Here is a 142,759-nt window from a genome sequence, read left to right as displayed (position 1 = left end):
TCATAGCTAGTGAGACCCGAATCCGAATCTCTTTCTTTCCTCGCACGTCCTAACCTTAACGGTTATACCGGAAGGAGTCAGGCCACCGCCATGTCCAAACCGGACAAAACATTCCCCCTCCTTATCCTCCCGGTGCTCCCCAGCCTTCATAACCCTGGGGTTGGACCGTACGAGTTCAGATTGAGTGACTGCCCACACAGTCTCGAGTGGTTGTACTTATCATGAGTATAGGTAGTGAAGGATGACAAACCGGTCCTTATATGAGGGGACAATCCTTCTGCTCACGCCTAAACCAGCTGAGCCATCACCTTAGGCCCTCCCCTAAACCAGGGAGTCCCTGATCATCCCTTCTCAAAGGTGATAAGGATGAAAACCCTTCATCATACACATTTTGAAAAGCATTTTCTTTTGAGAAACTCACACCTTTTCTCAAATCATTTGTAACAAATATATTAAGGATTGATTGCGGCAAGCGGCTTGGGTGGCCATAATAACTTGTCTCAAAATCATATCATGCATAAAATAACAGGCTGAGGGTTGTGGTTGAAAAATCCTAGGTAATTTATGCATCAAAGGGATCCAGTGAGCTTGCCATGCTTATCCGGCGAAGGGGGAAGGAGAGCTCGCGGAACTGGCTTCTGGCTCCACCGCCTGGTGTAGACTTGCAGATCTGGCCTCCACGAGACGACACGAACGCTCCGATAACTATGCAACATGAACAAGCAAACATACAAACCAGCAAGTATACCAACAAATATTTAGTATAGTGGTCAGAATAGTGATATATGGATGGGTAGAGTCTTGAGTATAATCTGTGTCATGTGGTGTTGTGATATTACTGGTGATGGAGCGGAGGTGCTTACCAGGAGGGTGGACTGGAGGCGAAGCGACACTATGCGTGTAGCCGGCAAAGCGGAGTAACTGAGTGGGTGGGGTGTTTGCCTTGGTTGAGGGTGTTGAGTGTGTGTGGAGAGGGAGAGGGTAGCTGGGTGTATTTATAGCTGAGTGTATGTGGTGTAGCACAGTGAAGTTCACTGTTGGTGAGAATAGTGACGAATGAATCGTCTGACTTAGTATGAATAGGAGAGTTATAGGCAGAATATAGGACAAGAGTATTTTGGGAGTTTTTCTGGAATATGGACCAGGCTTAAGGGATGACATGGTTGGATAGGGAATAGTTAGATAAGAATTTAGAAACAAGAATTATTGGAATCTGAGTTTGGAAGCCTGGTTCGAAGGAATCTCAAAGTTAAGCGAGCTCAACTTGGAGAAACCTGGGATGGGTGACCAGATGGGAAGTTCCCACTGGAAGGGAAATCACAGTCACCGGAGTTTGTATGACTGGAATATGGGTCTGGCTGGTCTTAGGTGGACTGGACAGCATGATGTATGAGTAGTTGAAATTTGGGGTGATCGGCTAATCGATGAATAGTAACAATGAATAGTAACGACGAAAAAGTTACTATCGATATCATCAATGAGTATTAACGATGATAAATAGTAATGATGATGAATAGTAACGATGGTGAATAGCGTCGGTGAATAGTAACGATGAATAGTAATGGTGAATAGTGAAGGTGAATAGTTCGTATGAACGAACGATGAACGATGAATAGGAACTATGAACATACGATGAACGATGAATATGAACTATGAACGAATGAACGAACGATCAAATGATCGAACGAACGAACGATCGGAATTTCGGCAGCATAACGGCAGGGAAAAGATTATTTGGATGAACGAACGGACGAACGATCGAATGATCGGACGAACGAACGATCGGAATTTTGGCAGCATAACGGCAGGACAAATATCATCTGGAAGAACGATGAATAGGGACTATGAACGAACGATGAACGATGAATAGGAACTATGAACGAACGATGAACGATCGAATGATCGAACGAACGAACGATCGGAATTTCGGCAGCATAACGGTAGGAAAAAGATTATTTGGACGAACGAACGGATGAACGATCGGACGAACGGACGAACAAACTATGAACGATCGGACGAACGAACAAACTAAGAACAGGGGACGAACGATCGAAGAACGATCGAACGATCCTTGTGCTAGTGTGTGCTTGTGTGGAACATGGAGTGGGTGTGTGTGTGCGGGGGAAGAAAGTTACCATGAAATGGCTTGGGGTGGGATGAGAGGAGGCCCTTGCCCCTCTATTTATAGCCATGGTGGGGTGATTAGGGGGAGGGATGAGAGGATTAGTGGGAGGATGAGAGGATTAGTGGGAGATTAGCATGTATTTGTCTTGTATAAGTGATATTAGCTTGTAGAGCTCACCGTATGACACTGGAGGCATACGTATACGTATGAGCATGAGAAAAGTTATGAAGAAAATATTTGTAGGGACTTGAAAAATGATTATGAAGGTATTTCTTAGGAAGAAAATACTTGGAGATATATCGGTGGAATATTTGGACAGTATTTCTGGAACGAACTTGACGGGGATTACTCGGCAAATATCTAGGCAGTATTTCTGGAAAGAATTTGAGGGGGATCACTGGAGAAACATTTGTAGGATATTTGAGGAGGATTTTGGAGAGAATATAGACCACTATATTTTATTTGCTAATATCAACTCGCAAACAAACATTTTGAAATGAAATTTGAAATTCATTTTGAATTTAGAGCGAGTTTGAGAAAATTCCAAGATTTCAATTTTTGGGATGCTACAGTCCCGCGCCCCGGCGAGCTCGACCGCGCCGCGCTCTGCCCTCCCCGTCCCACGCCCTGGCGAGCTCGGCCGCCCGCGCCATCCCTCCCCCGCGCCCCGGCGAGCCCCGCCCCCGCGCCACCCCTCGCGGCCGCGCCCTGCTCGCGCCCGGCGAGCCCTCCCTCTCCCTCCCAGCGTCCGGCCTCGGCCCCGGTGAGCCCCCCTCGGGCGCGCCTGCCCCAACCCCGGCGAGCCACGCCGCCCCCAGCGTCCCCGCGCCTGGCCCCGCCCCTCTCCCGGTGGCTCAACCCCTGCCCACGCCGCGCCCTCGCCCCGCCGAGCCCGCCCCGTCGCGAGTCCTCTCCCCGGCCGTGCCCCGGCGGCTGCGCCCTCACTGCGGGCCCCGGCGGCCGTGCCCGGCCCCGCGCCCTGGTCGCCCACCCTCGGCCATGCCCCTGCCTGCGCCCGTGCCCCGGCGACTCGCGTCCCGCGCGTCTGCACGGCTCGCGTGCCCTCGGCACGCACAACGCGCTCTAGCGCGTGCGACCGTAGTCGCATTGCGCTTAACCCCGTGTTAATCTATTTTTATTTGTGTAGTCGACGTGCTGCATCGCGCGACGATTCGTTTAAATACAGTTCAGTTGACGTATGTTGTCGTGCGTTTCGCCGCGCGATGCTCAATGTCTCTTTCTAATTAATGCAAGTGTCTCGTCGTGCGCTCTGTTGCACGACGAGTCGTTGATTTCTTAATTTGATTTAGAGTGTTATGTCGCGCTTCTCGCTGCGCGACAATCCTTTTAATTTATCTTCATCTGCTTATAATGATTAGACATGAAACATGACTTTACTTTATGCTAAACATAGTGTCCAAATTAATGCCCTTCAATTAAGCGAGTGGTTTAATTTATAATAATGTAACGTGATCGTTTCTCGACTGTCTTTTCCTCTCTCTCTTAACCGTAATTGCGAGCCCGCGTGGAACGTCTGTTTACTTACTGCATTCTATTGTATGGTGTATTGTTCTTTTGTATTAAATGTGTGGATGTATGTATGTTTGCGCTCGCATAGAGAACGATCCGGTTGAGGAGCCCGAAGAACTCGCAGGAGAAGCCCCTGAGCAGTAGTCGGTTGGTAGAGGAAAGTGTCCCTTGACCTATCTCTATCCTATACATACTTTAATTCACCTCCCGCATTACACATTTATACCTAAGGATTGACTAGCTTTTGTTATCCATGTCCTTGTTTACCTATCTGGGTTGGATTATTATTGCTTAGTCTTATGCTATTGCTCAACTCTAATCAATGAACATGATGAGAATTATCAATGATACGTTGTTTTCCCCTCTTTTATTATGATGTTATACTTGTGGTCTTCAAGGGGGCTCGAGCGGTTTCTCGAGTGCCTCTCCGTAAGGTCCTGTTCGTTGGATGACCGCCTGGGAAAACAATGCAACCATGAGGGTGGAATGGGGTGCCCTTAGCTGAATAATTAGAGGATCCAGGGTGTAGTTCGCTTAGCTGTCGTGCCGTCAATGGGGCTCGGTGTATGCGGCTCGCTCTGCCAAGCTTGGGTTCGCCCCTTGGGGAGGAGTGCGGTGCATTTAGGAAACCTAACGGGCGGCTACAGCTCCGGGGAATCTTTGTAAAGGCTATGTAGTGATACCCTGCTGGGCCACCTAGGTAGTGGTCAATGGGGAGTAGCTCTCTCCGGGCAGAAAGGGAATCACAGCTTGTGGGTATAGTGCACAACCTCTGCAGAGTGTTAGAAAACTGATATATCAGTCGTGCTCGCGGTTATGAGCGGCCAAGGGAGCTCTAGTGATTAGTGTTACTTGATCAAAGATGTTTGGATTTGCAGGTGGCAATGAGATTGATGGTTCTTGGTTTTGACTCTGGTAATGGTAAGTGGTACTCTTTCCGTTTGGAAAGGAGTACGTTTGATTTAATAACGTGGGTTAATTCTAAAACTTGGCTTTCTCTACTAGTAATAATAATCTAACCAACTAAAAGCAACTGCTTGACTTACCCCCACATAAAGCTAGTCCACTACAGCCAAACAGGATACTTGCTGAGTATGTTGATGTGTACTCACCCTTGCTCTACACACCAAACCCCCCCATCCCCAGGTTGTCAGCATTGCAACCACTTCTCAGGAGAAGATGAAGCCGTGGAAGGAGACTTCCAGGAGTTCCAAGACTACGACGAGTTCTAGGCGTGGGTTAGCGGCAACCCCCAGTCGGCTGCCTGTGAAGGCCGCGTTTATCTACGTTTCTTTTCCGTACTTTGATTACTGTAAAGACTATGTGGATGTCTCAGACCTATGATGTAATAGACTATTATTTCCCTTTTTAATACTATTTGAGCACTATGTGATGATGTCCATGTTATGTAACTGCTGTGTACGTGAATTGCTGATCCTGGCACGTACATGGTTCGCATTCGGTTTGCCTTCTAAAACCGGGTGTGACACTATGAGTCAAGAACAAGGCAACACAAATGTTAATGGTAAGAGACCTTCGTCCTTCGAAGCACTATATCCTTTAGGATATAATGATCTTCGAACGAAGGCTATGAAGGACATGCCTTCATCATATCAATATGTAAAAACAAGAATATATGAGACATAAAAGAACATGAATAATTATATTAAATCCTTAAATCATCAACATTTTCCTTATATGATCATGAACAAATATTAACGGTATTAAATTACATTTGTACCTTCGTCTTGACAGAAGGTTGTAATACAAGGGTGACGTGCGAGTGATTACAAGTCAGCGTGAACAGTATGGGGTTACTGTTCACCTATTTATAGGCACGGGACACAGCCCGGTTGAAATTACATCCATGTCCTTGGTACTTACTATTGACTAAGGAGTAATCTATCGAGGGCTTGGCAATATATTCCCCTTTAGGTCAGTTCCATTCTCCATCGCTGCCCTTGCGTAGGGATGGCAATTTAATTCGTGGATTTGGATATCCGGCGGATATTCGACCCGAAGGATTAGGATATGGATATATTTTTTGACCCGCGGGTTAGACCAGTATCCGATCCGAGATAAAGTGGGCATGGATTTGGATATTAAATCTCACCCGCGGATAATCCGTTGGATATCCAAAATTAACCATTAGTCCATTATTGAGCCCAGGCGCCAGCCCACCAAAGTAACATTCAGCCCACCAAAGCACCAAGCCACCAGCCCACCCTAATCCCTAATTCCCCAATCCCCATCCGACCATCCTGTAACACCCCAGGTGTTACCCTGGCTAGAGCCACTTTGGCACTAGAAGCTGTGTTCACAATGGTGAAGACTTAGGGCACCACATAGGAACTTTGGAGCTCATGTGCTAATCAACTTGCCAATGACATAAGAAGCATTACTCTAATCCTTGCACACTTACCATCTTGGATAATAGGGGGAGAAGAACCCTAGACCTCTCCAAAGCCCTACCTTCCAAAACCCTAAGTAAGGGGGAAAAGAGAGTGAACAAGTGGGCAAAGCATGTGTAACTTTTACCCAAACCCTAAGCAACATTTTAACCATCAATTAAGGGGGGGGATATTGCAAAAAGACCCCTGGAGAAACCCCAATTTAAATCTCCAAGTGGAGAGAGAGCTAGAGCTCTCTATTTCCCTCTAAGTCACATTTTAGCCCTAATTCAAAGACCAGCCGTGTTCACTTTGAAGATGGCGCCAAAACCACTTGGGTTCTATACCAAAAATGTGCTATACCACTTAAGGCACCCCCTGGAAAAATTTGAGACCGAGACTCAGACGTTTGACAGCACTTGACATCAGTTTTGTCGCTGAGCGGGCAGTGAGACAAGCCAGATTTGGCGCCCGTCTATCTCCCGATCTAGGGCGTATCATCCCTTGGAACTCACACATGTGAGATAGCCCTAGGTGCCAGGAGGAGGTCTGCGCCGGATTCATGGCGAGATTCGCACGTTTGCGATCTCTGGAGACGTTTGAACACTGGAAGAAACTCACCTCCACGTGTTCGACGCCTTCTGCCCGCGCCAGAGCACGCTCGCGCGCGTCCCCGCATGCCCTGCGCCGCGCCCGAGCCAAACCCGCGCCGTGGCCCGCGCCCGAGCTTATAAAGCCCTCCCAGGCTTCGACTACACCCTTCCGCGCACCCTCCACACCTCACCGGAGTTAGCTCGTCGCCGTTTGCCCGTGCGCAGCGAGTCCGTGGCCGCCCAACCCCTCTGCCACCATAGACCGGCCAGCAGAGCCATCCCCAACCCCGTCCTGCCCTCGGAGAAGCTTGTGCACACCTCCGTGAGGCTCCTCGAGCAAGGAATCGGAGTTTCCTTCGCCGGAGAAGCCAGTCCACGCTCGCCGGAGCTCTCGACCCCGCCGGAGTACGTGGACCGGGTAAACCACTCCACCACCCTTCGATTCCTTGTGCACACAGTCGCTGCGTGACCCCGTGATGCTCACCGTGCCCTCGGATTGAACCAGTTCGCCGTGGTTTGGCCGGTATACTCGCCGCCGACGAGGACACCCGCCTGCCAGCGTGGACCGGGCGATTCCGGCCATATCCGACGTCGAGCCGTACCTCGACGTGACCGCTAGAGTCTCCCCGAGCCGACCCCACCCTTCGCCGGACCTCCCTCGCCGCCGGTAAGCCGCGCCGCCCTTTTCTTTCCCGCGGTTACTGTTTCAGTGAGGGGTAGGACTGCGGGTGAGAGGGAAGAAAGGTCAGGGGGTTTTATGAAATGTCAGAGAGACAGGGGAATAGTGGCGTGGGGGTAGATTTGTGAGGGTGGATTTAGTTTAAACCCAGGGACCTCGGTGTAAACTGTTTTTCTAGAAAACCTTAATTAAATCTGTTTTTAAATTGGACAGCAACTTTGAAAATGCATAACTTCTGTTTAAATCATCCAAATTTGGTCAAACTCCAATTAATGTAACCTATTTAAGAAAAATATAAAACCCCTTGGTGCTGTGGAAAACTTAAAAGTTCTGATTTAATGTTAGTTTTGTCCAAAAGCTAAATAATAGTAAGAAAAATAGTTAGGCTATTTGACTAGGGTTAGGAAAATTTGGAGAAGTTTATATTTACCTACTAACCTGTTTAAAAATGTTAAACCTCTCTGTCCACTCCATTTAAGTTAGTTTTACCCCTTATTCTATAATGTGCTTAAGGATAAGGAAAATAGAAAATGTAATTTAATTAATGAACCAGAGAGTACCTCTATTTTTGTTAGGTTACTTATTCAATATAGTTCACTGGAAAAATATATCATACCCTGTTTTAGTGTAAAATAAGTAAGATCCCTGTTGTTTTAATAAAACAAGTGAAACTTAGAAAACTCTACAAAAATAACCCCAAGGTAAAAACACCCCACCCTTGAGATAACTATTGTTTTATTAGAGAGAACTTAAGAAAAATATGAAATCTGATGTTTGACCTTTTTCAAATAATAATGTAGTAGAAAGTGCCTTGTTGACATTAAACTTAAGAAAATCATAACTAAATAACCACCCCTTAGTTTTCTGTGATTTTTAGCACAGAGGCCTATTATTACCAGAGGATGCCAACAAAAATAACCTTTAGGACAGAACCTACCCCTAACTAAGAGGTGTAGTGTGAAGTGGCCCATTTTGCCTAACTTTTGTTATTTTTGTTTAAAGCCTAACTTTTATACTTTAAGCCTCAAATTCTTAAAACAAGCTAGAATAGCCAGTGACAACCCACTGTAAGTTTTACAAAATTTTTTGAAATTATTAAAACCCTGTTGTAGTTCAAACCTACACTAAAAAGCCCTAAATGGAAATTAAGGAAAGAAAAATGAAAGAGGTGAATAAATGTTGTCCCAAAAACTTTGTAGTCTGTCCACTAAAATATATCAAGGCAATACCAAACCACTATGTTATCCTAAAAGAAAACCTAAGTTTAAAGGGTCATAAGTCTATGTATCTATGTATATATACCACTAGAAGCCCCGCGTGACTAAGAAAACCCTAAGTTACTTCTTAACTTAGTTTCTTTTAGCTTAATGTTCTTAAATCTTGCATAATCATGACATACATGTTCATTGCATTTCGATAGACTGTAATCTTGCTGACGGAGAGTACATCCTCGTGCCGGAGCAAGGAGCTGCTCAGGAGGTAGCCCCAGATCCAGCACCCGAGCCTGCACCAGAGGACCTGCCTGCCACTGCTTTGGAAGGCAAGCCCCGGTTTTATGCATAACCTGTTATTTATGCTATTTTACTTCACTTAATGATTGTAGGATTGATTGTGCACTTAGGTGTAGGAATTGTTTGAAACCCTAGTTGCATGATCTCAGGAATCCTTTTGAGATGAATACTAGTATGACAGGTCGAGTAGTTGCTTTATTTAATTAGGATCTCGGTAGAAGACGAGTGATTTTTCTAGCACTCGCGCGAGATCAGGAAATTGATTGTACCCACTTTCACACGGTCATGATACTAGTTGGTGGACAACAATCCATGGGGATTGGTTGTTTACAAGATGGAAAATGGAATAAGGATTAACGTGCGGATACCTGTGTCAAGCGTTTGAACGTACTAAACACATACCGAGAAATATGGTAAATCGGTAAGCCTAGTACCTGAGTGAACCTGCCCGCAGATTGCCCTCCTCACGCGACCTGAGACGAGGTCTCCCATTCCGGTTATGGTGGGTACAAGTGCGGTCACTGCACGACGGCCAGTCGGGGTCAGTGAGGCATTGTACGCCAAGGCGGTGAGCCCCTTTCTGTTGCCAGGGAATCGATGGGGACGGTTGATGTGTGTGGGGACGGAGTGCCCCTACATGTCGTGTGTTTAGGTTTACCTTACAAGGATAAAAACTCGATTCGAATCGTCTGCTTCTCGCAGCTAATGAGACTGCTTGATCCATTGTACTGCATTGAGTAATAAGTGGAAGTATGATGAGTTGAGATAAGATGTTGACTGTTAATGATGCTTGCTACCATGAATGAGTAGATAGTCCACTTTTAGCCTTAAGAGAGTCACACTTAACTTTGATTAAGTTAAAATCTTGATTTAGAAACTCAGCTAGTGCTTTTGGCAACCAAACCCCACAGCCAAACAGCTGCATGTCTAGAGGTAGAGGAGTAGACTCCTCACACCGGGTAAGTCTAGCTGAGTATTAGTATACTCAGCCTTGCTTGTGGCATAATTTTTACAGGTTCTCTGGAGGAGATGGTTGCTGGGATAACTTGGCCGTCCACCTTGCCACCGGGTTGGACTGTTGAGTGGGACCCTGCCTCGGCTGAGGAGGAGCATGAGGAGTGATGGGACAGGCTTCCCCATCTCTCTCTGTTTAATGACCGTTAGTTTTATTCCGCTGCACTTCGAACAATGATGGATACTTTTGCAAAAACTCCGATGATGATGATGGTGATGTAATAATTTAACATTGTGACATGTATGGTTTTATGCTTTATTGTATTTACTCTGTGACTCACCTTCGAGTGAGATTGTGGTACTTGATCCTGTCAGTGGCCGTGTCAGATTAGATCCGAGGGATTGACGGGTTATTCCCATTTAAGTGTGGTCTAGCCTCTAAGGCGGGACTTGGGCACTTAAGTTGGAATAATTCGGGCAGTTCCGCCACAGCTGGTATCGGAGCCTGTACCACCACAGAGGAATCAATAAAATGTAAATACCATCAATTTTCTAAATAAAAACTGGATAGAAACAAGGTTGGATAGATAGTAGGGCGAGCAGGATAGACCTAGGACGTGGAGCCTTAGGATAAGAGAAGGGTAGCTAGGTGGCTAAGTAACTAGGCCCTACAGGCCACTTTTACAGGATGGGAGTTCCTCCCTATTCCTTTTATCTTGTTGTGAGGCCGTTCAGGACGAGCATGCATGCATTCATAATTAAGCAAATGGATAACTGAGTAAAGGACTTAAAAATAAGATAACAACCAATTAGGTCCCTAGTGCCTTTCTACTTAACTAGAGACAGGCCGAGTTTTACTTTTCCTTATTCTTTTTTTTATAATTCTTTTTCTTTTACTTACGCTTAACCGTACACAGATGACTTCCCACGGATCCTCCGATGACGGAAATGCACTGACCCACACTGACGGGCTTGCACGAGAGGGCTTTCCCCGCATTTTGTGGGAGGTACTTCAGGGGGCTGGATACACGACACCCCCTCAGTACGCGGTGCAGCAGTTCGAGAAGCACCGAGTGCCTCGCTGTAGGGTGAGGATGACCTTGGAGCCTCATCCCCTGCAGCCAGGATGGCGCTCCTTGGACTCCGAGTCTTTCGGGTACCGGGCAGAGGACACGATCGAGGCGATCGCTCTGCATGGATTAACTACCTTCTGCGGATTCCATCCCTTGGAGCTGGCTACCCACCCCATTGGCTTGTTCCCCGCTGAGAAGGAGGACGACCCAATGTGGAAGGATCGGGTGGAGCATGCCAAGGACATCTGGGCCATCTACCCAGGTCAGACTGCGCACTTGACAGTACGGTGCATGAATGCTCTGTACCGTCTGCAGGTGATGCGCGGTGAGGCAATGTCCCATCTGATGGCACTGCTGGAGGCAACAAAGATCACGCTGGATAACAGAGAGGAGCTTGTGGTTGATTTATCTCAAGAAATGGTGGAGAAGGATTTGCAGGTGGAGCAGCTATCCACTGATATTCAGGAGTTGGAGGAGCTGGTAGGTACCAGGGAGAACACCATCGAGGTCCTCGAGGATCAGCTCATTAACACTCAGCAGCAGCTTGCTGAGGCTAACGAGCACCTGGACATGCACCACCAGGAGATCCAGGACCAGGAGGCCAACGAGGACGTCGACATTGAGGGAGGAGATGAGCCTGCCTCCAGTGTGGACACCGCTGGCTCGGGAAGACCACCCTCCCCCGAGTCAAGTGTTGCTTCGTTCGCTCACTAGGTGTCTAGGGTAGGCTTCGAAGTTGGACAGTCGGACTCCTCGCAGCTAGCTTAGCTTTTGCACCCTTGGGGTACTAGGCTAGATAGAGTTGAGTCTTTTTGAGACAAATGATGTAACCGTGATAAACTCTTTTGGAAACATGCTTGATGGATGCTGTTATCAGTTTTAAATTTGGAAGGAGAATTTATGCCTTTTTAAATCCTTTTGTTGAAGTTGGAGTCTATCATTTTGCTTTTGACTCTTTTCGTCGCGATTAAACCTTGAACTTGGAGTTATGGTGTTAAGTATATATGTGGTTTTTCAGATGGCCGGGAGGCAGCGTCGTGGCCAGAACGAGCACGTTCCTCCGCCGCCGCCACCACCTCCCACTCTGCAGGAGCTCATGGCTCAGCAGAATGAGATCCTGAGGCAGCTGGCTCAACGTCAGCCACCACCCCAGCATTATGGTGGTGGAGACCACCAGCGTCACCCCGCAGCGGCCACCTATCAGGAAATCCTCAGCACCCAGCCTCCACTGTTCACAAGGGCGGAGGACCCACTTGACGCAGATGTATGGCTGCGAGTGGTGGAATCCAAATTCCCACTACTCCATGGGGCTTGCTCAGATGTCACCAAAGTCAGGTTCGCCACCCAGCAGCTTCGCGGACCCGCAAGGACTTGGTGGGATCATTTTCTTGCTATGCAGCCAGAGGACCGAGAGGTGGAGTGGAGGGAGTTCAAGGCAGCTTTTAGAGGACACCATATACCCGCCGGGATCATGGACAGGAAACTCAATGAGTTCTTGGCACTCACTCAGGGCAACAGGACAGTGTTGCAGTATGCCCAGGCCTTTAATGACTTGTGCCAGTACGCGGGATATCATGCAGATACAGATGAGAAGAAGAGGGACAGATTCAGAAGGGGGCTCAGCACTAAGCTCCGGGATCGTCTCAACACCGTCAGGGCCAACAGCTACAATGAGCTGGTCAACATGGCTATCTCCCAGGAGGACTGCATTACAGCTAGACAGGCAGAGAAGAAGAGGAAGACCCCCGTGGCAGGACCCTCAGCTCAGCCACAACGCTTCAGGATTGTGTCCGACACCCAGGGCAGGGGACCCCAGCAACAGCAAGGGCGATGGGTGATCCGACCCCAGCAGCAGCAGCAGGCACCCAACCGCACCCAATTTCCCGCTCAGAGGAGCAATCAGCAGCAGCAGCAGTACCGCCAGGCCAATGACAACAGATGCTTCACATGTGGCAACACTGGGCACTATGCCAAGAATTGCCCCAGGAACCAGCAGAGGCAGGGGCAGAATGTCAATCAGAACCAAGGCAAGAGACAGAAGGTGCAAGTAAGGCAAGGCAGGCTGAACTTCACCACCATGGCTGACATTCTAGAGGGAGCACCCGTCATGACTGGTATCTTTACAGTATTAAATTTTCCTGCTATTGTTCTTTTTGATTCCGGTGCTTCACATAGTTTTATCAGTGCCAAGTTTAGTGCCAAATGCCAGTTGCCCTTTCACCATACCGATGGGGGCATTACAATTTCAACACCAGGAGGCAGAGTTGCCACTTATCAAATCAACAGGCAAGTGCCTATAAAATTTGGTAGTCTGGTGATTAGAACCACCCTTCTCATCTTAGGATTGGATAGCGTGGATATTATTTTGGGAGCTGACTGGTTGACCAGGCATCAGGCAGTATTGGACATTGCAGCCAGAGCCATTGAAATCCATTCCCCTGCTTATGGCGAGACTGTTTTGTATTTACCCGACCAGGGTTGTACCCGATCTTGTGCCTTTGTTATGATAGAATCCCCGGTGGAAAAGATCCCAGTGGTCTGCGACTACCCAGATGTTTTCCCAGACGAATTGCCAGGGATGCCACCTGACCGAGATATTGAGTTCGCCATCGAATTGCAACCCGGGACTGCTCCTATCTCCAAGAGACCGTATAGGATGCCTCCCGCGGAATTGGCAGAGTTGAAGAAGCAATTGCAAGAGTTGTTGGACAAGGGGTTTATTCGTCCAAGCACTTCACCATGGGGATGTCCAGCATTATTTGTGAAGAAAAAGGATGAGAGTTTGAGAATGTGTGTTGACTACCGCCCTCTCAATGCGGTGACTATCAAGAACAAATACCCACTGCCCCGCATTGATGTTCTGTTTGATCAGTTGGTAGGGGCCAAGGTATTCTCCAAGATAGACCTTCGCTCAGGTTACCATCAAATCAAGATCCGTGCCAGTGACATTCCCAAGACGGCTTTCTCTACTAGATATGGGCTGTATGAGTTTTTGGTGATGTCTTTTGGGCTGACCAATGCCCCGGCTTATTTTATGTACTTGATGAACTCAGTATTCATGCCGGAGTTAGACAAGTTCGTGGTCGTTTTCATTGATGATATTCTGGTTTATTCCAAGAATGAAGCCGAGCACACCAAACACTTGCATACTGTACTTCAGAGACTGCGTGACCATCAATTGTATGCTAAGTTGTCTAAACGCGAATTTTGGCTGAAGGAGATCAAATTTTTGGGTCATACAATTTCTCAGGATGGGATATCAGTTGATCCTGAGAAGGTGCAAGAGGTAATGGATTGGAAACCCCCGACTACAGTGAAGCAAATTCGGAGTTTTCTGGGATTGGCAGGGTATTACCGACGATTTATTCCGGATTTTTCCAGAATTGCCAAGCCAATGACTGAACTGTTAAAGAAGGGAGTCAAATTTGAGTGGAGCCAAAAGTGTGAAGATGCCTTTCATACCTTGAGGCAGCATTTGACAACAGCCCCGGTGCTGGCCCAACCTGACAACACCAAGCCAATTGAAGTTTATTGTGATGCTTCTGGTACCGGATTGGGATGTGTCTTGATGCAAGAGAACAGAGTCATTGCTTATGCTTCCCGGGCACTCAGGCCCCATGAGCAGAACTACCCTACACATGATCTAGAATTGGCAGCTGTAGTTCATGCTCTTAAGATATGGAGACACTACCTGATGGGAGCTCACTGTAACATCTACACTGATCACAAGAGTCTCAAATACATCTTCACTCAGGCAGATCTGAACATGAGGCAAAGGAGATGGTTAGAGTTGATCAAGGACTATGATTTAGAAGTGCATTACCACCCAGGTAAGGCCAATGTTGTGGTAGATGCCTTGAGCAGAAAGGCCCAGTGTAATTGTATGAGCATGGATGTGGGAGTGACCACCCTGTGTGATGAGTTGTGTAAGCTGAACCTGGAAGTTGTTTCTTCGGGTAACCTAAGCTATATCTCGGTGGAGCCCACATTGCAAGAACAAATAGTCAGGGCACAGGTTGAGGATAAGGGTGTTTAGGTTATCAAAGATATGATCAAGCAAAAGGCAGAAAAATACAAGTGTTTCCGACAGGACAGCAAGGGAATTCTATGGTTTGGAGATCGATTGGTTGTTCCTAAGGACCCTGAGCTCAGAAAGAAGATACTGGATGAAGCTCACCTTTCCAAATTCTCCATGCACCCTGGTAGCAACAAGATGTATCATGATCTCAGATCTCCATATTGGTGGACTAGAATGAAAAGGGAAATTGCCAAGTACATATCCGAATGTGACACCTGCCAGAGAATTAAGGCTAGTCACTTGAAGGCAGCGGGCCATTTGCAACCCCTTCCCATACCATCTTGGAAATGGGAGGACATTTGCATGGACTTCATAGTGGGATTACCCAATACCTCCAGGCACCATGATTCTATTTGGGTTATCGTGGACAGATTGACCAAGACTGCTCATTTCTTGCCAGTGCACACCACCCACAAGACAGAGAAGTACGCTGAAATTTATGTTGATCAGATAGTAAGATTGCATGGTATTCCGAAGACCATCATATCTGACAGAGGAGCACTATTTGTGGCACGCTTTTGGGAGAAACTGCAAGACTCACTTGGGACCCAAGTAATCCGAAGCTCAGCATATCACCCTCAAACGGATGGCCAGACAGAAAGGGTGAATCAGATTTTGGAAGACATGTTGCGAGCATGTGCACTACATTATGGAAAGGATTGGGACAAGTGTCTGTCCTTGGCAGAGTTTTCTTACAATAACAGCTATCAGTCCAGTTTGAAGATGGCACCTTTTGAGGCATTATATGGGAGAAGGTGTAGGACCCCACTTAATTGGTCTCAAGCAGGAGAAAGGGAAATTTTTGGGCCAGACTTGGTACTCGAGGCAGAGGCAAAGGTCAGGGTTATTACCAAGAACTTAGAAGCTGCTCAGGCCAGGCAAAGGAGCTATCATGATAGGAGGCGGAAGCCTCTACAGTTTGAGGTAGGAGATCATGTTTATCTCAAGGTATCACCAACCAAGGGTGTCCAGAGATTCGGGATCAAGGGCAAGTTAGCTCCTCGCTACATCGGGCCCTATGAGATCAAAGCAAGTTGTGGACCCGTGGCCTATCAAGTGGAATTGCCACCTCACATGTCAGCGGTTCATAATGTGTTCCATGTATCTCAGCTGCGGAAATGTGTTCGTCTACCCACTGAAGTGCTACCGGAACCAGACATTGAGATAGAACCAGACTTGTCCTACCAAGAGTACCCCGTCAAGGTATTAGATCAAAAGGAAAGATCAACTCGGGCAAGGTCAATCAGAATGTATAAAGTTCAGTGGAGTCACCATTCAGCAGAGGAAGCTACATGGGAGACTGAGGATTTTCTACGCTCTCGCTTCCCCGACTTTCTACCCAAAAGAGTCGGTACGTAACCCCAAGACCCCCACCTGCCCTTTGAATTCAATTATAAGAAAAACTTAGATAACAAGGATAGTCTAAGTTGTGGATTTAACTTGAGAAGGGCTTCCTTCTGAAGTTGCAAAGAGAATGACATTCGAAGAGCAGTTAACAAAAGAAACTTGAGTATAAAGAAAAAATAGCACCAACACACCTTCAAGCACCCTCCAAGGGACTCTACCTAAATCTCGGGACGAGATTCCTTTAAGGGGGGAGGGCTGTAACACCCCAGGTGTTACCCTGGCTAGAGCCACTTTGGCACTAGAAGCTGTGTTCACAATGGTGAAGACTTAGGGCACCACATAGGAACTTTGGAGCTCATGTGCTAATCAAGTTGCCAATGACATAAGAAGCATTACTCTAATCCTTGCACACTTACCATCTTGGATAATAGGGGGAGAAGAACCCTAGACCTCTCCAAAGCCCTACCTTCCAAAACCCTAAGTAAGGGGGAAAAGAGAGTGAACAAGTGGGCAAAGCATGTGTAACTTTTACCCAAACCCTAAGCAACATTTTAACCATCAATTAAGGGGGGAATATTGCAAAAAGACCCCTGGAGAAACCCCAATTCAAATCTCCAAGTGGAGAGAGAGCTAGAGCTCTCTATTTCTCTCTAAGTCACATTTTAGCCCTAATTCAAAGACCAGCCGTGTTCACTTTGAAGATGGCACCAAAACCACTTGGGTTCTATACCAAAAATGTGCTATACCACTTAAGGCACCCCCTGGAAAAATTTGAGACCGAGACTCAGACGTTTGACAGCACTTGACATCAGTTTTGTCGCTGAGCGGGCAGTGAGACAAGCCAGATTTGGCGCCCGTCTATCTCCCGATCTAGGGCGTATCATCCCTTGGAACTCACACATGTGAGATAGCCCTAGGTGCCAGGAGGAGGTCTGCGCCGGATTCATGGCGAGATTCGCACGTTTGCGATCTCTGGAGACGTTTGAACACTGGAAGAAACTCACCTCCACATGTTCGACGCCTTCTGCCCGCGCCAGAGCACGCTCGCGCGCGTCCCCGCATGCCCCGCGCCGCGCCTGAGACAAACCCGCGCCGTGGCCCGCGCCCGAGCTTATAAAGCCCTCCCAGGCTTCGACTACACCCTTCCGCGCACCCTCCACACCTCACCGGAGTTAGCTCGTCGCCGTTTGCCCGTGCGCAGCGAGTCCGCGGCCGCCCAACCCCTCTGCCACCATAGACCGGCCAGCAGAGCCATCCCCAACCCCGTCCTGCCCTTGGAGAAGCTTGTGCACACCTCCGTGAGGCTCCCCGAGCAAGGAATCGGAGTTTCCTTCGCCAGAGAAGCTAGTCCACGCTCGCCGGAGCTCTCGACCCCGCCGGAGTACGTGGACCGGGTAAACCACTCTACCACCCTTCGATTCCTTGTGCACACAGTCGCTGCGTGACCCCGTGATGCTCACCGTGCCCTCGGATTGAACCAGTTCGCCGTGGTTTGGCCGGTATACTCGCCGCCGACGAGGACACCCGCCTGCCAGCGTGGACCGGGCGATTCCGGCCATCTCCGACGTCGAGCCGTACCTCGACGTGACCGCTAGAGTCTCCCCGAGCTGACCCCACCCTTCGTCGGACCTCCCTCGCCGCCGGTAAGCCGCGCCGCCCTTTTCTTTCCCACGGTTACTGTTTCAGTGAGGGGAAGGACTGCGGGTGAGAGGGAAGAAAGGTCAGGGGGTTTTGTGAAATGTCAGAGACACAGGGGAGTAGTGGCGTGGGGGTAGATTTGTGAGGGTGGATTTAGTTTAAACCCAGGGACCTCGGTGTAAACTGTTTTTCCAGAAAACCTTATTGTTTTTAAATTGGACAGCAACTTTGAAAATGCATAACTTCTGTTTAAATCATCCAAATTTGGTTAAACCAATTTTGTCAGACTCCAATTAATGTAACCTATTTAAGAAAAATATAAAACCCCTTGGTGCTATGGAAAACTTAAAAGTTCTGATTTAATGTTAGTTTTGTCCAAAAGCTAAATAATAGTAAGAAAAATAGTTAGGCTATTTGACTAGGGTTAGGAAAATTTGGAGAAGTTTATATTTATCTACTAACCTGTTTAAAAATGTTAAACCTCTCTGTCCACTCCATTTAAGTTAGTTTTACCCCTTATTCTATAATATGCTTAAGGATAAGGAAAATAGAAAATGTAATTTAATTAATGAACCAGAGAGTACCTCTACTTTTGTTAGGTTACTTATTCAATATAGTTTACTGGAAAAATATATCATACCCTGTTTTAGTGTAAAATAAGTAAGATCCCTGTTGTTTTAATAAAACAAGTGAAACTTAGAAAAACTCTACAAAAATAACCCCAAGGTAAAAACACCCCCACCCTTGGGATAACTATTGTTTTATTAGAGAGAACTTAAGAAAAATATGAAATCTGTTGTTTGACCTTTTTCAAATAATAATGTAGTAGAAAGTGCCTTGTTGACATTAAACTTAAGAAAATCATAACTAAATAACCACCCCTTAGTTTTCTGTGATTTTTAGCACAGAGGCCTATTATTACCAGAGGATGCCAACAAAAATAACCTTTAGGACAGAACCTACCCCTAACTAAGAGGTGTAGTGTGAAGTGGCCCATTTTGCTTAACTTTTGTTATTTTTGTTTATAGCATAACTTTTATACTTTAAGCCTCAAATTCTTAAAACAAGCTAGAATAGCCAGTGACAACCCACTGTAAGTTTTACAAAATTTTTGGAAATTATTAAAACCCTGTTGTAGTTCAAACCTACACTAAAAAGCCCTAAATGGAAATTAAGGAAAGAAAAATGAAAGAGGTGAATAAATGTTGTCCCAAAAACTTTGTAGTCTGTCCACTAAAATATATCAAGGCAATACCAAACCACTATGTTATCCTAAAAGAAAACCTAAGTTTAAAGGGTCATAAGTCTATGTATCTATGTATATATACCACTAGAAGCCCCGCGTGACTAAGAAAACCCTAAGTTACTTCTTAACTTAGTTTCTTTTAGCTTAATGTTCTTAAATCTTGCATAATCATGACATACATGTTCATTGCATTTCGATAGACTGTAATCTTGCTGACGGAGAGTACATCCTCGTGCCGGAGCAAGGAGCTGCTCAGGAGGTAGCCCCAGATCCAGCACCCGAGCCTGCACCAGAGGACCTGCCTGCCACTGCTTTGGAAGGCAAGCCCCGGTTTTATGCATAACCTGTTATTTATGCTATTTTACTTCACTTAATGATTGTAGGATTGATTGTGCACTTAGGTGTAGGAATTGTTTGAAACCCTAGTTGCATGATCTCAGGAATCCTTTTGAGATGAATACTAGTATGACAGGTCGAGTAGTTGCTTTATTTAATTAGGATCTCGGTAGAAGACGAGTGTTTTTTCTAGCACTCGCGCGAGATCAGGAAATTGATTGTACCCACTTTCACACTGTCATGATACTAGTTGGTGGACAACAATCCATGGGGATTGGTTGTTTACAAGATGGAAAATGGAATAAGGATTAACGTGCGGATACCTGTGTCAAGCGTTTGAACGTACTAAACACATACCGAGAAATATGGTAAATCGGTAAGCCTAGTACCTGAGTGAACCTGCCCGCAGATTGCCCTCCTCACGCGACCTGAGACGAGGTCTCCCATTCCGGTTATGGTGGGTACAAGTGCGGTCACTGCACGACGGCCAGTCGGGGTCAGTGAGGCATTGTACGCCAAGGCGGTGAGCCCCTTTCTGTTGCCAGGGAATCGATGGGGACGGTTGATGTGTGTGGGGACGGAGTGCCCCTACATGTCGTGTGTTTAGGTTTACCTTGCAAGGATAAAAACTCGATTCGAATCGTCTGCTTCTCGCAGCTAATGAGACTGCTTGATCCATTGTACTGCATTGAGTAATAAGTGGAAGTATGATGAGTTGAGATAAGATGTTGACTGTTAATGATGCTTGCTACCATGAATGAGTAGATAGTCCACTTTTAGCCTTAAGAGAGTCACACTTAACTTTGATTAAGTTAAAATCTTGATTTAGAAACTCAGCTAGTGCTTTTGGCAACCAAACCCCACAGCCAAACAGCTGCATGTCTAGAGGTAGAGGAGTAGACTCCTCACACCGGGTAAGTCTAGCTGAGTATTAGTATACTCAGCCTTGCTTGTGGCATAATTTTTACAGGTTCTCTGGAGGAGATGGTTGCTGGGATAACTTGGCCGTCCACCTTGCCACCGGGTTGGACTGTTGAGTGGGACCCTGCCTCGGCTGAGGAGGAGCATGAGGAGTGATGGGACAGGCTTCCCCATCTCTCTCTGTTTAATGACCGTTAGTTTTATTCCGCTGCACTTCGAACAATGATGGATACTTTTGCAAAAACTCCGATGATGATGATGGTGATGTAATAATTTAACATTGTGACATGTATGGTTTTATGCTTTATTGTATTTACTCTGTGACTCACCTTCGAGTGAGATTGTGGTACTTGATCCTGTCAGTGGTCGTGTCGGACTAGATCCGAGTGATTGACGGGTTATTCCCATTTAAGTGTGGTCTAGCCTCTAAGGCGGGACTTGGGCACTTAAGTTGGAATAATTTGGGCAGTTCCGCCACACATCCCTTTGCCTCAATCGTTCAATCCCAGCCTCCCAGTCATCCTGCAGCCTCATGCGCAAGCCACCCGCGCCGCCCAGGCAAGCCGCAACTCGCAAGCCACCCGCACCGCCCCGGCCTCCCACGTAGACGTAGCTCCGAGCTCCTCCCTCTGCTCTAAGCGCCGCCAGCCCTCGCGCATACGCAACTCTAAAAATTTGAAATCCGCCCTGCTCTGAGCTCCACCCTGCGCAGCTGCGCTGAGCTCCTGAGCTCCGCCCTCCTCTGCGTGGGAGCACGGCGCGCCGCCCTTCAGGTTCGCCCCTGCCAGCCCCTCAGTTCCTCCTCCACTGAAGTCGATCTCTCCCTCTCACTGATTATGTTATTCAATTGTTGAAAATGGTTTTATCATATCCGATGGATACCCGAAACCCGATGGGCATGTATATGGATATGAATTTCTACCGTGGATATAGTCGCGGGCGGATATTATCTATGACCTTGGATATGACTGCGGGCGGATATTTTCAATATCCGATCCGAATCCGACCCGTTGCCATCCCTACCCTTGCGCTAAGACGAAGTTTCTTCATCCGTAGCTTCGGCACTAGTTCATCCTTCTCCCAGACTGCGTCTTTCATACTGTGCACAGCTTCATCTTAAGACCGAAAGTTCCTGTGATAACATATTATACTCGAAAAGCATGTTAGTCGTGTTTTTGAGGACCTTCGGAAGACGAAGGCCCCCAACACTTTGTGTGTTGCTTCTCAGGTTCATGGCGAGTACAAAGAGAATGTTTGTGTTGAGAACTGCGATGCACTCGCAAGATAGTCCCGGTACTCAGCCCTCCCGTAGGAGGCCCTAGGAGTAAACCAGATCTATTTTTCTTCTCCCTCTACTAACACCCTGCCCCTCCTTATATAGAGAGGTAACCCTAACTTAATAGCTAAGCAACATAACAAACCCTATCTGGCCGGCACTGTTCACGCGCTACAGTAACCGCACGTGAACAGTGGCCGCAGCTAACCTAGCCATAATGACATAGCTAATGGGCTAAGGCCCATAACATTCCATCCCTCCTTAAAAACAGCTCGTCCGCGAGCTGTAGTCAAGAAGAATTGACCCATTCTAAACTAGCACTTAATGACTCAATACTAAGTCTTTTACATCTCGACATAGTATTTTATTCACCTAGGAAAAAAATTGAACCACGTCAGTGGTCGGATCTATCGAAGGAGGACGTGTCGGCAGCCAGATCGACTGATGACGGACGTGGCTGCGGTGGCGCAGAGGGCTCCCTGCGCCTGGCGAAGGTCGGTGGCACCCTCTGGTGTTGTAGCTCAGGTGACCACGCCGCGGCGGTGGCTGACGTCGACCACAACTGCGACGACGCAGCAGATGGCTGTCCGTGGTGCAGAAGATTGATGGCCACGGCGCGGAGGATTGGTAGTTGTGGCGTGGAGGGTTATCCCGCAGCAGCGCCTGTACAGGTTGGGCCACCATGGCGGCCGATTGTTGCAGATTGGGCGAGCAGATCCGTGCGCAGCCATAGTCAGGCCACGCCTGGACCTCCACGAGCACGGAGGCGGGCTGCAGCAGTGGCACAACCACCTCAACGTAGAACGCCGCCTCCACCTCCCTGGGTGTGTTGGGTTGCAGCCCATTGACCCCATCGTCCTCGACTCGGCCGCCTCCGCCCGCGCCCAGGCAGCCCGCGGTAGAAGCAGAGGGGCTGACCCACGCCTGCTCTAGCTTGGCCAGACGAGCGTCGTGGGAATCCAAACGGGCATTGATGGCGGCAAGTTGCTCGAGGATGAGGTCCATCTTGGTGGAGCAGGTCACAAGATCGCCGTGCGCGCCGGCCATGGTGGCGATGCGCGCGTAGTGGCTCCGGTACCAATTTGTTGAGAACTGCGATGCACTCGCAAGATAGTCCCGGTACTCAGCCCTCCCGTAGGAGGCCCTAGGAGTAAACCAGATCTATTTTTCTTCTCCCTCTACTAACACCCTGCCCCTCCTTATATAGAGAGGTTAACTTAATAGCTAAACAACATAACAAACCCTATCCGGCCGGCACTGTTCACGCGCTACAGTAACTGCACGTGAACAGTGGCCGCAGCTAACCTAGCCATAATGACATAGCTAATGGGCTAAGGCCCATAACAGTTTGGTCCGAGTACATCTGTATTTAGTTCTGTGCATACTTATTTTTGTTCGGTTATTGATAATTCACTCTCATTCCTATGAGATACTATGCTCTGCTTATTTATTGATGGCTGACACTGGTCATCCAGGAGCACAAGATGAGCGCGTTGGTCTAGACTCTAGAGGGAGCTCGGCGCCATGGGCTTCTCCTACGGGCACCCAGTCACCAAAACGACATCGTCATCGTCCTTGTTCACTATGGTTCATTATACACACTGGATTGTCAATGTTCACTGTGATTCATTATTCTTCTTGTTCCTTTCTATAAGTATATAAGAGTTTTGAAAAAAAATTAGACCATTCCTTTAAATTTCCATTTGTCATTTTTATTTCTCCTGCATGTTATAGGCACGTTTTATCAAATAATAATTAATGTGCCGTTGCAACGTACAATCAACTAACATGTATTAATTAAGCCTTCTTTTGCTTCCGTGATCGATGAGGCCGAAATTATTCCTAACATACAGAAGAAGACAAGTTTTTCCTTTTCTTTTTATAATCATGTATTTTACATGCTCGAAAAAGAATCTCGAATACGTGCATGTGAATTGAACAGATATATAGATTATAGATTGATGTGCCGTGAATGATCGGAAAGCAAAAGGAAAAAGAAAAAGAAAAAGAGAAATTCTTTGCGTCTTCCATGAACAATGCTGCTGAATTGATGCTCTTTCTTTGCCTACTAATATATACGTTCTTGCAGTGCAGAGGACCTGTTCATTCGTCCTCGATCACTGTGAAGCAGCCAGCCAGCAGCCATTGCTGCTTCATCTGATCTGATCTGATCAATGGGGAGTCGGCGTAGCTTCCCGGTTGCGTTGGCGAAGCCAAGGGCACCGAAAGACGACGACAACGTCCACGAAAGGCCGGAAGTGCTGATCAATAGCTATGTGATGCTTCAAACGGCCACAGCCAACATTACACGCGGTCTTGGGACGCTGGCGTTGCTGTGGTCTACCGTCGTCCTCCTCGGAGGCTTCGTAACCATTCTGGAGATTAATGATTTTTGGGATCTCGCCCTAATCAGCTTGCTAATGGCGTCCAGGTATGCATGTACCAAATGTTCTTTCATCATGCTATAACTTCATGTCCAACCTCCTATTCCACACTCTATTTCGAACTTCGTAAACAATGCAGTCTAAAGTGCAAAACAATATTTTGTATGGCCATATGCACATCCCCTGCTGAGCATGCCCTTAGGCCATCTCCAACAAACCGTATATATGAACGAGCCCAGATGGGTCGGCGCGAGACGGAGCGCGAAAGGGGAAAAAGGCAGCCGGAGAGAGAGAGTTTGAAATCCCGCGGCCCTCGTGTTTGTCCCGCGCCCAGGTCAGGTGCGCTTGCAGTAGGGGGTTACAAGCGTCAACGCGGGAGGGGAGCGAGCGGCCTCACGCGAGCGCCTGTCCCGTCCTCTTCCCCGCGCGGCCAACCCTCTGTAAGAGGGCCCTGGTCCTTCCTTTTATAGGCGTAAGGAGAGGATCCAGGTGTACAATGGGGGGTGTAGCAGAGTGCTAACGTGTCTAGCGGAGGAGAGCTAGCGCCCTAAGTACATGCCATCGTGGCAGCCAGAGAGGTTTTGGCACCCGGTTCGTGTGGTGTCGTGGCCGTCGGAGGAGCGCTGGAGCCTGGCGGAAGGACAACTGTCAAAGCTGTCGAGTCCTTGCTGACGTCCTCTTGCTTCCGTAAGGGGGCTGAGAGCCGCCGTCGTCATAGAGTGTGCGGGGCGCCATCATTGCTTGTCTGGCGGAGCGAGCCAGACGGGACGCCGATCTTGCTTCCCGTAGCTTGAGTCAGCTTGGGGTAGGGTAATGATGGCGCCTCCTGTTGACGTGGTCGGTCCATGCCCTAGGTTGGGCGATGTGGAGGCACCTCCGAGGTCGAGGTCGAGTTTGTCTTCCGAGGCCGAGGTCGAGTCCGAGCCCCTGGGTCAGGCGAGGCGGAGACCGTCGGCTGAGGCCAGGGCTGAGTCCGAGCCCTGGGGTCGGGCGAAACGGAATTCGTCGTCTTCCGGGGCTGAGCCCGAGTCCGAGCCCTGGGTCGGGCGGAGCGGAGTTCGCCGTCTTCCAGGGCTGAGCCCGAGTCCGAGCCCTGTGTCGGGCGGAGCGGAGTTCGCCGTCTTCCGGGGCTGAGCCCGAGTCCGAGCCCTGGGTCGGGCAGAGCGGAGTTTCCTATGGTGCCTGAGGCCGGGCCTGACTGCCTGTCAGCCTCACTCTGTCGAGTGGCACAGCAGTCGGAGCGGCGCAGGCGGCGCTGTCCTTCTGTCAGGCCGGTCAGTGGAGCGGCGAAGTGACTGCGGTCACTTCGGCTCTGTCGACTGAAGGGCGCGCGTCAGGATAAAGGTGTCAGACCACCTTTGCATTAAATGCCCCTGCGATTTGGTCGGTTGGCGTGGCGATTTGGCCAGGTGTCGGTGTTTCGAGACCGGGGGGTCCCTGGGCCGACGAGTGAAATGTCGCCGCGTGCCCCAGCCCAGATGGGTCGGCGCGAGGCCGAGCGCGAAGGGGGGAAGAAAGGCAGCCGGAGACGGGCGTGAGAGAGGTGGAAATTCCGCGGCCTTCATGTTCGTCCCGCGCCCAGGTCGGGTGCGCTTGCAGTAGGGGGTTACAAGCGTCCACGCGGGAGGGGGAGCGAGCGGCCTCACGCGAGCGCCTGTCCCGTCCTCTTCCCCGCGCGGCCAAACCTCTGTAAGAGGGCCCTGGTCCTTCCTTTTATAGGCGTAAGGAGAGGATCCAGGTGTACAATGGGGGGTGTAGCAGAGTGCTAACGTGTCTAGAGGAGGAGAGCTAGCGCCCTAAGTACATGCCATCATGGCAGCCAGAGAGGTATTGGCACTCGGTTCGTGTGGTGTCGTGGCCATCGGAGGAGCGCTGAGCCTGGCGGAAGGACAGCTGTCGGGGCTGTCGAGTCCTTGCTGACGTCCTCTTGCTTCCGTAAGGGGGCTGAGAGCGGCCATCGTCATAGAGCGTGCGGGGCGCCATCATTGCTTGTCTGGCGGAGCGAACCAGATGGGACGCCGGTCTTGTTTCCCGTAGCCTGAGCCAGCTTGGGGTAGGGTAATGATGGCGCCTCTTGTTGACGTGGTTGGTCCGCGCCCTAGGTTGGGCGATGTGGAGGCTCCTCCGAGGTCGAGGTCGAGTCTGTCTTCCGTGGCCGAAGTCGAGTCCGAGCCCCTGGGTCGGGCGAGGCGGAGACCGTCGGCTGAAGCCAGGGCTGAGTCCGAGCCCTGGGGTCGGGCGAAGCAGAGTTCGTCGTCTTCTGGGGCTGAGCCCGAGTCCGAGCCCTGGGTCGGGCGGAGCGGAGTTCGCCGTCTTCCGGGGCTGAGCCCGAGTCCGAGCCCTGGGTCGGGCAGAGCGGAGTTCGCCGTCTTCCGGGGCTGAGCCCAAGTCCGAGCCCTGGGTCGGGCGGAGCGGAGTTCGTCGTCTTCCGGGGCTGAGCCCTAGTCCGAGCCCTGGGTCGGGCGAAGCGGAGCTTCCTATGGTGCCTGAGGCTGGGCCTGACTGCCTGTCGGCCTCACTCTGTCGAGTGGCACAGCAGTCGGAGCGGCGCAGGCGGCGTTGTCCTTCTGTCAGGCCGGTCAGTGGAGCGGCAAAGTGATTGCGGTCACTTCGGCTCTGTCGACTGAAGGGCGCGCGTCAGGATAAAGGTGTCAGACCACCTTTGCATTAAATGCTCCTGCGATCTGGTCGGTTGGCGCGGCGATTTGGTCAGGGTTGCTTCTTGGCGAAGACAGGGCCTCGGGCGAGCCGGAAGTATGTTCGTCGCTGGAGGGGGGCCTCGGGCGAGACGGAGATCCTCCGGGGTCGGCTGCCCTTGTCCAAGGCTAGGCTCGGGCGAGGCGTGATCGAGTCCCTCGAATGTACTGATCCCTGACTTAATCGCACCCATCAGGTCTTTGCAGCTTTGTGCTGATGGGGGTTACCAGCTGAGAATTAGGAGTCTTGAGGGTACCCCTAATTATGGTCCCCGACACCAGGGTTGCTTCTTAGCGAAGACTAGGCCTCGGGCGAGCCGGAAGTATGTTCGTCGCTGGAGGGGGGCCTCGGACGAGACGGAGATCCTCCGGGGTCGGCTGCCCTTGCCCGAGGCTAGGCTCGGGCGAGGCGTGATCGAGTCCCTCGAATGGACCGATCCCTGACTTAGTCGCACCCATCAGGCCTTTGCAGCTTTGTGCTGATGGGGGTTACCAGCTGAGAATTAGGAGTCTTGAGGGTACCCCTAATTATGGTCCCCGACAGTAGCCCCCGAGCCTCGAAGGGAGTGTTAACACTCGCTTGGAGGCTTTTGTCGCACTTTTTTGCAAGGGGACCAGCCTTTCTCGGTTGCGTTTTGTTCCGGTGGGTGCGCGCGAGCGCACCCGCTGGGTGTAGCCCCCGAGCCCTCGGAGGAGTGGTTTGACTCCTCCGAGGTCTTAATGCCTCGCGTAATGCTTCGGCTGGTCTGGTCGTTCCCTCATGCGAGCTGGCCGTAGCCCGGGTGCACGGTCGGGTCCCAAGTTCTCGGGCTGGTATGTTGACGCTGTCAACGGTTTGGCCGGAGCCGGGTTTGCGAGAGCAGTCCCCGAGCCTCCGCACAGGGCGAGAGGACGGTCAAGGATAGACTCGACTTTTTTACATACGCCCCTGCGTCGCCTTTCCGCAAGGAGGAGGGGGGAAAGCGCCATGTTGCCCTCGGAGGGCGCCGAACATGGTGTCTCTGGTGAGCTGCTGGTGGGTAATCCGAGTGGACGCCCGTGCCCCATTTGTTAGGGGTCGGCTAGAGGCCCGGAGGCGCGCTCAAAAGTACCTGCGGGTGATCTACTGGACTCGGTCCCCTGTCGACGGGGTCCGAGGGCTCGATGCCTCCCTCTGATGGGATTCCATTACAAGATCGTTCCCGCTGGTCTCGGAAATGTCCTAGGGTACCTCGGGAGCGTAGCCCGAGCCTCGGTTATGTATCGAACGTACCTAGGGTCATCCCTCGCTCTATGTCTGAGGCGGCTGTGAACCCTTCGAGGGCCAGCCTACGAACCCCTGATCAGTAGTGGGCGCAGAGCCCGAGTAGCCTGAGGCGACCGTTGAACCCTTCCGAGGGGCCGGCCTTCGAACCTCTGACCAGTAGTGGGTGCGGGGCCCACGCGCTCTGAGGCGGCTGTTAAACCCCTCCGAGGGGCCGGCTTTGAACCTCTGATCAGTAGGGAGGCTCGGAGCCTGTTTCCTTCGCGGAGAAGGATCCTTTTCGGGGTATCCCCCTTTCCCGGTCCCTGTTGTAAGAGAGAGAAAGAGGAAAAAGGAAAAGGATCCGAAATCGAATGACGTGGCGTACCTTTTTTGACGCGGTCATTATGGCTAAGGCGAAGCGTCGCTCGCTTCCTCTGCTAGAGGCGCCGCCTGTCCCGCCGCGGAGTTAATGCGACGGGGCGAGTGGTTCGCAGGGCGGCCATTGCGCGTGCGCGAGCCGTTCGAGGAACGAAACGCGGGCGCGCCGTCTTCACGCCGTGAGAGAGGGTTCTCTCGCTGCCCCTGGACGGGACGTGAGCTTGGCTGACGACGTGACCGCTGCTCCTGCCCGCCTGCCACCTCCATTACTGCCGGCCCATTTTGGCCATATTGACCGTCGCGCCTGGCTGGCACTGCTGGGTCGTACGCAGGGTTGCCTCGAGTCGCGGTACTGGTTCCGCAGTCGAGGAGGCGTGGCAGTGGTGCGAGTGGCGGTGCGGTTGCTTGTACGTAGCGACCGACGCGCCGGTTGCATGACGCGTGGGCGTGGGCCCCCATGCTGGGTGCGTTGGAAGTCGGAGGGGTGCACCCACTTGGCGCGGTTGCATGCCGCCTGCATGGCTGCTCGCCCTTTCGCCCGCTGGTCTGGGCAAAGGTGGAGGAATGCTCGTAACCGCTGGGCGGTTGCATGCACCGCGCGCGGCGGTTTGGCTCCTTCTGCTCTGGGTCAGCTTGCATGACGCGTGGGACCCAGCCCCTGCGCCGTAGGGGGAGGACCTTGGAGCGTGTTGGAGAAGACTCAGCCCACGACGGCTAGGGACGCAAGTAGGGAGAGTCACCTTTAAAAGGAGGGTGACCCCCTTGAAAGGCGACAATGTCTTCGCGCTCCCTTATGCATCGTGTCTTTCCACCTTCCGAGCCCCCGGATGGGGGACACCCGCAATCCTTCCGCCTTGTCGTTGGAGGAACGCAACTCTATGGGAGTTGGTACCTTTCAGCCATCGTTCGGCTTCAAGGATTTTCATCTGGCGGCCCGGCTGCACCCCCTCGCCGGTGGTCACCTAAGACGGTGACCACCAGCCCCTGGATGGGGAGAAGCAAGCCGACTGCGGCCCCCGCCTCTCCCTTGGTTTCAAGGATGCTTACCATCCTTGCTGGGGCGGAGAGTGAGGCGAGCCGGGGCTCTAACTCCCGCACGGGTCGGCTGGCCACCTCCTCTTCCCGCTTCTGGTGGTGGAAACCATCCCCCAGCTCTGCGGAGGAGGCATCCTCCAGCCATGCCGGGGAAGGCGAACTGTTGCTGCCCAGCTAGGATGCAACATTCCGCCCTCTTCCTTGTTCTCGTGGCGAGGACGAGAGCGAGGACCTGCCGGTGCGCTTTGGAGCGGCCCGCTCTTTGGCTTTGATGTCTGGTTCGCGTCCCTTGAGCGGGGACGTGAACGAGAGCCTTCCGGTGGCCGCGTCCGTCCTGGGACCATAGCTGCTGCTGCAGAGGTCGCTGGCGAGTCGCCCGGAACTTGTCGCCCCGCAGGCTCCCCGGTGTGGAGGTTGTTCATACCCGCGGGGACGGAACCGGGGTTCCGTTTGTAATGGCATCTTGAATGTCGGTCTTGTGTTCATTGTGGCTGTCGGGGCCTGAACATGTATGTATTTTTGGCGTGGAACCGTGTTTTTTCCTCATTTTCGAGCACTAAGACTCGCCTGTTGGTTGTCTGAACCGCTTCACCAAGCGTGAGTCGCCCCGTGCAAAGGTGACGAGTGAGGTATCCATATCCTGGAGGCGTAGGAGTCCCTCGGCTCGGTCGACCTTGCTGTCCGAGGCTTCTCTTGCTTAGTTAAAGGGAACCCCTCGGCCGCTCTTCGATGAGCCGAAGCTAGGGGTAGCGGTGTCAGCACGGACAGAGGCAGAGTTGGCTCGAAAAGAAAACTTGGTCGGCCGGAGCCTGACCGGGTCGTCCGTTAGCGGGACCGACGCCGGAGTTGATCTGCCGAGGCCTCGGGCCGGGCTGATGTCTTCGGGGGACAGCTGGCCGAGGCCTCGGGGTGACCAGCCGAGCCGCCTGCTCGAGCCGGATTCTTGGAGAAGACCCTGGCGGCGATGGCCCGGGCGTGATGATGACGTCGTCCTTCAGAGTGGAGATCCTCGGACTGCGTCGCCGTCCGAGGCTAGGTCGGACCTCGCCGAAGGTGTAGTTGACGCCGAGGGTGCTGCTGCTCCCTTCAACTGTCAAGATCCGAGCCTGCAGGATCGGATTATCTTGTAGTGTGTGTTCTCTGCGGCCGCCGAGGCCCAAACACACCATCGTCGTGTTGTAAAGCTGCGTTTCTTTTCCTCTTGTTTAGAGTATCTGGACCTTTTCGTCGGTAACAGAATCGTCTATGCGAGCGAGAGTTGCTTTTCACGGAAGGTGATGAGTGAGGTATCCGTATCCCGGAGGCGTAGGAATCCCTCGGCTCGGTCGGCCTTGCCGCTTACGCGCACTCTTGCCCGTCCATAGGGTTCTGTCACCGACGTAGTCGAGAAGGCCCGAAGAATTGCTTCGACAGAAGAGCCTTTAAGCGTGAAGACTTGTTCGGTCCGCGGAATCACTTATCCGAACGCGAATTACTTATCGCAGAAGGTGATGAGTGAGGTATCCGTATCCCGGAGGTGTAGGAGTCCCTCGGCTCGGTCAGCCTTGGCTGCTTACGTGTACTCCGTCGTTTTCAGGATCCACTTTCGAAGTAGTCGAAAAGCACGAAAGACATTCTGGCAGAAAGGATCTTTTTTCGAGGAAAATTTCGACGCAGAGGGGGTTCCCCCCCCTTTTAGCCCCCGAGGGAGGGTCAGGCTTTGCCGAGGCAAGGCTGACCCTTCCTTGATGACTAAACTTTGCGTGGGAGCGAGGTATATGAACAACTTGAAAGCATCTTAAGGGTAGAAGCGACGTAGCTGTTGGATGTTCCAAGCGTTGCTGTAGACCTCGCCTTGACTGTTGGCCAGCTTGTACGTTCCGGGCTTCAGAACTTTGGCGATGACGAACGACCCTTCCCAGGGAGGCGTGAGCTTGTGCCGCCCTCGGGCGTCCTGTCGCAGCCGAAGCACCAGGTCGCCCACCTGGAGGTCTCGGGATCGGACCCCTCGGGCGTGGTAGCGTCGCAGGGACTGCTGGTACCGCGCCGAGTGTAGTAAGGCCATGTCCCGAGCCTCTTCCAGCTGGTCCAGTGAGTCTTCTCGACTGGCTTGGTTGCTTTGGTCGGCATAGGCCCTCGTCCTCGGGGAACCGTATTCTAAGTCTGTGGGCAAGATGGCCTCGGGCCCATAGACTAGAAAGAACGGCGTGAAGCCCGTGGCTCGGCTCGGCGTTGTCCTCAGACTCCAGACCATCGAGGGGAGTTCCTTCATCCATCGCTTGCCGAACTTGTTGAGGTCGTTGTAGATCCGAGGCTTGAGTCCTTGTAGAATCATGCCATTGGCACGCTCTACTTGCCCATTCGTCATGGGGTGAGCCACGGCTGCCTAGTCCACCCGGATGTGGTGATCCTCGCAGAAGTCCAGGAACTTTTTGCCGGTGAACTGGGTGCCGTTGTCGGTGATGATGGAGTTCGGGACCCCAAAACGATGGATGATGTTGGTGAAGAACGCCACCGCCTGTTCGGACCTGATGCTGTTTAGGGGTCGGACCTCGATCCACTTGGAGAATTTGTCGATGGCGACCAACAGGTGCGTGTAGCCCCCGGGTGCCTTCTGCAAGGGGCCGACGAGGTCCAGACCCCACACAGCAAAAGGCCAGGTGATGGGTATCGTCTGCAGAGCCTGAGCGGCCAGGTGGGTCTGCCTCGCGTAGAACTGACACCCTTCGCAGGTGCGGACAATTCTAGTGGCGTCGGCCACCGCCGTCGGCCAGTAGAAACCTTGTCGGAAGGCGTTTCCAACAAGGGCTCGAGGTGCTGCGTGATGGCCGCAAGCCCCCGAGTGTATCTCTCGTAGGAGCTCCTGACCTTCGGCGATGGAAATGCATCGCTGAAGGATGCCTGAGGGGCTGCGGTGGTAGAGCTCCTTCCCATCTCCCAGCAAGACGAACGACTTGGCGCGCCGTGCCAACCGCCGAGCTTCGGCTCGATCGAGGGGTAGCTCTCCTCGGTGGAGATATTGCAGGTACGGGGTCTGCCAGTTTCGATTAGGCGCGACCCCGCTCCGCTCCTCCTCGACGCGCAGTGCCTCACCTTCGGGGGCCAAGGGTACCTCGGGCTGAACCGAGGGTGCCTCGGGCCGAGCTGGGGGTGCCTCGGGCCGAGCCGAGGGTGCCTCGGACTGAGCCGAGGGTACCTCGGGCTGGGCCGAGGGTGCCTCGGGCTCGGGCGTGTCGTCGATCTTGATGGAGGGTTGATGCAGGTCTCGGGAGAAGACGTCCGGGGGAACCGTTGTTCGCCCTGAGGCTATTTTAGCTAGCTCGTCCGCAGTCTCGTTGTAGCGCCGGGCGATGTGGTTGAGCTCGAGCCCGTAGAACTTGTCTTCCAAGCGCCGAACCTCATCGCAGTAGGCCTCCATCTTCGGGTCGCGACAGTGGGAGTTCTTCATGACTTGGTCGATGATGAGCTGCGAGTCACCGCGAGCGTCGAGGCGTCGGACCCCTAGCTCGATGGCGATCTGCAACCTGTTGACCAGAGCCTCGTACTCAGCCACATTGTTGGACGTCGGGAAATGGAGGCGTAGCACGTAGCGTAGGTGCTTCCCGAGGGGCGAGATGAAGAGTAGGCCAGCGTCGGCTCCTGTCTTCATCAGCGACCCGTCGAAGAACATGGTCCAGAGTTCCGGCTGGATCAGAACTGTTGGGAGCTAGGTGTCGACCCATTAAGCCACGAAGTCCGCCAAGACCTGGGACTTGATGGCCTTCTGAGGGGCGAACGAGATTGTTTCGCCCATGATTTCCACCGCCCACTTCGCGATTCTACCCGAGGCCTCTCGGCACTGGATGATCTCCCCCAGGGGGAAGGATGACACCACAGTTACCGGATGAGACTCGAAGTAGTGTCGCAACTTCCGCCGCGTCAGGATCACCGCGTACAGCAGCTTCTGAACTTGTGGGTAGCGGATTTTGGTCTCGGACAGTACCTCGCTGATGAAGTAGACTGGCCTCTGGACGGGCAATGTATGCCCCTCTTCTCGTCTCTCAACCACAATCGCGGCGCTAACCACCTGAGTGGTCGCGGCGACGTAGATCAAGAGGGCTTCTCCGGCAGCGGGGGGCACCAAGATGGGCGCGTTCGTGAGGAGCGCCTTCAGGTTCCCGAGGGCTTCCTCGGCCTCAGGGGTCCAAGTGAAGCACTCGGCATTCCTTAAGAGGCGGTACAGAGTCAGACCTCTTTCGCCGAGGCGCGAGATGAAGCGGCACAGAGCCGCAAGACATCCCATGACTCTCTGTACGCCTTTCAAGTCCTTGATGGGCCCCATGCTGGTGATGGTCGCGATCTTCTCCGGGTTGGCCTTGATGCCCCGCTCGGAGACAATGAACCCCAAGAGCATGCCTCGAGGAACCCCAAAGACACACTTCTCGGGATTAAGCTTCACGCCTTTCGCCTTGAGACATCGGAATGTCACTTCAAGGTCGGAAAGGAGGTCGGAGGCTTTCCTCGTCTTGACTACGATGTCATTGACGTAGGCCTCGACCGTCCGGCCAATGTGTTCGCCGAACACATGGTTCATGCACCGCTGGTATGTCGCACCCGCATTCCTCAAGCCGAACGGCATGGTGACATAGCAGTACATGCCGAAGGGCGTGATGAAAGAAGTCGCGAGCTGGTCAGACTCCTTCATCATGATTTGGTGATACCCTGAGTAGGCATCGAGGAAGGATAGGGTTTCGCACCCAGCAGTGGAATCCACGATTTGATCGATGCGAGGCAGAGGGTAGGGAACCTTCGGACATGCTTTGTTTAGACCAGTGTAGTCTACACACATCCGCCATTTCCCTCCTTTCTTTCTCACAAGCACAGGGTTGGCAAGCCATTCGGGATGGAATACCTCTTTGATGAATCCTGCCGCCATTAGCTTGTGGATCTCCTCGCCTATGGTTCTGCGCTTTTCTTCGTCGAATTGGCGCAGAGGCTGCTTGACGGGTCGGGCTCCTGCTCGGATATCCAGCGAGTGCTCGGCGACATCCCTCGATATGCCGGGCATGTCCGAGGGACTCCACGTGAAAACGTCGGCGTTCGCGCGGAGAAAGTCGACGAGCATTGCTTCCTATTTGGGATCGAGCTCGGAGCCGATCTGGATCTGCTTGGAAGCGCCGCTGCTGGGGTCGAGGGGGACGGACTTAACCGTCTCCGCTGGCTCGAAGTTGCCGGCATGGCGCTTCACGTCTGGCACCTCCTTCGAGAGGCTCTGCAGGTCGGCGATGAGGGCCTCGGATTCAGTGAGGGCCTCGGCGTACTCCACGCACTCCACGTCGCATTCGAACGCGTGTCGGTACGTGGGGCCGACGGTGATGACCCCGTTGGGGCCCGACATCTTGAGCTTGAGGTAGGTGTAGTTGGGGACGGCCATGAACTTCGCGTAGCATGGCCTCCCCAGTACTGCGTGGTAGGTTCCTCGGAACCCGACCACCTCGAACGTGAGGGTCTCCCTTCGGAAGTTGGAGGGTGTTCCGAAGCAGACGGGAAGGTCGAGTTGTCCGAGGGGCTGGACGCGCTTCCCGGGGATGATCCCGTGGAAAGGCGCAGTGCCTGCCCGGACCGAGGACAGATCAACACGCAGGAGCCCGAGGGTCTCGGCGTAGATGATGTTGAGGCTGCTGCCTCCGTCCATGAGGACCTTGGTGAGCCTGACGTCGCCGATGATGGGGTCGACAATGAGCGGGTATTTCCCCGGGCTCGGCACGTGGTCGGGGTGGTCGGCTTGGTCGAAGGTGATGGGCTTGTCGGACCAGTCTAGGTAGACTGGCACCGCCACCTTCACCGAATAGACCTCCCGACGCTCTTGCTTGCGGTGCTGAGCCGAGGCGTTTGCCGCTTGCCCACCGTAGATCATGAAGCAGTCGCGGACCTCGGGGAACTCTCCTGCCTGGTGATCTTCCTTCTTGTCATCGTCGCGAGCCCTGCCACCCTCCGCGGGTGGCCCAGCCCTGTGGAAGTGGCGCCGAAGCATGGCGCACTCCTCAAGGGTGTGCTTGATGGGCCCCTGATGATAGGGGCACGGCTCCTTGAGCATCTTGTCGAAGAGGTTGGCACCTTTGGGAGGTTTCCGAGGGTTCTTGTACTCGGCGGCGGCGACAAGGTCCGCGTCGGCGGCGTCGCGTTTCGCTTGCGACTTCTTCTTGCCCTTCTTCTTGGCGTCGCGCTGAGTTGATGCCTCGGGGGCATCTTCCGGTGGGCGGCCCTGGGGCTGCTTGTCCTTTCGGAAGATAGCCTCAACCGCCTCCTGGTCAGAGGCGAACTTGGTGGCGATGTCCATCAGCTCGCTCGCCCTGGTGGGGGTCTTGCGACCCAGCTTGCTCACCAGGTCGCGGCAGGTGGTGCCGGCGAGGAACGCGCCGATGACATCCGAATCGGTGATGTTGGGCAGCTCGGTGCGCTGCTTCGAGAATCGCCGGATGTAGTCCCGGAGAGACTCTCTCGGCTGCTGTCGGCAGCTTCGGAGGTCGCAGGAGTTTCCAGGGCGCACGTACGTGCCCTGGAAATTGCCGGCGAAGGCTTGGACCAGGTCGTCCTAGTTGGAGATCTGCCCCAGAGGCAGGTGCTCCAACCAGGCGCGAGCGGTGTCGGAGAGGAATAGGGGGAGGTTGCGGATGATGAGGTTGTCATCGTCCGTTCCACCCAGTTGGCAGGCCAGCCGGTAGTCTGTGAGCCACAGTTCCGGTCTCGTCGCCCCCGAGTACTTTGTGATAGTAGTCGGGGTTCGGAATCGGGTCGGGAACGGCGCCCGTCGTATGGCGCGGCTGAAAGCCTGCGGACCGGGTGGTTCGGGTGAGGGACTTCGATCCTCCCCGCTGTCGTAGCGTTCCCCACGCCTGGGGTGGTAGCCTCGGCGCACCCTCTCGTTGAGGTGGGCCCGACAGTCGTGGTGATGGTGCTCGTTGCCGAGGCGACCCGAGGCCGCAGGCGCTGTGTTGCGCGTGCGCCCGGTGTGGACCGAGGCTTCCCGCATGAATCGGGAAGTCACGGCGCGATGTTCCGAGGGGTACCCCTGCCTTCGGGAGGCGGAGCTTTCGGCCCGTCGGACCGCGGTGCCCTCCAGGAGATTCTTGAGCTCTCCCTGGATTCGCCGCCCCTCGGTGGTTGTTGGCTCCGGCATCGAGCGGAGAAGCATTGCCGCTGCAGCCAGGTTCTGGCCGACTCCACTGGAAGCGGGTGGCGACCTCACCCTGACATCGTTAGCGATGCGGTGCTGGAAGCCCTAGGGTAGATGACGCACTTCCCCGGCCGGAGGTTGGCCCGCCCATTCGTGCCCGACGTCCCGATGGATCGGCTCAAGTGTTCCTGCTCCCTCGTCGAGCCTGGCCGGCACCCCGCGGATTTGCTCGAGCTGTGGGTCATGACCCCCCGCCTGAACGGGGACCATAGCTAGCTCCCGTAGGATGTCAACGCGAGGCACAGGCCTAGGGAGATCACTGTTCTCCGGCATACCAAGATGGTTGCCTTCGGAGGGACCCCCTAGATCGACGTGGAAACATTCATGACTTGGGCCGCAGTCCACGTCGTCGTGGCTGCGGCTACCGTCGGAACAGTCGGAAAGGCAGTAGTCGCATGCGGTCATGAAGTCCCGCATGGCACTGGGGTTACCAAGTCCGGAGAAATCCCAACAGAAGTCGGGCTTGTCATCTTCCTTGGACCCCGAGGGCCCGTAGGTCGAGACGTCCGTCAGCCGGTCCCAGGGTGACCGCATACGAAACCCCAGAGGGTTTGGATTTGCCTCTATGAGAGCGTCCGCCAAAGCGAAGTCGCTTGGCGGGTCGAGGCTGAATCCAAAGGGCGTGAGATGGGAATCGGTGGGTACCTCTTGGTCGACGGGCGGTGACGAAGTCACGTCAGGGACTGACTGCACCATCGTCTCAGGTACGAGGGTGACGCCCAGCAAGCCTTTCGCGAGCGTGCTGGCGTCGTCCGTTTGCTTGGAATTGGCGTGTTGCGGGGAGACGGCGCTCGTCTTCGTCTCAAACGCGAGGTCGATGCCCGACGTGCCCCCCGTTGGGGCGCCGGCGCCGTCGACTTGCTCGACAGCCGACGAGGTGCCGCCTCCTGCTTGGCCTTGGTTTCCCCGCCTCCTCCTCTGTCGGCGGGGGAGAGGGCGGGGTGAGCTCGAATGTTGTTCTTCCACCACGCGGGGTAGACGTCGTCGATTCCGCCGCCGGCGGGCGGGCTATCGGCCGCCATTGTCGCTGTCGTACGGCGGGGGAAGGAGTATCATGTCATAGCTGCCGTCGAGGGACATGAACTCAAGACTCCCGAAACGGAGCACCGTCCCGGGCTGAAAAGGTTGCTGGAGACTGCCCATCTGGAGCTTGACGGGAAGCTGTTCGTCAACACGCAGCAGGCCCCTACCTGGCGCGCCAACTGTCGGCATTTCGAGACCGGGGGGGTCCCTGGACCGACGAGTGAAATGTCGCCGCGTGCCCCAACCCAGATGGGTCGGCGCGAGACGGAGCGCGAAGGGGGGAAAAAGGCAGCCGGAGAGAGAGAGAGGTGGAAATCCCGCGGCCCTCGTGTTTGTCCTGCGCCCAGGTCGGGTGCGCTTGTAGTAGGGGGTTACAAGCGTCCACGCGGGAGGGGAGCGAGCGGCCTCACGTGAGCGTCTGTCCCGTCCTCTTCCCCGCGCGGCCAACCCTCTGTAAGAGGGCCCTAGTCCTTCCTTTTATAGGCGTAAGGAGAGGATCCAGGTGTACAATGGGGGGTGTAGCAGAGTGCTAACGTGTCTAGCGGAGGAGAGCTAGCGCCCTAAGTACATGCCATCGTGGCAGCCGGAGAGGTTTTGGCACCCGGTTCGTGTGGTGTCGTGGCCGTCGGAGGAGCGCTGGAGCCTGGCGGAAGGACAGCTGTCGGAGCTGTCGAGTCCTTGCTGACGTCCTCTTGCTTCCGTAAGGGGGCTGAGAGCCGCCGTCGTCATAGAGCGTGCGGGGCGCTATCATTGCTTGTCTGGCGGAGCGAGCCAGACGGGACGCCGGTCTTGTTTCCCGTAGCCTGAGTCAGCTTGGGGTAGGGTAATGATGGCGCCTCTTATTGACGTGGTCGGTCCGTGCCCTAGGTTGGGCGATGTGGAGGCTCCTCCGAGGTCGAGGTCGAGTCTGTCTTCCGAGGCCGAGGTCGAGTCCGAGCCCCTGGGTCGGGCGAGGCAGAGACCGTCGGCTGAGGCCAGGGCTGAGTCCGAGCCCTGGGGTCGGGCGAAACGGAGTTCGTCGTCTTCCGGGGCTGAGCCCGAGTCCGAGCCCTGGGTCGGGCGGAGCGGAGTTCGCCGTCTTCCGGGGCTGAGCCCGAGTCCGAGCCCTGGGTCGGGCGGAGCGGAGTTCGCCGTCTTCCGGGGCTGAGCCCGAGTCCGAGCCCTGGGTCGGGCGGAGCGGAGTTTCCTATGGTGCCTGAGGCCGGGCTTGACTGCCTGTCAGCCTCACTCTATCGAGTGGCACAGCAGTCGGAGCGGCGCAGGCGGCGCTGTCCTTCTGTCAGGCCGGTCAGTGGAGCGGCGAAGTGACTGCGGTCACTTCGGCTCTGTCGACTGAAGGGCGCGCGTCAGGATAAAGGTGTCAGGCCACCTTTGCATTAAATGCCCCTGCGATTTGGTCGGTTGGCGTGGCGATTTGGCCATGGTTGCTTCTTAGCGAAGACTGGGCCTCGGGCGAGCCGGAAGTATGTTCGTCGCTGGAGGTGGGCCTCGGACGAGATGGAGATCCTCCGGGGTCGGCTGCCCTTGCCCGAGGCTAGGCTCGGGCGAGGCATGATCGAGTCCCTTGAATGGACCGATCCCTGACTTAGTCGCACCCATCAGGCCTTTGCAGCTTTGTGCTGATGGGGGTTACCAGCTGAGAATTAGGAGTCTTGAGGGTACCCCTAATTATGGTCCCCGACAAAACTATTTACAAAGTGGAATTTAAAATAATAAGTGAGATAAGATGTGAGATAGGGAGGCTGCCAGAGATAGCCTTACCACCCACTAGTAGAAAAAGGCTCAAAGTTGCGCCGCAGTATATTTTTACAGGCGAATTCGATTATCAACCGTCTGTAGTATTTTTAGTGATGGTTCCTTAATAAAACCGTCACTAGAAATCGTATTTCTACAGGTGGTTTTCTTAAGTAACCGCATGTAGAAATACGATTTCTAGTGGCGGTTTTCTTAAGGAATCGTCACTAGAAATAATTTTTATCCTTAATTTTTTGAGTTTTTAAACAACCTCGTATGATGAAACTACCAAAATAAAAGTTGTATATCTCTAAAAGTTATAAAACTTTGTAGTTGACAACTTATCTATTAGACATTATTTCGGCTCTCAAAAATTGCATCTAAATTTGTCAAATTTAAAAGTCAAATTTTGCAAACGACCTCGGATGAAAAAATGTCAAAACGAAAGTTGTATAACTTCAAAAGTTGTACAACTTTGTAGTTGACAACATTTTTATCTGAAAGTTAAAATCGGAGTAGCAATATTCTACACGTTGAGACAAAACTTTAGGCTCGAGAACCACTAAAATCGGAGTTAAAATGAATTAGATATAAATTTTCTAGGCTTTTAGAATTAATTTTATACTAGAAATTAAATTTCAAAGTTTATTTATATAAATTTTAAAACTACAAGACCTCGGGTTCAAATATTTAGGAGCGCATGGTGCTCGGTGTAAAATCTAGGACCTATATGCATTGATCTTTACATAAAGGTGGACTGTGGGTTGATTCGACCAAAGAGCAGGGGATCTTTAGTATATTTTCACGGCTGAAGGGGTATCTTGTGTTCTGGATCGCTTGATCAGAAACCAATGGCCTTAAATCCTGGATCAACAGCTAAAGGGGTATATTGGTTATGAATCGATATGCTATCATCACCTTTAGATCCCGGATCAACTTTCCACACATGACCATGTCCTGCTCTAATCCCGCCTTTCTAATCCAACATTTACGGTTCAGATATAATGTGGTGAAGGGGTGATTGGCGTTCTAATCCTAGTTGTTGCCTCTCCGATCAACGCCCCAAGTTCATCCCCTCCTTCCCTAGGTGGAACGCGGTAGCGCACGTGTTGTCCGCGGCGGCGCCCTCATCAGAGTTCAGTGAAATGACGCCCAAGTGCTCGGCGCTCTAGACGAAATGGTGCTACATGACGCTGGGGGCTAGCGAAACGTGTCGACATGTTCTTACCTGGAGAGATGGTGCCAATACTGATGTCCATGACGCAGGGCGGCTTGCGACGATGGTATTGGTTCGGTGAGCAATTCCTCGGGGGCCTGACTTCTTCTTCGTACGTGTCACACCCGGTTTTGGAAGGCAAACCGAATGCGAACCATGTACGTGCCAGGATCAGAAACTCGCGTACACAACGATTACATAATTGGACATCATCACACATTACTCAAAGTAAATAGCGGAAAGGTACTTTATTACATCAAGATGTCCAATACATCCACATAGTCTATAACATAGTCATTAACATAATCAAAGTGTGGAATATGAAGCGTAGAAGATAGGGCCTTCATAGGAAGCTGACTGGGGGTTTGCCACTAAGATAATTAGAACTCGTTGTAGTCCTGAAACTCCTCAGAGTCCTCCATGTTGCCAGCATCTCCTCCTAAGCACTGAATACAGTGGGGACAACCTAGGGTGGGGTGATTTTTAAAGCAAGGGTGAGTACACATCAACGTACTCAACAAATGTCCTGTTTGACTAAAGTGGACTAGCTATGTATGGAGTTAAGATTAAACAGTAGCTTTTAGTTGGTCACATATTTATTACTATTAATAGAGCCAAGTTTTAGTAATAAACCCAATTATTACCCAAATGTACTCCCTCCAAGAGGAAATACCAGAGATCTTAATTATGACCATCATCATTAAACATCATCATAAAAGTATCCAAAGTTCTTCTAATCAAAGAGGATCCCAAGGCCGCTCTTAACTATGAGCTCGGCTGATATACCAGTTTCTAACACTCTGTAGAGGTTTCATATTTTACCCACGAGTCGTGATCCCTTTTTGCCTCGGGTCGATCAAACCCTCAAACACTACCAAGGTGAGTCGGCAAGGTTTCACTACGTAGCCTTTACAAAGACTCCCTTGGTGCATAGCTGCTCATTAGGTTTCGCCAGTCGTACAAACGCAGTACACCTCCCTAAGGTGGGTGACTAACAAAACCAAATCAAATGAAACTCTGCACCCCCCTTGGCAGAGCGAGCACTACGCCCCGACCCCCATTGACGACCCTCCAGCAAAGCCAACTACACCCCAGGTTCATCTAATTATTCAGCTCCGGGCATCCCATTCCACCGTCATGGTTGCACTGTTATTCTGGGTTGTCACTCAACGAACAGGTCCTTACGGAGAGGTACTCAGGAAAATAGTTCGAGTCCCCTAGAGTATCACAAGATCATCATCGGGATAACATCATCGTATCATAAATGTTCACTTCATGTTCATTGATTAAAGTAAACAATAGCATGAAGCTAACCATAGTAACCCAAAAGGTAATCAAGGATAAGATAAATACAGACTAGTCAATCCTTAGGTTTCAATAATGTATTGCGGGATGGTGGATTATAAAGTAAATAGGACATAATAGGTCAGAGGACACTTGCCTTCACCAGGTTGTTGCTCAGGAAGATCTTCGGCAACACACTCAGAAACCATGGGCTGCTCGTTGTCTAAATAAAGCGATCATACATTCAATACATTTGGAAAAAGACAAATGAACTACACACCAAACATGCAATCAAGTTAATACAAGCTTGACAGGACATTATAAACACAAAAGATAAACCTAAATGCTAGGGATTATTACATTTAGGGATTAGTGATTCTCTGAACATTATGGATCACATAACTTAGTTCTACTAATTTTAGTGAGACACAAAATTATACTAGGGATCAATTCACACATGGCATATTATTAATCTCACAAAATTATACATCTAAGTACCATTAGGGTTTCTTTTTTATTTATCTTATTAAACAAATAAATTATTACATAAACAAACCTATAGTCTAAGCATAAAATTAAAGTGTACAGACTGTGGATGAACATAATTTATTTGAATAGAGAATATTCCTATGAACATTTTGCAATTTGAATCACTCAATTTGGAGTTCATATGAAAAATTTTGAAATAAATAAGTTTTGAAGTTTGAAATACAAAATTAGGTCTAAATGAGTGATTATTTAAAAGGTCAGGGGTTTGTTTATAAGATGTTAGGGGTCTGCGCGTGAATTTATAGGACTGCAGGTTGATTCTCAGGAAACTGAGGGTTTCTTTAACAAAAATCACACGCGAAGGGGTACGGGGTATTCTTAGCCATCCGGTCGCAGACGAACGGTCGAGATCCGATCTAAGCGCGGGCGCGGGCGGACGCGGACGAGCGCTGACAGGCGGGCCAAGGTTTTCAACGGCCCAGAGGTGAGGCGGCCAGACCGGCCGGGCCCAGCTGCAGGGCTCGGGTGAGGGAGCAGACCTGAGTGGTCGGATCCAAATCGGACGGGTAGAATTAGGTCTGCTCTAATTGAATCTAGGCCACTTGATCTCAAACAAACGTCTGAGATCCCGTAACAAGCCTAGGTAGGGTCTCCTTGGCTGCTAGTGGCGGCACCACCAAACTCCATGGCGGAGCTCCACCGGAGGCGAGGGCACGGACACGTCGGGGATCTTGGGGCGCTGGAAAGGGCTCAGGCGGGTTCGGGGTGGCACAGCAGACTTGGTCGTGGGCACGACACCGGCGCAGAGGCACAGGAGGATACCGGTCTGCGGCGAGCGATTGCGCGAGCAACAAGGCAGGGAAATAGAAATTAGGGGCATGGGGAGGTGGATTACCTTGAGAGACGGCTCTGGAGCGCTTGAGCGACGATGAGAACACAACGGGGCCTCGGATCGATGGTGGAGGCGACACGGTTGTACGACGAGAGTCTGATGAGCATGAGCAGAGGGGAATAGAGGGGGTAGGGGCAAATCAAGGGGTGTCTTGAGTCGCTGGCAAGGAGGTGGAGCTTACCAGATCAATGAGCACGACCGAGGCTCAACGGCGGCCGCGGAACAGGCCCGAGGTCACGGTGAACGGCGATGGTGCTCCACGGGCGTGTGCTGTGCGGGGCAGAGGTGCGAGGGGTCTGTAGAGGGGCGCTACTGGGCGAGGGGAGTGAGTGAGTTGGATGCGGACTCAAAAAGGAGGTCGTGTACGTGTAGAGGTGATCGGGAAATGCGCGACGTGCATGTCCATGGCAGGGTGTGAGGACGGGAGGTTATGGAAGCAGAGGGGGCTGACGGGTGGGGTCCGTGGGCCGGCGAGAAAGAACTCGCGAATGGGCGGTCAGCGCTGATAGAAGGGGTCCACCGGGTGGCGAGAGAGAACGGGCACGTGCGTGAGGGGATCGGCGCCGACAGGCTAGCCCCACCGGGCAGCGGGAGGGAGAGAGAGAGCACAGGCTAGAGGGCGCTGACAGGCGGGGTCCACCTGTGAGGGAGGGCTCGCGCGCGCGTGGGCTGGGCTGTTTTCGGCCAAAATGAGTTTTTTCTATTTTCAGGGAATTTCTAATGCCTTTCTATTTTATTTTCTCTAGGGTTTTCAGTTCAAATTCAAACCTAGTTTCAAATTCAAACCAAATCAAATATGTGCATCAATTAAAAGAATATTTTGGGCTCAGCATGATGCAACAATCCATGACTTACATTACTTTGACAAAATAAATAATTAACCCCTCTCCTAATTAACTTGATTCTACTAAAAAAGAAAGAGAGAGAGAGAGAGAGAGAGTGGAGAGACAGACAAAAGGTAACACCTGAATTTGGTAGATATTTATGAAGAAATTTTATACCCCCCCCCCCCCCCCCAATTCAGGGTGTTACAAACCTACCCCCCTTAAAAAGAACCTCGCCCTCGAGATTCAGGGTTGGCTAGCAAAGAGTTCAGGGTACTTGGCTTTCATATCGTCTTCTCTTTCCCAGGTTGCTTCTTCCTCTGAGTGATGGCTCATTTGACTTTACACATCCTGATGGTGCTTCTCCGGGTGACCCTGTCTGCTGTCTCTAGAATCTGAGTTGGCTTCTCAATGTAAGTCAGATCTTCTTGAACTTCAAGGTCCTATGTTGGCAACTGCTCTTATAGCACTCTCAAGCATTTCTTCAGCTGAGACACATGGAACACATCATGCACAACTGACAGACTTTCTGGTAAGCTGAGTTGATAGGCTACTTCTCCATGCCTTGCTTGGATCTAGTACGACCTGATGTGTCGAGGTGCTAGCTTGCCCTTGACTCCGAACCTTTTGAGTCCTCTGATGGGTGACACTTTTAGGTAGACATAATCTCCCACTTCAAAACTCAACTCTCTTCTTGTGGTGTCAGCATAGCTTCGCTGTCTAGACTGCGCTGTCTTCAGATTCTCTCGAACCATTCTGATGTTCTCTTTGGCCTCGAGCAGAATATCTGGACCGAACACCTATCTTTCACCGGGTTGGTCCCAATGCAACAGAGTTCTACAATTCCTCCCATAGAGTGCTTGGAATGGTGACATCTTCAGACTGGCTTGGTAGCTGTTGTTGTAGGAGAATTCTGTATATGGTAGCCTCTTGTCCCAACCTAACTTGTCTTGCAATGCACAATCTCTCAACATGTCTTCAAGAATCTAGTTGATTCTTTCTGTCTGACCATCTGTCTGCGGGTGATAAGCTGAACTGAACTTTAAGTGTGTGCCCAAAGCTTCATGTAACTGCTGCCAAAAATGAGAAGTGAACTGGGTGCCTCTGTGTGATACTATCTTCTTTGTGACACCATGCAAGCATACAATTCAAGACATATATAGTTCTGCCAACACTGCACTGTTATAGGTGGTCTTGACTGGTATGAAATGGGTCGCCTTTGTTAAACGGTCCACTACTACCCAGATGGAGTCATAACCAGCTCGAGTGCGGGGCAGACCAACTATAAAGTCAATCCCAATCTCATCTCATTTCCACTGAGGAATCTGCAACGACTGCAACAAATCTACGGGTCTCTGATGCTCTGCCTTGATCTTCTGACAACCGTCGTATACACCCACATACTCTGCTATCTCCCTTTTCATTCCATACCATCAGAATCTTTTCTTCAGGTCTTGGTACATCTTCTCGCTACCAGGGTGGATGGAATATGTTGTCTCATGAGCTTCCTTGAGAATCAGTTCCCGGATCGATTTGATGTTGGGAACGCACAACCTATCCTTAAACCACACCACTCCTTCTGCGTCTTCACGGAAGTCTGGGCCTTTACCTTCTATGATCAGCTGCCGGATCTTGTTGATCTTCTCATCGTCTTTCTGGCCCTTCCTGATATCTTGCTCTAGAGTGGGTTCCAGTTCGACTGTCACTCCTTGAATGTTGTTCAGAAATATGAGACTCAGCCTGTCGAATTCCTTTGCTAGCTCATACGGCATCTAGCGAGCGACCAACATATTGACTTGACTCTTTCTGCTCAAAGCATCTGCAACCACGTTTGCTTTGCCTGGGTGATAATGTATCTCTAGTTCATAGTCTTTGATCAACTCTAACCATCTTCGCTGCCTCATGTTTAGCTCTGACTGAGTGAATATGTACTTGAGACTCTTGTGGTCCGTGTAGATATCACATTTCTGCCCATACAAATAGTGCCTCTAGGTCTTCAGTGCATGAACCACTTCTGCTAACTCTAGATCATGAGTGGGATAATTTTTCTCATGAATCTTCAACTGTCGGGACGAGTACGCCACTACTTTCCCTTCTTGCATTAACACACATCCGAGTTCGGTGTACGAAGCATCACAATATACTGAGAATGGCTTATGAACATCTTGCAGAATCAATACCGGTGTTGTGGTCAACTTCCTCTTCAGTGTCTCAAAAGACTCTTGGCACGCTGGGGTCCACTTGAACTCAACCTTCTCTGCCAGCAAGGCTGTCATTGGCCTGACAATCTTGGAGAAACCCTCAATGAAACGTCGATAGTAACCAGCCATTCCAATGAAACTCTTGATTCCTTGGACATCTTTCGGTGCTTTCCAATCCAGAATAGCTGCTACCTTCTTCGGATCCACAGCTAACCCTTTTCGGTTTATAATGTGACCCAAGAACAGAACTTCGCTGATCCAGAACTCACACCTGCTCCGCTTGGCGTACAACTGACAATCTTGTAGCCTCTGTAGTACTTTCCTCAAGTGCTCTTCATGCTCTTGCTCATTCTAGGAATATAGAAGGATATCATCAATGAACACCACTACGAACTTGTCGAGGTAGTCCATGAACACGATGTTCATCAAGTACATGAAATAAGCTGGCGCATTCGTCAAACGGAATGACATGACAGTGAACTCATATAGTCCATATTTGGTGATGAACGCTGTGTTCGACATATCCGAAGGTCAGATTCTGAGCTGATGGTAACCTGACCTCAGATCTATTTTGGAGAACACATCGGCTCCTCTCAACTGATCGAATAAGTCTTCAATTCTGGGCAGGGGGTACTTGTTCTTGACAGTGACTTCATTCAAGGATCTGTAATCAATGCACATCCTCTTCGTACCATCTTTCTTCTCCACAAATAACACTAGGGCTGCCCAAGGTGAGGTACTTGGTCTGATGTAGCCTTTCTCTAACAATTCATCAATCTGCTTCTTGAGTTCCACCAATTCTGGTATGTACACTCGATAGGCTCTCTTGGAAATAGGGCCAGTGCCAGGTATAAGCTCTATGGCAAATTTAACTTTCCTTTCAAGGGGCATGTCTGGTAACTCCTCGGTAAACACATCAGGGAATTTTGATACTATGTTGATAGCTTCTAATGGCTTGATTTCCTCAATATGGGAGGTGACTTGGTGACAACTTCCTTTCCTTGGTCCAAACAAGACCAACTCCACTAGCACTTCCTCTCCTGATAAGGACACTAACTTCACCATCCTCTTGTCACGGCTAAGACTTGCTTGATATTTGGTTAGCCAATTCATTCCTAGGATGACATCTATAGTCGCATCATGGTTACCCATACCTATTAGATCAGTGGGGAACTCTATCCCCCCTATTTGGACTCTTGCACTGGGGCAAAATCTATCTGTTTGGGTTCTCCCACCAGTTGAACTAACCCTCATAGGTGGATACAGGGGTGCTACTGGCATATTGTGTGATTATACCCATGATGCAGTCACAAAAGAATGTGTTGCTCTAGTATCAAATAACACATTTGCATAATGGTACTCGACTGAGAACGTACCTAGTGCCACTCCTAGGGTCGCTTGGACTGTGTCGGCCTCCAAGTGGTTCACCTTTCCGTACTGTGCACGAGGCTGCCCACGGTTGTTGCTTCCTTTTTGCAATGCATTCTGCCTGGCAGGGGCATTGGGAGCTGGCTGCTGCTGAGCTGCTTTCTTTGGGTAATGATTCGCCCAATGGCCTTGTTCCCCACAGTGGAAACATGCGCGGCCTCCTCCTTGCGCTGGAACTGCTTGGTTGTTCTAGTTGGTTGCTAGGGTAGGAAGGCGAGGTGCCTGGTTGTTCTGACGCTGGTACTGATTTCCTCCTTGCGGGTTGTTCTAACGGTACTGCTGCTGCTGTTGAGAAAACTGCCTCTGGCATTGTTGCTGCTGGTTCTGGCGCTGATGCTGGTGCTGGTGACCTTGCTTGAATTGCTGAGGTGGGTTGCCTGAGTAGCGGGGACGGCTGCTACTCCTGGCCTGAGATCCACCAATCTTGCGTTTCCTATCCTCTATCTCCTAATGCTTCCTTTCAGTCATTATGGCTCTATCGATCAAATGTTGGAAGGTGGGGAAAGTGTGGTTCATCAGCTCGTAGTGAAGGGGTTAAACCAAACCTCTCATAAAGCGATATTGCCTCTTAGCATCCGTGTTGACATCTTCTGGTGCATTGCGTGACAACTACAGAAACTTGTCCCTATACTCACTGACAGACAACGGACCTTGCTTCAACGCTAGGAATTCCTCCTTCCTTACTATCATCAGTCCCTCGGGCACATGATAATGATGGAAGTTGTCCCTAAACTCCTCCCAGGTGATGGCTTCATGGTCGGCATGGGTGGCGAGGTAGGACTCCCACCAAGACTGTGCTGCTCCCCTTAGCAGACGGGGACCATACAGAACCTTCTCGCAATCGTTGCACTGAGTGGTGTGCAACTCACGCTCCACGGTACGCAGCCAATCCTCGGCGTACATGGGATCAACAGAATGGGCAAAGACAGGGGGATGGCCCCTCATGAATTCTGCTCGCTTATCTCTGGGCACCTGTGGCATCTAAACTTGCACCTGCGATTGAGGTGGGGGTTGCTGCTGCTACACTTGCTGCATTGCTACTAAAGTCTGACCAATCGCTTGGACTGCTTGAGTTTGCATCATGAACATATTCTCAATAGTCATCGGGGGTGGCGGTGGCAACTGCTGCTAAGCTGCCTCCTCCTGGGGTGCCTGCTGCTCCGTCTGAGCACGTCTTCCACCTCTGCGCCTGTTCTCAGACATCTGTAGAAAGCACACACATATCAGATCTGACTCTGTAATCTTTCAGCATAAGAAAAGATATAAGGAAATCTTCATAATACTGAACAATTGATCATCTTCACTGACTCTCAACATAGCCAACACAACTTCTCAGATAAAGAGGAAAGTGAGAATAAATGGGTTGTCCAACTAAATAACTGACTTTATTAATAACTACACCAAGTGGCAGGGGATACCCACACCTTGGTGACAATCATTACAAAGATCCAACTTCATTACAAATTCATCATGACAAGCATCAAAACATATGACAAACAAACTAACTCTAACTATGACTGACTAAGACTAAGACACTAAATTAAGCATTATTACAGACTCCGACTCCGTCGATCTATGGATCCAAATCTATCTAGGTCCTGTAGTCAGGGGTGTCGTAATCAAAGCGACAATGGGGCGGTGAACGGTAAGGGTGCTGAATCCCGACAGGAGCAGGAGAACCACCATCCTGATAGTGGCGCGCTGCGCGCTCAGCACGCAATTCCACAATCTCCGCTCGAACCTTGCCCAACTCATCAAGGGTGTGGTCCAGCTCGATGTTGAGCACGGCGATCAGGTTGACCATGCTGTTCAGCCTAGGATTGTCGTCACCAACGAGCGAGACAATCACACCTCCAGTACTGTCGGTCGAACGACGAGGGTAGTACTTCAGGTCGAGGTCGTCAGCTACCCTGCTGAACTATGAGCAATACTGCGAAAGTGCATGTCGTGCAGCATCTTGCATGGTTGCCTCGGCAGTATCCCTCTTAGTAATAGAATAGTGCTCTGAGAAGGCCTCTGCACCCCAGAGATCATCGTCCGGACGACGCACCAAGCAAGTGGCCTCCCACTGGTTCGGGTATAACCCGCGACAATGCTGGTAGACTACATAATGGTACTCGATGGACCAAGTGTGTCGGTCGAAGGCCCGGCACAGCAAGGTGTCGAGAGCGTCGTGGAAGTGACACCCGCGAGCGGTGTCACGAGTGATGGGTCTAGCGATCCATCCCTCCGGCTCCTGCTCCTCCGAGGGCTCCGTGTTGTGGCTCGAACTGCCACCGGCGTCATCGCTGTCGTCTCCGTCAGGGTCTCCTCCAGTAGCCGGGATGCCCTATGGTGGTGCAGGGGGCATCTCTGGCTGAGGTGCAGGGGAAGGCTGCCTCCCAGACTCCACCTCCTACTGAGGCGAGGGGGAAGAGTCCTGCTGCTCCTGCTCTAGGCGTCGGCGCTCCTGCTCCTCATGCAGGCGGTGATGCGGTCTCTCCAAATGGCTAGACTGACCTATCACCGTGCGGCGCAGAGGGCGCTCCGCCAGGCGAGAGGGCAAAAAGGGGATCACTGACTTACGTGCAGTGCATCTAATACAGGCCATCTATAAAAGACATCGTAAGCACAAGAGTGAGAGTAGAACTATATGACCAACAAGTAAACAGAAAGAAAAGTGAGGCAAAATTTTGTAAGATGAGTAATAACATAGAATTGGTCAAGATGACCAACTTTTGGAATAACGTTAAAGATCAAGGTAAGGGTAGAGGTCAATACTCCTTAGGGCGACCATTCTAGTCTAGGTTAGCAGTTCTACAGTCAGCAAGGCTCTGATACCACTTATGTCACACCCGGTTTTGGAAGGCAAACCGAATGCGAACCATGTACGTGCCAGGATCAAAAACTCACGTACACAGCGATTACATAATTGGACATCATCACACATTGCTCAAAGTAAATAGCGGAAAGGTACTTTATTACATCAAGATATCCAAGACATCCACAGAGTCTATAACATAGTCATTAACATAATCAAAGTGCGGAATATGAAGCGTAGAAGATAGGGCCTTCATAGGCAGCTGACTGGGGGTTTGCCACTAAGATAACTAGAACTCGTCGTAGTCTTGAAACTCCTCAAAGTCCTCCATGTTGCCAGCATCTCCTCCTGAGCACTGAATACAGTGGGGACAACTTGGGGTGGGGTGGTTTTTAAAGCAAGGGTGAGTACACATCAACGTACTCATCAAATGTCCCGTTTGGCTAAAGTGGACTAGCTATATGTGGAGTTAAGTTTAAGCAGTAGCTTTTAGTTGGTCAAGTATTTGTTACTATTAATAGAGCCAAGTTTTAGTAATAAACCCAGTTATTACCCAAATGTACTCCCTCCAAGAGGAAATACCAGGGATCTTAATTATAACCATCATCATTAAACATCATCATAAAAGTATCCAAAGTTCTTCTAATCAAAGAGGATCCCAAGGCGGCTCTTAACCGTGAGCTCGGCTAATATACTAGTTTCTAACACCCTGCAGAGGTTGAACACTTTACCCACGAGTCATGATCTCTTTTTGCCTCGGGTCAATCAAACTCTCAAACACTACCAAGGTGAGTCGGTAAGGTTTCACTGCGGTAGAGCGGCCCGGCGGCGGCGCTAGCCTACTCCGGCGAGCGATTGCGCGAGCAACAGGCAGGGAAAGGGAAATTAGGGGCATGGGGAGGTGGGTTACCTTGAGAGACGACTCTAGAGCGCTTGAGCGACGGTGAGAACACAGCGGGCCTCGGATCGACGGCGGGGGCGACACGGCTGCACAACGAGAGTCCGGTGAGCGTGAGCAGAGGGGAATAGAGGGGGTAGGGGCAAACCAAGGGGTGTCTTGAGTCGCTGGCGAGGAGGCGGAGCTTACCGGAGCAATGAGCACAACTGAGGCTCGACGGCGGCCGCGGAATGGGCCTGAGGTCACGGTGAACGGCGACGGTGCTCCACGGGCGCGTGCTGTGCGTGGCAGAAGTGCGAGGGGTCTGCAGACGGGCGCTACTGGGCGAGGGGAGTGAGTGAGTGGGGTGTGGGCTCAAAAAGAAAGTCGGGTGCGTGCGGAGGTGGCCGGGAAACGCGCGACATGGGCGCGTCCACGGCGGGGTGTGAGGGCCGGAGGTTAGGGAAGCGGAGGGGGCTGACGGGTGGGGTCCGCGGGCCAGCGAGAGAGAACTCGCGAACAGGCGGTCAGCGTTGGCAGAAGGGGTCCACGGCGAGAGAGAACGGGCACGTGCGCGAGGGGATCGGCGCCGACAGGCCGGCCCCATCGGGCAGCAGGAGGGAGGGAGAGAGAGAGAGAGAGAGAGAGAGAGAGAGCACGCGAGAGGGCGTTGACAGGCGGGTCCGCCTGTCAGGAGGGCTGGCGCGCGGGCGCGGGCGAGCCCGCGGCGGCTGGTCCGGCTGGGCTGTTTTGGGTCGAAATGAGTTTTTCTATTTACAGAGAATTTCTACCTTTTCTATTTTATTTTTTAGGGGTTTCAATTCAAATTCAAACCAAATCAAACATGTGCATCAATTTAAAGAATATTTTAGGCTCAGCATGATGCAACAATCCATGACTTACATTACTTTGACAAAATAAATAATTAACCCCTCTCCTAATTAACTTGATTCTACTTAAAAATAAAGAGAGAGAGACCGGAGAGAGACAAAAGGTAACATCTGAATTTAGTAGATATTTAGGAAGAAATTTTATACCCCAAATTCAGGGCGTTACAGTATGGCACAACCTCAAGCACTCCCTGGTGGCCTGATGAACCTCAGAGGCTGGTCTCCATGAGCTTGACGCCGGTGTACACCCGAAACCGCCGCGTCGGCTCTTTCTTCTTACACGCCGATCGAGCTCTTTACAACGTCGATTTTGTGAGCAGCGAGGATGGGATGCGATGCGAGGAGGAAGGTCCCCGCGAGTCTGTCTTATAGTCGTAGTGGAGGTTGGCTCAGGGTTGTTGAGGATCATAACAAACCCTGGGATTCCTGGAATTTCTGTTAGGGCCCGTTTGTTTCGTTGGAATTGAATTCCATTTTAATAATTATAATTTAGACAAAACTAATTAAGTTTATATATTTATATATATAATATATTTGTATATTATCCTAAATCACATGAGAGAGTTGGTTATATAGTATATTTATGTTATAGAGGTGCAGGTAGAAGAGTGTGCTATAAGTTGTACATCGGAAAATTAGCATGTAAATCTATAGAATCAATTTCCATCTCTCACCGCATGAATTTGTGATAGGCTTATATGATAACTTTGGAAAGTGGTGGAATGTCATATTCTAAAAAATTAGCCTATTCCATTAGTAAGATTCCAATTCCTCGAAATGAAAGGAAACAAACGGGGCCTTACGGTGCCGACTTTGGAGGCCACGACGAGGGCATGTTGACTCCTCGGTCCCACACGACAACGACAGATGAGATGTGCGCGAACGGGAGAAGCAAATACGCGAATTGAGGCGATGACGTGCTGACCCCACCATCTGACGCACGGGCTGACCATTTTAACAACGTTTGAGATTTTTTACGCCTGCCACTGTCACTCTTTATGATCAAAACTGAAGGTTTTTATGTTCGAACTTAGAGTACGTCCACCAATATATCACATACCATATTTTCCGCATGCATAGTAAGAAGAAAATCCTTAGTTTATGATGTCCATGGCTGACATAAAAAATCAAATTCTCGAATCAACTCACCTAATTAAATCTGGTAATCAACTTTCCTAATCAAATCTCTTAATTTATGGTTGCCGCTTGGACGGGGTTTTTAGTTGAGAGTGAATCAACATTTACGCTTTTTATGGTAGTCAGCCTTAAATTGCGCATTATTCCACAGTTTGGTGGACACTTTTGACAAGGAGTTGATGAGGGGGATTTATGGGGAAGAGAACAAAATCGCAAGATTTATCTGCCGTCAGAAATGGGCCCAGAAGATATCGGCCTGGAAGGAACTAACCATACTGGTTTTGGCGTTCGTAACCAAGTTTATTGTCATGTTGTGCCTTGTGGTACTGGCCCTCGGTTTGGCGCCGTTTCTGAGCCTGTTGGTGTCATTGCTGCGTCTTGTACAACGAGATTATGGCGACGCCGGTGGAGACGTTGCCAACAGAAGAAAACTGAATGCCGCACTGGACATGTTCTACGCTCTAGCTCTGTTGCATAGCCTATTCGTCATCTACTGGGTTAGACTTCGTGTGTCGTTAGACTGGGCAGTCTGGGAAGTCGCGGCTGTGACGAGCGAACAGTGTGGAGGTGAAGAATGGAGTTCAACGCTAGTTAATATGTACCGTTTGGAGACAAGAAGGAAGTTTAGCAAGGACGGGGAGCTGCCCGGCAATTGGAACTTCATCACCTACGGCGTTCAGTTGCTCCAGTCTGCATCTGCTGCTGGTGGGGACTATGATCATGGATGGGGAGCAAGGATGCTGGACAAGCTGATCTCTGGCAAGGATAAATCTGTAAGGAAGAAGCTGCTGTCTTCCAGGCTCTCTATTCTGAATCTGATGGACATGATTATCGGCCGTTGCCTCGTCGGAGAGGCGCCGGCTGGTGACATGGAGAACAGGGAGCGCGCCGCAGCCATTATTGCACACCTTGCCAGTCACCTCCACCTAACAAGCTTCCCGGGTATACTGCAGTGTATCTGTTCCCTACTTGAAAGACACTAGCAGCTGTGTCCCAGACCCAGAGTCGCATTCCCGTCCGTCGGGAAATCCCAGAGTCGCATGTCCGTCCGTTTGCTTAACTGCCAAGAAGATAACAACTCTGACCAAATGGATGAAATGGGTTCTTTTCAATCCCATCACTAATCCTGGCATCGCCAAGGCTGATCTACTACAGCAGGAGCTGAGGAAATATTCTAAACCCAAGAACCGTAGCCCCTACAAATCTAGAGGAGCCAAAGAGCTGGTTTCTCAGGGCCTCCTGATCCTCGAGAGGCTCACACAAGACCAAAGAAACTGTACAGAGATAAGCAAGGACCAAGGGCTGCTCTCTAAGATCACGTCTCCGCTGACGAGCAGCAGCGCAGACCATGGCGACTTGCTCACCAGGCTCAGCGCCGACAACACAACGACGGTTGAGATGCTAAGCAGGTCACTCACAGTGCTGAGCAGGGTACTTACCAGCCCTGGGGACGACACGGCAAGGCTGCGCCAGAAGCTGGCGACTAACACGCAGGCCGTCAGCAACCTGCTGGGTATCTTGGAGGGCGACAGCGGAGGTGCCCAGAAACTGCATGGACAAGCACTGGAGATCCTAACAGAATTGGCACTGGATGGCTCCTTGGAAGAAGTGGATTTTCACAAGCTTCTCAAGGCCCTGCTACTACGTATCTTCCTCGAGGAAGAGGCCAGCAGCAATGTTACAGAGCAATGGACCAACAATAATGCTACATCTCAGGTAGAAATAGAACATGAACAAGCAGGCACAGAGACAGCTGCAACCAGACTGAGGGGAAACGCAGGTGAAGCGCTGGCCAGACTGCTTCCTGTTCACGCTGCAAGAGGTATACTTTCCAAGCAAGAGGCTACCAGCTTGTTGAACAAGGTAAATCGCAACCTTTTTGCCCATCTATCTAGTTTGCAGTTTCCGAGGTGTCACTTGAGCTGTTGAGCATTATGTTTCTTGCAGGTTCTCCATAAAATACTATCTAGTAAAATGCGAACAACGTTAGAGATTGTCGTAGTAAACCTGCCCCAAGAAGATGCAGACACTGGCACTGGCAGCAGTAGTGCACAACCTCCTATGGATGAAAATGAAAAGCAATCTGAAGAAAGGAAATCTATGGCAGCCATGCTATCCCTCGCCGTGGCGATATGCAACGAAAACATGGTCAGTGAAGAAGGTTTTGCTTATGCCACCCCTGGAGATGCAGCACTGGCAAAGAAGCTCAAGGAAATAGTAAAAGTAAACGAGCAAAGCACGGCTGAGTGTCTGAGGATAGTGAAGCTTGTCTGCCAGCTGGTCGTAGCCATGGTTCAAGTCGAGCCCGGCTGCATCGCGCATTTCAATGGACTCGATTTCATGAGTTCACTGACCGAGGCGTTGGAAACCATGTCGGAGATTGATGACTGCATGCTCTTTGCTGGGAATGAGCATGAGGTGACCAAGCCTGCGAGGTCTCTCGCTTCTCTTGTGAAGGAAGCACAGGGACTCCTCAACACAGCACAGGGATAAGGCTACTGGTATGTCTGAAGATCAAGAGGAAATCGTTAAGTATATGTATTATTGTTATCAATAATCGCCTTCTTGGCCAGCTTGTGTGACTTTTGTGTGTGTGCGCGCGCGTGCGTTTATTAAATTCTTGTTTCAAAACTAAGGATTTGCAATTCGTGTTTCAGAACTATTGATTTGAAATTGATGTTAACAACATTAGTGGTTATGCCACTGGCTACCTATTTGGCCACTACTATAGAATATAGATTATGTGTGGAGCTACCAGTTCACTACCGGAATCGGGCGCTTTGCCGAGTGCCTGAAGCACTCGGCAAAGCCCGATAAACACTCGGCAAAAACTTAGAGAGCTCGGCGAACAGTATATCGGCAACGACTTCTTTGCCGAGTACTTTTTATTGGACACTCGGCAAAGACTTTGCCGAGTGTCACTCGGTACTTGGTAAAGAAAATCCGTCGTCACAGCGCCGGGTAATGGAGACGGCGCCTTTGCCGAGTGTCACCTAATACACTCGGCAAAAAGATTACCTCTTTGCCGAGTGTCCACTAGCCTGCACTCGGCAAAGGGTCCACTAGCGGGGCCCTTTGTCAGTTTCTTTGTCGAGTGCTCTAGGAGGCACTCGGCAAAGCTTGCTTCTTTGCCGAGTGCTGTGGCCTGGCACTCGGTAAAGAAGCTTTACCGGTGCCCAGGTGTTCCTTCTCTACCGAGTGCTATGGCCCTGACACTTGGCAAAGCACCTATTTGCCGAATGTTACACTCGGCAAAGTGACCAGTATACACCTTTTTAATTTGTTTTTGCTATTTCATACAAACAAACAAAAGATATCACATATACATCACAGATATCACATAATCATCACAGATACATCACATATCTCACAAACACCATAAATCAAACAAGTTCTCACAGCATTACCAACATGTTCGGACACAAACATAAGTATCCAACACTCAAGAACATAAGTCTCAAGTATCTCACAAAGCATTACCAACATCTAACAAGTTCAGACCGAGTTATCTCATAAAGTATGAACAACACTAAGAAAGATAATATCTCATCGAGGTGGGCGGCTAGACTAGTGCGGCGATGGGCTGGACAACCCATGAGGGTTGTTGGGTGCCGCCCCAGATTGTTCCTGCACAGAGAAGAGATTGCATGTGTTACACCAGATGCATTACCAACATCTAACTAGAATTTTGATACTCACAGGAATATGGAACAGAGCAAGGTCAACTATAGGGAACAATGGGGATGGTGGAGCGAAACCCTATGCGGCGCCAAGGCTCTGCATGTACTGAAACATCTCTGCCATCCTCTGTTGATCTACCAGGCGGGCCTCCCACTCCGCCATCATCCTCGCCTCCATCTCCTGACGTTCCCTCCTAGAAAACTTTAACGGCTTCCGCAAGCTCATCTACGGAGGGCTTTCTCTCACCTTTGTCATCACTACTGCTATCATCACTAGAGGATGGAATACTCATTTTACCTCTTGCCAAAAGGCACTTACATGATGATCGTGATGAGGATCGATGGTTGTATGTCCTTGGAGGTTCATCTTCGCTTAAAGAATCATCTCAAGTTTTGACACTTATTAGTGCCTTGCCTTTGCTCCTCCCCTTTTTGGGATCGGCCATAGTTGGACAGCTGTCTCTGAAGTGGCCTTTCTCCTCACATGCGAAGCATCCTCTCTTTCTTTGCTTTTTCCTGTCAATGTTAAAGAGAAGATTGAGAGCACCTAGAGGGGGGTGAATAGGTGATCCTGTAAAAATCAACACTAAATAGCCACAAAACTTTGTTAAGTGTTAGTATGGCTAAGTAGCGAGCTCTTGCGAACACAAGTATCACAGAAAAACAATCACAAAAGACACGTGAGTTTATCCCGTGGTTCGGCAAGTATAACACTTGCCTACCTCCACGTTGTGGCGTCCCAATGGACGAGGGTTGCACTTAACCCCTTTCAAGTGATCCGATGATCAACTTGAATACCACGGTGTTCTTCTTTGCTTATCTCTTTTCCCGTTTGCGAGGAATCTCCACAAGTTGGAGTCACTCGCCCTTACAACAAATATCAAAGTGAAAGCACAATAGTAAGGGTGGGAAGCAACACACACAAATCTGCAGCAATATGCACACACACAAGCCAAGACTTGAGCTCAAATGAAGCACAACGAGTTCACTACAAGAACGGAGCTCAAATCACTAACGAGGTCGATCAAGTGTGCGAAGACGGAGTGTGAAAGACTTAGAATGCTCAAAGTATGCTTGGGTAACTCCTCCATGCGCCTAGGGGTCCCTTTTATAGCCCCAAGGCAGCTCGGAGCCGTTGGAGGCATTCTTGGAAGGCTAATCTTGCCTTCTGTCGGGTGGCGCACCGGACAGTCCGGTGCGCCACCGGACAGCCACTGTTCATGTCCGGTGCACGATTCCCTTCCTAATTTGGCGCAGCCGACCGTTGCAGATTTGTGGGAGTTGGCACACCGGACACTGTCCGGACAGTCTGGTGCCCCCTGCCGACCGTTGTAGCGGGCCACGCGTCGCCCACGGATTTGGCGACCGACCGTTGCACAGACGGCCGTTGGCTCACCGGACAATCTGGTGCACCATCGGAGAGTCCGGTGAATTATAGTCGTACGCCGCCGAAGTTTTCCCGAGAGTGGCCAGTTCGCCGGAGCTGGCCTGGTGCACCGGACAGTCTGGTGTGCCAAGCCGAGCTGAGTCTTGGCTGCACACAGGCACTCTTTTTCAATCCTTTCTTTTCCTGTTTCTAGCACTTAGATAGCTTCATTAGTACACAATAACAAATGTACTAAGTCTAGAAACATACCTTCTTGTTGATTTGCACTTCATTCTTTATTTGGCATGTAATAACTCACTCAATATGTGTTGGACACTTAATCACCAAAATATACTAGTGAAAGGGAAATGTGCCCTTGGGCCATTTCTATAAGATTTTGGTGATTAAGTGCTCCACACAAATGCTTTGAGTGATATTTGTGCCAAAGACTCAAGAAGTGCAAATCAAGATTAAAGGTATGTTTCTAGACTTAGTACATTGTTTTGAAGACTAATGTATTATGTCTAAGTGCTAGAAACAGGAGAAATCATTTTGGAGAAAAGTTGGCTATGTACAGCCAAAAGGCTGCTCGATCTGGGTGCACCGGACTGTCTGGTGGTGCACCGGACAGTGTCCGGTGTGCCAGGACCAGTCCCAATGAACAGCCTACTCTCAGGTCTCGACGGCGGCGTACAACTATAAATCACCAGACTGTCCGGTGGTGCACCGGACTATCCGGTGAGTCGTCTGCGGCGAAGTTGCCGCTCTCGGGAAACAGTCAACAGCGTACGGCTAAAAATCACCGGACTGTCCAGTGAGCCAACGGTCGGCCGCGCAATCCGCGCGTGACGCGTGGGCGCGCCAACGGTCGGCATGGGGCACCGGACTGTCCGGTGTGCACCGGACAGTGTCCAGTGCGCCAACGGCTCCAAATCTTCAACGGTCGGCTGCGCCAATTTAGGAAAGCAATCTGCACCGGACAGTGAACAGTGGATGTTCGGTGGTGCACCGGACTGTCCGGTGCGCCACCCGACAGAAGGCAAGAATTGCCTTCCCAGATTGCTTCCAACGGCTCCTAGCTGCCTTGGGGCTATAAAAGGGACCCCTAGGCGCATGGAGGAGCACACAAAGCATTCTTTGATCATCTCTAAGCACCAATACTTCATTCTAGCGCATTTGATTTGTTGTGATAGCAATTTGAGCTCATCTTGAGTTGAGAACTCCGTGTGTGAACTTATAGCTCAAGTTGTGACTAGTGTGCGTGTTTGTGCTCTTGCTTTGAGTCTTGTGTGTGTTGCTTTTCCCTCCCTTACATCCGTGCTTCTTTGTGATCATCAAATTGTAAGGGCGAGAGGCTCCAAGTTGTGGAGATTCCTCGCAAACGGGATATAGTGAAAGAAAGAAAAACACCATGGTATTCAAGTTGATCATTGGATCACTTGAAAGGGGTTGAGTGCAACCCTCGTTCATTGGGACGCCACAACGTGGAGGTAGACAAGTGTTGTACTTGTGGAACCACGGGATAACTCGTGTGTCTCTTGTGATTGCTTTTTGTGTGATTGTTGTGATTCGCAAGAGCTCGCTTTATAGTCACTTGGTATTATCTCTCTAACACTTAACCAAGTTTTGTGGCTATAAGTTTTAAGTTTTTACAAAATCACCTATTCACCCCCCCTCTAGGTGCTCTCAACTAGAAATGGCCCAAGGGCACATTTCCCTTTCAATCTCTCCCTTTTTGGTGATTTATGCCAACACATCAAAAAGCAACCAATAGAAGTGCAACATCAATGCAATTGAGAACAAAAATTGTTTTTGATTCAAATTTGGCATATTTGGATCATTCTTTGCCACCACTTGGTTTGTTTTTGAAATCAAACTCATTTTCCTATCTCTAAGTCAAACACACTTGTTTAGGCACAAAGAGAGACATTCCAATGGAAAAATTGATCAAGAGCCGAAAACTCCCCCTTTTTCCCATAATCATATATTCTCCCCATAAGAGACCAAATTTTGACAATAAGAGTATTTTGACAAATCAAAAGCTCTAACTCTACTATTTTCAAAATTCTCAAGTGGTAGCTGATCCATTTGCTTTGGCCTTAATTTCTCCCCCTTTGGCATTAAGCACCAAAACGGGATCATTTTTGGCCCTTTAACCCCATTGCCTCACCAAAATTGTCAATTAAGAGCAAAAAGGCAATAAGAGCATAGATATGAACTTGGAGTTATTACTGGAGTGCAGTGGAAGTCTTTGCATGGTCCAAGTTAACCTTTCCCTTTCAATTCACTTTTGAGACTAAAACAATAACTCAAACACAAAGGTTAGTCTCAAAGGGTCAAGTTGTAGCATGCCTCCCCCTACATAAGTGCATCACTTGCAAATGGACTTCTGAGGTCCGGGGATCATGTGTACAACTTGAGCACCACAAACATAGATTGAAATGCATAAATTACATGATCAAAGGCATAAAACACATGTATGCTATAGATCAATCCAAGTTACGCGAATCTAAGACATTTAGCTCACTACGCAACCTGCAAAACCTTTTCTCATCTAAAGGCTTGGTGAAGATATCGGCTAGCTGGTTCTCGGTGTTAATATGGTACACCTCGATATCCCCCTTTTGCTGGTGGTCTCTCAGGAAGTGATGTCGGATGTCTATGTGCTTAGTGCGGCTGTGTTCAACAGGATTATCCGCCATGCGGATTGCACTCTCATTGTCACATAGGAGTGGGACTTTGCTCAGATTGTAGCCAAAGTCCCTGAGGGTTTGACTCATCCAAAGTAGTTGCGCGCAATACTGTCCTGCGGCAACATACTCGGCCTCAGCGGTGGATAGAGCAACGGAAGTTTGTTTCTTTGAGCTCCAAGACACCAGGGACCTTCCTAGGAATTGGCACGTCCCTGATGTACTCTTCCTATCAACCTTGCACCCGGCATAATCAGAGTCTGAATATCCAATCAAGTCAAAGGTAGACCCCTTTGGATACCAGATCCCGAAGCAAGGCGTAGCAACTAAATATCTAAGAATCCGCTTAACGGCCACAAGGTGACATTCCCTTGGGTCGGATTGATATCTAGCACACATGCATACACTAAGCATAATATCCGGTCTACTAGCACATAAATAAAACAATGACCCTATCATAGACCGATATGCCTTTTGATCAACAGACTTACCTCCTTTGTTGAGGTCGACATGTCCGTCGGTTCCCATTGGTGTCTTCGCGGGCTTGGCGTCCTTCATCCCGAACCGCTTGAGCAAGTCTTGTGTGTACTTCGTTTAGGAGATGAAGGTGCCGTCCTTGAGTTGCTTCACTTGGAACCCAAGGAAGTAGTTCAACTCACCCATCATCGACATCTCAAATTTCTGCGTCATCACCCTGCTAAACTCCTCACAAGACTTTTGGTTAGTAGAACCAAATATTATGTCATCGACATAAATTTGGCACACAAATAAGTCAACATCACAAGTCTTAGTGAAAAGAGTTGGATCAGCTTTCCCAACCTTGAAAGCATTAGCAATTAGAAAATCTCTAAGGCATTCATACCATGCTCTTGGGGCTTGCTTAAGTCCATAGAGCGTCTTAGAGAGCTTACACACATGGTCGGGGTACCGTTCATCCTCAAAGCCAGGGGGTTGCTCCACGTACACCTCCTCCTTGATTGGCCCGTTGAGGAAAGCGCTCTTCACATCCATTTGGAACAACCTGAAAGATTGGTGAGCGGCATAGGCTAATAGAATACGAATAGACTCTAGCCAAGCCACAGGAGCAAAAGTCTCCTCAAAATCCAAACCTGCGACTTGGGCATAACCTTTTGCCACAAGTCGAGCCTTGTTTCGTGTCACCACCCCGTGCTCGTCTTGCTTGTTGCGGAACATCCACTTGGTTCCCACAACGTTTTTCTTGGGACATGGCACCAGGGTCCAAACTTCATTTCGCTTGAAGTTGTTGAGCTCTTACTGCATGGCAAACACCCAGTCCGGATCTAACAAGGCCTCTTCTACCCTGAAAGGCTCAATAGAAGAGACAAATGAGTAATGCTCACAAAAATTAGCTAGACGTTAGCGAGTTGTTACTCCCTTGCTTATATCACCCAAAATCTGGTCGATGGGATGATTCCTTTGAATCGTCGCTCGGACTTGGGTTGGAGGGGCCCGTGGTGCTTCTTCCTCCACAACTTGGTCTTCTTATGCTCCCCCTTGATCACACGACTCCTCTTGAGGAACCTATTCATCATCTTGAGTTGGGGGTGCACCATTGTTGAGGAAGAAGTTGATCTTGCACTTGGTGTTCCTATGGTTGCACATCTCCAATCGCCATGGTGCGAATTGCGTCCGTTGGAACATCATCTTCATCTACATCATCAAGATCAACTTGCTCTCTTGGAGAGCTATTAGTTTCATCAAATACAACGTCGCTAGAGGCTTCAACCAAACCCGATGATTTGTTGAAGACTCTATACGCCTTTGTATTTGAGTCATAACCTAGCAAAAACCCTTCTACAACTTTGGGAGCAAATTTGGAATTTCTACCTTTCTTTACTAGAATGTAACATTTACTCCCAAATACACGAAAGTATGACACATTGGGTTTGTTACCGGTTAGAAGTTCATATGAGGTCTTCTTGAGGAGGCGATGAAGGTAGACCCGGTTTATGGTGTGGCAAGCTGTGTTCACAGCTTCCGACCAAAACCACTCGGGCGTCTTGAATTCTCCAAGCATCGTATTTGCTATGTCTATAAGCGTCCTATTCTTCCTTTCTACCACACCGTTTTGCTGTGGTGTGTAGGGAGCGGAGAACTCGTGCTTGATTCCTTCCTCCTCAAGGTACTCCTCCACTTGTAGGTTCTTGAACTCGGACCCATTGTCGCTTCTTATCTTTTTCACCTTAAGCTCAAATTCATTTTGAGCTCTCCTTAGAAAGCGCTTTAGGGTCCCTTGGGTTTCTGATTTATCTTACAAAAAGAATACCCAAGTGAAGTGGGAAAAATCATCAACAATAACAAGACCATACTTACTTCCCCCCTATGCTGAGGTAGGCGACGGGTCCGAAGAGGTCCATATGAAGTAGCTCCAGAGGTCTTGATGTGGTTATCACATTCTTGCTGTGATGAGTGCTTCCCACCTGTTTACCTGCTTGACAAGCTGCACAAGGTCTATCTTTTTCGAAAAACACATTTGTTAGACCTAACACATGTTCTCCCTTTAGAAGTTCATGAAGGTTCTTCATCCCAACATGTGCTAGACGACGATGTCACAGCCAGCCCATGCTAGTCTTAGCAATTAAGCATGCATCTAGATCGGCCTCCTCTTTCGAAAAATCAACTAAGTAGAGTTTGTCGTCTAGTACACCCTTAAAAGCTAATGAACCATCACTCCTTCTAAAGACAGACACATCTACATTGGTAAATAGACAATTATATCCCATATTACATAGTTGACTGACAGATAATAAATTATACCCGAGCGATTCTACTAAAAACACATTAGATATGGAATGCTCGGATGAAATGGCTATCTTCCCTAGTCCTTTAACCTTGCCTTCGTTCCCATCTCCAAAGATGATCGAATCTTGGGAATCTTTGTTCTTGACGTAGGAGGTGAACATCTTCTTCTCCCCCGTCATGTGGTTTGTGCATCCGTTGTCGATAATCCAGCTTGAGCCCCCGGATGCATAGATCTGCAAGGCAAATTAGGCTTGGGTTTTAGGTACCCAACTCTTGTTGGGTCCTACAAGGTTAGTTACAATAACTTTTGGGACCCAAATGCAAGTCTTGTCTCCCTTGCATTTGGACCCAAACTTTCTAGCAACCACTTTTTCATTTTTACATGAAAGAACAAACGTAGTGTTGCAAGCATGAAAGACAGTGGTAAGTTTATTACACACTTTCCTAGGAGCATGAGACACAAAATTTCTCCTAGGCCTACCATTAAAGTTATAACTTGAAGCAATCATAGCATGAGAATCAAAAGCATTATAACTCCTATGATTAGAATTTCTAGCAAATTTTCTATCATTATACATGAAAGCATGATTCTTTTGATTACTACTAGCCATAGGGGCCTTCCCTTTCTCCTTGTTGGGAATGGGAGCCCTTTGTCTTGTTAAGTTCTTGGCTTCCTTTCGAAAGCCAAGCCCATCCTTAATTGAGGGATGTCTACCAACGGTGTAGGCATCCCTAGCAAATTTTAACTTATCAAATTCACTTTTGCAAGTCTTAAGTTGGGTATTAAGACTTGCCACTTCACCATTTAATTTTGTAATAGAAGTAAGGTGTTCAACACAAGCATCAACATCAACATCCTTACACCTATTACAAATGACAACATGCTCTACATGTGAACTAGACTTATTTGCTTCTTCTAACTTAGCATTTAAATCATCATTAATGCTCTTTAAATTAGACACAGTTTCATGACAAACAGATAATTCAGAAGAAAGCATCTCATTCCTTTTAACATCTAAAGCAAGAGATTTTTGTACACTAACAAACTTATTATGCTCTTCATACAAAATATCCTCTTACTTTTCTAAGAGTATATTCTTTTCATTTAACGCATAAATAAATTCATTGATTTTATCTATTTTAGTTCTATCTAAACCTTTGAATAGACTTGAGTAATCTACTTCATCATCACTAGAGTCATCATCACTTGAAGTAGTGTACTTAGGGGTATCTCGAACGCTTACCTTTTTCTCCTTTGCCATGAGGCAAGTATGGTGCTCGTTGGGGAAGAGAGACGGCTTGTTGAAGGCCGAGGCGGCAAGTCCTTCGTCCTCGGAGTCGGAAGAAGAGCAATATGAATCCCATTCTTTGCCAAGGTGCGCCTCGCCCTTCGCCTTCTTGTAGGCCTTCTTCTTCTCCCTCTTCTCGCTCTTTTCTTGTTCCGGGTCATTAGCATTATCAGGATAATTTGCTATAAAATGACCAGTCTTACCGCACTTAAAACAGGAGCGCTTTCCCTTTGCTTTGCTCTTGTTGGGATCCTCCTTGCGTCCTTTTAGCGCGGTCTTGAAGCGCTTGATGATGAGAGCCATCTCGTCTTCGTTTAGCCCGGCAGCCTCAACTTGTGCCACCTTGCTAGGTAGCGCCTCCCTGCTGCTGCTTGTTGCCTTGAATGCAACGGGCTGGGGCTCATAGATGGGCATTGGGTCGTTCAATGCATCATCAACATATCTAGCTTCCTTGACCATCATACGCCCGCTTACAAACTTTCCAAGTATCTCCTCGGGCATCATCTTTGTGTACCTAGGATTTTCACGGATAAGGTTCACAAGATGAGGGTCAATGATAGTAAAAGACCTGAGCATAAGTCGGACGATGTCGTGGTCCGTCCATCTCGTGCTTCCATAGCTCCTGATCTTGTTGACCAGGGTCTTGAGCCTGTTGTACGTTTGCGTTGGCTCCTCTCCCCTGATCATGGCAAACCTTCCTAGCTCGCCTTCCACCAACTCCATTTTGGTGATCATGGTGCTGTCGTTCCCCTCATGTGAAATCTTGAGGGTGTCCCATATTTGCTTGGCGTTGTCCAAGCCGCTCACCTTGTTGTATTCATCCCTGCACAATGATGCTAATAAAACAGTGGTAGCTTGTGCATTCTTATGGATTTGTTCGTTAATGAATACATGGTTATCCGTACTATCAAATTGCATTCCATTCTCAACTATCTCCCAAATACTAGGATGGAGAGAGAAAAGATGACTACGCATTTTGTGACTCCAAAAAGCATAGTCCTCTCCATCAAAGTGTGGAGGTTTACCAAGAGGAATAGAAAGCAAATGGGCATTGGAATTATACGGAATACGAGAATAATCAAATGAAAAATTTGAGTTAACCGATTTCTTTTTCTCGTCATAGTCTTCGTCTCTTGGGGAAGAAGAAGACTCGTCGCTGTCGTAGTAGACGATCTTCTTGATGCGCCTCTTCTTCTTCCCATCCTTCTTCTTATGACTCGAGCCAGAGTCAGTGGGCTTGTCGTCCCTTGGCTCGTTGAAGATGGACTCCTTCTCCTTATCGTTGACCACCATTCCCTTTCCCTTAGGATCCATCTCTTCGGGCGATTAGTCCCTTACGTGAAGAGAACGGCTCTGATACCAATTGAGAGCACCTAGAGGGGGGTGAATAGGTGATCCTGTAAAAATCAACACTAAATAGCCACAAAACTTTGTTAAGTGTTAGTACGGCTAAGTAGCGAGCTCTTGCGAACACAAGTATCACATAAAAACAATCACAAAAGACACGCGAGTTTATCCCGTGGTTCGGCAAGTATAACACTTGCCTACCTCCACGTTGTGGCATCCCAATGGACGAGGGTTGCACTCAACCCCTTTCAAGTGATCCGATGATCAACTTGAATACCATGGTGTTCTTCTTTGCTTATCTCTTTTTCTGTTTGCGAGGAATCTCCACAAGTTGGAGTCACTCGCCCTTACAACAATTATCAAAGTGAAAGCACAAGAGTATGGGTGGGAAGCAACACACACAAATCCACAGCAATATGCACACACACAAGCCAAGACTTGAGCTCAAATGAAGCACAATGAGTTCACTACAAGAACGGAGCTCAAATCACTAACGAGGTCGATCAAGTGTGCGGAGACGGAGTGTGGAAGACTTAGAATGCTCAAAGTATGCTTGGGTAACTCCTCCATGTGCCTAGGGGTCCCTTTTATAGCCCCAAAGCAGCTAGGAGCCGTTGGAGGCATTCTTGGAAGGCTAATCTTGCCTTCTGTCGGGTGGCGCATCGGACAGTCCGGTGCGCCACCGGACAACCACTGTTCATGTCCGGTGCGCGATTCCCTTCCTAATCAGGCACAGCCGACCGTTGCAGATTTGTGGCAGTTGGCGCACCGGACACTGTCCGGTGCACACCGGACAGTCCGGTGCCCCCTGCCGACCGTTGGAGCGGGCCACGCGTCGCCCGTGGATTTGGCGGCCAACCGTTGCGCAGACGGCCATTGGCTCACCGGACAGTCCGGTGCACCACCGGATAGTTCGGTGAATTATATCCGTACGCCGCCGAAGTTTCCCGAGAGTGGCCAGTTTGCCGGAGTTGGCCTGGCGCACCGGACAGTCCGGTGTGCCAAGCCGAGCTGAGTCTTGGCTGCACACAGGCACTCTTTTCCAACCCTTTCTTTTCCTGTTTCTAGCACTTAGATAACTTCATTAGTACACAATAACAAATATACTAAGTCTAGAAACATACCTTCTTGTTGATTTGCACTTCATTCTTTATTTGGCATGTAATAACTCACTCAATATGTGTTGGACACTTAATCACCAAAATATACTAGAAATGGCCCAAGGGCACATTTCCCTTTCAAAGACCATCTACCTGCAAGGGCACACCCATTAGATTAATCTTGTGGATCATTCCCATTATCTTTCCGACGCGTCAAATTATTTCTTCGTCCTCGAAGGATGATGTTGATGGTTGATTATCTTCATCATCATCACTTTCTTCTTCTTCTTCTTCTTCGCTTAAGGAACTTGGAGTGAGAGCCTTCTTTTACCCTTCCTTTCATCACACGCCTCTCCCCGACACATTTTTCGTGACATTTCAAAGGTCGCGATTTTCCCAATCACAATGGTCAGGATCATTGTACTCAAGTCCTCCATGTTATGAAGAATAGTGATGATGCTCTCATATTTTTGTTGCGGTAGCAGGGAGATAATTTTCTCACAATGTTCGCATCACCTAGCTTATTTATGCCAATAGAATTGAGCTCATTGATGATTAGATTCAAACGAGAATACATATCTCTAACAAGCTCATTATCTTTCATAGCAAAAGAATTATACTCATTTAATACTAGACAATGTTTTTGCTCACGGACATTGGATGTGACGTCATGGAGCTCATGCAATTTTAGTCAAATCTCATTAGCAATTTTCAATGTAAACACTTGATTAAAAATATCCATGCTAAGAGATTCATACAAGCAATTTTTGGCTCTAGCATTTAAATGAATTTCTTTTTCCTCACTCGTGGTGGGTTTCTCGGGATTCTTGGGAGGTTTCACCCCGTCACGAGTGACTCTCCAAATACCTAGATCAACGGCCTCTAGGTAACAAGCCATTCTAGCACTATAATATGGGAAGTTAGTGCCGTCGAAGTGTGGTGACCTATGGGTATCCATCCCTTCCTCTAAAAAGTGTCGGCTCTTTTAGCAGTGAAGCTAAAACGTTTCAAATGAGCCAAACCAGGCTCTGATACCAATTGAAGGAAACATGTGATGCCTAACAGGGGGTGAATTAGGACTTATCGAACAAATAACATATTTTAGCTACGGAAGACCAGTTTCTTGGTTTCTTAGAAACTGAGAAACCAATTTCTAGAAACTGGAGCATAAATTGGCATATTTGGAAGGCCCGTTTTCTTGGTTTCTTAGAGACTATGAATCCAATTTCTAGAAACTAAACCATAAACTGGCATGTTTGGAAGCCCCCGGTTTCAATAAAACCAGTTTGTTAAAAACTAGGTGCTTTCAAACATGCCATATCTCATATATAATCTAGATTATATAATCTATAAGGCCTTGTTTGGTTATTCCTATTTTAGGGCATGCTCGTTTTAATCTCAATCCATGCGGATTGGATGAGATTGAATGAGTTTGAATCCATAGCAGGTCAAAATCTCTCTTAATTCCTTCCAATTTCGTCCAATCCACAATGGTGATAACATAACAAGGCCTATATGGATTGAATGGGATTAGAAAAAAAAGTAAGAAGAATTTTGACGTGTTAAGGATTTAAACCTACTCAATCTCGTTTAATCCACATGGATTGAGATTAAAACCAACAAACTCTAAGTTGAAACAAACAACACTAAATCTAGAGCTTATAAAATGAGTAAAATGCGATATGAGTCATTCAACTTGGCATGTTGTGTCGATTGAGTCACCAAACTTAAAAAACCAGTAAAATGAGATCTCTAACTAAACCATGCAAAACCATCCAAATCCGGTTTTGCTCAAACGGATATCAACATGGTGCGCCATGTTAGAGTTAGAGCACAGTAGTGAAAGTTTGGGGACTCAAGTGACATACACTATACCAAGTTTGGAGAGCCAAGTGACACAACATGCCAATTTAGGAGATGCACATAACTCTAATATACACAGTAGATAAAATTCGGGTTTAAGGGAAGCCCGTTTTAAGTATGCACTGATTAACGTTTTACTGTTTTTTTGAATTCGATGATACAAATAACATGGTACTCGATGCATTTTAGGGCATATTTGGTTCACTGCCTAACTTGCCACATTTTGTCTAACTTTTCTGTCTAAAGTTAGTTCTTCAATTTAAACGACTAACTTTAGACAAAGTGTGACACAGTTAGCCACGAACCAAACAGACTCTTACTCCTGTAAAATTGTCCTATTCACGCCGTCGTGACTCGTGAGGCCACCTTCCCCATTTTCACTTGGTCCCACTACCTCGCCGACCCAACGTGCCTACCTGGCTACCTCGCAAGCAAACGCCGAGTTGGAGGAACTGCTCCCCCATGACGCTGCCACAGGACATCATTGTCGAGCAGATTTTCCTCCGCGTGCCACCCGACGACCCCGCGCGCCTACTCCGCGGCGCGCTCGTTTGCAAGCACTGGGCCCGCCTCCTCGCCCACCGCGACTTCCGCCGCCGGTACGGCGAGCGCCACGGGGGCCTGCCTCCGCTGCTCGGCTTCGTCGCCAACAAAATTTCCACCGACGGGGTCGCGCGCTTCGTCCCCACGCTCGCCTTCTCGCCCGCTCTCCGCCACGACGGGTACCGCGCGCACGACGCCCGCCACGGCCGCGTCCTTCTCAACCGGATCATGGGTGGCGGTAGCGGCGCCTCCCACGCGCTCGCGGTCTGGGACCCCGTCACCGACGACCACCAGTCCCTGCCGCTCTTCCCGTGGCCCCCCCCACCAGCAGTTAAACAGCTGGAACGCCGCCGTGCTCTGCGCCAGCTCCTCCTGCTACGGCCACCACCTCGACTGCCGCCCCGGCCACTTCCTCGTCGCCTTCGTCGGCATGGACGCCAAGGAGATGTTCGCCCGCGTCTACTCATCTGAGTCCGCCGCGTGGGGCAAGGTGACCTCCGCCCGGCTTCCAGGCAGCCATTTCCACGACAAGCTGTCCGGCGCTCTAGCGCGGAACGCGATCTACTTCGTACTCGGGCCGGAACACGGGATGGTCAAGTATGATCTGGCTACGGGCAAGCTGTCTCTGGTCGCCGTACCAGAGACGCTTACGCTCGATGGTTGGCGCTTGATGACTACGGAGGACGGTGGGCTGGGATTTGCAGAGTTGAACTTGCATTCGACTCTCACGCTCTGGTCCATGGTGGACGAAGGGAGATGGGCCGTAAGCAGGGCCATCGACCTGACCGACCGACTCCCAGTTATTGCCCTCGCGGTATCCACTTGTATGGTTGCCTTTGCGGACATTGCCGGTGTCATCTTCCTTAGGACGACAGATGGGCTCTACACTTATGATCTCAAGACTGAGCAGAGCATTCTTGTTATGGATAATGACTTCTATGGCATCATACCCTACGCGAGCTTCTACACTCCAGGTATATGCCATGCTGCTGCTTTTTCTACGAGAAGTGGATTTACTAGCATGTGCAATCCTATCAGTATTCGGTCTGGGTAATATTTTGGTTTGAAAATGGTATATGAGCGATGATTTTTATGAATTTGTACTCTCCCACATTACATGTAAAATTGCGACAAGTCATTTCCTTGTTCTTTGGAATTGGAATTGGATAGATATGTATCAGTTTACTCTGTATGATGAAGCCTACCATATCCCAGTTAATCCTTTGCATTCCTTAGACATGTTGTGTCACTTATCAGCGTAAGTGTGGATGATGATTTACCTCAAGAGGCTGAATCTGTGTTTTTCTGTACTTATGAGCCAATGAGGGGAGGTTAATTTGTCATCATGCTGATATTTGGTTTGAAATCTATGTATTTCTACAGTGTTACGGGTGGCCACCACATGCGAGGGGTCTGCCTCGACTTCTTGACAGAGACCTATAGTGCTGATCAGATGCTTTCTTGGCAATAGAAAGTTTTGTTGGTAGTAGTATTAGCTTTATAGGGGGACAGGTCATTAGGGTTGATCTTGTGCTTGAGGCCTTGCCTACAGGCTACAGACACGGTACTACTGAAATAGTTAGCAAAAGATAGGAATACTGTTGTAATCTGGAACGTAGCAGTACATATCAACTGCCCGTCTTAGTTTCAGCTCATGAAGTGAATGCATACCAAACTATGTCCCAGTTTAAAGCATCCAGAAGAGTGAAGTATTCTGTCTGTCGCGTTTTCTCATTCTGATAATTCATATCAACTGCTTGTGATGCTTTGCCATTATGGAATTGAGTATGTTGTGAGTTCAGATCACTTCACATGATCATTATGGAATTGAATTAATTTGTTTTACCCTGAGCATTAATCTTAGGAGTTGCTGGCCTGACACCTTAGGTGCTCTTCTTCAGACAAATTATTACATACTAGAAAGAAGCGGTGCTCAGGTAATGTTGCAGGGTGCGGCTGTATGTATCATGCCTTTTGAAATAACAATCTATTTTTACTGCTTAATATACACAGAGAGTTAAGTCCTTAGACACGGCTATATATATCATGTGTTGATACCAATTGATGAAAACAACATAGCATTTAAAGTGGATCTAAACTTAGCCTATGCGTGATCACTATTCACTAATTCAACTTAGTGGAGCAGTTAGACTTTAAATACTAACCAGAGTTTTAATATGTCGGGCCTGTTTGGTTTTCTACCTAAGAGCATCTCCAAGAGAGGACTTAAGTCGGGTCCTATATTCAAATATAAGAGTTAAAATCTCAAAATAGCTTCCAACAAAGTTGTTATTTTATAAATTTCTATCAAATGAATATAGCACCCGAAGTCACAGTTGCTAAATATAGCACCCCAGCCAGGGGACCTATTCATGTGTGTCTAATCTCACGGAGTTAACTATCACGTGGGTTTAGGAGTGAGTTTAGTAGTTGTTGTTGGAGTTGATAAAAAAATGTTGATCCAAGTTAACTTGAATCAGGTCGAATTTAGCTTTTGAGACCCTAATTATAGGAGTTCCTTTTGGAGATGCTCTAAGGCGCCACAATGTATTTATGCGTAAATAGTGCAAATATATATTAAGAGTGCGAAAATAGTGCAAAATCATGAACAAGAAAGAGACTGGATCAGTTTGTGCGTGTGTAAATAGTGCGAAAATAGATTAAGAGGGTGTTTGGTTTCTAGGGACTAATGTTTAGTCCCTCCATTTTATTCCATTTTAGTCCCTAAATTACTAAATATAGAAACTAAAACTCTATTTTAGTTTCCCTATTTAACAATTTATGAATTAAAATGGAATAAAGTGGATGGACTAAAGTTTAGTCCCTATAAACCAAACACCCCTTAAGAGTGCGAAAATATAGTTCATTAAGAGAGACAATATGATATTAGGGGAGTTAAAAAAAAGGGGAAATGTATCCAACTTGCATCATAAAAACGTAATAATATAATATTAGGAGTAAAAAAATAAATACCTGTTGATCTATCGACTTATAGTATGGAAGAAACAGTAGCATCTATGGAGATTGAATTTCTGAGATAGTAGGTCCCAGTCGATCTCGTATGCCACCAAGCTGGACCATGAAGAACTCCACCACGTCCATCTCATAGGGCACCCACGTTGCCTGCCAGTTAGCAGCAGCCAGGGAGATCATCGCCTTGCTGTGGAAGTCGAGGACGGAGACCTTCTCCATCGCTTTGGTGTCAATGTCGAGGATGAAGATCTTGGTGCCCCTGAACACCGCGATCAACGATCCATGGTTGAAGTTGCGCCAATTCTCCTGGTGCCGCAATTGCGGGGGTGGGTAAGGTACCGCCGGCGCCGCCGCTGGCATGAGAAACGAAGTGCGGAGCCACGCCGGAGCCGTAGACGCAGGGGACTCTGTCCAAACAGTCACGTGCGACATGTACACGGTGGCGACCGCGAGATTGCCGTCGCCGGTGACGTAGAGGAGTGGATTGCCGCCGACACGGACGGGGAGCCTTGTCAAGGAGGCGCGTGCGGTGGCCACGTCCACGCTGAGCATGTACATGTGGCGGTCGTCGTCGCCTCTGCCTCTGCCTCTGGTTCTGGTTGCGAGGTGGTAGCGCTCGATGTCGACGCACAGCCAATGCGCCGCGCCACGGTGGACGACGGCCGACCAGTCACACACCGTCACCGCGCGCATGTCGCCGCGGTCCAGGCACATGGTGGGCGCGCTCCAGCTGCGCGTGGCGGCGGAGTACGAGTGCAGGTACGCGTCGCCTCTGATACCTTGTCTATGGTGGGCGATGACGAGCAGCCGCGAGAACGTGAAGTGCGCCGCCGCTGGCGGATGAAGCTGCGGACTGTCGGCCGCGGTGACGATGGCGTAGCCTCTCACTTCGCTGAGGCTCCACTCCGGAGGCGGGAGGACGTGGCGGTGGCCGGTCACGGGGTTGCATACGGCGAACAGGTACGGGCGGCTGTCCATCTCGGCAGGCGTGCGGGGGGCGAGCCGCACCAGCACGATGCCGCGCCGCGCGGCTAGGAGCTCGGCGTAGTCGAAGGCGGCGTCTCCGTCGACGAGACGGCGGGCGCCGAGCGGCGAGCCCAGCGCCGGCAGGAAGGTCGGCGCCGCCATGGACGACGCGCCCTGCTGCTGCTGCGGCGCCATCCGCGCCTGTACCATCACCTTGTCGTAGGGATCGAACACGGCGCACTGTAGCCAGACGCCCAGGACGCGCGCGCCATGGCGGCTATTGCCGCCGTGTCTCGGACATAGCTCGCGGAGGAAGGTCGGATCGGTGAAGCGACGGAGCCACCCGCGGCTTGTCACGGCGAACATGAATAGGGCTTTGATATCGCCCACGCGGAGGAAGATCTCTTGTTGAAGGTGCTCCGGCAAAGACGAGATGCCGGAGATGCTTTCCGTCGCTCGTCGACATCTCTTCTTAGCAGGCGCATGCGCATCGTCGACCGCCATCGATCTATTCGTAGGTATTCGTGTATGTATGCAGGTAAGCGATGGAGTAATTCTTCGTTCCTTCCTGGTCATATATACACCAGATCCAGAGATCAACGCGGACTTGGGAGATCGAGTCTAGTTGAAGAAGATAGATAGAGCAAGACGGACTCAGGAGGTAGATCGGATGAAAGGCAGGGCAGCATCCGTAACGCACGTGGATTCATCTACTTATCAAGCTAAATCTGTTATATATATCCAGTTACAATACCGAGTTCGATCAAGGACTTCATCCACAATAACAATAAAATCAGCAAATGGACGGGACGGTTATTGGAGGAGGATTTGATCCTGTCGTAACTGCACTATTTGTAGCAGGTTGTTACGCTATTGTTCAGGATGCTATTACTCTGTCAACTAAGGGCCCGTTTGGCACAGCTCCAGCTCCTGATTCTAAGCGAGGATCTGGAGGAGCCGTGCCAAACGGGTATTTTTTGAAACTGATTCTCGTGTGGAGCCGAAAGATCGGGAGTCGTTTTTGTGAAGAAAGGTGGGATCTAAAAAAACCTGCTCCACCCTCTCTTAAAACAGCTCCTCAACCAACCAAATATGGACCTCCCCTTAAAGTTTGATCGAAATTACCCGCAATTGCCATTGGACAAAAACATAACGAGCCAATTTATGGATTAAACATTTGAGACCATTTTATGCACTATTATGATGGGAATATTTTATATGTTATTGTTTCATAATTTTTTTCCGTATATGCATCCTACTTATTGGTTTGTAACAAAGTTGAACTGCAAAGGGTAAAATAGACAATCACCACAGACCACCAACTCTCAGCAGACAAGAATCAGTTTACTTGCCAAACGGTTTTAAAAATGATTCTGATTCTCTAGGAGAATCAGGAGGATCAGCTCCTCACAAGGATCAGGATCTGGAGCTAAAGAAGCAGGAGCTGGAGCTTTGCCAAACGGGCCCTAAATAACTATAGATCTGATCTTATCTCCATGTAATCCTCATCTCTTGTACCTATTATTTGCCCAGCTAATGGCGCTATATAAACACATAACCCACAGCCACCAAGAGTGGTAGATAGCTTCACCTAATTGAGGTTTTCATGGTACCAAAGCCAAACCTCTAGCACATTCAGACATGGCACACGAATTAGCCACCACCATCCCCTCCTTCTCAATTCCCATCACTGAAAAACTTATTCGTACGAACTATGTGATGTGGCGTGCCAAAATCATGCCGTCGATCCGAGCTGCGCAACTGGAGGGCGTCCTCACCGGTGCAGACCCAGAACCACTGGCCACCATCACCAACAAGTCTGGCGACACCTCGTCGACCGTACCAAATCCCGAGTACGCTCGTTGGATTGCACGCGACCAAGCTGTTTTGGGGTACCTCATGTCTTCGTTGACGCGCTAGGTTCTTACAAACGTCGCGACGCTCTCATCTTCGGCCGAGGTCTGGAGCATGCTGGCCACGACATACGCGTCCCGCACACGTGCTCGCTCCGTCAACATGCGCATAGCGTTGGCAACCACGAAGAAAGGCGCTGCCACACTGACGAAATTCTACACCAAGATGAAAGGATATGTAGATGACATGAGCACTGCTGGACAACCTCTCAATGACGAAGAGTTTGTATCCTATCTCCTCACTGGCCTTGATGAAGAATGTTATAATCCTTTGGTTTCTTCCATTCTTGCTCGCGTTGAACCTATTACGCCTTCTGAATTGCTCTCACAAATGTTGAGCTATGAACTTCGCACGAATCGGCAATCTGGAGGCACCTATCATGTTAGGCCAATAGAAACCAGATCTTCTGATAAGCCACTTCATCTTAGGAACGAATTGGTGTGTAGCGCAAATGCCTTCATCTACTTCGACCATAGCTAATGTAGTATTATAAGGGCCGAAGCACTTAAGCAAAATATCACTAGTAGTTCGACGATATAGTTCATCATCGATAAGAACATACTTAAAGGACGTCCACCGAACACCCCTATTTGTCCTGACGCTTGGATCACATAGGTATGTAATTCAAGGCGTCCTCCAATCAACTGTATTGGTTGTGTCATAACCAAATCGATTAGGGCTATGTCTCTACTAGCGTCGGTCAGTTTGTGGCTCAGGGCCAGACGATCCGAACCTATCATAGACGGTCCACAACTTGGAGCCGGACAATCCACGAACTAGCAAGTCAGCGCATCTCTGATTATCATATTTTCAGAAATATGAAATTTCCCTCGTGTTATCCGATAACATGTGGCTTCTTGCGCTAAGCTATTTGCTCCGGAATTCTCAGCTCTGGATATATTTCGAATATCAAATTTGTCAAAAGAGCGCATTATGTCCCACATCTCTCAAGGCAGTCATTTAACATATCGTCTAAGTAGTGATACTCTTCTAAAATTTGTTGCACAACCATCTGAGAAACACCAAATATTTTGACATGTGTTGCTCCTGTTTAATTCAAAAGTTCCAAACCAAACAAGAGTTTTTAATCGTTTGATTGTTAGTGCAATGAGTTTTTAATCGGCTAAATAAGTCAAAAGTGGCATTCCTTGGTGAAACAAGCACGATGACAATCCCTTACCCTTCATTGTGAATTGATCCATCAAAATGAAGTCTAGGGGTAATAATGAGATATGGTATATCTAGCTCAGGAGTATCATCGATTTGATGTTATACAATAAAATCAGCTACGACCTGGCCTTTGTGGATATCAAAGACTCGTAGGCGAAGTCATATTCTATAAGTGCATAAGCTCATTTACCAATCCTACCACTCATAATTAGGTTTTGCAGCATATGTTTAATTACATCGGTTTGACATAGAAAGGTGCAAGAGCTAGACAGGAGGTAATATCTAAGTTTTGTGCATGTATAGAATAGGCATATACATAATTTCTCAATAAAAGAGTACCTTGTTTCAGCATCCACCAATCTTTGACTCAAATAAGTTATGGTGTGCTCCTTTCTCTCGCTCTCCTGAGTCAGAACAACTCTGATGACTTTATCTTCAACTGTGATATATAACCTAAAAGGGTAGCCACTCTTTGGTGCTTTCATCACTGGAACTGAAGATAAGTATTCCTTAATAAGATCAAAAGCACGCTACTGCTTTTCCCCCAAGTGAAATTATCCTTAAATTGAAGAATGGGAGTGAATGCATCATCATTCTCGACAAGATTGGAATGAATCTCCTTAAATAGTTTAATTTACCGAGAAACTTTTGCATCTCAAACTTACTAGTGGGCGCTCCTATGCTCCGAATATCCTTTATTCGGTGGGGATCAACCTCTATACGTGCTCATGAATGATGAATCCTAAGAATTTCCCAGCCGACACTTCAAAGGTGCATTTGCGCGGGTTTATTTTTAGTCCATACCTACGCATCTTATCAAAGGCTTTGCGTAAATCGGCTAGATGAGACTCAAACTCGGTCGATTTGACTACTATATCATCTATTTATACTTTCACAATGTTTCCTAATAACTCATGGAAGATCAAATTTATAGCCCTTTGACAAGTGACACCGGTATTCTTTAACCCAAATGTCATAACGAACCACTCTAATAAACCAATAAAGCTTGTACATATAAAGGCCATTTTTGAAGCATCCTCTTCGGCCATAAGGATTTGATTATGTCCGACATTCCCATCAAGAATACTAATGACTCTGTTTCTTGATGCATTATTAATCAAAATGTTAGCTTCAGGCATAGGATATTCATCTTTAAGAGTTGCCCTATTTAGATTACGAAAATCAAATGCAGACTCTGAGCTTATCGCAGTCTTTTTTTTTCACTGGTACAATATTAGAGACCCAATCTACATATCTGCATGGTCTAATGAATTTAGTTTCTAACAGCCGATGAATTTCGTCCTTGATCCTGGGATGCAAATCGGGATAAAACGGTCTTGGCTTTTGCTTGAATAGTCTGAAACCTGGTTTAATAAGCAACCGATGCTCAACTAGCTCACGACTTAGGCTAGACATCTCAGTAAAACTCCAAGTAAAACAATCAGAGTATTCTTTTGATAACCCAATCATTTTACTTGAAAATAGTTTCCGCGAAGCGTTCGAGACAACCCATGTTTAGTGTTTGTGGTGCGGTTGCGGACGTATGCTTACGGTTTTTTTATTATACGAAACTAGTAAAATCCTATCTACTTTCAACAACCACGACAGCAAACCTGAGCAGCGTGACGTAGGCCCTCAGGTGTGCTGCCGCTGTTTCCAAACTCCGCACCATCCTCGCCACCTCATCGTCTCCTCCAGCACCCAGCGATGCCAGAGATGACGGCGACGCAAGCAGCACGCGGTCGGCTCTGTCCGCCACGGCTTGCAGCTCGCGGCGCCACTCCGCCAGCCACCTGCGCTCGGCGTTGACCTCCGTCCTGTCGCCGAGTCTTACGGCCTCGCGGATGTCGGCCACCATCCCGCGCAGCCAGGCCGTGTCTGCAGGTTCTGGTGCCGGGCAATCACCGGTGTCAGTGTCAGTGGTGCCAGGCACAGGGGGGGCTGGCGGCATCGTCCTCAACTTGCCCGCCGCTCGCTGGATCTTTCGCGTCACGATCTGCAGGCCGATCGCTGCCGTGCAGCCAATGTAGTCCGCTTGCGAAATGTGCTCGCGCGAAATAATGTAGGTCAGGTCATCGTCATGCTCGGATTCTGATCCGTCGTCGAGGCTTGTGTCCGGCTGGCTGCTGGTGTCGGAGACGAAATCCTCCACTGTGTCGCCGTCGTGGCTGCAGCCGCGTGTTTCTGGAGCAGCAGCAGCCGCCGCCGCCGCCGCCGCCGGCGGCGGCGCCTGCGACCTCATGATCTCCAGCTCGAGCAGCTTGAGGAAGTCGCCTAGCCTGGCGCAAGCCTGCTCCAACCTCTCCACGGTGCGCCTCAACCGATCCACGTCGCCTCCGCTCCTGGACGACACGAGCAGGCTCTTCGCGGACCGGACGACGACGCGCGTCGCGGCGTTCCAGAGCCTGCCGCCCGCACTCTGGGTCGTCGCGGTCGCCTCCGCCGCCTCGTCGGCCGCTCGCTGCTGCCTCATGGACCGCAGCACCTCGTCGCCGTCCAGCGCGGCGTAGCGGAGCCTCCACAGCCAGCGGCGGAGCCACCAGTTGGCGACGTGCACGCGCTCGGCCTCGTCCACGGCGCTGTGCACCATGACGAGCAGCGTGGCGAGGCGCTCCAGCTGGCCGTCCACGCTCGCGTGCGCGTCGTACCTGCCCGCCACCGCGGACATGGTCCGCGCGACCACGTCGCCGACCGCCGCCGAGAGGGCTTGCTCCCCGATCTGTGCCACCTTGCGCTTCGCCCGGGACGGCGACATTATAGCGAATGCAGTGCTTGCGTTCGTGATGATCGATATGAGGCGCTGCGTGCGTGATGCCGTGATCTCATCCAAAAACTGCATGCACAACACACACAGTCACTCACATAGTATATACAGAGCTAGGGTTTTCTAGTTTGCTTTACGCAGTTACGCCATTGGGAGGACCGGCCGGGTGCGCGTGCGTAGGATTCGAGGTGCAGGCAGACAATCTTCTCGATTTGATCGATCGTACTCTTATAAATTAATCTCATCATGATGCTCATCCCGTGCGTCACATGCATGATCTTACATGGCTCTGATGTACGTTTGGTTCATTGGCTACCGTGTGGTGTCATGGTGTGGTCACTTGATGAATTCATCCCTTTTGATCAATCGCATTGCCCTTCCCGGCCGGCCGGCCGGTGCTTAGAACTCTACGCTCCGGCGACCCCGAAGAGATACATTGTTCATCAGTCCTAGTTGACATCGTCTGTTGGGGATCTATGTATGGCCAAGTATACGTGCTAAATAGGCCGGACACGACACAAATTATAATGATTCAGGGTTGTTTGATTTTTAGGGACTAATTTTCAGTACTTCAATTTTATTCTATTTTAGTCTTTAAATTATCAAATACGGAAAGAAAAACTATATTTTAGTTTCCGTATTTAACAATTTAGAAACTAAAATAGCATAAAATATAGAGACTAAAAATTAGTCTGTACAAACTAAACACCCCTTAGCATAACACGGCTGGAATCCTCTCGTCAAGCACTTTCCGAATTTCGAAACTCCTTTCCCAGTTTAGATCCGAAACTCCCGGAATTGCTCGCCAAAGTTCGGGACGGTTCCAACTCTGGCAAGCAATTACTTTTGATCCGTGCGTCGTCGGCGGAATTCGAGGGTACCACTGTGTTCGTCTCGTCGAGAGCTTTGTCATGCTTTCGATTCATCGATCCGACCGACGATTCGTCATCAATCAACGAATTTGTCCTCGGCTCTGGCGAGGTCGTCTTCTCCGGTGAGCTCTCTCACCATTGTTGCCATAGAGTTCTTCATTTTCTCTCTCCCGCGCGTGCTGACCCTCTCTCCCTTCCCCGGCAGCGGCGCCCCTCCCCCACGCGGCGGCGGTAACAGCGGCGGCCGAGCCCCCCGTGCCCCCCGTCGGTGGCAGCCTTCCCCTCTCCCCCTAGGGCCAGCCTTCCCCTTCCTTGCCATGGTGAGAGAAGAGGTGGAGGGAGGAAGGAGATGACTATTTTGCTAATAGGCCACTGGAGTTTTAAAATTATACGCAGAGAGATGTTTCAATTTAAAATCGCGATATCTTTTGTGTTTTAAATCCGATTCGCTCTGTTCAAGTCGCGTTGTTAGATTTATATTAAAATTATCTACATGTTAGAACCACTCTTCTTTGTTGTTACATATTATATTTAATTTATTTAAATGTCTGTTTGACCGATGGTTATTAAAGTAGCGTTCAATTTAAACACCAACGCGGTTAACCTTAACTAAAATATTATTTATTAATAATTGTTTATTTACTGATCTACCAAGTTGGGGATATTGATCTTTTCTGATTATTGCTTAATTCCGAAATTAGTTGTGGATTAATCTTTGTTACTCTATTGAGCAGTGATATTGTTTTGTTAATAACTTTAGATCTGAAAGTATGGTCATCATGGTTTCAGTTGGGTTAGATTCATAATTTTACCTAGTTTAATCTGTTAAATTTTAAGACCTATCAAAGTTACGGATTTCGGTTAGCAATTTTTCTACTAATGTAACAACGGTATATCTAGATTCATAAAAGTGGATTCAATTGGTCTTGTGATTAAGAGGAGGTAGGGTAATTCTTTTTAATCTTACGCAATCATGCATCCACCCCCTAATTTCCTATTCTAGCGTCATACGATCCTGCAATAGCCTTTAACTTTTTTCATTTACCCACCTATGACATTAATGGATCGGATGTTTGGATGCTAGCTAGTTGGAAGTATTAAATATAGTTTAATTATAAAAGCTAATTACATATATGAGAACTAAATGACAATACGGATCTATTAAGTCTAATTAGTACATGATTCACTTTTACCATGCTACTTTAAAATTGCTAATCATAGATTAATTAGGTTTAATAAATTTGTCACATTATCTAATCTTTAACCATTTAATTAATTTTATAATTAAATTATATTTAATACTCTTAATTGACATTTAAACATTCGATGTAGGGAACCGAACACCTCTATTAGTTTGCATCTGAATTGTCTACATCTTTTCTTATAAGATTAATGGAATGTCGTGTGCCTGCCTTCCTCTGAGTTCTCATCATGCTCATCTCGTGCGTCACGGTCTTACATGTGGCTCTGACGCTTGGTTCATTGGCTACGTGTGATGGGGTTAAAAGGATGCAGTTTCCCTTGCATTGCTTAACCGTGTGATGCGGTCCCTATCGGCCGGTTCAGACGCAGACGACGGCCGGCCGGTGCTTAGAACTCTACGCTCCGGCGACCCCGAAGACCAGTTGGCATCGTCGTCTCGTCTACTGGGCATAAAGCCATCGCTCTACCCTCTCACCCCTACCACACCAACGCATCACCTCGCTCGCTCATAATGTCATGCTGCAAGTGGAAGACATCTGCTCAGACGTTCACCTTACGGTATGGTTTTATACTGTCTTCAACTTTTTGTCACAGTTATAGTAATCGACAAGATATGAAATCTTTCCAATTTCAATTTTTTGAATTCAGAAAGCGTTGGTCGAATCTGACCTCACTTTTATAGCGGCCGACCTATCGTCAACAATAATTTCTTCGACGTTTTTTTATGACATTTTACCCTCCAAAAGATTCTATTTCGTGGTATTAATTATGGTTTGGCAATAACTTTCGTGAAAAGGAATTGCGCTTAACTAAGGGCCTGTTTGTTTCACCTTATAGATTATATAATCTGGATTATAATCTAAATTATATAATCTTGATTATAATTTAAACAGATTATAATCTACATGTAGCTGTTTGATAGTCTAGATTATACAAATATAGATTATTCACAAAGACAACAGTAACCTTATTTGTTTATTTGAGGTGAGGAAAGAAGGATGACATATATTGTAAATTCTATTTACATAACCATGGATAGTGGGTCTTTTGCCAAAAATAATCTCAAATAAGCTACTCTTGAGAAGATTATGAGATTATCATAATCTCGGCTTTAGGTTATATAATCTAAATCCATAATTTAGGTGTTTGTTTATCTACTAGATTATTTGCGCTGGATTATATAATCTGAAGAGATTATAATCCAAAACAAACAGGGCCTAAGTCAACCCACCATGTATTAGGGAAGATGAACTCAAGTAAATAAATATGATTGTTAAACGTCATTTGAAATGGGGATATACATAATTATGTGAGTCGCAAACTCGTTTTTTATTCTTAAAACAATGACTACCTTAAATAGACTAAACATAAACTAACAACAAATGAATGATATTAACATCTCAAAACTAAATTAAACATGAAAACAATGATAACATAGATAAGTAAGGGAAAAAAACTCATTGTATCTCCTTAAACTATGGCATCTTGAACTCTAAAACTAGACATCTTACCCCCCCCCTCCAGCCCTCAAAACCATTCAAATTTGGAGAAAAGGGTACATAAAAGTTAAAAGGCATTTTCTATTCGCCCCCTATGTGCAATCTAGCTTATGTTAGACTTTCTCCTTGTTTGACTCACTCCGCCTGTTTGGTTGGTTTCTCCGCGTAGCCCGGCTGCATGAGCCAGGCCGGCGGGAGCCTGACTCTAGAGATGCGACCAATTTGCTCACGCTTGTAGAGCCTGGCTCAGAGTACTTTAAGTATCTTGCGAGCCTGGCTCCACATCTACACGCAGGTAACCAAACACACACCTCGCATGCGTAGAGCCTGGTTAACAACCCACCAGCTCATTGCATTTCGTCATACAAGCACCAGCAAATACAGGCAACCAAACACATGGACTGAGATTACATGATAATCATTTTTATGGTTTGAACAATCATCTAAACTGGCAATAAAGATTTCCTTGAGGAACTTGGATGGATTTACTATGCTAAGATGACTTAAGAAACTAGAGAAGAAGTGCAGATTGTTGGTGATGATCTTGTCACAAAACCCATTGTATCTTTATATAAATCATGAAAATAGAAAAGAAACATACATCTAGTTGCTGATAATGCACTGAACTTTGCCATGCTACCCTCTTCTTACCATCTAGCTAGCCAGCTTGTTTGAGAAAACCTTGAGCATAAGGAAGATGTGTCATCAATTATGAAAGTATTTCTAAAAATACACAAGATAGATAATTGTAAAGGTCTACATGACCCCTCATTCTCAATTCTTGAACCTAATAAGTGAATCAAAAGTGAGACGACCAACGACCATGTACTTGTTAGCTGAGACTGAGACGGCCTTATTCTCAATTCATGTTTCTTTTGACACGTTTGCTTCAATTCTTCACAGACATTACAAGTGCAAGGTGTTACCACACTTTATTGAAGGCTAGTTGCTACTAGGCAAAACGAAATTGTGCTTGTCTGTCCTTGAACAATGACTAGGCGACGAGCCATTGAGCAGATCGTGGACACATCGTCAGACATCTTGAACCTAATAAGTGAATCGAAAGTGAACGGATCAACAGGCGTTGAAGATTTCACCTCTTGGTTACACACAGAAAGAGGCATCATCACTCAACTCCAAGTGTTGTTCGTGCTATCGGTTCTCCTGTACGCGGTTCAGGTCGTCTTGGGCTGGTGGCGGCGGTGCTCTACAAATGCATACCTGAAGCACTCGTTGTGGATGGCCTACATCATCAACACCCCTCTTGTGATCTACATTCTCGGGCTCGCACGCTCGTCTCCGTCTTCTGTCGCGAGCCAGTTGCTCCAGGCGTGTGCTTTCCCATTCGTCATGGCCCTGGGGAGCACCAACGCCATGACAGCCTACAGCGTTGACGACAACAAGCAGTACATGAGGCACTTCATCCAGCAGCTTCTTCGTGTGCTCAGCCTCTTCGCCATGTGGAGAGCTAACGAAACAGTTCTTAGAAGCTCCAGTTTCCTTGTGCCCCTCTTGTATCTATTCTTGACTGCCTTGTTGCTCTCTGTGAACGGGGGCAGGATTTTCGCAAGCATGACTGCGAGCAGTTTCCTAGACAAACAAAGCAGGTACGTTCAGCTTCACATGAAGAGTGAGCACACGAATTCAACCGAGTATAATCCTGTTACCCTGCATGGTTACAAATACCCGTTCTATGAGGACGATTATGACCACCAAGACACGATAATTACGCTAGACATGGTCTGGTGCTCTAATGAAGGCCCGTTAGGCACAAGTGACGATGGCCAACACCTTAAGGAGACATGCCTTTCTTTTTCTCTGTTTCGGCTGTTGAGGCGCCGTTTCTTTGGGCTTGCTTGTCCAGAAGCCAAGAGTAGGAAATCTCGCCTTCTTGTTTTGGATGGATTGCTACGTGCAGAGGAAAACTATGAAGCTGCATACAGGGTGATTGAAGCAGAGCTGGCCTTTGCACATGATCACTTCTTCACCAGCTGTGGTTCATTCAACACTAAGCTTGGCAACGTTATCATTCTACTCAGCATTGCTAAACTTGTTATATATCCAATCACAATACTGAGTTCGATCAAGGACTTCATCCACAATAAAAACAAAAGCAGCAGCAGCAACTTGACAGGGACAGTGATTGGTGGAGGATTTGATCCTGTCGTTACTGCACTAGTAGTAATGGTAGTGCTCATGGCACTGGAGGTGCTGCAACTTTATCTTTATTTGTCATCTGATTGGGCTAAGGTAAAGCTTGCTCGCCGATCTATATATTTTTTCTCGAAACAAATAAGACAACGCTGGTCCATCTGGTCCATCTTCGGGGCAGACACTTGTTTTGGGATGTTTGGCCTCTTCATTTATCTTGGACTTGACAGGCATTGCAATAAGCTTCCCAAGATATTGGGATATTGGCAAAATAAGGTTGGGCAGCATGCGTTGCTAAAGGATCTGCATGGGCGATCATACATTGCCGACGTCATGGGAAGCATGTCTGGGTGTTTCTTTGGTAGGTGTCTTGAGTTCCATCCGTTGTTCTCAAGGGGGGTCGTAAGATCAGGCATCAAGAAGCCATACCACATCCAGTTGACGAGCGAAGTGAAGGTAGCAATTGCCAGAACTCTTAGAGCCAAAAGGGGTCACCTACCAAACGGATCATCCTCTTTGCAACGGATCAAACCGAGTTGGATTAGATGGGCATTTGATAAGGATTACCACACCAGAACTATGCTGATTTGGCATGTCGCGACTGAATACTGTGATATTGCAAGATCATCAGGCGGGGACGACGACGAAGAAGAAGAAGATGGTTCGGCTCCCAACCGTTCCATTGCCACAACGCTATCATGTTACTGCGCATATCTGATGGCGTTCGTCCCAGGGCTCCTGCCTGACGAAGAATTAGATACCAGGATCACTTTTCAGGAGGTGAGGCTCGAGGCGCAGGATATGTTGTCTAGAGACACTACGCTGCATGCAAAATACGCAAGGATGAAATATTACAGGGAGCAGCCGTCTGATCGCGAGCGGACTTTGATTAAAGGGATCCGGCTTGGAAGGAAGCTTCAAGTGATGGGAGATGGCATGCGCTGGAAGGTGCTAGCAGATTTCTGGACTGAGATGATACTGTTCGTAGCTCCATCACACAATGCGAAAGCTCATATCGAGCGCCTCGCAAGTGGAGGGGAGTTTCTGACCCATCTTTGGGCCTTGCTCTTCCACGCTGGCATTCTAGAAAGAAATAAAAAGGGTTGAGCTGAGCCTCGACTGGCTTGGTGCAGATGTGCTTGGCAGTTTATAGCCTCGACTGGTGTAATGGGACTCCTGCTTTATTGCATTGCATCACGAGATCGCAGAGGAATACGATGATGGGGTTTTTTGCCTATAGCATATGTTGTCATGCTTTGATTGCATTGCACCTCGACGATCTGTATTGATACGGCACTCAAGATATTTAATTTGCTATATTGAAGATTTATGTGCTTAGACTTTTATGATTCTTTTGAGAGTTTCTATGATTTATCTCTTCTTCTCTATTGTGAGCACTTGGAGCTACGTACGTTGGAGGTCTTTAGTTTGTAACAGTAAGATAAGATACGATTATTTTGTTTACAAAATAAAACAAACTAAGAGCATCTTCAATAATTATGTAAATTTAGCATCCTAAATTATAAATTTAAGAAGTTGTTAAAACACTTTAATGAGTTGAAAAAAAAATCTATGCTCCAATAATTCTCTATTTGTTGGCTGCTAATTTTTAAAGTTGTCCACGTCAACAAAAAAAAGTGAGTATGCTTTCTATTTTTAATTGAGCTAGCAGCAGAAATCAGTATCAACAACCTTCCTTGATGTATTGGGAGGTCGAAGCAGTCGATGGAATACCAGACAGTCACGGTGATGGCGTGAAGACATCACAGAAGGTGCTCTAATGAGTCTTTTGGCACAAGAGTTTGTCTAGTCATGACGACGAAGACGTCTGTACGCTAGAGATGGATTTGTGGTCAACGGGACAATGGAACGATGTGAAACGGTGGCCGAAGTATGGTTTTCGTGATGGATTTAGCATCAACGTTTATTTAGGGAGTCCTAACGAGGTTATTAAATGTAGAAATGAAATTGGGTTTTATATAGAGTTGTAAATTTAGGGATCTGATTTACATAACTGCTGGGGACGGACGGAACGCACCAAAATATGAGGGAGAGGAGGTTGTGGATGCGGGACGCTATTTTTTTTGAAAGAATGAGGAGGCTGTTGGAGTAAGAAAAACCACTATTCTTCACTAATATCTGTTTTGATTTAATTTACACGTTCCTTTGGAGTTGCTTAAAAAAATACCTAAACGTTCGTGTATCCGACTTGCATCATAAAAAAAGTAACAATAATATAATATCATGAGACTAAAAATAAATAGCTAAGAGACTAAAAATAAATAGCTAAGAGACTAAAAATATAATAGCATGAAAGAAATAGTAACATCTATGGAGATCCAATCTCTGAGACAGTACCTCCACCAAGGTGGAGCATGAAGAACTCCACCACGTCCATCTCGTAGGGCAGCCACGTCTGATTCCGATTAGCACCATATTCAGCCATGAAGATCGTCGCCTTGTTGTGCAAGTCGGGGATGGAGACTTCCTCCATGGCCTTGGTGTTAAGGTCGAGGATTAAGACGCCCCTGGCCCTGAACAGCGCGAGCAACGATCCATGGCTGAAGTTGCACCACCTCTCCAGCCGGTGCTTCAGATACCCGTCTACGTGTGGGAAAGGCACCGGCGCCACTGGTATGGTAAACAATGTGCGGGTCCACGCAGGGGTGGTGTCGCCTCCGCCTCCGCCTCCGGCTGCCTGAGTCCAAAGAATCACGTATATGAAGTACACGGAGGCGACCGCGAGCTCGCCGTCGCCGGTGACGTAGAGGAGTTGTTTGCCTCCGACACGGACGGGGATCCTTGTCAGGGAGACGCGTGCGGTGGCCACGTCCACGCTGAGCGTGTACGTGTGGTAGCCGCGTCTGTAGACTGAAGGCCGGTAGCGCAAACCGCCGTCGTCGACGCACAGCCAGTGCGCCGCGCCACGGTGGATGACCGCCGATCCGTCGCCCATCAGCGAGAAGGCGTTGCTGTCCAGGCATCCGGTGGGCTCGCTCCAGCTGCCCGTGGCGGCCGAGTACGAGTGCACGTACACGTCCACCACCCCTACCAGATAATGGAGATCTATTTGCTGGGTGATGACGAGCAGTTGTGAGAACTTGAAGCGCGCCGTCGCCGGCGGATGGTGCTGCGGCATATCGGCGGCCGTGACGATTGCGTAGCCGTTCAGTCTGCTACCGGCGAGGCTCCACTCCAGGGGTGGGAGGACGTGGCGGTAGCCGGTGACGGGGTTGCAGACGCCGAACAAGTGGCAGGCCTCCTCGTCAGGGGTGCGCGGGGCGAGCCGCACCAGCACGATGCCGCGGTGCGCGGCTAGGAGGTCGGCGTTGTCGAAGGCGGCGTCGTCGACGAGACGGCGGGCGCCCAGCGGCGAGCCCGGCGCCGGCAGGAAGGTCGGCGCGCACGACGACGCGCGCTGCTGCTGCTGCGCCGGCGGCGGCGGCGCCATCTGCGCCGGCATCAGCGACGTGTCGGGGCGATTGAACGGCGCGTCCTGCAGGAAGACGCCGAGCAGGCGCGCGCCGTGGCGGCCGTGACTGGGGAAGAGCTCGCGGAGGAAGGCCCGGTCTGTGAAGCGGCGGAGCCACCCGCGGCTTGTCACGGCGAACATGAAGAGGGACTTGACGTCGCCCACGCGGGAGAAGATCTCTTGTTGGAGGTGCTCCGGCAAATTCGAGATGCTAGAGACGACGCTTCTCTCTAGTCGACGACTCTTAGCAGCAGGCGTCGAGTCGTCGACCGCCATCGATGGATCGGATCGGGTGAATGAATGTCTGTGATCGATGGAGTAATTATACCTTATATGTGTATATATACACTCAATCAAACCAGCCCGAGGAAGACGCGAGATCGATCTGGCCGGATTATAAGCGGTTGAGGAGATCGAGGACGCGGATCGGATGAAAGGCAGCCCCGGAAGCGTTCGTATAACTGATTTCGCAAGAGATCGATATCTTGTTGGCCGGCCAGTTATCAGCCAGCCTGATCTCCGGCTCCCGTGCGGTGAGAGGACCCCAACCCCGCGGCCCACACGTCATCCACTCTAGCCACAGCATCTCACGTGCCGCCCCCCACCTCCACCCTTACCTCCCGGCATTTGGGTTACTGACGTGTGGGACCAGATCTAGGATGGACCCACACGTCAGTGACCCAACTGCAGAGGAAATAGCTGCAAAGGATCTCATCCCCCCACCTAGCACATCAACTCGGAGTCGGAGATTCCCCTCCCAGCCGTCGAAAGTCGAAACCCTAGCCCCGCCTCACCGCCGGCGGTGGTGGCAGCCTCAGCACCGGCACACAGCCCGCCGTACCTCTCCTCGTACGCTCCCTTCCGGTGTGCCGTCGCCCCCTCGACCGGTCCATCGTTCGTCGGCTCGGTAGCCGCCGGATCGGATCGGGATCGGCCGGCGCCATGTCCAAGGCCAGGGTCTACACCGACGTCAACGTGCTGCGCCCCAAGGAGTACTGGGACTACGAGGCGCTCACCGTTCAATGGGGGTCAGTGATCTCTTCCCCTCCCCTCCCTTCCGCTCCCTCGCCAGCTCGCGCGCTCTCCTCGCACGGCCTCGGCCATTGTCAATTTTGCCATTATCATTTGTGGGCTTCGCTAGTATGTTATCGGACCTACAAAACACAGATGTCCCATCAGTCATAGACAAGGGATGCATAATCACAGACAGCCAAAACTGAGAGTGGCAAAATAGCAAATTTCTCCTGCCCCCTTCGGTTTCGCCGTGGTATCCGTGCGGCGAAATCGCTTGGTCGGCTCGTAAGGTTGTGCTCGGCACCAGTAGTGTTCAGGTGGAGTTTCATGATGTGATTGTTCCCATTTTTAGCTCGCTCGGGTATAGTCATTTGTTTGGTGCACATGTTCTATAGCTTTGCTGGCGCAACTGGTTGGCCATGAGGTAGCTAGTTAGGCTGTTCACCTAATGACATAATAAGTGCTCATTAATCGCTCCTGCTAAACCTTCCTTTTTGTGATATACCTCGATATCACCACCATTAGGCCATGGATTACCGGTAATTATGAGCTAAAAAAATATTTGATTGCAATTTAATGGATGCCTCGCCACATGATTATGTTCTGAATGTAATTGTATTGCTTTCCTCAATTAGATTCGTCGAGGAGCTGGATTAGTTTAGTGGTTTTGCGAGGTGACATTTTCCTTAACTTGGCTTCTCAGTTTGTCGATTGATTCGGCAGGCATGTAAAACGTTGTTTGGACTGGTACTCAAGTTCTGTTGTCATTAACTTGGTTCAGGAGCGATATATGGTTATGTCCTATGTGTCATAACATACTACTGATTCATTTCATTGTGGTCTTGAATGCGAAACAACAATTCAAGGAAACAACTATGTCTATCTGTACAATCTTTCAACTCCTTTTCAGCTCCATCAACTGCTCAGTAGAGAGCTACATGCATTAAACAAAACCTACTTGATGCGTCGAATCTACTGCAATACCCATGGATTTTGGATTAGTAAATGTGCTTTGCTAAACGCTGATTTCAGATTGTAACCACTACTTGTTTTTTACCATGATCCTTGAGCTTCGCTGTTGTCTATTTGACTCGTGTACCAACACAATTGGCGTTGAGCTTGGCCTGGTTTATTATTGCTTTGATATTCATACGTACTTAACAGAACTGGAGTCTGAAATAGCTATATGTAGAATAGGTGTGGGGGTATGCAAAATATGCATGGAAATATCATACTTAGATGTCAAGTACTGGTGTCTTCTCTCCCTTCTGCATCTTCCAGGTCCCAGATGTGGAAGATAAACCCTGTGCCCGAACAAACTAAACTATTTTATTTTGTCACGTAGATTTTTAGCTTGGTGGACATTTCTGCCTCACGATGGTAGTTCTATTCCCGCTCTGCAATTTTCTTCTTCAAATCATTTTGTTATTACACGTAGTGCTTTGGACAGCCATGCTGTGGCTGACAACTTTAAACTTTTCTCTTTTAGTGTTGTGCAGTTATATTTTTCCCAACCCATTAAATTTGGGTTTCTGACAAGTACCATATCTCTTTTTTCAGTGAGCAGGATAACTATGAAGTTGTTAGGAAAGTTGGGAGAGGGAAATACAGTGAAGTCTTTGAGGGTATTAATGTTAACAATAATGAGAAATGCATCATTAAGATCCTCAAGCCTGTGAAGAAAAAGAAGGTAGACCATGAATCCTATTGTATGCAGTTTGCAACTTGTTATCCCCTGAACCTACTATTTTAGCGGTGACAGGCTACTGTTTTCTTTTCACACCTGTTTAAATTTCATAATTTCAGTGACAATTTTCATCTCAGTTTTAACATATGCTTCTTGTGCTGGTGCAGATCAAAAGAGAAATTAAAATTCTTCAGAATCTTTATGGAGGCCCTAACATTGTGAAGCTGCTTGATATTGTTAGAGATCAGCATTCAAAAACACCAAGCTTGATCTTTGAGTATGTCAACAACACAGATTTCAAAGTGTTGTACCCGACACTAACAGATTATGACATTCGATATTACATCTATGAGTTACTCAAGGTAAATTCTCATGTTGTTACTTCTGTGTAAGCAGCTAGAATGTATTATTCTGTAAAGAAGTCTTGGTATTGCTAACTCTTGCTTTGGACTAAAAAGGCTAGGTTGTTGCTGTTGGATTCTTGGCAATTTCAAAGCATTGATATGTATCAATTTTAAGTTCCGGTGTCCAGATAGGTTTCCGTCTGTGTATTTTGAAGGCATGTTAATTGTTTGCAAGGAAATGATAACTCCTGTGCATATGCCACTAAAATGACCACACCAAGTTACTGCTGAACAAGTCATCAACAAATTATTAAGGAACCTTAGTGAGTTTGACTTGCCTAACTGTTTTTGTTCTCTGGATACAGGCATTAGATTACTGCCATTCACAAGGTATTATGCACCGAGATGTGAAGCCCCACAATGTTATGATAGATCATGAGCTTCGGAAACTCCGGCTGATAGACTGGGGCCTTGCTGAATTCTATCATCCTGGCAAGGAATATAATGTCCGTGTTGCCTCCAGGTAGCTGCAGATATACTAGACTTTCATTGTTGGTTCACAGTTAATGACCTTTGAATTGTGGAATTCTGAAGTGGTAATTAGTGAAACTATAAAATGTTTTGTCACAATTTATATGTTTCTGCTTCTGCCCTTATTTTGGATCCAAATTTCAGTTGATCTGAACTCACATCTGTCATTTGTGGTTTGTTCATGTAGTTTGTTTATTCAGCAACCATATAAATTAAGAACATTCTGATAAATAGTATTTATGTTTTAACTGCACTATAGCCGCCTGACGTCACATATTAAGTTGACAGAATGAATGAATGCTTTTCTACAGTGAATCATATGGCTTACATCACATGTCTCTAGAACATAAATTTCCATGTTTTCTCTCTGGCAGCCCTCTTTCCCTCACTATTTTCTTTCCAAACATTTTTTCAACTGGAATTCAGGTACTTCAAGGGTCCTGAGCTTCTTGTTGACTTGCAAGATTATGATTACTCTCTGGACATGTGGAGTCTGGGCTGCATGTTTGCTGGAATGGTATTACCCACACGACTATTATACCTATTTGCTGTCATATCCCTTTTTTTAGTATTTCTTGTGATTCCTTATAGACATGACCAATATTAATCTATTTATCATATGCTGTTGGTTGCAGATTTTTCGTAAGGAGCCATTTTTTTACGGTCATGACAACCATGATCAACTTGTTAAGATAGCCAAGGTTGACATTCAGTCTATTTGTTCTTTGCAATGAACTAGTCAACTAGCTATGTTGTTTACATTTCCCATGTCATGTAGCCAGAGATTTCATTTCTGTCAAGTGCGATCTCATTAGCTTGCAGTCAGAAACGAACAGTTTGCATCCCTCTCGGAACTTATGCTCTGGACAAATTTAGTTTTTTATCTTTAGTAAGAGCTTTGCACATGTACTAGATGCTATGTTGTTGGCTACATATGCTGTTATTATACCGTGCATGACGTGAGACCATTTAGATCTATTAAATGCCTCTCTGTTAGTTATTGCTACATCCATTTATTATCAGGTACTTGGAACAGATGGGCTGAATGTCTATTTGAACAAGTACAGAATTGAGCTTGACCCTCAGCTCGAAGCCCTTGTTGGAAGGTAAAGTATGCCGCTGCTCAACAGACTTTTTGATGGAAGATCTGCAATCATTTTTGTGGATTGCATTTACACTCTTTTTTTTTTGCCTTTTTGGGATGCAGGCATAGCAGGAAACCCTGGACAAAGTTTATTAATGCAGACAACCAACACCTAGTGTCTCATGAGGTGTTTGCTAGTGCCACTGCATTTTAAATAGACCTAACTACCAATTGGTAGTGCTTAACTCTAACAGGATTCCTTTGTATATATCTGTAGGCCATAGATTTCCTCGACAAGCTTTTGCGTTATGATCATCAGGACAGGCTTACTGCACGTGAAGCTATGGTAAGTTTCCCTGTGCTTAATTTTGGTGGCATGTAATTTGGCAGCGCAAAGTACACTGGCTTTTCTCACTATTGCTAAATATTTGGCGTAAAGTATACTCCTAGATTTTACTAGTGGGTATCTCTATCTCTGAAAAAAAGGTAACTCGAGTCACCATATCCTGATTGTTGTGCATGCTGTTCTGTTTAAGCAACGTTTCAGAAGTAGAGTTTTTTTTTTAATAAAAAAATCTATGATGAAAGGTTTTAGATTGTACTTATTTGGAGGTCTAGATTGCAATGCCTTGCCTTAGGCCCCGTTTGGTTTGAGGGACTAAAGATTAGTCCCTCCATTTTAGTCTCATTTAGTTCCTAAATTACCAAACGGTAGGACTAAAACATGGACTAAACTGCTTTAGTCCCTAATCCCTCAAGATGTGGCTAAAAGGGACTAAACTATATTAATTCTATATTTGCCACTCATTTAGTTCAATTGTACTAATAGCATGTGAATGTTAAAGGCCATTTTAGTCCCTATAACCAAACATGTTATGGACTAAACTTTAGTCCCCTAACTAAACTTTAGTCCTTAGACTAAAGAAACCAAACATGACCTTATTCTCTTGACGCTTTTATATTCTTGCAGACACACCCATACTTCCAACAAGTGAGGGCTGCAGAGAACAGCAGGACGCGGGCATGAGAGGCCAAAGACCAAAGAGGCAAAGACTGGTGCTAACCGTGGATCAGATCATCTGCTCTTGGTGGAGCCATGCTCTTACCAGTGATGAATAGTGGTTTGGGGGTTTACTTGGCAAAAACAAACAGTAGCTATGGCGCCTGTTGTACCCTTAACCGCGTCGAGACGTGACTGAATTACTCAGGTCATCGGCTTGTGGGACGTGATTGCGAACGAGATTATTCATGTAAGATGTTTGTCATAAAAGGTCGTCGTTGGCTGATTGTGCTGTTTGTATTGTTGAGCTAGTAAAGAATATCCAAAATTTGTTTGGACTTCATCGAGCTCTCCAGGTTTATTTTCTCGTAATCTCTATGGAAATTACCGTTACTAGAGATAAATGGCATCCTTGCAATGTCCCAAATTCTCACCGAAGAACACAAGGAAAAGAGAAGAAAATATTGAGCAAGCACAGCACAGGCAGGCAGCATGAATCCACACAGAACCAATGGTTTTTAGCACAGCAGGCTGACAGCCAAGGGTTACAGTACATAATCAGACGGGGCAACACGAACGAAGCAGCCGCATCAGCAGCAGCCTAGAACCCATTAATTGACACACAGCGTATATATATATATGTAGTACTTGTCTTTTAGCTGAGCAGAGCATATGCTTCTGCTGCTTACTAGTTCTTGAGGTGGGGGAAGCACTGGTAGAGGTCGTTCTTGGGATGCCTCGCCTCCGCATGTTCTTTGCACTTGGCCTCGGAGGTGGTGCAGATGAAGGTCTGCATGCAGATCTTGCACTGCATTCAGATGGAATTATCAAAAGGTTAGTGCATTTTTGGCCAATGGGAGGCATCAACCTCTGTGCTCGGCGGTTAATGCTTAATTGAAAAGGTAGTAGTACTCTTGAATTACACTGCTAACTAGAGCTTTTGTAGGTACATACATACGGCAATGACTGCTATACAAGCAGTTCTTCGGCAATGACTGCTATACAAGCAGTTCTTCTGTTCAAGCGTGTAAGCAAACCATCTGATACATTAGATCGTGATACAACCGTAGATCATATCTAACACTTAAACACTTCCACCACCAGCTCAATAATTTTTATAAAAAAAACCTAACAAACCATAGTTGTATCTATGGATCAGATGTTGCATGTGTAACAGAAGAACTGTCGTTGCCCATACATATATAAAGCAGTATAAGGTTTGATTTGGTGATTCGGGATCCACCACCAAATCAACCCTAAAACTAGAGGCATAGCCATGGTTGACAATTAGGGTTCGAGAATCGCGCCGTGGCTGGATCTGCCGAATCCAGACGGAGTAGCCTGAAACCCAAGCGAATCTGGGAAAACCCCCAAAATCTCGACAGGAACACAGGGCAAGCAAGAGGAGGAAGATACCTGGATGTTCATGGCCTTCTTGTTGGCCTCCAGCTGGCTGCCTGCAAGCAAATACAGAGCGGAAATACGAGACGGTGAGCAAAGGGCGGCGGCTGGGGCGGGCGGGGGACATGCATCGGTCGGGTACTTGCCTTTGCCGCCCTTGTTCTTCTCGGCGTTCCTCTCGCGCGCCATCTTGGACTTCTGGGCGTTGCCGCCGCCCATGGCCGCTGAATCCTGCGATGGAAGAGGCGAAGATAGAGACGAGAGGAGCGGGGGCGTGGTAGTGCGGGCGGCGGACCGACGCCAGCCAACGCGTCCCTTTTATTTATGCAACAAGTCCTTCGTCCCTTACTTTTAATTATTAGAAAAAAAATCGCATTTGGATTGGATATGGATGGACACACGAGGGCCCAAAGAAAAGAAAAAGAAAAAGGAGGGGGCGGGGCAGGTGGGCGTTGGGCGTTTTGCCGATTAACGAATGCGGCCCAGGCCGTAACAAATGCGGCGGCCCACGGATCTGTCTCCTCACAGCCAGGCTGACCAAGCCAACAATGCAGTCATGATGAACTCGTGATTAATAAATTAGTTAGTTCCACATATATATATATATATATATTTATATCAAAAAAACGTCCATGCATAGTGATGTTGGATGGCGACAATGTACGTGGCTGTACTAAAATACACAGAAGACAGTGACATCTTGACTCTTGAGCATGCATGCATCGCATAGTATCATCGTCACGCGAGCGAATCCGTACGTTCTTTCCTGGGGGATATGGAGCGAGCACGTACATACTGCAGTTCGTCTCCTCCAGTTCAGTCTGCTGATCGACGCGACGGCGTACAGAGAGAGAGAGAGAGGGGAATCCCGTGAGCTAGCTGAATGCGTGTGTTTAATTTAAATCAATCAATCAATGACGATTCTATTGCATTGGTAACAGACCTTCAGGTGGGGTGGCAACCCATCTGAGCTGCAGGTGGATGACGCCGGAGTCGACGTTCCGGAGCCTGAGGAGGAGGTCCTGCACGACGTGGCCCTTGTCCCAGATGATGTGGCTCTCGTCGGCGAGGCAGCTTCCCGTGCCGCCGGGGCGGACGGTGCGGACGACGGTGCCGCTGCGGATGTCCTCCAGGTCCATCTGCACGATCTGCGCCAGCGCCTCCACGTCGAACTCCGCGTCCCCCATCATGTCGTCCTTGCTGAACGTGTCCTTGTCGAAGACCTCTAGCTTGATGGGCGCCGACGCGTCCATGACGGCCAAGGTGAGGTCCTCGTTCCACAACGGGTTCACCGTCTTCTTCATCACGCTCGTCTTCAGTTTCTGGACGGGTCACCGCACCGGACGAGACGATGCATATATATGGTGACGACGACGACAAACCAAGAAGCACAGCACAGGCAAGAACGAATCAGAGCAGCAGCTAACCTGTCCATCCAGGCTGAGCACGACGTAGGGGTCGCTGCCCTTGGCGTCGCAGCTGACGAGGTCGATCCCGCGCAGGACGCGCACGCACAGGAAGCCTCCTGGCAGCGAAGACATCACCTGCTCTGCCTCGCTCAAGTCTCCACCTCTTCTTCTTCAATTATTCACCACCCAAGGCGATCCACGACCTGCCTGCCGCTGCTCTTGTCAGCGCAGAGCACGCACCTAGTCCGTTCTCTGTGATTCTTCAGTTGCTGCTTGTGGCCATGCATGCATGGCTTATTGGCGGCCGGTCTTTTGTTGACGACGGTCTCGACGACATCTGGCGGAGCCCTGGCCTCTGGCTATACATGGAATGGCTCCTTTCACCGTCTGTTCTGGGACTGGGACATGCATGTTAGGATTTATGGGCTTGGCCTAATTAAGAATTTCTAATAAATTCCAGGAAAATCTCAAAAGCCCATATAAGTGGATGGCAAAGGGATAGGTGGAACCAATAGCACCATATTGCTAGCTCTTGTGGAGTAGAGCTAACTTAAATATGGAAGCCACACTCACTCACCAAGTCATGGATGAGAGGAGAGAGTGTGGAGAGCCACACGCGCGCGCGCGCTCGCTCGCCTGGGCGGGGCGAAGGGCGCGGGCGCACGACATGCGCGTGAATGGTCCGCCGAAATCCGGCCCCTCGCCTTGCGGGGGCGCGGCTACCTTTTGCCGTTTGATTTTTTTGGTTTCTTGGCTGTTACGCTTATCCTAACCGATCGCTACAAAATCTCAACTGATTGCGAGATTTTCGTGGGTGGATAAGCACGGGGTCACGGACTCGGCCCTATAAAAGGAGCCCGGCAGCCAGCCTCCATATCATCCCCAGATCCCAGTTCGCTTTCGCCTCTCTTCATAGCTGAGCCGCCTTTTAGTTCCCTTCGTCCCGACCGCAGAGGTGCATCTGCGATCAGGAGAGCAGGTCTCCGGAACCCTTCGTCTTCTAGATCCTGCACCGGGAGAGGGCGAATAAGGTTTTTGGGAAGCGTCTTCACGCGACTGCTCGTGATCTTCTGACATCGTCGACCCAGCTGATCCTGGCGCGCGCCAACTATCAGTAAGTATAATCAGTACGCATCATCTGATTTGGCTTGTTATTTCAGTTCTTCTGATTTGGTCATGATTTATATTCGGAATTTAAACTGGAATTTGTCTAATTATTCAACAATGCATGCATGTTTCAGTTTCTTCAGAGTTTTCTTCCCCTTCTTTGCTGGCTCTTCTGCCTGCCCTGTTTTGTCTTTTTTTTTTCTCGTGCGCGTTGCAGCATAGCCTGTGCTATTTTTGGAGAAGAGTAAATGGATTAAATAATGTTATGAAAATCTGAAAAAATTACTTGATCCACAACATATAAGGGGATATGGACTATTTTTAGGGCTCGTTTGGCAACGCTCCAGCTCCTGCTTCTTTAGCTCCAGATCCTGATCCTCGTAAGGAGCTAATCCTCCTGATTCTCATAGAGAATCAGAATCATTTTTAAAACCGTTTGACAAGTAAACTGATTCTTGTCTTCTGAAAGTTGGTGGTCTGTGGCGATTGTCTGTTTTACCCTTTGCAGTTTAACTTTGTTACAAACCAATAAGTAGGATGCATATACGAAAAAAATTATGAAACAATAACATATAAAATATTCCCATCATAGTAGTGCATAAAATGATCTCAAATGTTTAATCCATAAATCGGCTCGTTATGTTTTTGTCCAATGGCAATTGCGGGTAATTTCGATGAAACTTTAAGGGGAGGTCCATATTTGGTTGGTTGAGGAGCTGTTTTAAGGGAGGGTGGAGCAGGTTTTTTTAGATCCCACCTTTCTTCACAAAAACGACTCCCGATCTTTCGGCTCCACACGAGAATCAGTTTAAAAAAATACCCGTTTGGCACGGCTCCTCCAGATCCTCGCTTAGAATCAGGAGCTGGAGCTGTGCCAAACTGGCCCTTAGTCTCTCCATTTTATTCTCTAAATTATAGTACCTAAACAATCCCAGCTTCTGGGATTCTGGCCCAAGCATAACTGGAGACGGGAAAGCCGAAGAAGAAGCGTGGGTCTGGGCCTCAGTTTCTCTCTCGTGGCCCAGCTCCGCAACTCGGTACGGGCCGTGCATCGCCAGGAGGAGGGCTGTGGGCTTCGATATATACGATCCATATCTTCATTTGCTCCTCAAAACATATGGCTCGAGCCCCCCTCCTGTATTTGTTGATTTCAACACTTATGTTCTGTTCATTCTAACTTTCATCTTAAAAAAAAGTATGCGGACTACGCGCCACTTTTCATGATTTATTTATTATCTATTTGATGTTGTTCGCATCGCTTTGTTCTGGACCACTACGTGCATTGACTTTGCGTGAACGTATGTTTGGTTCCTGCACGTGAAAGACACGGGCTGCACGAGTCGATGCAAAACAAGCCATTTGGAGGCCAATTGCCTGCATCCGCTCGTACCTCCAAAGCGCTTGTATCCGACCAGCCAGAGGCTCGAACGATCGTGCTTGTGCAGCCACGAACACAGGAACCAATCAACCAGTATATGAACCGCTCCATCTATTTTGTACCATGTCGTTTTATTTCAACGAAATCCTATTTTTAGACAAGTTAAATAGAAAACATGCAACTTTTTTAGATAACGGAAACAAATGGAAAAACAGCAAAACAACACCATAAACAAAAAGGAAGCGTCCACTTAAAGAACGCGTCAACGAATCAAGTGCACTCTAATCTAGCATACCTGACCATGAATTTATTCGGCACTGCGCATGTTGTAGCATGCAATAAATGTGTCAATTAAAGCATCAAAGTGCTCAACTGATGCTTCAATTGGTGCACAAGCCTTAGAGCACCTCCAACAGACTCAGTAATTATCCTTCGCTCGTCAAAAAAAAAACCATGTGAAAACCATAACCAACAGTCTCGCCATCTTCCTCGCTTATCCATCCCCCTCATCATCCTGCTGCCTTCGCTAGGTATCTTTGCCGAGCGCTCGCCGCTCGTCATCTCTCGCCCTTTCGCGTGCCATCTCGCCCTCCCGCTCCCGCGTCCCCCGCCCCCGAGCCCTCACGCTCCTGCTCCTGCGCGTACAGCCTGCGCCGTCGTCCCATACTTCCTGCGCCGCTGCCTGCAACTTGCGCCGCGTAAAGCCCGCGCTGTCGCATTTTTTTCCTCGCCCCTCTTTCGTCCATGTACAGGCCGCCATGTCCTCATGCAATGGAGGTTTGGGAAAGTCTTCATACTTCTCCATTTGCGGCAGGAAGAATGCAACGAGGTGCAGGTCAGATGAAGGAAGAGTTGGATGTATCTGGTGTGGGATCGATGCGACGTCAGGTGATTCCTGTCACAAGCTTCGACGACCGGATGTCAGAGGATGTGCCCAATGCTACACAATGCGACAGTGAGGACACATACACCAGTGAGATGCTTGTTGTGACGGAACCTCCCAAGTCATTAGGCCCACCTACAGTTGTCCTTGTCCAACGGACCTCAGACAACCCTGTAGGTGCCCCTGAATCACTTGACAAGTTCGGTATCTGCTTTTCTTATCTTTCCCAAGAGCGTTTCACCCGTCACGCAGACATTACAAGCATCGGAGTTACGAGAATGCGGAAGCAATTATATGAACTTACCTTTATTTTAAAAGTAAGACAAAGTTATATATTACAGACCAAGATATAACCTATGAGTGCAGAGTAATATTATTACACACCAAGGGAGGCAAAAACTCATCCCATTAAGTTTTAAACAAAAGTTCTTATGGAGGATCCTTTCCTCCCGCAGCTTTACTCCTGGTGTTCTTCCTTCGGTACCACCTTAGAACAGAAGCAACAAAAGTTTGTCGCTTCTTCACCTAAAAACAATAGGGAATAAAACCCTGAGTATGGAATTACTCAGCAAGTCTTACCCGACTAAAGAAAAGACTCTCAAGGGTATGCTGGCTTAAAGGGAGTCAAGGTAAGGCTTATCAATAATCAATGACTCTGTTTGCAGAAATGCTTACTAAAGTGGATCCTTAAAAATCCAATTTTAATTTGTCAGGTTAAGTAAGATTACCTGCAACTAGAGTTCTTTCTACCCTAGTTCAATCACTTGACCTGCACTAGCCAATTTCTTAACAACCCATCATCTTTACTGGAGTTCTACGTATAGGGCAGTGACCAAGTCTTCATAACCGCGAAGGTACGGCGATCCGAATCGATTATACTCAGTTGAGGATCTCTGATCACACAACATATGTAGCACTTAACCCTTGCATATGTCAACCCGCCACCGGGGTTCTTAAGACCAGATCAGGTTCACGTCAACCGAGAGCACAGATACACCACCGTCCAGCCTCTTGCCACGGAGGGTACACGCTACTCTCGCCATCGCTCCACTCCCATTGCGTGTTATCTTATTCTGGCCTTAGTCTGCCCGAGGCAAAGCTTACCCATGACGAGGCATGTGACCAGTTAAAGGGTCCTCGGTCAGCAAGCCTACATCGGCACGGTCCTTAATCGACTCAGACGGAGACACTACACCGAGACTCCTTTCTCGTGCAAGTCACCCGCCCGGTCTCAGTTTAATCATTTCAAACCCAAAGTTTGGTACCTGGCAGAGGTACATCTTTTCCGATGTTGAACCCATCATGGCCATGATGGATCCACCATCAAGTTTTATTTTCGAAAACATCCCACCCACTTTTGCCACATCATCTTTTGTAAAAACAAAACATTTTGTTTTTATAAAGCAAGGCTAAGCATCAAAAATCTTTTGTAAAACGGGTGATCAAGGAAGGTAATCAAATTCAAGGAAGGAAATGCAAGAATTGTTTTAGCAATCAACTCCTATCACCTAATGCATCAAGCAAGTGAAAAAGATTTTTAAAACACAAGGGGGTGGCAAATGCACCGGGGCTTGCCTTCGTTTACAGGTGATTCAGGCTCGGATCCGCAAATGTCAAAGTAAAAACAATTTCCTGCCTGATGTTCCACAGGTGGTGGTGGTGAAGTCTTCTCTTCTTCTACTTCAACCTCTTCCTCGTTTTCTAAATATAACCACATATATATATATATAAGAATGAATGCCATGTAATGCTCATGAAAGTGCAAGAATAGTAAAGGTTTATTTCTAAAATCTTGAATACAACTTTCCATCATGGAACTCCGAGAACTTAGGGTTTCCGGAGTCAACAGTGAAGTTCAAAGAGCAGGGGGTGGGGTTTTGGGTTCTAAGCATCAAACAAGGTCCAAATCAAACCAAATTCTACCTAAGGCTTCTAAATGATGTTTAGAGTTCAAATAAAAAGTGTGGGCAATTTTGGAATTATTATCTATTTTCTAAAAATCCAGAAACAATGTTTTAGGCAATTTTAAATGCTCCAAAATTCCTTATTTAACCTAAAAATCATGAAACTATTTTTAATAAATACTATGGGAAATTAGGAATCTAGGAAAATTGCTTTGTCATTTTTAGGATTTTTCTACAATTTTCTATAGATTTCCAAAGTTTCACTGAAAAAGAAAAGGGAAAAGTTTAAACAATGCTGGGCTGAATTCAAACCAGGCGGCCCAAGCCCAGGCGGAAAGCGCGCGCGCCCGTGCTGGCAGCTTTGCGAAAAAGCCCTCGGTGTTCTGGATAACCCGAAGTGGGTTCTTTTACTGTTGCACTGAGTCGCTGATAGTTTGCAAGAAAGACCCCCACGTTCTATTCCCTTCCAAGTCGAGGTCCTCGACAACGACGAGCGCGGCAGAGCTCCGGCGAGCTCGCGTTCCGGCCGACTCGCTTCAGGATCGACGCTAATCTCTGGTTTAAACCTAATTCTAGCCCTGAGGAGCGTTTCCCCCCATTAAATTTCATGAACGGCTATCCCAATGTCTCTGGCCACGGTGACAGCGCGGACAACCCAAAGAACAACGTGTTCCCGGTGATTCATGGCGGTCCAGTTCAATCGGGTGGGTCGACGAGCATCACGGGTTCATGAGAATACTTAAACAAGAAAGCAGAGAGGATGAACTGACCAGAATTTCGCTGGCCACGGTGAGGTCGTTTTCATGGTGGCGGAAAACCAAATTGGGGGAACTGTGAAATTCGAGCTCCCTAGCAATCAACTGAGGGCAATACTGGGTGTCGGGGTACTTGACTACCCTACGGAGCTTGCGGTGGCTTCAATTTATAGAGCGCAACAGCGGTGGCAGGGAATTGCAGTGGTGACGCGCGGCGGTCGGAGGAAGGGGGTGAGTCACCGGCGCGATTTACCGTGGCACTCACCGGTTGAGGAGCTACAGCGGTTATCGGTGAGCTGGTGCGGTTAGTGACGACATGGTGAAAGGCTCGGAGCGTGGCACAGTCACTGTGAAGCACGGCAACTCCGATGACGGCCATAAGGCCACGTCGCCAGTGCAAAATGTAGGGGACAGCGAGGCCACAGTAGCTCATACACATCCGCGACGAGATCTTTTCATGGTGAGCGAAATCCACACACCCGCGGCACGAATCCCGGCGACCAGCACAAATCCGGTCGCGCGGACCGCCGGCGGCGAGATTCTGAGCTGGCAGCCTAATCCAGACACTATACCATCGTGGAGTGTATTCAGTTGACCTGACAGACCATCTTTGAGCTCGATTTTCTCCCAAATTCATATGGCAACATAACCAATGCTCTGCAGCAAAGTTGTAGCCCTACAAACCATCTTCATCTTTGTTATAGCATCCCTAGATAGATTCTCACTAGATCATGGTCGAAATGGCTCTCAAACTTGGTTCTAGGCCACTGTCAGTCTGAAATTCAGACTTCAACAGCCTGACAGCCCATCTTCAGGCTCACTTATCTTTAAATTCTTCATAACAACAATGCTTACTCCCTTAAGCAAAGTTATTCTCCTTTGATAGGTCTATAATATTGATGTGGTGACCTAGGGCAAAAACCTTGGAATTTGAAAGTTATAAAGCTCCAAAGTTGAGCCCATATCACTGAATTTCAGACTTAGGTGTATAGGGTTTAAGTGGTGCTTTTTGCAAATAGACCCAAAACTTAGGGTTTAACTTGCAAATCTTCATGATTGTGAACCAAATGACTTTATATGCCTTAACATCATAGTTTCTACATTTTAGTCCAAAAGTGCACTGATTTTGCACTTAACCCCCTAGGGTTTAGGTTTAGAGTTTTTTAGGGTTCCTATTAGGGTTTCTGGTATCTCAGAGGTGTAAATGTAATGTAGGTCCATTCTAGGAACATTTTATGACCATTTCACTTAAACTTTAGGGTTTTCTCTATTTGGGTGTTGTTTTACCCCTCAGAACCATATTTAGGGTTAAGTACCCTACACTAGGGTCTTATTTGCAAAATGCCATATCAATACAACTTGTTTGAAATTTTTGCCTAGTGAATGCACTCTAGGTGTGTCAAACATATGCAATGCCAATGCTTATGATGTTATGCTCAAGTTTTAGTGACAGTAACACCAGGGGTGTTACATCCTTCCCCTCATAAAAGAATCTCGCCCCGAGATTAAAAGTCCTAAGGTAAGTAATGGAAAAGGAAACACGTCATACTTTTATTTCCTTATTTCTGGTACAAAGCAGGGGTGGTTTGGGGATTTACTCCTTTAATACAGCAACTATACACACTTTACAAATTACATGAGGCTAAAAAGCCTGGGAAATTCTTGTCTAAAAAGTCTTGAGCTTCCCATGTAGCCTCATCTTCTAAATGCTGGTTCCACTGTATCTTGTAAAACTTGAGAGTTTTTCTTCGGGTAATTCTGTCCTTTTGATCCAAGACTCGAATAGGGTGCTCTGAATATGTCAAGTCTGGTTCTAGGACCACATCTGTTACTTCAATGGTTTGATCGGGAACCCGAAGACACTTCTTCAACTGAGACACGTGAAACACATTATGTACAACAGACAAGGTTTCGGGTAGTCGAAGTCGGTATGCCACTGGTCCACACTGTTCAAGTATAGGGAATGGACCAATGTACCGGGGTGCAAGCTTCCCTTTAATCCCGAAACGTGATACCCCCTTCATCGGGGAGACCTTCAGATAAACATAATCTCCAACCAGAAAATACAAAGGCATTCATCGTTTGTCCGCATAACTTTTCTGATGAGCTTGAGCTTTCTTCAAATGATGTATTATTCGTTGAACCTTTTCTTCGGTCTCTTTCACCATATCAGGCCTGAAGAAGTACCTTTCACCAGGTTCAGACCAATTTAGCGGAGTATGACATCGTCGTCCATATAAAGCTTCAAAGGGTGCCATCTTGATGCTTTCTTGATAGCTATTATTTTATGAGAACTCCGCTAATGGTAAACAATCATCCCATTTTTGGGGGAAATTCCAAAGCACAAGCCCGTAACATATCTTCAAGTATTTGATTTACCCTCTCAGTCTGTCCACTAGTTTGAGGATGATAGGCCGAACTATGGAGCAACTTAGTATCCAAAGCCTTGTTAAGTTCTTCCCAAAATTTGGACACGAATTGCGGTCCACGATCCGACACTATAGTCTTCGGAACACCATGCAAACTGAGAATACGGGCAATGTATAATTCTGCATACGTGGCCACTGTATACTTTACCCTAACTGGAAGGAAGTGGGCAATCTTCGTAAGTCGATCTACGATAACCCAGATAGAATCATACCCTTTGGCGGTCCTGGGTAATCCCACAATAAAGTCCATACTAATATCCTCCCATTTCCATGTTGGAATCGGTAATGATTGCAATGGCCCAGCAGCCTTCATGTGTATGGCCTTGACACGTCTGCAGGTGTCACACCTTGCCACATAGCGTGCAATTTCAATTTTCATCTTTGTCCACCAATAATGTTGCTTTAGATCATGATACATCTTAGTGCTTCCGGGATGAATAGAATAGCGACTAAGATGTGCTTCATCCAAAATTTGCTGGCGGTTTTCTTCATTCTTTGGCACAACTATGCGGTTGTTGAACCATACAATGCCTTGATCGTCTTTTCTAAAACATTTGGCTTTTCCAGCCCTTATCTTCTCATGGATGTGTTTCATACCCTCATTATCCTTTTGAGCATCCATTATCCTTTGTAAAAGGACTAACTCAAGCTTTAGTTGACTTAAGGCTCCTTGTTGGATCATTCCCAGGTTTAACTTCTCCATCTCTTGGCATAGTGTATTGCCAGAGGTCTTCATCATAAGACAGTGACAGGAAACCTTACGGCTAAGTGCATCTGCCACTACATTGGCCTTGCCAAGGTGATAATGAATTTCCAATTCATAGTCCTTAATAAGCTCAAGCCATTGCCTTTGTCTCATGTTCAACTCTGACTGGGTGAAGATATACTTCAAGCTTTTATGATCTGTATAAATGTGATAGATATTACCCAGCAGATAATGACGCCAGATCTTTAGGGCATGAACCACTGCGGCTAGCTCCAGATCATGAGTGGGATAATGCTCCTCATGCCGGCGTAACTGCCTTGAAGCATACACAATTACTCGGCCTTCTTGCATTAATACGCAGCCGAGACCACTGCCCGATGCGTCACATACACATCAAAGGGCTTATTAATGACCGGTTGAGCCAATACCGGAGCAGTGGTTAATAATACCTTCAATTGTTCAAAAGCTTCATTACATTTTGAAGACCAATTGAATTTAGTATCATTCTTCAATAGACTCGTGATTGGCTTCACAAGCTTGGAAAAATTTGGTATAAATCGGCGGTAATAGCCAGCTAGTCCAAGGAAGCTTCAGACTTGATGAACAGTGGTTGGGGGTTTCCACTCCAAAATATCCTTGACTTTGCTGGGATCCACCGCAATCCCCTTGGCAGATAACACATGCCCCAGAAATTGAATTTCTTCCAGCCAAAACACGCACTTACTGAACTTGGCATATAATCGATGTTCTCTTAAGTGCGTCAATACGATCCGTAAGTGTTGAGCATGCTCCTCTTCATTCTTGGAATATATTAAGATATCATCTATGAAGACCACCACAAATTTGTCCAACTTGGGCATGAATATCGAGTTCATTAGATAAGTGAAGTGGGCAGGAGCATTCGTCAGTCCGAAAGACATTACCAAGTATTCAAATAATCCATACCGCGTAGTGAATGCGGTCTTTGGTATATCCTCGGACCTGATACGGATCTGATGATAGCCCGACCTGAGATCAATTTTGGAGAATACCCTTGCTCCAGTCAGTTGATCAAATAAAATGTCAATCCGTGGAAGAGGGTACTTGTTCTTGATAGTGACCTCATTCAGGGGTCGATAATCCACGCACATCCATAATGTTTGATCCTTCTTCTTGACGAATATGGCTGGACAACCCCATGGTGACGAGCTTGGCCGGATGAATCCCTTTTCAAGTAAATCTTGCAATTGAATCTTCAGTTCTGCCAGCTCATTTGGAGGCATTTGGTACGATCTTCTAGAAATGGGAGCCGTACCGGGCTTCAACTCAATTACAAACTCTACATCTCTTTTCGGTGGCAATCCAGGCAAATCTTCTGGAAAGACATCTGGGAAATCACATACTACCGGAATATCCTTGATCTCCAATATGATGGCTTCATTTACTCTGCCAATTGGTCTAGCTGGAATAGCTATGGTGATAGACAAAAGAATTTCCTCTTGATTATAACTCAACCTGATGGTTCTCAGATCAGTGTTGAGGATTGCTTTATGTTGGGCCAACCAATTCATGCCTAAAATCACATTTATGTCTTGGCCTTTCAGAACAATCATATTAGTAGGAAAGTCCCGTTCAGCCAATGTTACGGGCACTTGGTAAGCCACTTCTTTGGTAAAGAGTTGTCCCCCAGGCGAATGTATTTTAAACCCTTCCCTTGATTCATGGTATGGAATGCAATGTTGCTACAAATTTTTTGCTTATGAATGTATGTGAAGCACCGGAATCAAAAAGAATAATTGCGGGATGATTGGCCACAAGGAACGTACCCATCATTACCGGTTCACCGTCCAGTGTGGTGGCCACTTGAGTGTAATAAATTTGTCCCGTCTTCTTTATATTCTTGCCCGCATTTCCCTTAGCTTGAGAAGAATTCCCAGTACCTTGTTGATTGTTTGAGGGACTCTGCTTCGGGTAGGGGCAATCCTTAATAAAGTGCCCAGATTTTCCGCAATTGAAGCAGCCTGTTGACGAACTGGGAAGGGCAGGGAAATGAGTGCCAGGGGCACCTGACTGACTTGTTGTAGTGGGGGCAGCATTGGGACGGATGAACACTGGTTGTTTGAATGGGAAGGAGGGTGGGCGTGATGAAGAACGACCCTGATTAAAAGGCCGGATAACTAACCGTTGCCTTTTCTTGGGGCCCTGATTCGGCCCGTTACCTCCAAAACCCTTGGACTTTCCAGAACTTGTATATTTAGATTCAACTGCCAATGCTGTGCTGACAGCCCTTTCGTATGTGAGGTCGATGCAGGTAGCCATTTTCCTTTGCATCCAATCATTTAAACCCCTCACGAAACAGTTCTTCTTCTTTATGTCGGTGTTTACTTGGTCAATTGCATACTGAGATAAGTGATTAAATTTATTGAGATACTGGGTGACAGTATCTCCGCCTTGCTTCAACTTCATGAATTCCTCCTGTTTCATGTGGAGGACTCCTTCAGGTGTGTAATGCTCTCTGAAGGCCAGCTTGAATTCATCCCAGGTGATCTGATGATCTGCCGGTTGCACGGCAACAAAGTTCCCCCACCAGGTGCTGGCAGGGCCACGCAATTGCTGAGCCATGAATAGGGGCTTTTGAGTTTCAGAACATCGAAGAAGTCCAAATTTCTGCTCAATGACGCGGATCCATTCATCCGCCTCTAAAGGGTCTTTTGCCTTGATGAACAACGGGGGGGCGCGTTTCGGAGAAATCCAAATAAGATGTCTCATGGGGGCCTTGCGGATAGCCCCGCCCGCCTTGTTGTTGGAGTTGTTGACCCGCCATCTCCCGCAGGAAGCGGGTATTGTCTGCTGTAGCATTTACCAAGGCAGCGATGGCCTCGGCAAGTGTCGGGGGTACTGGAGGTGGGTTTGGTGTTGCCTCCCTCCCACGGGAGGTACTAGCCCCATCCTGAGCAGGAGTCCGGGAAGGCATCTGTGGCAACAAACATTTGAAAATGATATAATATGCCAAAGAAAACCATCCATTTTACATTACTAAAAGGAGTAATGTTACAGACTCGAATTTTACAACAGGATTATACTACCTATTATACATCACTACTATTTCTACTATTACACTATACTACTCCTGCTTCCTGTTGCTCCTGGTAGCCTCACTGTCGGGCATAGGAGACTACTCATCGACCAAGTTCATAGAGGGAGGGGCCTGAAAAGGTCCAATTCGCCACCAAAAGCTTCTCCCGCTACATGAGAAGGTCCGGCTTCTGTCCCGACAGGATCCGCAGGTACACTGGGGTGCAATTATGAATACAGTACATGAACTTCTTCATGTAGAGTATTGCAATAAGCATGTAGGTTATCAATGGCTAAGCTAAGCTCTTCTACTCGGGCTCGAGCTTTTGCCTCCTTAGCCCAGGCAAGCGAACGAGAGTGAACCGCCCAGTCGAGCGCTAAATCTCGATCCGCGAGCTGATCTCGCAGGCGGCGGACGTCGCTTCTCAATTCATTGATTCTGTCGCCATCCGCGACCCATATGTCAATCCTGCGTTGGAGTTCTGTTTGAAGCTGATTAACTTTCGCTTCAAGATCCCCGATCGGATCATTACTCCCACTACTGCTATCCTCGTGTCTTGGGGCAAGTTGATGACGTGGTACACAAATTGGGCCAGTATGCTTGCGCGCAGTTCCCCTCGTGCGCGGCGGCATTTTTCTAAGGGGGAAAATTTTATTAGCATAGTTCTTAGCATGATGCATGTGTAAGTACAGAATCAACCCTAGTTGATTCACACCTTCTGTATGTTGCACTCTTACTATCTGGTCTTTAAGATAAACTCTTCATAAAAACTTAGGTAAGAAGGGAAGAGATTTTCTAGATAAGTCTTTAGAAAATCCTTTTGAAGATGCCTCATAATATCTGCAGAGAAGGGCTTCGCTCCGATACGAGCTGTGACGGAACCTCCCAAGTCATTAGGCCCACCTACAGTTGTCCTTGTCCAACGGACCTCAGACAACCCTGTAGGTGCCCCTGAATCACTTGACAAGTTCGGTATCTGCTTTTCTTACCTTTCCCAAGAGCGTTTCACCCGTCACGCAGACATTACAAGCATCAGAGTTACGAGAATGCGGAAGCAATTATATGAACTTACCTTTATTTTAAAAGTAAGACAAAGTTATATATTACAGACCAGGATATAACCTATGAGTGCAGAGTAATATTATTACACACCAAGGGAGGCAAAAACTCCTCCCATTAAGTTTTAAACAAAAGTTCTTATGGAGGATCCTTTCCTCCCACAGCTTTACTCCTGGTGTTCTTCCTTCGGTACCACCTTAGAACAGAAGCAACAAAAGTTTGTCGCTTCTTCACCTAAAAACAATAGGGAATAAAACCCTGAGTATGGAATTACTCAGCAAGTCTTACCCGACTAAAGAAAAGACTCTCAAGGGTATGCTGGCTTAAAGGGAGTCAAGGTAAGGCTTATCAATAATCAATGACTCTGTTTGCAGAAATGCTTACTAAAGTGGATCCTTAAAAATCCAATTTTAATTTGTCAGGTTAAGTAAGATTACCTGCAACTAGAGTTCTTCGTTCACGTCAACCGAGAGCACAGATACACCACCGTCCAGCCTCTTGCCACAGAGGGTACACGCTACTCTCGCCATCGCTCCACTCCCAATGTGTGTTATCTTATTCTGGCCTTAGTCTGCCCGAGGCAAAGCTTATCCATGACGAGGCATGTGACCAGTTAAAGGGTCCTCGGTCAGCAAGCCTACATCGGCACAGTCCTTAATCGACTCAGACGGAGATACTACACCGAGACTCCTTTCTCGTGCAAGTCACCCGCCCGGTCTCAGTTTAATCATTTCAAACCCAAAGTTTGGTACCTCGCAGAGGTACATCTTTTCCGATGTTGAACCCATCATGGCCATGATGGATCCACCATCAAGTTTTATTTTCGAAAACATCCCACCCACTTTTGCCACATCATCTTTTGTAAAAACAAAACATTTTGTTTTTCTAAAGCAAGGCTAAGCATCAAAAATCTTTTGTAAAACGGGTGATCAAGGAAGGTAATCAAATTCAAGGAAGGAAATACAGGAATTGTTTTAGCAATCAACTCCTATCACCTAATGCATCAAGCAAGTGAAAAAGATTTTTAAAACACAAAGGGGTGGCAAATGCACCGGGGCTTGCCTTTGTTTACAGGTGATTCAGGCTCGGCTCCGCAGATGTCAAAGTAAAAACAATTTCCTGCCTGATGTTCCGCAGGTGGTGGTGGTGAAGTCTTCTCTTCTTCTACTTCAACCTCTTCCTCGTTTTCTAAATATAACCACATATATATAAGAATGAATGCCATGTAATGCTCATGAAAGTGCAAGAATAGTAAAGGTTTATTTCTAAAATCTTGAATACAACTTTCCATCATGGAACTCCGAGAACTTAGGGTTTCCGGAGTCAACGGTGAAGTTCAAAGAGCAGGGGTGGGGTTTTGGGTTCTAAGCATCAAACAAGGTCCAAATCAAACAAAATTCTACCCAAGGCTTCTAAATGATGTTTAGAGTTCAAATAAAAAGTGTGGGCAATTTTGGAATTATTATCTATTTTCTAAAAATCCAGAAACAATGTTTTAGGCTATTTTAAATGCTCCAAAATTCCTTATTTGACCTAAAAATCATGAAATTATTTTTAATAAATACTATGGGAAATTAGGAATCTAGGAAAATTGGTTTGACATTTTTAGGATTGTTTCTACAATTTTCTACAGATTTCCAAAGTTTCATTGAAAAAGAAAAGGGAAAAGTTTAAACAGTGCTGGGCTGAATTCAAACCAGGCGGAAAGCGCGCGCGCCCGCGCCCACGCTGGCAGCTTAGCAAAAAAGCCCTCGGCATTCTGGATAACCCGAAGTGGGTTCTTTTACTGTTGCACTGAGTCGCTGACAGTTTGCAAGAAAGACCCCCACGTTCTATTCCCTTCCAAGTCGAGGTCCCCGACGACGACGAGCGCGGTAGAGCTCCGGCGAGCTCACGTTTCGGCCGACTCGCTTCAGGACCGGCGCTAATCTCTGGTTTAAACCTAATTCTAGCCCTGAGGAGCGTTTCCCCCCATTAAATTTCATGAATGGCTATCCCAATGTCTCTGGCCACAGTGACAGCGCGGACAACCCAAAGAACAACGTGTTCCCAGTGATTCATGGCGGTTCAGTTCAATCGGGTGGGTCGACGAGCATCACAGGTTCATGAGAATACTTAAACAAGAAAGCAAAGAGGATGAACTGACCGGAATTTCGCTGGCCGTGGTGAGGTCGTTTTCACGGTGGCAGAAAACCAAATTGGGGGAACTGTGAAATTCGAGCTCGCTGGCGATCAACTGAGGGAAATACTGGGTGTCGGGGTACTTGACTACCATACGGAGCTTGCGGTGGCTTCAATTTATAGAGCGCAACAGCAGTGGCCGGGAATTGCAGTGGTGACACGTGGCGGTCGGAGGAAGGGGTGAGTCACCGGCGCGATTTACCGTGGCACTCATCGATTGAGGAGCTACGGTGGTTATCGGTGAGCTGGTGCGGCTAGTGACGACGTGGTGAAAGGCTCGGAGCATGGCACAGTCGCTGTGAAGCACGGCAACTCCGGTGACAGCCATAAGGCCACGTCGCCGGTGCAAAAGGTAGGGGACAGCGAGGCCACAGTAGCTCATACACATCCGCGACGAGATCTTTTCATGGTGAGCGAAATCCACACACCCGCGGCACGAATCCCGGCGACCAACACAAATCCGGTCGCGCGAACCGCCGGCGGCGAGATTCTGAGCTGGCAGCCTAATCCAGACACTGTACCATCGCGGAGTATATTCAGTTGACCTGACAGACCATCTTTGAGCTCAATTTTCTCCCAAATTCATATGGCAACATAACCAATGCTCTGCAGCAAAGTTGTAGCCCTACAAACCATCTTCATCTTTGTTATAGCATCCCTAGATAGATTCTCACTGGATCATGGTCGAAATGGCTCTCAAACTTGGTTCTAAGCCACTGTCAGTCTGAAATTTAGACTTCAACTGCCTGACAGCCCATCTTAAGGCTCACTTATCTTTAAATTCTTCATAACAACAATGCTTACTCCCTTAAGCAAAGTTATTCTCCTTTGATAGGTCTATAATATTGATGTGGTGACCTAGGGCAAAAACCTTGTAATTTGAAAGTTATAAAGCTCCAAAGTTGAGCCCATATCACTGAATTTCAGACTTAGGTGTATAGGGTTTAAGTGATGCTTTTTGCAAATAGACCCAAAACTTAGGGTTTAACTTGCAAATCTTCATGATTGTGAACCAAATGACTTTATATGCCTTAACATCATAGTTTCTACATTTTAGTCCAAAAGTGCATTGATTTTGCACTTGAAAGTCGCCTAGAGGGGGGGGTGAATAGGGCGAATCTGGAATTTATGAACTTAAGCACAACTACAAGCCGGGTTAGCGTTAGAAATATAAACGAGTCCGAGAGAGAGGGCGAAAAACAAATCGTGAGCAAATAAAGAGTGAGACAAAGGGATTTGTTTTACCGAGGTTCGGTTCTTGCAAACCTACTCCCCGTTGAGGTGGTCACAAAGACCGGGTCTGTTTCAACCCTTTCCCTCTCTCAAACGGTCATTTAGACCGAGTGAGCTTCTCTTCTCAATCAAACGGGACACAAAGTCTCCGCAAGGACCAGCACACAATTGGTGTCTCTTGCCTCGGTTACAATTGAGTTGATCACAAGAAAGAATGAGAAAAAGAAGCAATCCAAGCGCAAGAGCTCAAATGAACACAAGTCACTCTCTCACTAGTCACTATTTGATTGGGAATGATCTATGGACTTGGGAGAGGATTTGATCTCTTTGGTGTGTCTTGTATTGAATGCTATAGCTCTTGTAAGGTGTGGGAAGTCAGAAAACTTGGATACTGAAAGGGAATTAGGCTTACACCTAGTTCCTAAATAATTTTGGTGGTTGAATTGCCCAACACAAATAATTGGACTAACTAGTTTGCCCAAGTGTGTAGATTATACAGGTGTAAAAGGTTCACCCTCAGCCAATAAAAAGACCAAGTTTTGGATTCAATAAAGGAGCAAAGGGGCAACCGAAGGCACCCCTGGTCTGGCGCACCGGACTGTCCGGTGTGCCACCGGACAGTGAACAGTACCTGTCCGGTGCACCAGGGGACTCAGACTCAAACTCTTCGCCCTCGGGAATTCTCGAAAGCCGGCGCGCTATAATTCACCGGACTGTCCGGTGTGCACCGGACATGTCCGGTGCTCCAAGGAAGCGCGGTCTCCGGAACTCGCCAGCCTCGGGTTCGCGCGGCAGCCGCTCCGCTAAAATTCACCGGACTGTCCGGTGTGCACCGGACTGTCCGGTGTACCAGCGGAGCAACGGCTCTTTTCGGCGCCAACGGCTCCCTGCGGTGCATTTAATGCGCGCGCAGCGCGCACAGACGTCAGACATGCCCATACCGGTGCACCGGACATCAAACAGTACATGTCCGGTGTGCACCGGACACCCAGGCGGGCCCACAAGTCAGAAGCTCCAACGGTCAGAATCCAACGGCAATGATGACGTGGCAGGGGCACCGGACTGTCCGGTGTGCACCGGACTGTCCGGTGCGCCATCGAGCAGACGCCTCCAGCCAACGGTCAAGTTTGGTGGTTGGGGCTATAAATACCCCAACCACCCCACCATTCATTGCATCCAAGTTTTCCACTTCTCAACCACTTACAAGAGCTAGGCATTCAATTCTAGACACACCCAAAGAGATCAAATCCTCTCCAATTCCACACAAACCCTAAGTGACTAGTGAGAGTGATTTGCCGTGTTCATTTGAGCTCTTGCGCTTGGATCGCTTTCTTTCTTTCTCACTTGCTCGTGTGATCAACACTCAATTGTAATCAAGGCAAGAGGCACCAATTGTGTGGTGGCCCTTGCGGGGAAGTTTTGTTCCCGGCTTTTGATTTGAGAAGAGAAAGCTCACTCGATCCGCGGGATCGTTTGAGAGAGGGAAGGGTTGAAAGAGACCCGGCCTTTGTGGCCTCCTCAACGGGGAGTAGGTTTGAGAGAACCGAACCTCGGTAAAACAAATCCTCGTGTCTCACTTCATTATTCGCTTGCGATTTGTTTTGCGCCCTCTCTCGCGGACTCTTTTATATTTCTAACGCTAACCCGGCTTGTAGTTGTGTTTATATTTGTAAATTTCAGTTTCGCCCTATTCACCCCCCCTCTAGGCGACTATCAATTGGTATCAGAGCCCGGTGCTTCATTAGAGCCTAACCGCTCGAAGTGATGTCGGGAGATCACGCCAAGAAGGAGATGGAGACCGGCGAAAAGCCCACTACAAGCCACGGGAGCACTTCATCGGAAGAGTCCCGCACCAAGAGGAGGGAGAAGAAGAAGAGCTCCTCCAACAAAGGGAAGGAGAAGAAATCTTCTTCTCACCACAAGGAGAAGAAGGAAAAATCTTCTTCCCACAAGCCGCATCGGAAAGGCGACAAGCACAAGAGGATGAGGAAGGTGGTCTACTACGAGACCGACACTTCATCAACATCGACCTCCGACTCCGATGCGCCCTCCGTCACTTCTAAGCGCCAAGAGCGCAAGAAGTATAGTAAGATCCCCCTACGCTACCCTCGCATTTCCAAACATACACCTTTACTTTCCGTCCCATTAGGCAAACCACCAACTTTTGATGGTGAAGATTACGCTAGGTGGAGCGATTTAATGCGATTTCATCTAACCTCGCTCCACAAAAGCATATGGGATGTTGTTGAGTTTGGCGCGCAGGTACCATCCGTAGGGGATGAGGACTATGATGAGGATGAGGTGGCCCAAATCGAGCACTTCAACTCTCAAGCAACAACAATACTCCTCGCCTCTCTAAGTAGAGAGGAGTATAACAAAGTACAAGGGTTGAAGAGCGCCAAGGAGATTTGGGATTTACTCAAGACCGCGCATGAAGGTGATGAGCTCACCAAGATCACCAAGCGGGAAACGATTGAGGGGGAGCTCGGTCGGTTCCGGCTTCGCAAAGGGGAGGAGCCACAACACATGTACAATCGGCTCAAGACCTTGGTGAACCAAGCGCGCAACCTCGGGAGCGTAAAATGGGATGACCACGAGGTGGTTAAGGTTATTCTAAGATCACTTATTTTCCTTAACCCTACTCAAGTTCAATTAATTCGTGGTAATCCTAGATATACTAAAATGACCCCCGAGGAAGTTATCGGGAATTTTGTAAGTTTTGAGTGCATGATCGAAGGCTCGAGGAAGATCAACGAGCTTGATGATGCCACCACATCCGAAGCTCAACCCGTTGCATTCAAGGCAACGGAGGAGAAGAAGGAGGAGTCTACACCAAGTCGACAACCCATAGACGCCTCCAAGCTCGACAATGAGGAAATGGCGCTCGTCATCAAGAGCTTCCGCCAAATCCTCAAGCAAAGGAGGGGGAAGGATTACAAGTCCCGCTCCAAGAAGGTTTGCTACAAGTGTGGTAAGCCCGGTCATTTTATTGCTAAATGTCCTTTATCTAGTGACAGTGACTGAGGCGACGACAAGAAGGGGAGAAGAAAGGAGAAGAAGAGGTATTACAAGAAGAAGGGCGGCGATGCCCATGTTTGCCGCGAATGGGACTCCGACGAGAGCTCAAGCGACTCCTCCGACGACGAGGACGCCGCCAACATCGCCGTCACCAAGGGGCTTCTCTTCCCCAACGTCGGCCACAAGTGCCTCATGGCAAAGGACGGCAAAAAGAAGGTTAAATCTAAATCCTCCACTAAATATGAATCCTCTAGTGATGACAATGCTAGTGATGAGGAAGATAATTTGCGTTCCCTTTTTGCCAACCTTAACATAGCTCAAAAGGTAAAATTGAATGAATTGGTTAGTGCTATTCATGAAAAGGATGACCTTTTGGATTCCCAAGAGGACCTCCTTATTAAGGAAAACAAGAAACATGTTAAGGTTAAAAATGCTTATGCTCTAGAAATTGAAAAATGTGAAAAATTATCTAGTGAGCTAAGCACTTGCCGTGAGATGATTGACAACCTTAGGAATGAAAATGTTAGTTTAAATGCTAAGGTTGATTCACATGTTTGTAATGTTTCAATTCCCAATTCTAGAGATAATAATGATGATTTGCTTGCTAGGATTGAAGAATTGAACATTTCTCTTACTAGCCTTAGAATTGAGAATGAAAAATTGCTTGCTAAGGCTAAGGACCTTGATGTTTGCAATACTACCATTTCCGACCTTAGAACTAAGAATGATATCTTGCATGCTAAGGTTGTAGAATTAAAATCTTGCAAACCCTCTACATCTATTGTTGAGCATGTATCTATTTGTACTAGATGTAGAGATGTTGATGTTGATGCTATTCATGATCATATGGCTTTAATTAAACAACAAAATGATCACATAGCAAAATTAGATGCTAAAATTGCCGAGCATAACTTAGAAAATGAAAAATTTAAATTTGCTAGAAGTATGCTCTATAATGGGAGACGCCCTGGCATCAAGGATGGCATTGGCTTCCAAAGAGGAGACAATGTCAAACTTAATGCCCCTCCTAAGAACTTGTCTAACTTTGTTAAGGGCAAGGCTCCCACGCCTCAGGATAACGAGGGTTACATTTTATACCCTGCTGGTTATCCCGAGAGCAAAATTAGGAGAATTCATTCTAGGAAGTCTCACTCTGGCCCTAATCATGCTTTCATGTATAAGGGTGAGACATCTAGCTCTAGGCAACCAACCCATGCTAAGTTGCCTAGAAAGAAAACTCCTAGTGCATCAAATGATCATGATATTTTATTTAAGACTTTTGATGCATCTTATGTTTTGACTAACAAATCCGGCAAAGTAGTTGCCAAATATGTTGGGGGCAAGCACAAGGGGTCAAGGACTTGTGTTTGGGTACCCAAAGTTCTTGTGTCTAATGCCAAAGGACCCAAAACCATTTGGGTACCTAAAGTCAAGAACTAAAATTGTTTTGTAGGTTTATGCATCCGGGGGCTCAAGTTGGATACTCGACAGCGGGTGCACAAACCACATGACTGGGGAGAAAAGGATGTTCTCCTCATATGAGAAAAACCAAGATCCCCAACGAGCTATCACATTCGGGGATGGAAATCAAGGTTTGGTCAAAGGACTTGGTAAAATTGCTATATCTCCTGACCATTCTATTTCCAATGTTTTTCTTGTTGATTCTTTGGATTACAACTTGCTTTCTGTTTCCCAATTATGTCAAATGGGCTACAACTGTCTTTTTACTGATGCAGGTGTCACTGTCTTTAGAAGAAGTGATGACTCAATAGCATTTAGGGGTGTGTTAGAGGGTCAGCTATACTTAGTAGATTTTGATAGAGCTGAACTTGACACATGCTTAATTGCTAAGACTAACATGGGTTGGCTCTGGCACCGCCGACTAGCCCATGTTGGGATGAAGAATCTTCATAAGCTTCTAAAGGGAGAGCACATTTTAGGATTAACAAATGTTCATTTTGAGAAAGACAGGATTTGTAGCGCATGCCAGGCAGGGAAGCAAGTTGGAGTCCATCATCCACACAAGAACATCATGACGACCGACAGGCCGCTTGAGCTACTCCACATGGATCTATTCGACCCGATTGCTTACATAAGCATCGGCGGGAGTAAGTATTGTCTTGTAATGGTGGATGATTATTCTCGCTTCACTTGGGTATTCTTTTTACAGGAAAAATCTCAAACCCAAGAGACTTTAAAGGGGTTCTTGAGACGGGCTCAAAATGAGTTCGGCTTAAGGATCAAGAAAATAAGAAGCGACAACGGGACGGAGTTCAAGAACTCTCAAATTGAAAGCTTCCTTGAGGAGGAGGGCATCAAGCATGAGTTCTCTTCTCCTTACACGCCACAACAAAATGGTGTAGTGGAAAGGAAGAATCGAACTCTTTTGGACATGGCAAGAACCATGCTTGATGAGTACAAGACACCGGACCGGTTTTGGGCCGAAGCGGTCAACACCGCCTGCTACGCCATCAACCGGTTATATCTTCACCGAATCCTCAAGAAGACATCATATGAACTCCTAACCGGTAAAAAGCCCAACATTTCATACTTTAGAGTTTTTGGTAGCAAATGCTTTATTCTTGTTAAAAGAGGTAGAAAATCTAAATTTGCTCCTAAAACTGTAGAAGGCTTTTTACTTGGTTATGACTCAAACACAAGGGCATATAGGGTCTTTAACAAGTCCACTGGACTAGTTGAAGTCTCATGTGACGTTGTGTTTGATGAAACTAACGGCTCTCAAGTAGAGCAAGTTGATCTTGATGAGATAGGTGAAGAACAGGCTCCATGCATAGCGCTAAGGAACATGTCCATTGGGGATGTGTGTCCTAGGGAATCCGAAGAGCCTCCAAATGCACAAGATCAACCGTCCTCCTCCATGCAAGCATCTCCACCAACTCAAAATGAGGATGAGGCTCAAGTTGATGAAGGGCAAAATCAAGAAGATGAGCCACCTCAAGATAATGGCAATGATCAAGGGGGAGATGCAAATGATCAAGAAAAGGAGGATGAGGAAGAGCCAAGACCGCCACACCCAAGAGTCTACCAAGCAATCCAACGAGATCACCCCGTCGACACCATCCTCGGCGACATTCATAAGGGGGTAACTACTCGATCTCGGGTTGCTCATTTTTGTGAACATTACTCTTTTGTTTCCTCTATTGAGCCACACAGGGTAGAGGAAGCTCTGCAAGATTCGGATTGGGTGGTGGCGATGCAAGAGGAGCTCAACAATTTCACAAGGAACGAGGTATGGCATTTGGTTCCACGTCCTAACCAAAATGTTGTAGGAACCAAATGGGTCTTCCGCAACAAGCAAGACGAGCATGATGTGGTGACAAGGAACAAAGCTCGACTTGTGGCCAAAGGATACTCCCAAGTCGAAGGTTTGGATTTCGGTGAAACCTATGCACCCGTAGCTAGGCTTGAGTCAATTCGCATATTATTGGCCTATGCTACTTACCATGGCTTTAAGCTTTATCAAATGGACGTGAAAAGTGCCTTCCTCAACGGACCAATCAAGGAAGAAGTCTATGTTGAGCAACCTCCCGGCTTTGAAGACAGTGAGCATCCTAACCATGTTTATAGGCTCTCTAAGGCGCTTTATGGGCTCAAGCAAGCCCCAAGAGCATGGTATGAATGCCTAAGAGATTTCCTTATTGCTAATGGCTTCAAAGTCGGCAAGGTCGATCCTACTTTGTTCACTAAAACTCTTGACAATGATTTGTTCGTATGCCAAATTTATGTTGATGATATTATATTTGGGTCTACTAACGAATCTACATGTGAAGAATTTAGTAGGATCATGACAAAGAAATTCGAGATGTCTATGATGGGGGAGTTGAAGTATTTCTTAGGATTTCAAGTGAAGCAACTCCAAGAAGGCACCTTCATTAGCCAAACGAAGTACACTCAAGACATTCTTGCTAGGTTTGGGATGAAGGATGCCAAACCCATCAAGACACCCATGGGAACTAATGGGCATCTCGACCTCGACACGGGAGGTAAGTCCGTGGATCAAAAGGTATACCGGTCGATGATTGGTTCATTGCTTTATTTATGTGCATCTCGACCGGACATTATGCTTTCCGTTTGCATGTGTGCATGATTCCAATCCGACCCTAAGGAATCACACCTTACGGCCGTAAAACGAATCTTGAGATATTTGGCTTATACACCTAAGTTTGGGCTTTGGTACCCTCGGGGATCCACATTTGATTTGATTGGCTATTCGGATGCCGATTGGGCGGGGTGCAAAATTAATAGGAAGAGCACATCGGGGACTTGCCAGTTCTTGGGAAGATCCTTGGTGTCTTGGGCTTCAAAGAAGCAAAATTCGGTCGCTCTTTCCACCGCCGAAGCCGAGTACATTGCCGCAGGACATTGTTGCGCGCAATTGCTTTGGATGAGGCAAACCCTGCGGGACTACGGTTACAAATTAACCAAAGTCCCTTTGCTATGTGATAATGAGAGTGCAATCAAAATGGCCGACAATCCCGTCGAGCATAGCCGCACTAAGCACATAGCCATTCGGTATCATTTTCTTAGGGATCACCAACAAAAGGGAGATATCGAGATTTCTTACATTAACACTAAAGATCAATTAGCCGATATCTTTACCAAGCCTCTTGATGAACAATCTTTTACCAGACTTAGGCATGAGCTCAATATTCTTGATTCTAGAAATTTCTTTTGCTAGCTTGCACACATAGCTCATTTGAATACCTTTGATTATATCTCTTTTATATGCTATGACTAATGTGTCTTCAAGTCTATTTCAAACCAAGTCATAGGTATATTGAAAGGAAATTGGAGTCTTCGGCAAAGACAAAGGCTTCCACTCCGTAACTCATACTTCGCCATCACTCCAAGCATCTCTCTATTCTTTGGGGAGAAATGAGAATTCAAAGCAAAAGGACTTCGTCTTTGGTATAATCTTAACTCATTTACTTATGACCAAAGGGGAAGATCGTACCTGAGGGCTCTAATGATTCCGTTTTTGGCGATTCATGCCAAAAAGGGGGAGAAATGAGCCCAAAGCAAAAGGACCGCACCACCACCACCAAATTCAAAAACTTAGTGCTTTCCAAAAGTATTTATCATTTGGTATCCTATTGTGTTCAAAAGGGGGAGAAAGTAGTATTTCAAAAATGGTATATCAAAACCCTCTTGAACACTAAGAGGTGGATCTCTTTTAGGGGGAGTTTTGTTTAGTCAAAGGAAAAGCATTTGAAACAGGGGGAGAAAATTTCAAATCTTGAAAATGCTTTACAAACTCTTATTCATTTACCTTTGACTATTTGCAAAAGATCTTTGAAATGGATTTACAAAAAGAATTTGCAAAAACAAAACTTGTGGTGCAAATGTGGTCCAAAATGTTACATAAGAAAGAAACATTCCATGCATATCTTGTAAGTAGTTATATTGGCTCAATTCCAAGCAACCTTTACACTTACATTATGCAAACTAGTTCAATTATGCACATCCCTGTTTGCTTTGGTTTGTGTTGGCATCAATCACCAAAAAGGGGGAGATTGAAAGGGAATTAGGCTTACACCTAGTTCCTAAATAATTTTGGTGGTTGAATTGCCCAACACAAATAATTGGACTAACTAGTTTGCCCAAGTGTGTAGATTATACAGGTGTAAAAGGTTCACCCTCAGCCAATAAAAAGACCAAGTTTTGGATTCAATAAAGGAGCAAAGGGGCAACCGAAGGCACCCCTGGTCTGGCGCACCGGACTGTCCGGTGTGCCACCGGACAGTGAACAGTACCTGTACGGTGCACCAGGGGACTCAGACTCAAACTCTTCGCCCTCGGGAATTCTCGTAAGCCGGCGCGCTATAATTCACCGGACTGTCCGGTGTGCACCGGACATGTCCGGTGCTCCAAGGAAGCGCGGTCTCCGGAACTCGCCAGCCTCGGGTTCGCGCGGCAGCCGCTCCGCTAAAATTCACCGGACTGTCCGGTGTGCACCGGACTGTCCGGTGTACCAGCGGAGCAACAGCTCTTTTCGGCGCCAACGGCTCCCTGCGGTGCATTTAATGCGCGCGCAGCGCGCACAGACGTCAGACATGCCCATACCGGTGCACCGGACATCAAACAGTACATGTCCGGTGTGCACCGGACACCCAGGCGGGCCCACAAGTCAGAAGCTCCAACGGTCAGAATCCAACGGCAATGATGACGTGGCAGGGGCACCGGACTGTCCGGTGTGCACCGGACTGTCCGGTGCGCCATCGAGCAGACGCCTCTAGCCAACGGTCAAGTTTGGTGGTTGGGGCTATAAATACCCCAACCACCCCACCATTCATTGCATCCAAGTTTTCCACTTCTCAACCACTTACAAGAGCTAGGCATTCAATTCTAGACACACCCAAAGAGATCAAATCCTCTCCAATTCCACACAAACCCTAAGTGACTAGTGAGAGTGATTTGCCGTGTTCATTTGAGCTCTTGCGCTTGGATCGCTTTCTTTCTTTCTCACTTGCTCGTGTGATCAACACTCAATTGTAATCAAGGCAAGAGGCACCAATTGTGTGGTGGCCCTTGCGGGGAAGTTTTGTTCCCGGCTTTTGATTTGAGAAGAGAAAGCTCACTCGATCCGCGGGATCGTTTGAGAGAGGGAAGGGTTGAAAGAGACCCGGCCTTTGTGGCCTCCTCAACGGGGAGTAGGTTTGAGAGAACCGAACCTCGGTAAAACAAATCCTCGTGTCTCACTTCATTATTCGCTTGCGATTTGTTTTGCGCCCTCTCTCGCGGACTCTTTTATATTTCTAACGCTAACCCGGCTTGTAGTTGTGTTTATATTTGTAAATTTCAGTTTCGCCCTATTCACCCCCCTCTAGGCGACTATCAGATACGATGAATGGTGGGTGGTTGGGGGTATTTATAGCCCAACCACCAAACTAGCCGTTTGGTGAAGGCTGCTGTCGCATGGTGCATCGGACAGTCCGGTGCGCCACTGGACACTGTCCGATGCGCCTACCACGTCACCAATTCGTTGGATTCCGATTGTTGGATCTTCTGTCTTCTGGGCCACCAGACAGTCCGGTGGTGCACCGGACAGGCACTGTTCACTGTCCGGTGCGCCATCTAGCTCTGCTCTGACTCTGGCGCGCACTTTAGCGCATTTAATGCCTTCTGCAGACGATTGTTGGCGCGAAGTAGCCGTTGCTCCGCTGGCACACCGGACAGTCCGGTGCGCCACCGGACACTGTCCGGTGCAACACCGGACAGTCCGGTGAATTATAGCGGAGCGGTCTCAGAATTCCCGAAGGTGAGAAGTTTGGAGTTGGAGTCCCTGGTGCACCGGACAGTCCGGTGCGCCACACCAGGGCACACTTCGGCTGACATTTGCTCTCTATATTTGAATCCTTTTTCGGTCTTTATATTGGTTTGATGTGAACCTTTGGCACCTGTAGAACTCATAATCTAGAGCAAACTAGTTAGTCCAATTATTTGTGTTGGGCAATTCAACCACCAAAATCAATTAGGAAAAACTGTAAGCCTATTTCCCTTTCAATCTCCCCCTTTTTGGTGATTGATGCCAACACAAACCAAAGCAAATATAGAAGTGCATAATTGAATTAGTTTGCATAATGTAAGTGCAAAGGGTACTAAGAATTGAACCAATAAATTCTCATAAGATGCGCATGGATTGATTTCTTTATTTTTTAACATTTTGGACCACGCTTGCACCACATGTTTTGTTTTTGCAAATTCTTTTGTAAATTCTTTTCAAAGTTCTTTTGCAAATAGTCAAAGGTAAATGAATAAGATTTTGAGAAGCATTTTCAAGATTTGAAATTTTCTCCCCCTGTTTCAAATGCTTTCCCTTTGACTAAACAAAACTCCCCCTCAATCAAATCCTCCTCTTAGTGTTCAAGAGGGTTTTAGATATTAGTTTTGAAAAGGTTGTACCAATTTGAAATTCTATCAAAAATAAGATACGATTGAAAAAATCATCAATTGAAAAATCTTTTCTTAACTCAAATTTTTGAAAATTGGTGGTGGTGCGGTCCTTTTGCTTTGGGCTAATACTTTCTCCCCCTTTGGCATGAATCGCCAAAAACGGATGCTAGAGTGAAATATAAGCCCTTTTACTTTCTCTCCTTATGGTAAATAACATAAGAGTGAAGAGTATACCAAAGTTGGAGAGTTGCATGGAGCGACGGTGAAGGATGAGTAATGGAGTGGAGTGGAAGCCTTTGTCTTTGCCGAAGACTCCAATTCCCTTTCAATCTATGACTTGGTTTGAAATACACTTGAAAACACATTAGTCATAGCATATAAAAGAGATATGATCAAAGGTATATTAATGAGCTATGTGTGCAAAACATCAAAAGAAATTCCGAGAATCAAGAATATTTAGCTCATGCCTAAGTTTGTTAAATATTTGTTCATCTAGTGGCTTGGTAAAGATATCGGCTAATTATTCTTTGGTGTTAATATATGCAATCTCGATATCCCCCTTTTGTTGGTGATCCCTTAGAAAATTATACCGAATGGCTATGTGTTTAGTGCGGCTATGTTCAACGGGATTATCCGCCATGCGGATTGCACTCTCATTATCACATAGAAGAGGAACTTTGGTTAATTTGTAACCATAGTCCCTAAGGGTTTGCCTCATCCAAAGCAATTGCGCGCAACAATGGCCTGCGGCAATATACTCGACTTCGGCGATAGAAAGAGCTACGGAATTTTGCTTCTTTGAAGCCCAAGACACCTGAGATCTTCCTAAGAACTGGCAAGTCCCTGATGTGCTCTTTCTATTAATTTTTCACCCTGCCCAATCGGCATCCGAATAACCAATTAAATCAAATGTGGATCCCCTAGGGTACCAAAGGCCAAACTTAGGAGTATAAACTAAATATCTCAAGATTCGTTTTACGACCCTAAGGTGAGCTTTCTTAGGATCAGCTTGGAATCTTGCACAGATGCATACAGAAAGCATTATATACGGTCGTGAAGCACCTAAATAGAGTAAAGAACCTATCATCGACCGGTATACCTTTTGATCTACGGATTTACCTCTCGTGTCGAGGTCGAGATGCCCATTGGTTCCCATGGGTGTCTTGATGGGCTTGGCATCCTTCATCCCAAACTTGTTTAGAATGTCTTGAATATACTTCGTTTGGCTAATGAAGGTGCCCTCTTGGAGTTTCTTCACTTGAAAACCTAGGAAGTACTTCAATTCCCCCATCATAGACATCTCGAATTTTTGTGTCATGATCCTACTAAATTCCTCACATGTAGATTCGTTAGTAGACCCAAATATAATATCATCAACATAAATTTGGCATACAAACAAATCATTTTCAAGAGTTTTAGTAGATAAAGTAGGATCGGCCTTTCCGACTTTGAAGCCATTAGTGATAAGAAAATCTCTTAGGCATTCATACCATGCTCTTGGGGCTTGCTTGAGCCCATAAAGCGCCTTAGAGAGTTTATATACATAGTTAGGGTACTCACTATCTTCAAAGCCGGGAGGTTGCTCAACATAGACCTCTTCCTTAATTGGTCCATTGAGGAAGGCACTTTTCACGTCCATTTGGTAGAGCTTAAAGCCATGGTAAGTAGCATAGGCAAGTAAAATGCGAATTGACTCTAGCCTAGCTACGGGTGCATAGGTTTCACCGAAATCCAAACCTTCGACTTGTGAATACCCCTTGGCTACAAGTCGGGCTTTGTTCCTTGTCACCACACCATGCTCATCTTGCTTATTGCGGAAAACCCACTTGGTTCCTACAACATTTTGGTTAGGACGTGGAACTAAATGCCATACCTCATTCCTTGTGAAGTTGTTGAGCTCCTCTTGCATCGCCACCACCCAATCTGAATCTTGAAGTGCTTCCTCTATCCTATGTGGCTCAATAGAGGAAACAAAAGAGTAATGTTCACAAAAATGAGCAACACGAGATCTAGTAGTTACCCCCTTTTGAATATCGCCGAGGATGGTGTTCACGGGGTGATCTTGTTGGATTGCTTGGTGGACCCTTGGGTGTGGCGGTCTTGGAACTTGTTCATCTTCCTCATCTTGATCATGGGCATCTCCCCCTTGATCATTGCTCTCCTCTTGAGGTGGCTCATCTTCTTGATCTTCTCCTTCATCATCTTGAACCTCATCCTCATCTTGAGTTGGTGGAGATACTTGCATGGAGGAAGATGGTTGATCTTGTGCTTGTGGAGGCTCTTCGGATTCCTTAGGACACACATCCCCAATGGACATGTTCCTTAGCGCGACGCACGGAGCCTCTTCATCATCTAGCTCATCAGGATCAACTTGCTCTACTTGAGAGCCGTTAGTCTCATCAAACACAATGTCACAAGAAACTTCAACTAGTCCAGAGGACTTGTTAAAGACTCTATATGTCCTTGTGTTTGAATCATATCCTAGTAAAAAGCCTTCTACAGCCTTAGGAGCAAATTTAGATTTTCTACCTCTTTTAACAAGAATAAAGCATTTGCTACCAAAGACTCTAAAATATGAAACATTTGGCTTTTTACCGGTTAGGAGTTCGTATGACGTCTTCTTGAGAATTCGGTGTAGATAGAACCAGTTGATGGCGTAGCAGGCGGTGTTGACCGCCTCGGCCCAAAACCGATCCGAGGTCTTGTACTCATCAAGCATGGTCCTTGCCATGTCCAATAGAGTTCTATTTTTCCTCTCCAATACACCATTTTGTTGTGGCGTGTAGGGAGAAGAGAACTCATGCTTGATACCCTCCTCCTCAAGAAAGCCTTCAATTTGAGAGTTCTTGAACTCCGTCCCGTTGTCGCTTCTAATTTTCTTGATCCTTAAGCCGAACTCGTTTTGAGCCTGTCTCAAGAATCCCTTTAAGGTCTCTTGGGTATGAGATTTTTCCTACAAAAAGAACACCCAAGTGAAGCGAGAATAATCATCCACAATAACTAGACAGTACTTACTCCCGTCGATGCTTATGTAAGCTATCGGGCCGAAAAGATCCATGTGTAGGAGCTCGAGTGGCCTGTCAGTCGTCATGATGTTCTTGTGTGGATGATGAACACCAACATGCTTCCCTGCCTGACATGCGCTACAAATCATGTCTTTCTCAAAATGAACATTTGTTGGTCCCAAAATGTGTTCTCCCTTTAGAAGCTTGTGAAGATTCTTCATTCCAACATGTGCTAGTCGACGATGCCAGAGCCAGCCCATGTTAGTCTTAGCAATTAAGCAAGTGTCGAGTTCAGCTCTATCAAAATCTACTAAGTATAGCCGACCCTCTAACACTCCCTTAAATGCTACTGAATCATCACTTCTTCTAAAGACAGTAACACCTATATCCGTAAAAAGACAGTTGTAACCCATTTTACATAATTGCGAAACTGAAAGCAAGTTGTAATCTAAATAATCTACAAGAAAAACATTGGAAATGGAATGGTCAGGTGATATAGCTATTTTACCCCATCCTTTGACCAAACCTTGATTCCCATCCCTGAATGTGATAGCTCGTTGGGGATCTTGGTTTTTCTCGTAGGAGGAGAACATCTTCTTCTCCCCTATCATATGGTTTGTGCACCCACTGTCGATGATCCAACTTGAGCCCCCGGATGCATAAACCTACAAAACAAATTTAGTTGATTTTAGGTACCCAAACAGTTTTGGGTCCTTTGACATTAGATACAAGAACTTTGGGTACCCAAACACAAGTCTTTGACCCCTTGTGCTTGCCCCCAACATATTTGGCAACTACCTTGCCGGATTTGTTAGTTAAAACATAAGATGCATCAAAGGTTTTAAATGAATACTAGATTCATTTTATGCAATAGGAGTTTTCCTTTTAGGCAATTTTGCACGGGTTGATTGCCTAGAGCTAGATGTCTCACCCTTATACATAAAAGCATGATTAGGGCCAGAGTGAGACTTCCTAGAGTGAATTCTCCTAATTTTGTGCTCGGGATAACCGGCAGGGTACAAAATTTAACCCTCGTTATCCTGAGGCATGAGAGCCTTGCCCTTAACAAAGTTAGACAATCGTTTAGGAGGGGCATTAAGTTTGACATTGTCTCCCTTTTGGAAGCCAATGCCATCCTTAATGTCAGGGCGTCTCCCACTATAGAGCATGCTTCTAGCAAATTTAAATTTTTCATTTTCTAAGTCATACTCATTAATTTTGGCATTAAGTTGAGCTATGTGATCATTTTGTTTCTTAATTAAAGCTAGGTGATCATGAATAGCATCAACATTAATGTCTCTACATCTAGTGCAAATGGAAACATGCTCAACGGTAGATGTAGAGGGTTTGCAAGATTTTAGTTCAACAATCTTAGCATGTAAAATGTCATTTCCACTTCTAAGATTGGAAATGGTAATATTGCAAACATCTAAGTCTTTGGCCTTAACAATTAATTTTTCATTCTCGTTTCTAAGGCTAGCAAGAGAGACATTCAATTCTTCAATATTAGCAAGTAAACTAACATTATCATCTCTAAGATTGGAAATTGAATCATCACATACATTTGAATCAACCTTAGCAATTATTTTAGCATTCTCATTTCTAAGGTTGGCAATAATATCATGGCAAGTGCTTAGCTCACTAGATAGTTTTTCACATTTTTCTACTTCCAGAGCGTAAGCATTTTTAACCTTAACATGTTTCTTGTTTTCCTTAATTAGGAAGTCCTCTTGGGTGTCCAAGAGTTCATCCTTCTCATGAATAGCACTAATTAATTCATTTAACTTCTCCTTTTGTTGCATGTTTAGGTTGGCAAAAAGGGTGTGCAAATTATCCTCCTCATCACTAGAATTATCCTCATCACTAGAGGTTGCATATTTAGTGGAGGATTTTGATTTTACCTTCTTCCTTTTGCCGTCCTTTGCCATGAGGCACTTGTGGCCGATGTTTGGGAAGAGGGGTCCTTTGGTGACGGCGATGTTGGCGGCGTCCTCGTCGGAGGAGGAGTCGGTGGAGCTCTCGTCGGAGTCCCACTCACGGCACACATGGGCATCGCCGCCCCTCTTCTTGTGGTACCTCTTCTTTTCTCTCCTCTTGCCCTTCTTGTCGTTATCCCTGTCACTGTCACTTGATAATGGACATCTTGCAATAAAGTGACCGGGCTTACCACACTTGTAGCACACTTTCTTGGAGCGGGATTTGTAGTCTTTCCCCCTCCTTTGCTTGAGGATTTGGCGGAAACTCTTGATGATGAGCGCCATCTCCTCATTGTCGAGCTTGGAGGCATCAATGGGGAGTCTACTTGATGTAGACTCTTCCTTCTTCTCCTCCGTCGCCTTGAATGCGACTGATTGTGCTTCGGGCGTGGAGGAGGCATCTTGCTCGATGATTTTCTTTGAGCCTTTGATCATCAACTCAAAGCTCACAAATTTTCCTATCACTTCCTCGGGAGACATTAGTGTGTATCTAGGATCACCACGTATTAATTGAACTTGAGTAGGATTAAGAAAAACGAATGATCTAAGAATAACCTTGACCATTTCATGGTCATCCCATTTGGTGCTCCCGAGGTTGCGCACTTGGTTCACCAAGGTCTTGAGCCGGTTGTACATCTCTTGTGGCTCCTCCCCTTGGCGAAGCCTGAAGCGACCGAGCTCCCCCTCGATCGTCTCCCGCTTGGTGATTTTTGTCACCTCGTCTCCTTCATGCGCGGTCTTAAGTACATCCCAAATCTTCGTGCGCGGTCTTGAGTACGTCCCAAATCTCCTTGGCGCTCTTCAATCCTTGCACCTTGTTATACTCCTCTCGACTTAGAGAGGTCAGGAGTATAGTGGTGGCTTGGGAGTTGAAGTGCATGATTTGGGCCACCTCGTCCTCATCATAATCTTCATCCCCTACGGATGGTACCTGTACACCAAACTCAACAACATCCCATATGCTTTTGTGGAGTGAGGTTAGGTGATATCTCATCATATCACTCCACCTAGAATAATCTTCACCGTCAAATGTCAGTGGTTTGCCTAATGGGACGGAAAGTAATGGAGTATGCTTAGGAATGCGAGGATAGCGTAAGGGGATCTTACTATACTTCTTGCGCTCTTGGCATTTAGAAGTGACGGATGCGGCGTCAGATCCGGATGTAGAGGGCGAGGAAGAGTCGGTCTCGTAGTAGACCACTTTCTTCATTTTCTTCTTCTTCTCGCCACTCTTGTGCGATCGAATGCATGAAGGGGATCCATCCTTGTTGTTGTTGGCGGACTCCCTCGATGGAGCCTTCCTGTGGCTTGTAGCGGTCTTCTCACCGCCGATCACCATCTTTTTAGCGTGATCTCCCGACATCACTTCGAGCGGTTAAGCTCTAATGAAGCACCGAGCTCTGATACCAATTGAAAGTCGCCTAGAGGGGGGTGAATAGGGCGAATCTGGAATTTATGAACTTAAGCACAACTACAAGCTGGATTAGCGTTAGAAATATAAACGAGTCCGAGAGAGAGGGCGAAAAACAAATCGTGAGCAAATAAAGAGTGAGACACAAGGATTTGTTTTACCGAGGTTTGGTTCTTGCAAACCTACTCCCCGTTGAGGTGGTCACAAAGACCGGGTCTCTTTCAACCCTTTCCCTCTCAAACGGTCACTTAGACCGAGTGAGCTTCTCTTCTCAATCAAATGGGACACAAAGTCTCCGCAAGGACCACCACACAATTGGTGTCTCTTGCCTCGGTTACAATTGAGTTGATCACAAGAAAGAATGAGAAAAAGAAGCAATCCAAGTGCAAGAGCTCAAATGAACACAAGTCACTCTCTCACTAGTCACTATTTGATTGGGAATGATCTATGGACTTGGGAGAGGATTTGATCTCTTTGGTGTGTCTTGTATTGAATGCTATAGCTCTTGTAAGGTGTGGGAAGTCAGAAAACTTGGATACAATGAATGGTGGGTGGTTGGAGGTATTTATAGCCCAACCACCAAACTGGCCATTTGGTGAAGGCTGCTGTCGCATGGCGCACCGGACAGTCCGGTGCGCCTGCCACGTCACCAATCCGTTGGATTCCGACCGTTGGAGTTCTGTCTTCTAGGCCACCGGACAGTCCGGTGGTGCACCGGACAGGCACTGTTCACTGTCCGGTGCGCCATATGGCTCTGCTTTGACTCTGGCGCGCACTGTAGCGCATTTAATGCCTTCTGCAGACGACCGTTGGCGCGAAGTAGCTGTTGCTCCGCTGGCACACCGGACAGTCCGATGAATTATAGCGGAGCGGCCTCAGAATTCTCGAAGGTGAGCAGTTCGGAGTTGGAGTCCCTGGTGCACCAGACACTGTCCGGTGGCACACCGGACAATCCGATGCGCCACACCAGGGCACACTTCGGCTGACATTTGCTCTCTATATTTGAATCCTTTTTCGGTCTTTGTATTGGTTTGATGTGAACCTTTGGCACCTGTAGAACTCATAATCTAGAGCAAACTAGTTAGTCCAATTATTTGTGTTGGGCAATTCAACCACCAAAATCAATTAGGAAAAGGTGTAAGCCTATTTCCCTTTCAGCACTTAACCCCCTAGGGTTTAGGTTTAGAGTTTTCCAGGGTTCCAATTAGGGTTTCTAGTATCTCAGGGGTGTAAATGTAATGTATGTCCATTCTTAGGAACATTTTATGACCATTTCACTTAAACTTTAGGGTTTTCTCTTTTTGGGTGTTGTTTTACCCCTCAGAACCATATTTAGGGTTAAGTACACTACACTAGGGTCTTATTTGCAAAATGCCATATCAATACAACTTGTTTGAAATTTTTGCCTAGTGAATGCACTCTAGGTGTGTCAAACATATGCAATGCCAATGCTTATGATGTTATGCTCAAGTTTTAGTTACAGTAACACCAGGGGTGTTACACTTGTTAAATTAATCAATTTAGTCTTCAGTTTTAGTACGCACGAACAGAGGCAACATTACAAATCAATTTGTTGTATTGCATCATTCATTGGTAAAATATGTTGTTTTCATCATTTATGTATCAAGAGGCCATGATGCTTCCTTGCTATTACTACGTTCCCGAGGCTGTGTTCTTGAGGTCATGTCAAAATGATTTTGGTCTTTGCATTGGTTTGTGTTAATTTATTTTTGGACGGCATCAGTTGTATTTGTTTAATATAAACTGATGAACAATGAAGCCAGAAAGCTGCTCTCGTTTCATTCAATGGCTTGCTTGGCGCTAATTTCATTTCGTTTGGAAAAACATGACTACATTCCTTTTCAATTGATCAGAGCAATTCAGGCTTTGAGTCTCGACGACACTATACTACGCCTGGCTGTCGAGCGCGTGAATTGTTCGCACCTTCAGCTAGAAGAGGCACCCACGTCAGGCACCGTCCACCGCCTGCTATTTCAACTTGTGGACGAACGGATTGACTTCATACTATGTGCGATGGTGGCTCCAGAAAGTGCCTGCGATGGCGGCGTGGGAAAGAGCATGTGCACGTGTCCTGCGATCGTACTAGTTAGATGAAGTGTAAAATTTGGTGCGTCTTGGATTTCATGTTTGTGCAGTGGCAGCCAACGAGCTGGCGCGGGTACGTGGACCACAAAAGCTAACAAATAGCTAGTTTGTTGGTTATCCTCAGCAAAAGAAAGTTTTCTATTTTAAAAACTCCATTGCAAAACTCTATATTTAACTAAGATTTTATATAACTATTGGAGTTGCTCTTAGTAATGTTTCAGCTGAGCACCTTTGTTCTCTTATGTGCACCAGATGTGCATAACCTGAGAGTAGTGAGGGTCTATTTGAGCGCAAGAATGTATCTGATTTTTTTTGTGAATGTAGTGTTAAAGCAACTCCAAGAGATCTATTTATTAGCCCTAATACCTAAATTAGAGAGAAAATGGGAAAAACAAGCTCCAACAACTCCCCTAAACACCCCACAAATATTCAACATCCTGAATAATCACCCATCACCCCACATATTTTCGCCACGCCTTTCTTCCCCAATTGCCCTCTACGCTACTCCAAGATGATCCTTTTCCTTGCGAGCGGAGGTGGGCTAGAAGCCTCTAGGCATGGCAATAGGTAAATACCCATCAGATATTACTATTTCATACACATATCCACGATAAAAAAATAGCTCTATCGAGTCATCCATATCCACTTGTAGGTATGAATTTACCCCCATACACATACCTATGTGGGTATGGGTCACCTGTCAGATCACCCATACCCACAAAGATTAAACATCTACATTATACAAATGTAAAGTATATCCATCTAAATATCATTATAAAATTTCTAGCATCATTCAATCATCTATTAAGAATGCCATAGATAATTGGATAAAGTAGCAACAATAGAATAATACCACATAACACATTACTGTTCCATTACATAATCATCAAATAGTTGTTAAGACTTTATGACATTATCACCTAAAAGGTTGTTAAATAGTCAAAATAGATGGATGGCATTACCCGGTATTTTATACCTACGGGTTAACGGATATGGGTGAGGGCGAAATGTTCTAATATCCGTTTACCCATTGGACGAAGATTTTTGTCCAATAAAATATACTTAGGTAGAACATTTAGCGTATATAATACCTTAATAGAGTAAATACCCATCAGATATCGAGTCGCGGGTACCCATTGTCATCTCTATACGCCTTGAAGATGCTGTCGCGACGACCCTATGCCTCTTCTGCTAGGCTTGACAGACTGCTCCTTTAACCTTCTATATTATTTTATATTTAGCCACTAGGCTCAAGGAAGAATTCATGTTACGAATTTTTTAACTGCAAAATTAAAAGGCCTTCTTTCTTGTCAAAGATTGATTGTCATAAAAATGCTAGTTTTGTAGTGACTTTTACTCCCACGATTTGCTTGTATGATTTGTCTAAAATTTGAAGTATTTTTACGCCCATGGTTTTAGTAATTTTTGTAGTAATTTTTTACGCTCATGATTTGTTTGTGAAAGTCGTCTAGAGGGGGTGAATAGGCGAAACCTGGAAATTATAAACTTTGAACACGCACTTCACCCGAGGTTAGGGTTAGAATAAATAATTGTGAATTCGGAGGGCGGAAGATAGTTCTTCTTGCTATGAGTTGCTCAATCAATGCGGATAACTTTGGGAGCTAATTCAAAATAATGTGAGCAAGAGAACTTTTAGTGAGAGGGGAGAGGGAAGAAACAAATCGAATGGTGAAGATAAACACAAATGGACACGGCGATTTGTTTCTCGAGGTTCGGTTCCAAAGAACATACTCCCCGTTGAGTAGGCCACAAAGGCCGGGTCTATTTCAACCCTTTCCCTCTCTCAATTGTTCACCTACACCGGTTGAGTGCTTCTTCTTAATCTCACGGGTCACAAAAACCCCGCAAGGATCACCACACACTTAGGTGTCTCTTGCTTGCTTTACAAATCACTTGGAAAGTTTAGAAGGAGAAGAAGAAAGCAACAAGAGCAACAAATGAAACACAAATCACCCTTTCTGAAGTCACTAAACACTTTTGATCACTTGACTTGATTATGGCACTTGGAGAGGATTGAAGGCTTTGAATGTGTCTTTGGAGTGTATTCTTTGCTCTTGTATTGAGTGTAGAGAGTGGAAAGCTTGGATGATTTGAATGGTGGTGGTTGGGTGTATTTATAGCCCCAACCACTATTCAAGCCGTTGGCTAACTTATCTGTCGACGGGCACACCGGACAGTCCGGTGCGCACCGAACATGGCACTGTCCGGTGCGTGCCACATCAGCCGATCATTGGGGTTTGGAGATGTTGACCATTGAAGTCATCTGTCCTTGTGGTGCACCGGATAGTCTGGTGGCACACTGGACAGTTTGGTACGACCTGACATCGCAGATTGTCTCTGACCTTCTAACGCTTTCAGGCTGCGGTGTAGTCGACCGTTGTTTCGTGGACACACCGGACAATCCGGTGATTTTTAACCGAGGAGCGCTGCGTTTTCCCGAGAGCGGCCAGTTCGCTGGGCACGCTAGCCTGGGCACCGGACACTGTCCGGTGCACACCAGACACTCCGGTGCGCCATAGGCTGGTGCAAATCTATTTTGCTCCAAACTTGTAGAATTGCCCCCCAAGGTCATATTCCTTGTATATGTATATGAATTTTATGCACCTGAGAAAAGATGAGCTGGGCAAACTAGTTAGTCCATAAGGCTTGTGATGGTCGTCAAACACTAAAATCGATTTTAAGAAATAGTTGAGGCCATTTCCCTTTCAATTTGTATGATGTGCCTAAAATTTGCATTATTTTTTTATGCCCATGTCTAAAATTTTTGTACTATTTTTTTGCGCCCATGATTTTTTACTTCTAAACGTCGCCCACAAATACTGACATGTGTAAAATTTAAGATTGGGAAGTTAATTATTAGAAATCTACTGTGAGAAGATAGTATATTGGAGAAACAATATTTTAGTAGAACCTCTAACACATAGTTTTGGGAAATATATTTTAGAGAGACTTTGGAGATGCTCTTGCAAGCTAAATTTAACTATGTGGTTGTGCTACCTCGATCTGAAACCCTGACGGGAAGAACATATTATGTAGGAAATGAGACAAGCACTATCTTTTAGGGCTCAATCTGATAATCAAATTCTGATGGCATTGCAGGAGGCACTTAAGTCTAATTCTCTTACTAAGAGAGTAAAGACTGAAAAACTTAATCAAGGGGGTGTCATGTTAAGTGCCAGGAGGACTAATACAGATGAAGATATATTGTCCAAAGCTCAGCGTCTGGCAGCAAAGCGTAATTTAGAAATCAGTGAGTCTTCCTTCATTTCTTTTGATCCGAAAATAATTACTTCAAAATGTGAAAGATTGGGATTTCTCTTGGCAATACTGAAATGAGGTGCTGCATTCTGTGGTTTCTATTAAAAATATGGAGATTGACAGGCTCATGGTTGCTGCAAAATCCCCACCTCTTAATAGGGTAAATTCTTTTAATAATGACGAGGAAACTGAGGTAGATGCTGAGTTATCCCAAATTTCTGAAAACTGGGATGATGAAGCTGGGTTGGGTGCTTTAGATCGATGTTGTGAGCTTACTGTCGCGCCACGTAGAAAGAAAGCAAATAGAGCTTTTTTAAATGGAAAGGTTAATCGTCCTTCCAAAAAGCCTATTACACCCTCTAAAATTAGTTTAAAATGAAGGGTATTTTTTGGAATTGTAGGGTATGGGGGATTTGGCTAAACATAATTACTTATCCCAACTTTCTAGAGAACACAGACTTGACTTTATTGCTCTCATGGAGACGGGGCGTAGCTCGTTCTCAGAATCTGCTTTGCGACATTTTAGCGGGGGTGTTGATTTTCTCTGGCACCATATGCCACCTAGAGGGAGATCAGGAGGGATGGTGTTAGGTGTGCATCCGAGTGTCTATGACATTGGAGCTATTGACGAAGTGGATTTCTATTGTAAGTTCTAACTTCGAAATAAGGAAGATGGATTCATATGGGCCCTCTTTGCTGTGTATGGTCCAGCTCAAGAAGATTTAAAGAATGATTTCTTAGCTGAAGTTGCTGGTGTGTGCGGTGCTGAAACACATCCTTTTATTATAGGGGGGGTTTTAATATCATGCGAAGAGCGGAAGAAAAAAGTAATGATAATTTCAGCTACCGGTGGCCTAATTTATTTAATGATATCATAGCAAACTTAGAATTGCGGGAAATAGAAATGGTGGGACGACATTTTACTTGGGCAAATGGTTTGGTTCCACCCACGTTTGAAAAGCTAGATAGGGTTTTAATGAGTCCGGAGTGGGAACTTAAATTCCCTAATGTTACAGTTCGTGCGCTTGACAGATCTCGGTCTGATCACACGCCATTATTATTGAATGGCAAAGTCTCCACGAGCCTGGGAAATTACTCAGAGTTTAAATTTGAATTAGGATGGCTTATTAGAGAGGGCTTCCATGACATGGTTACTTCGATTTGGCAAAAAGAAAAATAAAGGAGAAACCACTATACAGATATGGCAGAACAAGATTAGGGCCATTCGGCAATATCTAAGGGGGTGTGCAAAGAATTCAGCAGGGTCAATAAAAAAAGAGAAGCAACAACTTTCATAGCTGATTGATGATCTCGATAAAAAAGCGGAATTTACTTGCTTATCGCCTAATGAGTTCAATACTAAAGCTTTTGCTAATGATAGACTTGCCAGTATTTTGAGAGAGGAAGAAATTCGTCACTTCCAGCGGGCTAAAGTCAAACACCTCCTTGAAGGGGACGATAACACAAAATATTTCCATTTAGTGGCTAACGGCAAGCACCGGAGACAAAGGATTTATTCTTTGGAGAATGATGACGGCACCTGTATTGTTGATGAGGAAGAGCTTAAAAATCACATAACAAATTACTACAAAAACCTCTTTGGGAAGCCAAATGCATCATCGATCGAACTTGATGAATCTATTATCCATGACATACCTCAAGTTTCGGATTCAGAGAATGAAATTTTAATCGCTAATTTTACTATGGATGAAGTTAAAAAGGCGGTATTCAATATGGAACATAATAAGGCTCCTGGCCCTGATGGCTTTCCAGCTGAATTTTATCAAGTTTTCTGGGAAGTTATTAAGTATGATTTGTTTGCATTGTTTGAGGACTTTCATAAAAATTCTTTACCGGTTCACAACTTAAATTTTGGAGTTATTACTCTAATCCCAAATAAAGACAACGCAACTAAAATCCAGGACTACATACCTATTTGCTTAATTAATGTTTCATTCAAAATCATCACTAAAGTTCTTACAAATCGAATAGGTCTAGTAGCAGACAGAATTGTTAGCCCCTCTCAGACAGCTTTTATGCCCGGTCGGAATATTCTTGAAGGGGTTATTATTCTTCACGAATCTATTCATGAACTACAGAGGAAAAAGTTAGATGGAGTTATTCTTAAATTAGACTTCGAGAAAGCTTACGATAAAGTGAAATGGAAGTTTCTACAGCAAGCGATGCGTATGAAGGGTTTCTCTCCATCTTGGTGCGCCTGGATCCAAACAATAGTTTCTGGAGGTCATGTTAGAGTTAAAGTAAATGATGGCGTATGTCCTTTTTTTGTACTTACAAGGGCCTTCATCAGGGGGATCCTTTGTCGCCAATATTATTCAATATTGTTGCTGATATGTTGGCAATTCTATTCACAAGAGCGACAGAGGATAATCAATTCAAAGGTATTGTTCTGCATTTGATTCCGGGGGGTTTATCTATCCTTCAGTATGTCGATGATACGATGGTTTTCTTATATCATAATCTGGAGCATGCTTGGAACATCAAACTTCTTTTAACTCTTTTTGAGCAAATGTCTGGTTTAAAAATAAATTTCCATAAAAGTGAGTTATTCTGTTATGGGTCGGCTAAGGAATATGATTTGCATTACTCACTTATATTTGGATGTGGAATTGGGTCAATGCCTTTCAAATACCTTGGAATTCCTATGACTCATAGAAGATTGAGAAATAGTGACTGGCAGGGTGTTATAGACTGATTTGAAAAGAGGCTTAGTACATGGAAGGCCAAATTCCTATCTTCAGGGGGACGATTGGTCTTACTTAATTCAATGTTAAGTAGTCTGTCTATCTTTATGATGTCTTTCTTTGAGATTCCGGTAGGCGCCTTGAAGAAACTTAATGCTATTCGATCCAGATTCTTTTGGCAGGGAGGAAGCAGTAAAACAAGATATATGTTGGCCAGGTGGCATATTGTTTGTCAACCCAAAGCATTAAGAGGCTTAGGTGTCTCTAATCTGGCTTTAAAAAATATTAGCTTACTCAGCAAATGGCTATTTAAATTACTCAATGAGGAGGGGAGGTGGCAACAGCTACTTAAAAACAAATACTTAGGACATAAATCTCTTACTCAAATATCTAGAAGACCGGACGATTCACACTTTTGGTCAGGTCTAATGAATATTAAGAATCAATTTCTTAGATGGGGTCACTTTCAAGTGAGGAATGGTCATGCTACCAGATTCTGGAAGGATATATGGTTAACCAGTTGACCTCTTAGTGAGCAATTCCCGAACCTTTTTAATATAGTGCGTAACAAATCGGCCTTGGTTGTAGACGTATTTTCATATTCAAATTTTAATTTATCTTTTCGCCGAACAATTAGGGGAATTAAAATGGTGGAATGGCACAACTTATTAAACTTGCTAACTATGGTTACTCTGAATCCGGCTAGGGACAATTTTGTTTGGGACGGTCATAAGAATGGAACTTTCTCTGTCCAATCGATGTACCGTCTTTTGATGAATAATCCTAACAGCAATCGGAGTAAGATGCTTTGGAGACTTAAGCTCCCTCTGAAAATAAAAGTTTTCCTGTGGAATTTATGTCGGGGAGCGATCCTCACTAAAGATAATTTAGCTAGAAGGCGTTGGAATGGTAGCTTGACCTGTAGCTTTTGCAACAACAATGAGAGTATACATCATCTCTTGTTGACTATTACATTGCCAAAAGTATATGGATAATCATTTACTTTGCTTTAGAAATAGACATGCCCATTAGCATTAATCATATTATCGGGTCTTGGGAATCTAATAAGGCTCTGGCATACAAAAAATATTACTGACTGGAATATCAGCTTTATTTTGGTCAATCTGGCTTTGTCGAAACGAGGTGGTGTTTAATCATAAACCAATACCATCAATTGTGCAGGTTATTTTCAGGGCTACTCACTGGTTCAGATTCTGGAGACTTCTACAGAAGGAGGAAAAGCACCAACAAATTCTCGATGCCTGTCGAGCTTTGGAGGTGATGGCGATGGAAGTTTTTGCAATGCATGGATGGCGCTCGAATGCAAGAATTGAAGATGGCTAGTGTTTTCTATAGTCATGTCATTTTGTTTTCTTTGAGTTAGTTTAATTATTCAAGCAACTGCTCTATGGTGCAATAATCGTTATGTAATGGTTGTACGCATTTGTATGCTAAAGCCGGAACTCTTGTTTCCATAATAAAAAAAGGGATGGAGGCGGCGGTGGGGCAGACAGGGCTTGAGCCTCCCTACCGCTGTGGAGCCTATGAACCCTCTATTAGAGTCTCTCTAAAATTTGAAGTTTGAAGTGTACACATACAATATAGAAGGGACTCCTATACTATAGTGATTTAGTTTAATCCCTCCAAAGGTTTTTTTTCTAGCTCTGCCTCTCACATTATGTCAACATGCCACTTTTCCAACTTTGTTGTGACACTACGTATGCATGTGACCCATATATATATGTGCGGCAGCGACCAAACACAGCAGGGATCGCATCAATGTCACTGGTATTGCTAGTGTCACATGATATGCACAATACCATGGATCATGTTCATGCAAAGCAAACTCCCTACAATCCGACATCTAGTAACGAACATTTATCTAGATAACCACATGCATGGCACCAAACATCACGAAATACCAGCAGAGGTAGTGTGAACGAACATTTATCTAGACAGCCACATGCATGGCACCAAACATCACGAAATACGTACTGTGATGAAATCGGATACTTATTTGGATATCAATTTTTTTATTTAATTATAAATAAATAGAATATAAATTCTACTATATAAATTTGTATTCTTGTTTTTAGCGTTGAGATTGTAAAGATTCATAAAATGTAAACCTCAAATTTATCTATATTTTCTCAAATGATAAATATAAAATTCGGATATCGATACAAATATCTTTTCACCTTTTTTGTTGTAGGTCTATCGAACTTGAGTTGGAACATAACTCCCTCAAGGTTAAGAAGTTCGACTCTAACTACCTAGGGGCAAGTTAGAAATTGTAATGGCCCTACAAATAAAAGGAGACTAGTTCAACCAATCTCATATGTTTAGTTTTTATGTATCTAGTTGTCATTCTCTAGGTCTACCGGTCTCGAGTTCCCTAGTTTTTTTTTGTTGAAATCCACAATAATACGAGATATTAATACTCTGATAATTTATGTGCTTTCTATAATCATTCCTCTATAGTAACCAGATCTTTGATGAAGGAACAAAGCAATGATTTATGGTAATTTTGAGTCCTTGAGGTGTGATCTTGAATCTTTTCGGTTTTTCCTTGTCTCGAATTCCCCTTCTCTTTTATTTTGTGTGATTTTGTTTTTCTACAGTTTTGAGGCTGATTAGGATGGCTAGAACCTGCAAGGATCTTAGAGGAACATATCTACTAGCTCGTTTGGTGAGATTCCAAACAAGCACGATTTCGCAGAATTTGAGCAAAGTTTGAAAAATCCCCAACCCAATCTAGACTTTTTTTTCAGATCTCAGGAATTTTGCTGATCTTTTGGGGATGAAATTTTATGGACACCTTCTAAACTACCTAACAAAAGTGTGTCCAAAATTTCATTTCAATCAAGTTTCCTTTGATTGCAATTTACCTTTTTCTTCGTTGATTGGGGCTACTAAAAATAGGATGCACGAAACTTTCTTGCCAACATCTAAATCAGGACGCGAAATTAGGCACATGCACTTAACTTTTGTGCTCAAACGTTGACGTTCCACGATCTGTGGGCTAAAACATTTTCTTGATTTGCTCTTTCTTCAGCTTGATCTGTGGGTTAGTAGCAGTGTCTATAAACTTTTCTCAATCCTCAAGTCAATAGCTTGTGGGTTATAGCGGTGCCTATAAACTTTTCTCAGTCGTC

General features: G+C 47.3%; 7 protein-coding genes, 1 non-coding gene and 2 pseudogenes across 11 annotated transcripts; 4 read left to right on the top strand and 6 right to left on the bottom strand.

Moving 5' to 3' along the window:
* Positions 1 to 23,814: 23,814 nt before the first annotated feature.
* On the top strand, positions 23,815 to 56,115 carry LOC103631890 (uncharacterized). Of its 2 annotated transcripts, XM_008653727.3 has the most exons (3): positions 23,815 to 24,128; positions 53,557 to 55,268; positions 55,353 to 56,115. In XM_008653727.3, exons 2-3 carry the CDS (start codon positions 54,498 to 54,500, stop codon positions 55,896 to 55,898), a joined length of 1,317 nt encoding a protein of 438 aa, XP_008651949.1. In that variant the 5' UTR covers positions 23,815 to 24,128; positions 53,557 to 54,497; the 3' UTR covers positions 55,899 to 56,115. The 2 variants fall into 2 exon arrangements, with proteins under 2 accessions (XP_008651949.1, XP_020397004.1); XM_020541415.2 differs by lacking the exon at positions 23,815 to 24,128 and having other exon boundaries at positions 52,999 to 55,268.
* Positions 56,116 to 69,869: 13,754 nt separating this feature from the next.
* Positions 69,870 to 71,722, top strand: LOC100284290 (LOC100216784-like pseudogene; annotated as a pseudogene). The gene is made up of 2 exons (NR_159729.1): positions 69,870 to 71,020; positions 71,430 to 71,722. The product of NR_159729.1 is annotated as a protein-like pseudogene (transcript).
* A 1,304-nt stretch (positions 71,723 to 73,026) lies between these two features.
* On the bottom strand, positions 73,027 to 74,593 carry LOC103633643 (uncharacterized). Its single transcript, XM_008655362.3, has one exon. The coding sequence runs from the start codon at positions 74,559 to 74,561 to the stop codon at positions 73,062 to 73,064; it is 1,500 nt and encodes a 499-aa protein (XP_008653584.2). The 5' UTR covers positions 74,562 to 74,593; the 3' UTR covers positions 73,027 to 73,061.
* Positions 74,594 to 76,103: 1,510 nt separating this feature from the next.
* Positions 76,104 to 76,245, top strand: LOC111589835 (small nucleolar RNA Z247). The gene has a single exon (XR_004851670.1). It is a non-coding gene; the product is annotated as a small nucleolar RNA Z247 (small nucleolar RNA).
* Positions 76,246 to 78,551: 2,306 nt separating this feature from the next.
* On the bottom strand, positions 78,552 to 79,250 carry LOC103631889 (uncharacterized). The gene has a single exon (XM_008653726.4). The coding sequence runs from the start codon at positions 79,018 to 79,020 to the stop codon at positions 78,652 to 78,654; it is 369 nt and encodes a 122-aa protein (XP_008651948.1). The 5' UTR covers positions 79,021 to 79,250; the 3' UTR covers positions 78,552 to 78,651.
* Positions 79,251 to 87,771: 8,521 nt separating this feature from the next.
* Positions 87,772 to 89,345, bottom strand: LOC100277753 (uncharacterized). The gene has a single exon (NM_001372524.1). It carries the CDS (start codon positions 89,304 to 89,306, stop codon positions 87,888 to 87,890), a length of 1,419 nt encoding a protein of 472 aa, NP_001359453.1. The 5' UTR covers positions 89,307 to 89,345; the 3' UTR covers positions 87,772 to 87,887.
* A 455-nt stretch (positions 89,346 to 89,800) lies between these two features.
* Positions 89,801 to 95,080, top strand: LOC541825 (protein kinase CK2 catalytic subunit CK2 alpha-3). The gene is made up of 10 exons (NM_001111506.2): positions 89,801 to 90,058; positions 91,605 to 91,734; positions 91,899 to 92,093; positions 92,441 to 92,598; positions 93,033 to 93,123; positions 93,242 to 93,307; positions 93,630 to 93,712; positions 93,814 to 93,877; positions 93,968 to 94,036; positions 94,661 to 95,080. Exons 1-10 carry the CDS (start codon positions 89,973 to 89,975, stop codon positions 94,715 to 94,717), a joined length of 999 nt encoding a protein of 332 aa, NP_001104976.2. The 5' UTR covers positions 89,801 to 89,972; the 3' UTR covers positions 94,718 to 95,080.
* A 63-nt stretch (positions 95,081 to 95,143) lies between these two features.
* On the bottom strand, positions 95,144 to 96,415 carry LOC100275971 (uncharacterized). The gene is made up of 3 exons (NM_001348155.1): positions 96,238 to 96,415; positions 96,107 to 96,147; positions 95,144 to 95,498 (listed from the first exon to the last, which is right to left on the bottom strand). Exons 1-3 carry the CDS (start codon positions 96,308 to 96,310, stop codon positions 95,379 to 95,381), a joined length of 234 nt encoding a protein of 77 aa, NP_001335084.1. The 5' UTR covers positions 96,311 to 96,415; the 3' UTR covers positions 95,144 to 95,378.
* Positions 96,416 to 96,645: 230 nt separating this feature from the next.
* On the bottom strand, positions 96,646 to 97,807 carry LOC103631888 (uncharacterized). 2 transcript variants are annotated; one of them, XM_008653724.2, is made up of 3 exons: positions 97,519 to 97,807; positions 97,035 to 97,413; positions 96,646 to 96,915 (listed from the first exon to the last, which is right to left on the bottom strand). In XM_008653724.2, the coding sequence occupies exons 1-3, from the start codon at positions 97,630 to 97,632 to the stop codon at positions 96,908 to 96,910; spliced, it is 501 nt and encodes a 166-aa protein (XP_008651946.1). In that variant the 5' UTR covers positions 97,633 to 97,807; the 3' UTR covers positions 96,646 to 96,907. The 2 variants fall into 2 exon arrangements, with proteins under 2 accessions (XP_008651946.1, XP_020396325.1); XM_020540736.1 differs by having other exon boundaries at positions 96,646 to 96,912; positions 97,519 to 97,806.
* A 37,963-nt stretch (positions 97,808 to 135,770) lies between these two features.
* LOC109941236 (uncharacterized) lies at positions 135,771 to 136,262 on the bottom strand (annotated as a pseudogene).
* Positions 136,263 to 142,759: the final 6,497 nt, after the last annotated feature.

Source organism: Zea mays, chromosome 7 (genome assembly GCF_902167145.1).
Source record: "Zea mays cultivar B73 chromosome 7, Zm-B73-REFERENCE-NAM-5.0, whole genome shotgun sequence".
Lineage (NCBI taxonomy): Eukaryota > Viridiplantae > Streptophyta > Magnoliopsida > Poales > Poaceae > Zea > Zea mays.
This window is presented reverse-complemented; position numbering and strand designations above follow the sequence as displayed.

Coding starts and splice junctions, on each gene's coding strand:
- LOC100277753 (NM_001372524.1), bottom strand. CDS start 89,306: ATGGCGGTCGACGACTCGACGCCTGCTGCTAAGAGTCGTCGACTAGAG.
- LOC100275971 (NM_001348155.1), bottom strand. CDS start 96,310: ATGGGCGGCGGCAACGCCCAGAAGTCCAAGATGGCGCGCGAGAGGAAC. Junction 96,148..96,237: donor GAAGAACAAGGGCGGCAAAG/GCAAGTACCCGA, acceptor ATTTGCTTGCAG/GCAGCCAGCTGGAGGCCAAC. Junction 95,499..96,106: donor AGAAGGCCATGAACATCCAG/GTATCTTCCTCC, acceptor ATCTGAATGCAG/TGCAAGATCTGCATGCAGAC.
- LOC103633643 (XM_008655362.3), bottom strand. CDS start 74,561: ATGACCAGGAAGGAACGAAGAATTACTCCATCGCTTACCTGCATACAT.
- LOC103631890 (XM_008653727.3), top strand. CDS start 54,498: ATGAAATGGGTTCTTTTCAATCCCATCACTAATCCTGGCATCGCCAAG. Junction 55,269..55,352: donor CTACCAGCTTGTTGAACAAG/GTAAATCGCAAC, acceptor TGTTTCTTGCAG/GTTCTCCATAAAATACTATC.
- LOC103631889 (XM_008653726.4), bottom strand. CDS start 79,020: ATGCCGCCAGCCCCCCCTGTGCCTGGCACCACTGACACTGACACCGGT.
- LOC103631888 (XM_008653724.2), bottom strand. CDS start 97,632: ATGTCTTCGCTGCCAGGAGGCTTCCTGTGCGTGCGCGTCCTGCGCGGG. Junction 97,414..97,518: donor TGCTCAGCCTGGATGGACAG/GTTAGCTGCTGC, acceptor TGACCCGTCCAG/AAACTGAAGACGAGCGTGAT.
- LOC541825 (NM_001111506.2), top strand. CDS start 89,973: ATGTCCAAGGCCAGGGTCTACACCGACGTCAACGTGCTGCGCCCCAAG. Junction 91,735..91,898: donor AGCCTGTGAAGAAAAAGAAG/GTAGACCATGAA, acceptor GTGCTGGTGCAG/ATCAAAAGAGAAATTAAAAT. Junction 94,037..94,660: donor TTACTGCACGTGAAGCTATG/GTAAGTTTCCCT, acceptor ATATTCTTGCAG/ACACACCCATACTTCCAACA.